This window comes from Mustela nivalis, assembly GCF_964662115.1.
Source record: "Mustela nivalis genome assembly, chromosome: 16".
NCBI classification, from domain to species: Eukaryota; Metazoa; Chordata; class Mammalia; order Carnivora; family Mustelidae; genus Mustela; species Mustela nivalis.
The window spans coordinates 40,940,901-41,080,391 of record NC_139035.1 but is presented as its reverse complement, the minus strand read 5'-3'; the positions used below and the strand labels follow the sequence as shown (position 1 = coordinate 41,080,391).

Genomic DNA, 139,491 nt, shown 5'->3' with positions numbered 1-139,491 from the left:
GGAATGGTGAGATTCAAAACAGGAATGGAACTCACTAGGCATGACACCACCAACAGAGGAGCAGGCTGTTAGAAATGTGGTAGGTCATAGCCTCAAAGTTAGATGCTGACGGCCGAGTGTCAGGATGTGGGATTAATGGAGTGACTTGTCCTGGTCCCAACCCTTACCACATCATTACCGAACTCTTGCCAAAGCCAAACTCCTGCGCAGCTCCAGATAGAGATGGAGAATTGGTTAATGTTTGAAGACACAGAAGAGCCACATTCAGTAGTCGAAACTAACTTCTCTTTATCGATTTTGGTTCAAAAAGAACAATCAGGGGTGCCTGGGTGGCTCAGTGGGTTAAGCCGCTGCCTTCGGCTCAGGTCATGATCTCAGGGTCCTGGGATCGAGTCCCGCATCGGGCTCTCTGCTCAGCGGGGAGCCTGCTTCCCTCTCTCTCTCTCTGCCTGCCTCTCCATCTACTTGTGATTTCTGTCTGTCAAATAAATAAATAAAATCTTTAAAAAAAAAAAAAAAAAGAACAATCAGGGGGACGCCTGGGTGGTTCAGTGGGTTAAAGCCTCTGCCTTTGGCTCAGGTCATGATCCCAGGGTCCTGGGATCGAGCCCCACGTCGGGCTCTCTGCTCTGCGGGGAGCCTGCTTCCTCCCCTCTCTCTCTCTCTCTGCCTGCCTCTCTGCCTACTTGTGATTTATCTCTCTCTGTCAAATAAATAAAATCTTAAAAAAAAAAAAAAAAAGAACAATCAGGGACTCAGCTACCCAACCAGAATTTGAGATGTAAATTGTGAAAATTCCATCAAATTATTAAATATTCTCAAAGAGCAGAACAGCAGATAACCATTGAGTACAGAAGGATGTCAGTCACTTTATATAAAGGCAGGACGAGAATTCTTAGCTTACAAGAATTTGTCCTTACAAGGCATTTGTCCCCACACAGGGTGGAAAAGCCAGCCTTGTGAGTGAGATCTTATTGTTTTAGATAAACATCAAATTTTTTACTTCCTCCAAATATTTTCCCCACAATTGATCCCCCCTCATTTAATTTCCCAAACATGGCTCCGATACACGTTTGATTTCTTTTCCAAAGATGAAATTCAACATTCCAGGAGCTGTGAGCTGCTGTCAGAGTCCAGTGACTGACGGAGTAATCAGATGGACGCGAAGACCTTCACCAGGCTAGTGACCAAGAGCCTTGACTTAGTGACCCTGGACTCTTCCACCAATGGGCACCTTTAATCCCACAACTGTCTTATCCCCATTTTACCTGGAGGAGACCTGAAACATTGAGAAGGGAGTGAGCTGAGGTCACAGAGCAATAGTTAAGTGACGCAGTGGCAGAGCTGGGAAGGCAGCCAGGCAGGCAAGCCTATTTGCCCCTCAAAACTTGGGCTGCACCATTTCTAAAACAAGGGAGAGATCTACTAGATCTGACTGCAACCCTGTCCAGTTTGCTCTGTGGAGCTTCCATGGTGAGCCTGAAAAGACAAAAAGGAAAGAGAGCAGGAGGGAGGAAGGGAGGGAGACAGAGAAGAGAGAAAAAGAGAAAGAGAAAAGGGAACTCCACCAGAGAAATTCTGTTATATCAGTCACAAGGGAAGGTGACAGACCCTTTTGGTTTTTTCTCAGTGTCACACTTTGGTGCTGTTCCTTCTAAAAGCTCAGGCCGCCTCGAGAGACTTCAGGACACAGAGTGTGCGCCTCCCCATCCTGTCTCCGCTTTCCTTTTCCTGAAGCTCTCATGCCTCCCACCCTCCCTGCAGTTAATTCTGGAAAATGCCCCGGGGAAGTCCCTGGTCTCTACTGTAGACCATATCTCAGGGGCCACCTGTCAGCCTAGGTTGTTAGATGCTTGCTCCTGGGAGATTGACAGGAGCCGGCTGGATCTCATTAATGCCTAAAGCGGAAGAGGGATTTATTGCCTGGTGACTGACTTGTGCCCCTGGAGGAACTCAATCAGGAACCACTTGACAGAGCACTAGCATCGTGGCTCCATGGACCCAAGAACCTGAAGACCTGAGGTCCCTTCTGGGTCCAGTCTTGTGTCCATCCTGGAGATAGCAATGCTGGTGTTCATCTCTGTGCCGGAGAAAGCTCTCTGGGACCCTCTGGTCTGTTTCCTCTCTTTGCACGGTTGCAATCTGACCCACAGGTGGGGAAGACGGTGCCCTGAGCCTCTTGGTTGTCCCCAGGGCTACCTTGTCTGATAGGATTTCCTCTGTTCTTCCACAGCAGTTTCACTGTCCGTACAGTGAAGGGGTTCACTGGTTTCTCCTGAACCTGGCCCTGAGGACCTCTCCAAAGGAAGTCTCTGGAGGGGAAGATAGGATCTCAGACTTCGTGGGTGCTGCCCTCAGCTTTATTTACAATAATTACGGGGGTGAAAAATTATCCCTATGTTGTGGGTAGCATGAGAATTTAAAGGAAGAAAACTTTTCATTTCCTGGCTGACTTTCTGAGATAAATTGAATGATTTTTAGGCTTAAAGGACCAAGAGCATAGCTCAGTAGAACTAAAAGTTGAGGGGAATTTGGTATGGTGGAAGTGACTTGAATTGGCAACAGTATTATTTCCCAGTCTACACTGACGGACACTTACGACCTCCCGTGAGAAGTGCTAGGTGGGTCTATCCTGGATTTGCCATTATGTGGATAATTACAGATTCAATTTGCAGTAATAGTCACATTTCTTAGTCACGTGACTCCAGCCTCGTCTTAAACTTATTGCATGTCTGTTTCCTCATTTGCAAAAAGGGGATGATAATGTTGTTAATGGAGGGGACATGGACTCTTGAATTCAGCAGACGCAGGTTTAAATATCCCTTCTGCTGTCTGGAGGCTGTTGGCCTGGAGTGGCTTGAGCAGAGGGAGAGTGGGAGATTTTATCAAAGAGGCAAGGGGTCATCAATCACACAGGGCCATCAGCCATGACAGTGACTTGCCTTTTACCCTCAGATGGGCGGCTGCTGCGGTGTTCTCAGCAGAGGCTTCACAAGATCTGGCTCACGTGGGAAAAGGACCGCTGTAGCTGCTGAGTTGGAAACAGACTGCAGGGAGATAAGAGTGGAAGGAGGAAGACCAGACAAGCGGCCCCCACCATGACCTAGGGAGAAGAAGATGCCTTGGAGCCTCTTGGAGCCATGGGGCTGTGGGCAGTGGTCAGATTCTGGATGACTCTGCAGGGGGCCCCGGTAGGATCTCCTGACTTGTCCTGGTTTATCATTATATATTCGAACAGTTATTTCTAAGTATTGTTGCACTAGACTGAAGTCTCTATGGGGCACGAATCATACGTGTATTTTCTTTATTGATGAATTTCCCGGGTTGAGCCCAGTTTGGCAACATCTGAGGGAGGAATGGAGGATCTGGGGCCTCTCCTTGATGGCGTTTGCCTATGGTACCCCCAAGCAGATGACCTGTTGCCCACCATTCCTACTCCTGCCAGCAGTCCTCTAAGGCCGGGGAGGGGTTGCAGGCATCAGCCAAAGGGACTGGAGATGATGGAGCCCATGGGAAGGGATGGAAGAAGGATGCCTGAAGAATCACAAGGCCGAAGAGGAGTGGGCGATGGGAGAATGAGTCAGGAGGAAGGAGGAGAGAGACGGACCTTTCCCAGAGGGTCGCTTGTCTGGGCCCACGCTCCTCTGAGATCAGCCCACCAGCAACATGGGGTTGGGGGCAAGGTGCAGATGGACTTCACAGCAGGAATCCCACAAGCCATGGGGCTGGGAGCTGTGCTCCTCCCCCAGCGCCAAGGTCAAAGGTCTGCCCCTGCTGTAGCCCGGTGGCTCTTGGGTGGATGGCTGGAGATGTGGCAGGGGCCTAGGTGAGGGAGATGGGAGGTACCAGCGGAATTGCAAGGAGGACAAGGGAGGGAGCCGTGGTGGGAATCTGAAGAAGGCAGGAAAGGGGTTTGCAGGTCAGGGACCTGGAGGTCCAGCACTGCCCCTCTCCTGGCTGACTTTCCATGCTGTCTTATTTTAAATTAGTGATCCTTCCGCGTGGTGCCAGGGTCATCACTTCTAGTCGATGCCCTCCATGGCCATTCCCACAAGCTCACAAGCTCGCTCTCCCCTCGTTCTTCCCACCCAGCTCACCTGTAGCACGCATGTGCACCTGACTTGCTTCTTCCACTGCCCCACAGAAGAATCCATACATTGGATTGTCCAACATGCATGAGCGCCCGTGCGCGTACACACACATACACACACACACACACACACACACACACACACACACACACACATCCTGGGCTCCAGGTCAGCGGGCACCAGGCAAGTTAATCTCATGATCCTAAGTCCTTCCCTGAGATGTGAAGTCTTTCTGGATCATTCTTCTAGCTCTGATCTAGAGAGGGAAAACTTTTGTGGTTCTTTAATTTTATCCTAGCCCCTATACATACTCCAAGGACTTGACTTTACAGGTCTTCCTCATCAAAGGCCCCCTCTGCTGCTTCTGAGCCTTGTGTGGAGGTCACTTGATCTGTCCTGACTCTGGATCTCTTTCTTTCTTTCAAGCATTGTTCAAAGCTGGTTGAAAGCCCTTCTCTGCCAGAAACTTTCCCTGCTTAATTCCTCTTGACTGTTTCCCTCCTGCCCTCCCCTGTCATCTGCTGCCATCCTAGCATCCCACAAACGCAAGCAAGTTTGCCAAGGACGGGGCCCGTGTGTCTTTCTTGTGCCCCCTTCTCTCCCTCTAGATTGTGTATTTATACACAACCTCTGTGAACTCCCCAAGGAGAGGACGACGTCTCCTTTTCCCTCTGATTATCCCCATACCACCCCATCCTGGGCTCTGCCCAGGAATTACTCAGCCTTGGGTGTTCTGCCAAGAGACGGGAGCCTTAAAGCGGAGACCTGAGCAGGCTCAGCATATCGCATGTTCACAAGTGACTGCCCGAGGCATGGAGAGGCCGGGGTATGGGGGCAGGAGGGTAAGAGGCTGACTCGTTCAGGACTGTGGGTGCTGGGGTTAAGCTCCCCACCCAGCAAGGCCAGTCTCTGTACTTGAAAAAGATCTTTCCTATTGAACGACCTACAGGTTGCCCTTGACAAGTTGGAGAAAATTTAGCACCTCTCAGCTCTAGCATTTAATGAGCTGCCCAGGCTGTTAATTGCTTTGTCAGCTTTCCTGCCAGAGACATGCTCCCTAGTGAGGAGAGAAGGTGAGAAGAACCTAGAACAACCTGGAACAGGGAGGGCAGGTGTCCTAAGGCAGGGGGTTGGGGAGTCAAAGGGAATCTGGGCAAATCAAGTCTCAAGAGCCCCCCCTCCCCCCAGAGGTGTGAGAGCAGAGGCGAAAAGACCAAGAGTAGAAAGAGAATAATACATTTGCTTGCAATCTATTTTTAATAACACACAAACACGACTTGCTTGTAACCAAGGCCCAGCTAAGCCAGGCAGGCTCATTCCAGTTGCCCCCCAAGAATACCTCAGAAGTTATCCCTTCGAAGGCACAAAATCCTGAAATCAAGAGAGGTAGCAAGTCCCCAGTCACAGGCCTGGCACAGCCCAAGGGCTGCGGCTCTGGCTGTTTACAGCTAGCTCTAAAGCAAAGGGGGAAAGAGCAGAACGGGTTTTCTAAAGAGTTGGGGAGAGCTGGGCATGGACATGAGAAAACCATTAGGATGGAAACAAAGCTCTCCTCCTCCCCTCCCCAGTGTTCGCGTCTGCCTCTCACCGCAGGGACCTGCGCTGGTCTGTCCAGCTGGGCAAGGGATGGGGGTGGGAGGTGGGGGCTGCTGTTTGGTTTCAGATTCTCTCTGGCTTTCTGACCTGATCTTCCTCCACCTGGGTCCTGGTTTCCCTGGCTTTACAACACCCATTTCTGTCTCTTCCCTCCATCTAGAGGGAATGGGGAAGGTTGGTATGGTGATATCTGGGAAGTTCTTCTTCTTTGGGAGCTAGTTGCTGGGCCCAAGGGGTATTATCAGAACCTTAGACTGCAAATTTGGCCTGTGTTCCCCTAGCTGGCAGGTAGGAGGGGGTTTGCCATTAATTTTCAGTTTTGTGAAAATCCCAATCCCCATTACAGTTGGAGTGTTCTGAAGAAAATGTGAGCTCAGAAACTCCCCTTTCCAAAGAAAGCCCCTCAACTGCTCTAGAGGTAAACATTCACTCTCTCAAGGGTTCCTACCCTCAATTACCCCTCCCTCCCACAAACGTGGCACCCTCCTATTTATAAAAAGTCATAGAAAAATAATAGGGTACATTATTTTAGCGCATTATTTTATATTTAGCACATTTATTTTATATTTATTTTAGTACATTATTATAGCATAGAGGAAGACAGGAAGTCCCCCTTCCAGAGACCAGGGAAATAGTCTTCCTGTCACTTCCCTCCCCAGACGAAGTCTCACTAAGACAAGATGTCTGCCTCTGTTCAAACAATCCTTGGAATTTATGATGCACAAATGTTCAGACTTAATTAATGGAAACAGAATCTCAGGGGGAAAGACCGTTTCTATGACCACAGGAAAGGACCTCAGCTCCCTCAAACTTCTCAGGAAGTTTATAGAGAATGTGATGGGCACATGTATTCCCACAATAGTTAAGGGAAAGCCTGGCCCAGTGACATGGGAGATAGTATTCCTTTGATAAATATTTAATTGACCAGCTACTGTATGAATATTAACTGGGCAGCAGGTCTCACGCCTGGTGCTGGGGGCCCTCTAACAGAGAATTCAGGCAAGCCAGTGGTCATGATGAAACACAATAAAGGCTGTCCTAGGGGACTGTTGGTGTTTAACAGGAGCACAGGTGGTGAACCAAACCCAGAACTGGGGAACAGGAGCAATCGAAGGAGGCTTCCTGGAGAAGGCGACAGGATGAGCAGGCTAAGTGAAGAAGATGGAGGAAGAGTGTTCTGGGTAGAGAGAACAGCACATGTAGAGGTGCAGAGTGGAAAAGAGAGAGGTGCCCGAGAGGCAGTGAAATAATTTTTGACATCTGAGATGATTCCTCAAGGCCCATCCCCATCAAGGACATCTCAAAGGCCATTGAGCACCAAGTCCCAGACAGAAAGCACTTTACCAGCCATACACAGCTGTATGGGTTTGGGTTTTCTCCTAAGTGCATCAGCCTTGGGCCTCTGTAGCTCCAGCTGAAGAAGACAGAGGTGATAGTCAATGAGTAGGCTTGTGGGAACTCCTCTCTTAGGAAAACACTGTCTGCACGGGGCATAAGAACTGAATACATTGGTTAGAAGGCCAAGCACGGGTGGGAGGGCTCTTCCCCCTTAAGACGGGATCCCAGCACCCCATTCCAGGCCGCTGCCGAGATAGCAGTCCTGACCCTTGGTCAGTGCTCTCCCTTGGCCTCTGTCTACACATGGCCTCTGGTGGAGTGGGTGAGGTAGGTGTCCCTGCTCATGCACGTCAACGGTGCTCCCCAGCCAGTGGGAGGTATGACATAGAAGCTGCCCACTGCTGCCTTCTCTCAGGGATCAGCAAACCCTAGCCCATAGCCCGTTTTTGTAAATAAAGTTTTATTGGTAAGAGCCACACCTATTCATTTACTTATCCCCTCGAGGTGCTTTTGTGTTAAGACAGCAAAATTGAGAAGTTGCAACAGAATTTGTAGGGTCTGCATTAAAGGTATTCACCACCTGGCCCTTTGTGCATCCCTGGGCTAGAAGAACTGAATACTTTAAATCTTTGTGTGTGCCCCCAACAAATTCCTGGAAGCTTGCCCCCAGAAATTCCATCTCACCAAATGCCTTGGCCTCACAACTTTGTCAGTGCTGGGACATGTTGACAAAGAACATGAAGCATTTCTTCCCACAGAGATTTGGTTATCTCCGTGGGAGGTTTGGGATACTGTCAGGTGGGTATGGAGAAGGACGTAGGCTGCCGAGAAGCAGGACGTGCCCTTCTGAACCTTCCAGCCTCCTCTGGGAGCTGAGACCGGAGGACAGAGGGATGGCTTTGAGGGTCTAACAAAAAATGACAAAAATAGCAGCTGTGAGAGAAGGGGGGGGATGGCAACCAGAAGGGCTGGGTCACAGGGAGGCCAGGGCGACCTGAGGAGCAGGAAGAGGGCTCCAGGCTGGGCCCTTGTGACTGCTGACAGAGAGAGGGCTGTCAAGTGATGCTGTTCTCTGGTGGCTGCCTCATCGGCACCCCTAATCCTGCAGGGGTTTGCACGCTGCTCCCCTGGTCCCACGGCGACAGCTGAACTCAATCAGGAGACCCAGACCAGCCTGCTGGACTGGCCAGAAAGAAAAGCAAGTGAAGACCAAGAGGGGGGAGTTCTCCAGGGAGAGCTGGAGGCCCGTTTGTGTGAAAGGACCTCCAGAGGTCATCTCGCTCTTCCCCTTCTCCAGGGAGGGCTGCACACACGGGGCTGGAGGGGGAGTCTTGCGAGGGCATGACTTCTGGGTCTGACAAGCACACCTGCAAGGTTCTTCCTAGGTCCCTCCTTTCTAGGTGGTTAAGAGCATAGACTCTGGAGCCTGATGGCCTGGGTGTGAAACCCAGCTCCGTCACTTCCTTGCTCTGTGACGTTGGTCAAATAATTTAACCTCTCTGCACCTCTGCTTCCACACTTGCAAAATGGGGATAAAACCCTATCTGCTTCACAGGGTTGTTGGGAGTTCTAAGTGAGGTCATATTTGAATAATGTGTAATGCGTAGGTCAGTTCCACATACATGGTAGCCATTAGACTCAATCAAGTTTTTAAATCCTTCCCCTCACTTACATTCACTTGGTCTCATTCTAGGTTCAAGCTTTAAAATAAGTAATTGACAAAAGACAACAGATACTTCCTCTGATTTAGACCTCAAGAGGCCTAACATTCTGTTAGGGTCCTGATGATTCAGTGTTTGGCACCAGGGCACAATCTGAAACTGGGATAGAACATTCTGGAACGTGACAGCTGGCTTTTCTATCTTCTTAGCACTGAGCACCAAGAACTCTGTTAGGGAGGTCTGCCTAGAATAGGGTAGTTCACTAGAATTCTGGTCTTGACCCTGAGTAAATCCAAGAGGGTCTAGAGTCTCCAGGTAGGGATGTTAGGGATGTCCGAGACTCCCAGCAGTGTGGGCCCCACCAGAGGCCACAGAAAAAGAAGCAAGCTCTGAGACCTGAAGCTCACATCTTGAATGCACTAACTGGGCTAATGCCCCATCCCACTGCTTCCTTGCAAGGAAAACTCTGTCCCCAAGCTACGGACCCAGCAGCAGCTTCTACCGCCCTGGAGACTAAGCAGCAGGCTTCTGCTAACCCAGATGGCAGTGGACACCACTTAAACTTCTCCCTCCCTCTGTCCTGCTGTTTTGGGGCAAGGCCTCCCAAACACCAGACTTTTTCAAAGTACTCACGAAGTACCTAATGTGTGCCAGACACCGGGTCAGGGATTTGACTTGTGTTGGGCATTTGGGAAACTCAGCTGGAAAGAGCGAGTCACCGAAGCTATGTGCCAGGGTCGCCAGGGTGGGAGCCCTTAGTCCACTGCCTCCTTCCTGGGACAGATTTCTGGGCCTCAGGGGTACGTGAAGGAGGCCCTGCCTGTGTCCTCCCGCCGCCTGCCCCGCCCGGGCATGGTGAGCCATCCCTATCCCCGGCGGAGCCAGCTGCACTTGGCTGTGATTAATGGCGTCTATTAACAGCAAGTTGTAAACTGAGCGAATGCCTGTGAACATCTCACCCCGGCTGAATCCCACACCAGGGAATGCTCTTTAACCCCTGGCACCTCCTGCCTCTTGCAGGTTGAGAGAGAGGATCCGAAAAACGGCTCCACGGGGGCTGCTTAAGATGCTTTGGAATCACGAAACTATGCCATGATCCCTTTGGGGAAAAGGCCCACATCCTAAAACCTGAAGATAGGGGGAGGCAAGACTGAGGTCTGGGTCACAGAAGCTAGTTTTAAGAAGCTGCAAAGAAATTCCAGAACCGACTCTGGTCAATTGCCAGCTGCCCTTGGGCAAGTCACTTCCCCTTGTCTGTACCTCAGTTTCTTTATCTGTTACGTGAGGAGTTTCCTGCTCTCATCAGCGGACTCAGAAGCATCTCTGATTACAGGAATCTTTACAGAAATCACAAGGCAGGCTTTCCTTTGGTTCCTTCATTCCTTGAGAGAATCCCTACAAATGAAGCAGCCCTTCCCACACTGTCACCCTCCAAGCCATCTCCTGGCCTCATTTGGCCAAGCTATTAGGCTAATTTCCTTCAAGTCAATTAGAGACCCTTCCCCCCAAATTCGCGTTCTGTGGTGACCAAACACACATGCCAGAGAGAGGGCTGTGAGATTCATAGACTTCTGTCATGTTTTAATTTTCAAACACTCTTTGTTTGGATCCTCTCTTTTGTTCTTAAAAGGCGGTAAGATGCATCAGGCTTAGTTTGACCCATTAAACAGGAGAGAAAACTGAGGTCCAGGGAGATGTTGTGAGTGAGCGGCAGTTTTGGGATCAGAGAGGGGGCCCCTGGTCCCTCCCTGGAAAGCTCTGGCCCACAGGGCCCCTGAGAACATGAGCTGAAACCTCTGAAACCACTAGTCCTTCCAGCTGTGAGTGCAATTTGAGGTACAGGTACTTAATCTTTCCTGTCTGAAGTGATTATGTGTAAAAACTGAGGATTAGTGTCTCCCCGTGCTGCCATGCCTCCTGGGATCCGCAGGACACAACCCCCACCCCCCCCAACCCCCCGCAAACTCTCCCGTCCTGGCGGAGAACTCAGAGCCCTGACCTCAGAGCTCAGTACATGCCGCTGGCGCCGGGCACACCACCCCCGCTGTGGTCCAGGCTCACTTTCTTTGACCTCAGCCTCGTGCTTCTACCTCGCCACCTGCTCCGGGCTGGAGCTGCTCTGCAGCCCTGGACGTCCCCCCGCGGGCACCCACACTCGAGAAAGGGTAGGGTCCGCTCCTCCTCCCACCAGATTGCTCCCCGAAAGCTTCCAGGCTCCCAACCTGTCTAGGAGAGATTGGAGCAAGCGACCAACCGGCTGGAGGGTGGCTGCACCAGAGATTTGTCACATTCTCCCCTGCCCCCGCCCCGGGGTTAATTACTTCGGGGAGGCAATCTGAGCTGTGCCTGTCTCGGCTACAACAAGCCTCGTCACCTGGTGGGCGGATCTCAATCTTTTCTCAGGTGACAGCTGCTGGCCCTGACCGAAATGTCCTCACTCTGGGGGTGTCACCTCCTCTGGAGGGCTATGGACGCCAGGGGCTGGCCAGACGGGGTGGGGTCCCTGGTGATTGGACTGACGGCCCGAGCGGGAGGTCCCTGGTGGGTGGGGCGAGCACGGGCCACCTCGTGAGGGGACCGAAGGACTCCCTCCCTGGCCAGCCCCACACCGTTGAGCCCCAGCGCATGGCCCTCCTCCCCCTGTGCGTTGACACGGGGCAAATATTTAACCTTTCCATTTTTGCACTGGCTTAATAAGTGTTGGTGTCTAGTACAGGGATTGACACATCGTAGGCATCTGATACCTGTTTGTTGATGCACAAGCCCACATCGGCGTGTCTGTCTCCCTGGGAGTCGGGTTCGTAGGCTTCTAGCTTTTCACTACACAGTTAAAGCATGTGTCACATCTGCTCCTAGTAAAAAACGTACGCATCCAGATGGGTGCATGTTTCCCTTTTAAAGATAAAGCCGAATATGTCGAAGATTGTTTTTCTCCTAACGTATCAAATACTCACTCTCTTGAGCTCTTGATGTACAATCCTGAGTAGGAGAGAAAGGGGCGATGTATACAGGGGACACCGTTGTTTGCCCCTTCTGATAATAGCTTCTGATGTCATCTTGGGAGATGACCTTGGGGTGACAACCCATGTGTCCTGAGTTTTCTTGCCAAGGGGCAGGTGTAAGACCTAATTAGAAGTCCATGGCACTCTCCCTCTCCTGGACTTGGAATACAAAGTAGTGGCTGAGAATGGGGCCAGCAGAGACCATGTGTTGTCATTTCACCCCTGTGGCAAAGCTCTGTGAGGATGCACCAGTTTTCTGCTCCTTTATGCTGCATTCGTCAGCTCCCTCTTACAGTCTATAGATTTTCCCCTTCTTTCCAACAAATTCCCTTTTTTCCTTAGGTTAGCCAATCAGTTAACGTTGTTAACAACCAAAGACCTCTAACTGCTAGAGTCCCAGCTGATGATGGGGAGTGTGTATCATTCACCTGCTAGCGCTTGTGGGAAGCAGCTCACAAGGAAACGTGTTTGGTGTTGAAGAATCCTTAACCCATCCCCTGTTTTATAAAGACCTGGGGTTCCAGGAAATCCAAAGTCACATAGCCAGACTCATGGGATCTCAGAGCCAAAAGGGAACTTAGAGTCATATGTCAAACTTTTCATCAGATGCTTAAATTCCCTCTGAGGTAGCTTCTGCAAGTCGCTGACCAAAAGATACGTGAACACTGCCGGTGCTAGAACCGTCGTCTCCCCGGACAATACATTCCTTCCTTAGCCAACCTTGGTAAACATCCTTCCTGCTGCCATACTAAGTTTTCTCTGTTAGTGCTGACCTTTTGGAGTCATGCACTGTGAATTCTATTCCTCTTCCACGTGACATTCCTTTAGATGGCCAAAGACAGCTGTCATACCTCTGCGGCTTCTCTTTCCCAGAACAATGTCCCATTTCCTACAGCTGTTCCTTGCATGGCAGGGTTTCGAGGTCTCCAGCATGCCAGCCACTGTGCTCTGAATGCCTCCTATCTGTGCTCCTCGTAAGCGTATATCTCCGAAATGGAACAGAACACCCCAGAACTGGGCTTCCGGTAGAGAGCAGAGCAAAGATAAAATGCTCTGTTCTAATCAAAAGGATTTCGTAGGTCTGCTGCATATTCAGCCTGAGTCAAATGAGTTTGCCGGTCACTTTACACTGCATTAGTGTAAAGTGCTAACATATCTTTGGCTACATTATATATCTCTCCCATCCTGTATTTGTGTAAGTGGGGAAACCTATCCAGCTTTCATTACAGTGTTACAAGACCGTTTAGACCCTGACTCACATCACCAAAATATTGCTTTTTCTTGGACCATCTTCCCCACTCCACCTCTACACAAACACACAGTTTTGTGGCTTCTACATTTTGCTAAGCATATGCTCTTTCTTCAAGTTCTTTACCCATATATGTCCTCTGTAAATTCCTCCCTCTTGGGCTGTGTTTACCAGGACACTAAAACCCCCCCCCTTGAGTCAGAAGATCCCTGCAAAAATCTTAAAAGTTTTGAGATTGTCTCTGTTTCCCCCTCCATCCACGACCACTGTGCCTCCTCAGATTCACACAAGATATTAGGTAATAATACTGAGTGTTGGCAACAATGCAAGTCACCTAAACTCTCATCTGCTGATGGAGTGGACACTGGTATGTCCAGTTCGGAAAACAAAAGTACTCTATCACTCAGCAATTTCACTCCTAGGAACATACCCAAGAGAGATGAGGACATACAGCCACCGAAAGACATATACAATAAGAGCAGCTTTGTTCACAATAGCCCCAAATTAGAAATAATTCGAATACCCAGCTGCTGTGATATAAATAATAAATATATAAATATATAATATAATATAATATAATATAATATAATATAATATAAATAAGTATATAAATATATATAATATATAAATATATATATATATATAAATAACATAAATAAATTGTGATATATTCATCCAAGGGGATACTCTTTGGCAACGCAAAGGAATGAACTACCACTACAGGCAACAATGTGGGTGGTTTTCACAGACACAGTGGTGAGCAAACAGCTAGGTAGAGATGAAGAGTAGATACTGTGTGATTTAATTACGTGATGTTCAAGGACAGTCAAAACCCGGTTAATATTGCTAGAACTCAACATGCTGGTTACCTTGGGAGCCAGGGATGCATGCTGACCGGGGCGGGGGCACAGAGAGCTTTCTGAGGAGCGGAGAGTGGTTTATATGCATTATTTGTTGTATACCTAGGTAAAAATCCACGAAGCTGTTCAATAAAAATTTTATGCATTTTCTTGTAAGTGAAGTATAACTTCATATGGAAGTTTAAAAAAGAAACTGCATACCTAGCAAAGCAAAAAAAAAAAAAAAAAACACCTATTCTTCTAGGTATACTTTGAATCATCTTGCCTATACACATCACACTTTGGGAAACACTGATCTAGTTTTTTTTCAAAGATTCTATTTATTTTTGACAGACAGAAATCACAAGTAGAGAGAGAGGGGGAAGCAGGCTCCTTGCCAAGCAGAGAGCCCTATTCGGGGCTTGATCCCAGGACCCTGGGATCATGACCTGAGCTGAAGGCAGAGGCTTAACCCACTGAACCACCCAGGCACCCCAACACTGATCTAGTTTAACACTGTTGCCTTATAGTTGGGGTGACTGGAATTCAGAGGAAGGGACATGACCCCTTCAATCATGCAGAGATTTAACAGAAGAGCTGGGGACAGGACCAGGACCCCTGACTCCCAGGCCTGAGTCTGACATAGTAAAAATTGATTGAGATGGTCCCTTTACATATTTTACTATAGATTTGTTTTACCCCCATTAAAAAAGTTAAAGAAAAAACCAAAATATTTGTCAGGATGAGGTTTTCTTTTCTCCCTTAATGAGTGCTTCTGTGAACTAATGTCTTCCTGTTGTATTAGACTGACTGATACGATTTTTCTACGTCAAATTATTCTAAGTCAAACCCAGTCCTACAAATACATATATATAACTATTAATATAATTGGTAACATTCTTCCTACTTAATTTTCAGCAACTTATCTAGAGGCCAAATTTTAGCAACCTGTGGTTCTCTAAGCCCTTGACATGACTATCATAAGTATCTGTATTAAAAGAATCAAAAAGTGTGCATGCAGAATTTTGTTTAGACAAAATGGATTCCAGATGGTAGAATCTGATCTGTTAATACTCAGAACAAGTATCCAGGAGTCGCAGGAGCAGCCTTTCCCAAATTATGTTCCCTGTTACACTAGTCTTTAAAGATGCTTCTCAAAAAAAAGAGTTTCTGGCTGAAACCATAGGGAAATCCTATACACAGTCGTATTTTTAAAAGAGATTCATAACATGTATTACCGTATCGAAGCATCTAAAAAGTCCTGCAGTAAAATCCATCCAGATAATTTACTTACCTTTTAAAGATTTTATTTATTTCTTTGATAGAAAGAGAGAGCACAAGTAGGCAGAGCGGCAGACAGAGGCAGAGGGAGAAGCAGGCTCCCCTCTGAGCAAGGAACCTCACATGAGGCTGCATCCCGGGCTCCATCCCAGGCCCGTGAATCATGACCCAAGCTGAAGGTAGACACTTTACCGACTGAGCTCCCCAGGCGCCCCCAACATAATTTACTTTAAACCAAGCCTTCTCAAACTAATTTACTCACAGAAACCACAGTTCCCTACATAGGATAACATCCCATGAAATTATTCCTGGGAGTATGATCCTCAAAATGTATTCTGAAAAACACTACCACAGAGCGTTCTCAGAAAGACCAAAGAATGTCAGATCTGGCAGACGTGTTAGGGTCTCTAGGCCAGCAGTTTTCAAAGTGCAGCCTGAGGACTGAGTGGGCCTCCAAGACTCAGGGGAATCACGAGGTCAAACGATTTTCCTCATCACCTTTTCCACTCTCATTTTCTTCCAGGGATACGGGGCGGGGCGGTGGGGGGACGGTTTCCGGAGGCAGAGGCCATGTGCCGACACATAATTCACAACTGTCTGAGTGCAGAAGCAGATGTGAGAACCCAACTGTCATCTATAAAACCAGACAATAAGGCGATCGAACAAAAAATGAAAAACAATACCGATTTCTTTCTCTTTTCTTTTTGACAATACCACTCTTCTCACTGTTCTTTTGAAAAATACAGGCTTTTTAAATCAAAAGATGTTTATGCACCCCCATGAGTTAATTATTGTTATTTGAAAACAAATTGCTTTTAAAATGTCTCTTTTAATTTTGATACTGTAAATAATGATGGAGATGATAACGTAAAGCGCTTCAGGGGTCCTCAATAACCTTAAGTGTAAAGGGGACATGAAAATAGGGGGAAACTCCTGTTTCCCCTTCTCTGCTCACACTCACACATCAACGCTTCGGATGCCAGAAGTGTGGGCCTTGCTCACGCCCAACAATTCTGCCACAATTCTATTCGATGCTGACACTAATCAGCATAAGCGCAGACCCCACAGGCTGGGAACTCAGTCCCTCAAAACTGTCCCTTTTGTCCTGCTTCAGATGCCCGTTGCAAGTCGCCTGATGTCCCTTGTGTTTCCGGCCAGCCAACTGTAAATCGGGGTTCCCATGTCCCCCTCCTCAGGTTCAATAATTTGTTCCCAGAACTCAGGAAAGCACTTGCATTATTAGAGGACCAGTTTATTATAAAAGGACACAAGTGAGGAACAGCCAGATAGAAGAGATGCAGGAGGCCAGGTGTGGAGACATGGGCAGAGTTTTCAGGTCTTTACAGGCACGCGTCCTTCACCAGTACCTCTATGGGTTCAGGAGCCCCGAAACTTTCTGAACCTTATACTTCGAGATTTTTATGGAGGTGTCATCGTGCCGGCATGACCAATTAATAACTCATTTTCCAGCCCCTCTTCCCTCTGCAGATGGTAGGGGATGAGGCCGAAAGTTCCAGGCTTCCGATCCTGGTTTGGCCTTCCTAGTGATCAGCCCCCACCCAGGAGTCCACCAAGAGTCCCTTCATTAGAACAAAAGATGCTCCTATCGGCCAGGAATCCCCAAGAGTTTAGTAATATATATGCCAGAGGTTGCTGACCTTCAGAAAACGAAAAGATTTGAAAAATTTTGTGCCAGAAACCATAGCAAAGACCAATATATATATATTTCCTGTTATTTCCCAGGGCGTGAGACCAGAAAGATTTAAAGCTGCTATTCCAAACAAATCCAAATTCCAAGCTGAGACCCTGGCGGACTAGTGCTTGGACAGGAGTGAGTTCAAATTAGAATCCGGATCTTGGGATTTCCGGTCCAAGGGACTTACCTGCATCCCACCCTGCCTCATGTCCTTTTGGGAGCCAATCAAATAGAATCCAAGATACTTGATGTGGTTAAGAACACTGAAACCCCAAGTGAACTACCATTCCATACTTCCGTGATGCTGTCAGGCCTGTGTCCACAAGAGGACGTACAGCGGCAGAAGCTGAGCCAAGAAAGGTACGACAGAGCAAGAGGGACACACCGAACCGTGCCTCATTAATGACTTCAAGTAGAACGACTGGCATAAAGTGAGTCCAAAATTTAAATTTTACATTTAAATATTTGTGTACTACATACGTGTGTGTGTATCTGTGTGTGTGAATGGACAAAGTTTGCATCATCTATTACACTTTAGATGGAATCGTATTTTCATTCAGAGTTTTATTCAATTAAATATAATTCCTCTTTGACGAGCTGTCTTAATCGGTGGGTTTCCAGACAGCAGCCTGACCGCGACTCCGGGGGCCCAGACAAAACAGAGTACACACGTTCAGGCTGCCGCCAAGCTGGGAGAGTGTGCTACACAGCATGGCACCCTCCACCCTCAGCCCTGGGCCTCCTGTCGCCTGAGGAATCCTGCCATGGTCAGAGAGAGCAGACCCCACTCAGGGTGTGTGAGGATGGTTCCCACCCAGTCTCAAGGACATCCCTGGGCCCCTGACCTGCCAACTAGTGGCGGAGGATGACTTCCCATTAGAGGGGGATCTAGGGCTTCTCTGTACTCCAAATCGCCAATCACTGCCCCTTGGAGCCTGTTACAAGTGTCCGAATTCTAGCCCTTGAGCTTTATTCTCTGCTTGGGTTGGATGACACCTTAGTGTAGCTATTCCCTGGGGGGACTAAAACATGGGTGTTGGTTCACAAATAAGGAAGTTAATCATCTCATGGAGCTGGAAGCCGTAAGGCACTGGACAGACAAGCTGGGGGGTAGAGGAAGAGCAGGGGCACATCTCCAGTGCCAAGGACAGTAGGCACAGTTTGGGGGTGATGACAGCAGTCCAGTTCCTCTCCAGGAGAACCAAGAGTGGGGCAGGGAGTGAGGAGGACACCAGACCTTCAGCTCTGGCACAGATGTCAAGACCTGGCCCTTTCAGGTCAACTAATATTAGGGTTCATGGGGTAAAGGCAGGTACCAGAGAGGGGAAACCAAGGCACTGGGCTGTGGTCTAAGTTCCGGAGCTCCAAATCTAAGAGTAGGGAGCAAAGTGCAGGATGGAGACCAAGAGTCCCAGGAAGAAGCAGCAGGAAGCTCAAAGTTACCTTCAGCTTCATTCTGCTGGAGGCAGCACATTCCTGAGGTTGCCTAAGGTTCTATAGCCCTGTCTGAGACTCCCCCTGAGCCAGGGGTCTAGGCTCATTCCCTGGCTCACATCAACCCTCTGCTGTCATGATGTTCTGGCCCCAGTTTATCTTTCTGCTCTCCCTTCCCATTCATCTGCCCTGGGTTTGAGGTGAACTGAACTATTCACTCTTCTCCTCCTGTCTCTTCCCAGGGCCAACTCTTTTCTCCTCCTACCCCTGAGCTACTCAGAATGTCCTTCCCCACCTTTACTGGGCTCCTGAATTCTGTTCCAAATCTTGTCCATCCTCCTGGCCGTATTTGTTTTCTGTTGTTGTAACAAATTACCATGAACTTAGTGGCTTCAAACTACACAAATTTATTAGCCTACAGTTCTGTAGGTCAGAAGTCCACACAGATATCCCTGAATTAAAGTGGAGTTCTTTCTGGAGGCTCTGGGAGTGGGGAGGCGGGCAGAGGGAGGAATCCGATCCTTGTCCTTACCAGCTTTAAATGTCACCCTCATTCCTTGGCTCACAGCCCCTTCCATCTTCGACTTCTTCACTGTGTCATCTCCTTCTCGGACCACAACCAGAAAAGTCTTCTGATGTGGTCCTCTGACCGGATTCGGCTCATCTGGATAATCCCAGCTACTCTCCTCAGCCCAACAAACTTCATTTAACTACATCTGCAAAATCCCTTTTGCCATGGGAGATACCCTAGTCACAGGTTCTAGGGATCGGATGTGGACACTTTGGGCAAGGCCACTCTTCTGCCTTCCACTCTGGCCCAGCCCCAGCAGATGTTCCCCACCATAGCTCAGATGACCTGGAATTGTAATTATGAGTGGACTTGTCATTTTCCTGCGATAAGCTTCAAGGTCCATGAGAGCAGGGACAGGGTGGTCTTGCCTACTGACACATCCCTGGCCACTATCACACAGGCTGGCGCATGGTGCTCAACAGTATTCAGAGGGGAATACTCTCCTGTGACACCTCACTTTCTATTTTAAGTTATATCCTGACCATATGATTTCTCCTCTGTGAGACTACTCACTTCTTGAAAGCAGGGTTCACATGTGGCTTATCTCTTGCATCTTGACATACTCGGCACATCTTTGTGAAATTCATCGAATAAATAGGTTCAGACTCATGTCAACGGTCTGGTTCTTGAGCAAAGGGCACCGGGAGGAATGGGTGGGGATGGGGTACCCTGGGTCAACTTGAAAGTTTCTGGAAGAGAAACGCTTGGGACAATGGTTGGAAAGAAATGAAGGGTAAGGATGGGCAGGGCTGAGGGGATGAGGACATCCTATGGGAGGACAGGTGTGAGCCAAGTCAGGTATGGGAAAGATGGCCGGTGGAGGGGGGAGTAACCAGAGAGGAGATGGGGGAGGAGCAGAAATGGCGGCTAGGGCTTGGATGCCAGGTGGCAAGATCTGGATTTGATACGACAGCGTGGTACTGGGGATTACTGAGCCATGAGTGTTGTGCTGAAAACAGGGTTGGAGGAAGACAGGATGGAAGCAGGAGGACAAATGAGGGGGGTGTATTTCAGGGAGTGAAGTGCTGGCTGTGGCAGGATGTAGGCAGGGGAATGTAGCTGTCCCACGGGGACACCTAGATAGACTAGATGTGGAGACAGGAGATAGTGAAGTTAAAGATAATTTGACACCACAGCCTGAGAAAAGCAGGATGATGGAGACCTGTCTTCCAGTAGGTGAGCAAGACGGTGAACTCAGCCTTGGGCACCTTCCGTGTTGGATATCAGAAGGGCAGGCCTCAGAGGTAACTGAGACTCAGCCCCATTGCTTTTGTCCCCGTGAAGACCCTCACCTCCACAGAGCAGATGAATCGGGAGAAGGAGGGTATTTTTCCAGGGCCTGAACTGTCCTTTCTGCTCCCATGTGGCAGGCACCCTGCCTTGGCCCCAGCCCATTCAGCAAAGCAGACATTCTGACCTCCACAACGAGCTCTCATTTCCATTTATAGATCCCTCTCCCACTTGGGGCTAGCCACTGTTCCTGGGGCTTTGCCAATATAGATTCATTATACTCCTATAACAACCCTGGAAGGTAGGTAATATTAGCCCCATTTTATGCATGTGGAAACCGAAGCTCCCCTAGAAAAGAAGCAAACCACCCACATCTTTACAACTAGGAAGGAGTGGGGAAACCAGGATTCATGCCCTAGTCATTGAGCTCACTGAGCTCTGACTTTGTCACATCATTGTGACTCCTGCCTGCTGTCCAGTGAGGTTTAATTTAATTCTATTCAATTCTGTTTAGCACACTTTTCCTGAGCGCCCATGAAGAGTACGGTGGTCTGCCAGGGGGAATTAAAGAGGTGTGAGACATGAGTAGGAGAAACAAATATAAACCCAACTACGTCCACACAAGGAGCCCACCATAGTCCGCAGTGGCTGAGAGGGATTTAATTCTGCCGGCACCCACCCCATATGCCGGTTCTAGCCCCCAACAGCCGGTGTGGGCCGCTCCCAGGAATCCCCACATAGAAGAGACCTTCTATCCAATCGGTTGTTTTTATAGATAAGGAAACTGAGGCCCAGAAAAGGGCGGTGGCTTTTCCAAGCTCACATAGCTGCTCAGTGGCCAAACCAGGGCCAAAGCCTGGGTGGCCTCATTCCATGTCTGGTACCCTGGACTCGGATGGCTCCTCTGTCCTCACAGCTGGCAAGAAGTTCACATCTGCCCCTCAGCACCCCAGACTTCCCTCCCTCCCTCCCCACCAGCTTCCCACTCCCCACTCCCCATGGTGGCCTTGTATACCTCGCCCCAGTCCTCCAGGTCCAGATAGCACTGGGGGGCAAAGAGACCAGGTAAGTAGCAGCTGAACCCGCTCCTAGCAGGCCCAGCCCACCACCTCACTGCCACCCCTGGTTTCCTTCTCCTCAGGGCGCTAAGTGAGGGGAGAGCAGAGGTGGGGCCTAGTTAAAGTCCTCTGCAGTAAAGATCTGCATCCCTAACTAACATTTCCAAATTGGGAGGGAGGACAAAGCCCTTTACTGGGTTTTTAAGGTTATCGTTTTTATTACTAGCTTATAAAGTGCTTTCTCTTTATAAAACAACACGATGAAACACACTTAGCCCCTCTCCGGTCCCCCGAGTTGTGTAATACGAGAAGCGGCGAAGCACTGCTGTGGGGGTTTTACACGCCACACAAAGGCAAGACCCTTCCTTGTTCCCGTCTGGAAGGTTGACGCTCCCTTTTCTTGTTTGGTCGGGTTTGAGAAATGCCTTCCTTTCCCTTGCGCGGGAGCCTCCGAGCCCAGGCGAAGGTGGGCCTTGTTACCTTGGTGATAGCGAGGTTGGGCTGAGAGGCCGCTCCGGCAGCCAATAGAGGCCGGGAGGGGGCGGGACCAGCTGGATTTTCTGCGGCGGCGGCGGGGCCCGCAGGTTAGCGGACTGGGCGTTGGGGGTGGGGTACGGGGGTCCTGGGAGCACGCGGGGGGGTCCCAGGCCGGCCAGAGACCCCTGATTAGGTGGGCACTGGCCTTGGTGGTCGGATCAGGGCTCCCAGCCTGTACCCCGAAAGTTTTCATCGGGCATTGAGTAGGGAGGAGCTGCTGGGCGAGCGGGCGGGCGGAGGCGGAGATGGCGGAGGGCGGTGGAACGCGCCGCGAGGGTCGGAGCAGGGCCTGGTCCTAGGAACTCCAGGCCCCCGGCGGCCGTGGTCCCGGGAGGAGGCCCCCTCTTCCCGGGCGCTCCAGGGAGGAGCTGAGGTGGACCATGGAGAACCGGAGACTTGGGGAGGGAAGGCAGTATTTGGCCACAGGGTTTTAGGAGGCCCTGGAACGCTGAATCCAGCCCCTCACTCCATTCCTACGTCCCCGCGGGAGGACTCAAGGGCCGAGAGTGCCGCCTGTGGTGTGGCCGCTTTCCCCTTCCCGACTTCCTGTCTCTTATGCAGGTGTCCGGTCTGGCTGGCCTCCCAAGCCTGATCAGCATGAAGCTCCTATGTTTGGTGGCCGTGGTCGGGTGCTTGCTGTTGCCCCCAGCGCAAGCCAACAAGGTGAGGGAGGTGAGCCAGCAGCACCTCGTGCTCGACCACCGTGCCTGAGGACAGGGCCTCCGCCCCCTCATCCCCGGCCCCGAGAGGGGGCTGCTGCTCCATCCCTGTCCCTCAGTCATCAGTGGACCATAGGTTCGGGAGTGTTCTCGCGGGTGCCACACCGCAGGCCTTTGTAAGGGTGGAGTGAGGGGAGAGGGGTGGAGCCCAGAGCACGGGTTCTGCATCAGACCAAACCTAGGTGGGATCCCAGCGAGGGAGTTTGTGTTTGGAGGAATTACCTAAGTTCCCCACACCTTCCTTTGCCCCGGATAAAATCGGGGGTGGTTGTAATGTCTACTGGTGTACTTAAGGAGAACCAAGTAATACAGTTTGTGGAAATGCTCCTTCAGTGTGCAGTCCTACACAGCTGGGAGTTTCGGTTACCCAACCTAAGTGCTGGGGCTCCTGAGAAATTTCCATTCTTTAGGGGTAAATGACCCGGAACTGGCCTTGGGTAGCTCTGTGGAATTTAAAATTCTGAAGGTCACCAAGGTTTTGAGTAAGGTTGAGTCTGAGGGTTTGCTTCCAGCCCCTCTGGGGAATTCCTGATTGGAATGAAAGTATTTGTGGTGGTGTCTTATACCCATTTCAGAGAGGAGGAACTTTCTAAGGGGTTGCTTGGGTATTCCCGTGGAAATGATCCACTTTTTGTGTACCCCTGACCTTTACCTCCCCCAGTCCTAAGCTCCGTAGTTGGAGATGGGATGGTGGTTGGGAAGGGGCTCACCTTTGCTGGACCAAGATGCACACAGCAGGTGTGGGGCCCAGTATAGAGGGCTATCACTTCCCTTGTCACACGCACAACCCCCTGCTCTCAAGCACCCTACTAGGGAATGGCATCCCTAGGCAGCTTTCTGTGAGTCTCATTTGCCACCTGGACAGTTTCTGTCTTGAGGGTCCTATGATATTAGCATCCTTTTTGCAGAAGTCCTTTCTTTATGAACTTGGAGATGGGAGAGGTCAAGAGCATTTACATATGGAACAGGGAACTCAAAGTTGAAAGTCTTGCTAGAACCTGAAGCCAGGGACTCTGCCTACCTGCCTACCATGCACTTTCTCTTCCAGAGCTCTGAAGACATCCGTTGCAAATGCATCTGTCCGCCATACAGAAACATCAGTGGGCACATTTACAACCAGAATGTGTCACAGAAGGACTGGTAAGGCGCCATATAGGCTGGCTCATGGTTGCTACCACTAGTTGAAGTTACAAGTGTTTAGTGGGATTCTTGGATCCCTGGAGGATAAGCTTGCTCCTTCATTCCCACTAGAGCGTACAAGGGACTGTTTTGCCCATGGTCACACAGCCAGTTGGGAACAGGACCCAGGTGTCTTGAATTCTAGCTGAGGGGTTCCTGGTCAGAGAAGTGGATTTTGTTATTTTGCTTTGATTTGGGTGTTTCTTAGAAATGCAAAATGGTAACAGAAATTGGGCAAGGTAGATAGCGTGCCCACATACATAGGACCTTTGGTGTACTTTTGCAAAGCTCTGTTACGTGTGTTATTCTGTACCAGTGTCATTAATGCCTTGTAAGGTAGATGCGATAGATTGGGATAGGTAGTGTTTCCTTTTTATAATTGTAGAGACTAAAACTCAAAGAGGATATTTCAGTTATACTTCTGGAGTCCTGAATTCATTTCTGGATGCTTCCCTTTAAAAAAGGAGAAAAAGAAGCTCAGATTCATTCGGAGAAAAGAGACCAGCTTGGGGAAGGGAAGTTTCAGCACCATATCCTAGAAGGAGTGGTGCAAGGGAGGCTTGAAGAGGAAAGGGCTTGGAGACATCTGGTGGCTGGCAAAGACGAGGAGCAGTGCTGGCATGCTCTGGGAAGTGAGGCACATGGCAGTGGGCATCAGTTATATTCAATGTGGTTTTTTAGTGTAGAATTGGAGCCAGTAGAAACAGCTTCAGGAGTAGCTTCAGGGAAACCGATGTCAGTGTGAGGTGAGGAAGTGTTTCTAATCCAGGCTATTTTAAGAGCTGGGAAGCCCCATCCTTGGAGAGATCTGAGCACAGATGGGGTGATTCTTTGCTAAGGGCACTGTGGAAAGGATTCGCATCACAGAGAGGGGGTGTCCCAGTCAGGTTCCCTGCTTGGTTGTGCGTTAATATCAGGTGGGCTTTGAGGAAATACAGATTCCCCACACCACCTGCTCTCAAGATTTGGGGTTTCGTTGTTTTCTTTCTTCTCAGGTTTATTGAGATCCATTAGACATAGCACTGTAAGTTTAAGGTGTACAACCTGATGGTCTGATGGACATACGTATGGTGACATATTACTACGGTAAGGTTAGTGATTATCTCCATCACCTCCAATAATTACCGCGTGCGTGTGCGCACACGCACATGTGGTGAGAACATTTAAGATCTGCTCTTTTCACTTTCAAGTATATGATACGGTGTTAACTATAGTTTCCCTGCTGTACATTCGATCCTCTCCCCCTACTATTTGAATTCAGGAAATATCAGGGAGCAGGAGTAACATTTTCTTAAAGTTCCTTTGGTGGTTATGGGGTTGGTTAGCACAGCTTTTGGGAAATTGGAACTTCTCCAGTTCTGAGATAGTCAGTGATTTTCTGAGAGGCAGACTGGCTAGACATGTGGACTTGGGATCTGGCCTGCCCGGCTTCAAATCCAGGTTGGCCCCTTGTTCATCGTGTGACAAGTGACTTCTTGTCACAAGAGACAGTGTCACAAGTGACACTGGACTTGCTGTCCAGTGTACCTCAGTTTCCTCATCTGTAAGATGGATGGCAGTATTTTGAGTATTGAGAGAGAGTGTGTGTGTGTGTGTGTGTGTTTGCCTTTGCGCACATGTGCACGCTTATAAATGCCTGTGTCATTAGAACGCTTAGGACAATGTCTGGCACGTAGTAAGTGCTGTATAAATGTTAGCTAATATTAATATATATTATCAGGCCTTGTTAGAGGTCACATAGATACTCATCATAAGACAGCCCAGCCCCAGAAAACTGGAGCTGCTTGCACAGCAGACTGTTTGCGTCTTGTTTCGCCTGTCCTGATGGATTCACAAAGCTCTAAGACGTGAAGTCTTGGAAGGAGCCCCTGTGACCTCCTTGTACGTTGCAGTTATAGCTCAGATGACATGAGTAAATAAATTGAGAGACTGTCTGAGCCCCACAGCAGATAGTAAGGCTGCCTCCCAGAGGCAACAGCAGATTTTAGTAGCCCTGTCTCTGGCCCCAGGGGATAGTATGACCTGCAAACCCAGGCGTGGATGCCCGAGAGAAGGAAGTGCTGTCCAGACCTCTCAGACTAGAGTTTATTTTCTTCTCCTTACAAGTCAGAATTAGGGGATCCCCCAAAGAACAAGTTCACTTAAACTGTCTCCAAGTTCTCTTAAATTGAGAACTTGGGGACAGTTCCGTTAAGGATGGTAGGTGGAAACTGAGGCTAGGCAGGATTCTAGGACCCAGTGACAACATTGGTGACATCCCTGTAGCGGTGGGGTAGGGCTTGACCTTCTGGCATGGGCCAGAAGAGACCAGTCTTCAGGTCTCTGCCACTGTTACTGCTCTGCTTCACCTGGGTCCGTGGCTGGGAGAATATTCGTGCCCTGTGTTGTGGGGAGCGAAGCCAGAACTGTCTGAGCTGCGGGCTTCACAGGTGACCTCATTTACGTTCCCACGTTGCTGGTGTTCTACCGTCTAGTGCTGGGAGTTTATAACCACCCCTGCAGGAGGGCAGAAACCCTAACAGCGATGCTCTGTTGGTGGGTCTGCCCAGGAGAGACCTGGCAGAGGCATCCCAGAGTGGGAGGGAACCAAGTAGGTTAGTTCAGTGTCTTTCTTACTTCTAGAGATCAAACCTTTCTAGAGACAATCCGCGTTGGAAACACAACATGTGAAACAAAATCAGACCTGGCGCCAGGAGAGACCGGTCCCTCAGCCCCTCCGTCCACTGCCTTCTTGCCCAGTGGCTCCTGGGGTACCTAAGGGAACACAGCCTGAAAGGCACTGATGAGTCCAGCCTCTGTTTGTAAAGGAGGAAATGGGGACCCAGAGGGTATAAGTAAATTACTTGCCATCACAGAAGACGTGGCGGAGCAGAGAATTAAACCCAGTGTATCTTTCTCTGTAGACCTCGCCCTTAATGTCCTCTGACCAATCCTTGAATTCTCTCAGTACCACCGGTCCCCCAGAAGGTAAATGAAATTCTTAGAGAGCAAGATCATGTTTAGGGTTTTACCGACTTGCAAGAGGCCAGAGACAGCAGAAAGATGTCAGCTTTCCATTTACTGTTCCCCGAATCCCTTTACAGCCTATTCCAGGATTCCAGTTTGAAGAACCTGGGTTCCCTCCTCCCAGCTGCCGCTACCACCCCACCAGGCTTGCCCTTGGTGGGGAGTGTACTGCAGCACTGGAGTGGCCTTCCAGACCAGAACCCCATGTGGCTCAGAAAGGGAGGCATCTGGTCCTCAGAAGGCTTATAGGGACTTCCTGGAGAACAGAAGGTCCCAGCAGTGATTATCAGTGCTGTACATGAACTTGGCCTTGTCTGTCAGCTCCTCCTGGAGGGGCAGCGTGCAGGTCTAGAAATGGTGCAGTTAGTTACATAGGAGACCCACTCACCAGCAGGGAGTGATGTGGTGAAGTTGTTACCCAGGGGTGGAACTGGAATCATCCGGGGTTTAGAGGAAATCATGGGTGCTACATACTGGATTTTTAAGGGGAACAGAGGCTTTTAGAGGACATCTCATTTTTATTTCCACACCTGATCTTCACATCACTTGTCTTTGATGCTTTTGCCAGCAACGCAGCCCAAGTCTGGAAGGACCCTGGGATAGCTCAGAACAGGCCTGGTTGTTTGCAGAGACTTGAAGGACCTATTATGTGGTGCTGTTAACTGTAGTCACTCGGCTATGCATTCAACCTGCTGACCACAGGTCAAGGCCCCTGTGGGCCCTGTGGGCCACCACCAACTACAGGGGTGTTGCCAGTGTTGTCGCTGGGGCCTAGAATCCTGCCCAGCCTCAGTTTCCACCTACTACCCTTAATGGTACCATCTCCTGGTTCTCCCCATTGACCCTTGCAGGGTTCCTGTCAGAGCTGGAAGGGCCTTAAAGGTCATCTGGTACAACCCCTGCAACCCGGAGAGGAGGACATAAGCGCAGAGCCCCAGACCTGGCTGTCCTTTGCAGTGTGATGCCTGGTTTGCCTCTGCGAACCTCTGAGAGTGTGGTTGACTTCCCCCAGTGGTAATGATCAAGGTTCATTCTTGAGGTCATTTGTTCACTGTGGTCTTAGAACCGTACCTATTGAAACCCACTGATCTGAAGAAGGCCGGGACTGATCGAGAGGCCCAACTAAAGAGCTGAGCACAGGCCCAGGCTCCCTGAGACAGAGTGTCACATGAAGGATGAGCCGAGGATCGGGATTTGGGTCCTGACCTCATTGTGGTGGCAATGCCACTTTGCCCTCTTGAGCTCACTTCCCTCTTTCTAAACGTGGGGCCTGTGATCTCTAGCTCACCTGGGTCGGGAGCACTGTTCGGTAAAGGCGGGCTAAGTGGCTGCGCCCTCAGAACACCCTTGGCAGTAGCTTGCTCACTGGGCCTCCTCCCCGAGCCCTGCTCTGCCAGCTCTGCGCTGGGTGCTAAGGCCTCTGTCCTTAAGGAACTTAGCTTCTCCCCAGGGAGACCGTACAAATACAGGTGGGTTGACAGCACAGTTCGGTCAGTGCTGTGACAGGATGAGCGTGGGGAGCTGGCCGCTGTGGGGAGAGGTCAGATCTCTGGGCTGGAGATCCCTATACGAAGGACGAATAGGGATTCAGAGCCTGGGAAGGGGAGGCGGCAAAGCCGCGGATTCCGGCAGGAGGCAGGAGACGTGTCAAGGAGAGGAGCATGGCTCATTCAGAGAAGAGTCCAGATCAGCAGAGCTGGAGGAGAGCGTGTGGGGCGAGCAGTGGCAGGGATGGTAGGGAGGAGGAGACGCAGCCGTGGGCGCCCCAGGGGCAGCAGCTCAGTGGGCCTCAGCCTAGAGGCCCTGTGGAGGCCTTGACCAGCTTCAGACTTTAAGTGGGGGGTGACGTGACGGGAGTTTCGTTCGCTCACACCGCTCAGCTGCCGGGTGAAGAAGGTGATACGGGCGCAGGCCCGATGAGAGGCGCGAGGGCAGTGGGGAGTCTGGGGCATTGGTCCGAGGACAGAACGATGAGACCTTGAGCTGAGACAGGACAGTGGGAGCCAATAGAGAAGGTGGGTCTTGGGAACTTTTAAGGAGGTAAAATCACGGGCATTTGGTGGCTTCATAGGTGAGGGGAGAACGGAGCGTCAGAGGTGGTTGCTGGTTTGGGTTTGGTCGGCGGAGTGGATGGTCGGGGTACTCTGTGCCGTTGGGGACATAGCCCCGGGAGCTGGGCCGGAGCGATGGAAGGTGATTGGGGAGTGTGAGGCCCCTGGGGGCTGTCTCTGTGGTGCCTGGTGGGCAGCTGGAGAAGGGTGCCAGAGGGTGGTCCTGACTAGGGATTCCAGTCTCCGACTCCACTCGAGGCCTCCCCAGCTCTGACTTGGAGATCTTGGGACTGGGTGAGCCCCCGTGGAGGGGGCAGAGCACACCATGGGACACAAAGGCAGCTGAGGGCGGCAGGTCCGCATGTAAGTGCACTTCTGAGAGCTGGTTCTGGTGGGTTGGTGGGTTGGGAAGGCGATTTTCACCTCCGTCTCCCCTCTAGCTGGTGGGCCTGCTCCCACCACCCCTGTCTGTCTCTTTCCAGCAACTGCCTACACGTGGTGGAGCCCATGCCAGTGCCCGGCCACGACGTGGAGGCCTACTGCCTGCTGTGTGAGTGCAAGTACGAGGAGCGGAGCACCACCACCATCAAGGTAGCCCGGGGCTCGGGGCATGGGCCTGTCCCACTCCCTAGCTGCCCAGCACCCTCAGTCTTTTCCTGTATCCTGGAACGTTCCAGTTGGCTGTGGGTCTGGCTTCTGGACTGGCTTGTCACAGACACAGGGGCCTGCTTCCCACACCTGCTTGGAGCCAGCTCTGTCCTCAGACATCTGTCCAGTGGCTCCTGTTACATGGGGGGCTGGGAACCTGAGAGCGGCGCTTCATGTCACTTTTTTCCTCCTGTTCTTTCCAATTTCCCCCTTCTCTCTTCCATTCATTCAGTAAGCCTCTTTCAGTGCCTTTAAGTTCCAGGCAACATCCCAGATGCCGCTAACAGAGCAGTAAGGCTGCCCTCCCAGAACACCCCATCTAACTGAGCTTCCAGAATGGCCTCAGTCTCCCGAAAAGCCCCTCTGAGAGCTGTGCACCAGGGCATGGTGTCCACGTGGTGGGACCTGGGCAGGAAGGGCTTCAGCCCCGAACCTCATTCTTGCAGGCTATTGGGTGAATTTGGGAGAGAAGCAGTAGACCTGACCACAATAGCGAGTGAGGGTGGGGAGCTTGTCCTTTCCTCTGCCCCTGGGTGGGCTCCAAGAGACCACCACAAATGCTAGTAGAAGCTCATCCACCAGAGCCTCCCCCGGGGTCTCCTAGTCTGGGCTCTAACTCCTGAGCCAGGCCCCGCATACTGATTTCTAACTTGAGCTCTTCCTGGCCAGGATTTCAATTTACTTCTGCCGGTCCTATGGAGAGTTTAAAAATAGCATCCAGAAGGGAATTGAGGAGTTTAACGGCACTGCCTAATCCCTCAGGTTTCTCCTTCTGAGGCTCAGGAAGGGAGGTGGTGCTCCCTGCTATTGTCCTGCCCAGACCAGGGAGCTGGCAGCTCCTTCCCTGTCCTGCGGTCCTCTGTGTTCTTGCCTTTCTGATGGAAAGCACCTGCCTGTCCCCCCCACCTCAGTCTTCACCTCATCTAGCTGTGCAGACTCAACTCCTTTTATCTTCCCTCCTGAGCCAGCCCCTACTGGAGCGTCTTTCTCCTGCTCTGAACATGCTCCAGGGCCCACCCTCTGGGGACCAGATGGCTGAGACTGAATGTTGAGCCAAGTGTCGCCTCTCCCTGTTTGGCAGAAAGGGACTTCCCAATACAGGGACCTCATCAGACACACCTCCTAATCCCCCAGGTTTCCCTCCAGTCCTCCTCCCTACAAGCCCCCACCATCCCCCAGCTTCGGCCTGCTAGAGACTCAGCCTCCCTTCCCCTTGCCCTTCTCGGGGTATTGGCAAGAGGTCTGACCTCGCCTTATTTAAAGAGTTGTGAACACGGAAGCCCCAGTCAGGGAGGAAGCTGGTGTAGTTGACCTTGACCTTTGAGCTGAGCTTTGACCTGAAAGTCCCAGGGTTTTTCTCTTCCTTTTATCGCTCATCACAGTCCCTTTGGGGCCAAGGCTGAAGTCACAGGCCAGTGATGGCCAGGCATTGTGGAAGTAGAGAAAGCATATGAGCCAGAGTTAGTAAATCTGAGTTCAGGTTTAAAAACCTCTACCATTTGCTGACCTTGGGACCTAGGCTCCTGGTTCTCAGGTGAGTAGTGGCCGCCCAATGGGCACTTGGACACGAGCAAAGGTGCTTCTTTGGTCTCAGTAACAGATGTATTCGTGATGCCACTGTAAGGGCTGTGGCACTGAATGTCTTGGAGAGTTCTGTCTTAAGTGCCCAGAGCACCGCTCTGGGAGGCACTGAATTCACCTCACTGAATCTGTCTTTGCTGTGAAATGGAAGTTACTCCAGCTTGTGGGACTCTGCACGTACGTAAGAGGTTTGCCACTCTGCCACTGGCTGTCACCTCCATGCAGGACCGCCAGCCTTTAGGGCACACCTTCTTGCCAGCCTGTCCCCCTCCGCCCATGGGTGTGCCCTCTCAGGACTGGAGCTCCCCACCCCATCCTGCTCTTGGCAGTGGGGAGTGAGCCCCCATGCCCTGGGGCTTGGCCTCAGGACTCTCCCCCAGCGGGTTCTTTCCTGTTCTTACTTTGTGTCCCTTTGCTTTCCCCCCTTCCTTAGAGGTAGCCAGGTAGGCCCCATTTCTGCACTCCCCACCCCAGGAGCATCATGCCTTCCTTCACGATCTATTTTTATGTCCGCTGTTCTTGTGGGGTCCCCTCGGTTTAGAGCAGAGCTGATATATATGTAAAATAGGGCGCCCTGTCCCTTTTTTCTTTGCCTCCAAGCCTGCAGCCTCCAGGCCCTTCCCCAGTGTGGCACTCAAGACAGCCTCTGTCCCTGAATGCTTGTGGCCACCCTGGCCTGGGGTGTTAGTTCACAGGGCAAGCTGGCTCTCTCCCTTAGGTCATCATTGTCATCTACCTGTCAGTGGTGGGGGCCCTCTTGCTCTACATGGCCTTCCTGATGCTGGTGGACCCTCTGATTCGGAAGCCGGATGCGTACACGGAGCAGCTGCACAATGAGGAAGAGAATGAGGTAACCGGGTTTCTGGGTGCTGGGGCCCTGCCAGTCCCTCTGCCCACACACACGGGGGTCCTGGGCTCCAAGCCTATAGGTCCCCAGGGCAGAACCACAGTAGCATCGTGGAGGCCCAGGCGGGGATCCGTGGCCCTCACCGCCCCCATGCTCCAGTTGGCTCTTCTGTTCAGTGTCCTACACGTCACCCAGACTCCAGAGTTTTCCTCAGCAGGGAACGGATGAAGCAGGACGTGGCCCTGCAGTGTTGCTGATGTCTGGCATCAGCCTCCATGTATACGTTGGCAGAGCCCTCTGTCCCTGTCATGCTGCCTTTCCAGGCTGAGGGGAGACGGACCGAGCTGGGCCAGTCACACGTAGACAACCATGTCCTGGGTGCTCAGACGCTGGTGTTGAGTCGGTAGACATGGAGAGAGCAGGTTTGTCCTGTAGGGACTTTGTGGACGTCTGTTGAGTGCCTGCTTGAGGCGGAGCGCAACCTGGGTGCCTTAAGGAAAAGCCGGTCTTTAAGGGCCAACGAGGAGTAAGGTCGACAGCGGTGCTGAGGTGCTTGAGGAATCTGGAGCATTTCGAGGCTAAGGTAGGCATGTAGGAGTAGCGTCCAACAGAGCCGGCCAGATTAGAGCAGATTATTATTGGCCTCTAATGTCAGGCTAAGGAATTTCAGTGCGATTAGATAAAGAAGGTGGGGACCCATTGACTCTAGGCCACCTGCAAATGCCTCAGGTCAAGGTTGCTGGGGGTCAGGCCAGGCCCGGCTAGCAGCCACTGTCATCCTCCTCCATCTGTTCCCATGCTGAGGGGTTACAGGTGCCCTGCACAGGAAGCCCTCGGTGGGACAGAGGAGGGTGGTGGTGAACAGCTCTTGTTGGGAGCGAGAGGCAGTGTGCGTGCACAGCTGGCCCGGCAGGGGTGCGATGAGCAGGCTGTGTACTGAGTCCTCACCCCTTGTGCCCGGAGCTGTCCCCTTGTGGGACCACACAGCCCCCACAGTGGCCTCGGAGCGGAGGTACCCAGAGGCAGGGCAGCCCTTACTGGCCCGCTGCCCTGAGGACGGTCTGTGGGCAGTTGGGGAGAGCACAGAGCAGTCTGTCAGCACCGACCTTAGTGCCTGCCTGCTGCGAGAAGATGCTGGCACAGAGCAGTCTGTCAGCACCGACCTTAGTGCCTGCCTGCTGCGAGAAGATGCTGTGTGTCTCCAGGCTGAGGGTGGAGTGCGCGAACCCGCACACGTACAGCGGGGCTGATAGGGTGATGCCTCTCAGCTACGTCCTGGGAGAATAAGTTGAATCAACTGAGGCATGTTTAGCTTGAAAAAATACCAAACCAAACTCGAGGAGGTTCACGATAGCAGCCTTCCGATGTTGGTGGAAGAGAGCTTAGTCTTACCTCAGTAAAGCCAAGGGTACAAGGACCCACAGTTGGGAGTTAAGAGGGAGATTTAACAAGAGTCTTAGTGACTCCTTCTTAGTGACACAGTTAGCTTAGTGTCACCTAGTGACACAGTTGATGGGTTGGGTGGGTGAGTGTTTGGGGTCACTAGAAATCACCAGGCATCAGCTGAACTCACAGTTTAGACCAGTCAGGCACAGGATTAGAGATGGGAAAGGTCGGGTCTCCCACTGAGAGGGTCCTAGGCTCAGATCTCTGTGTGCAGCCACTGGGTGTCGTGGGTCTGGGCCGGCACAAGCACGAGAACGAGGCTGGTGAGGAGAGAGGCCGGGCCATCACACGGGCTCTGTTGCTTATCCTGGGTGTGTGGCTGGACTGTTCCTGGCCTGCCCCCAGTCTCCTGCTGATGTGAGTCCGGCCCGAGCAGGAGCAGGGAGGATGGGCCTCGCCCCTTGGAGCTGGGGCCTGGGGGGTTGGCACTGGCAGTTGGGTGGTCTGTGTTCAAGAGGAAACCTTGCGTGCCTACCTGGTTATTAACGTGCGGTAATAGCAGCTCTGATGGGGAGGAGCTTCGCTAATAACACTCGGCGATTAGGGGTAAGGTGGTAATTGCAGTCCTGGCCGGGGGAGTAATTGAGAGATGTGGCCCGTGATTACACAGCCCATGCTGCGATTGTTCTGGAATGCATGGCTCTTGGGCATGGCCTTGTTTTGTCTCCTGCCGTCCTGGATGTGGTGCCAGAGGGGAGGGCAGCCTGCTATCTCTGGGTCTGGGCCCAGGCCCCTCTCTCCCAGGAGACTCCGAGGCTTAAGCCAGAGCTGCTTCTATTTGTGTGAGGGGGCACTCAGGGGAGAGGAAGGGTTGGATGTGGCCATCCAGTTCTGAGAGTAGATCTCCAATCCAAGGTGTCCATTCCCTGGGTGCAGACTTTGGCTGAGTAAGGAGGATTGTCCTACCAGGAAGTGCTGTCGGGCCACATATCCTCAGGGCCTGCAGGGGTGGTGGGGGCACCGTAGGCAGCTCAAGCCGAAGCTGGCAAGCCCATGTACCCACTGTGGGGGAGACTCCCGCCCTGGGAGTGGGGGGCGATGACACTCCCTCACCTGCTACCCCGATGCTCTAGAAGGAAATAAAAGGTGTTGAGTTCTGATGCCCTTGACCTGAGGCGCAGCCATCTCTGCACAGATACGTGGTGGATGGGGCAGAGCGCAGCTCCCCGGTACCTGGAGGTGATTAAGGGACCCCCTCGGGGCAGCTGTGAGTGGAGTCTGCCTACCAGCTTAGCACCCTTAGCAAGCGTTCGTCCCAGCACTTGGCCTAGCTCTCCATCCCCTCACGTCATGATTCCGTGCAGGGCCCCCACCTTGGGCATCCCTAAGTCATCCCTCCTGGGGGTTCAGCAGATCCATTTTTCTCCCATGCATGGGGCTTCTCCTCTTCCCGCTGGCCCCTCAACTCCACTATGTGGGTTTACGGAGCTCAGGTCTGCCCTGGGGTGTTGAGGCCCCAAGACAGAGCCCAAGCCAAGTGAATGAGCTGGGACGCGACGGGCAAGATCAGGAGTCCAGCCATGGCCGTCAGGGAGAAAGTGAGGGGCTTGGGAGGCTCTTTACTAGACAAGGACTGGGGACTTCTTCTCTTCCGGTTAGTCTAGGAGGGAAGGCTTCCTGGCAGGGGGGTCTTCCGAGCCAGCTTAGGGAGGGCATAGGGAGAGTGACAGCTCAGCTGCTCTGGGGACACTAGGATCAATAGATCTCATCTCTGCAGAGACCCAGTGGCCCTAGCCTTGTATGGTGGCGGGGGGAAACTCTGGTGACCCACCTGTCTCGGTGCACAAGGGGTAGTGGGGTGGCATGGGGGGCAAGGAGAGCAGGTCCCGAGGCCACCTGGCCAAACAGTGGTAGAGCCAGGGCTGAAGCTGTGTCTTTGGGGTATTAGTGGTCTGCACAGTGTTTCCCTTAAGAAGGAAGCGAGAAGGATGGGGTCTGCCCTGGGGTGTAAGGGATGTAGTGTTCGCTCCAAAAAGAAGAAAGTTGGAATGGGACCTCTCAGGTTCTTTGGAAGTTTGCCCAGGCCTGTGTAGTGTAACTCAGTGACCTTGAGGAGGAAACTGTCCAGGCTTCCTTGCCCCTGCCCCACCCCCTACCCCAAGTCTGGGATCCAATCAGACATGAGATCTGGGGATTGGACCACTTCCCAGGTTTGGGGGCCCTTGGCTCCATTCCCCCAAATCCTGTAGCCAAGAGCTCTCCTGCCCTGGGGCGAGAGGTCTGGAAGAGGAAGGGAGGCCTCCCCCACAGCCCCAGCCCCAGCGCCCAGGAGGGAGATGAAAGCCTGTCGTGTTCCCTTTGAAAGTGCTGGCAGGCCTCAGTGGGCCCTGATTGCTGAGCGCTGCCTCCCCTGGGATTCCGGCAGCATTAGGCTTAATCCCCAGGCTCAGACACCCTTTGAAAGGAGGAAGCAAGCGTGTTTGCTGGGACAAAAACGGCAAACAGAGCTTTTTAGATGTACGGGTTTGGCCCTCTTTGAAGAGCGAGAAATAAGGTTTTCCATGAGGCTCTCGATGTCTCTGCTACTTGGAGCGTGGGCCCCCTGAGCTCTCAGGGGTCCTCAGAGCCCTCAGCTCTCGGGGTTGGGTACGGTTCTCCCCACCACCCCCAGGGTGAGAGGATGTGTGGAGAACCCAAAGAATGGTGGTGGTAACCTGGGGTCGTGATGGAGCCGGGGTGACGAGAAGGCTCAGGGCTTCTGGGACGGCCTCCCTTCCTGTCCAGGGCTGGTCGGGCAGCATCGTGTACCGAGGGCCCTCACCCCGGGAGGCTGGCAGAGAACCCTGAAGGGGACACTGATGGGGACAGTTCTCTGGGGACGGACAGAAGAGTGTGTGATTCAGTAGCCATTTCTAGAGTGTCCGGTGGGAGGCTCCCAGCACCATTGTCAGGAGAGGGCTTTAGAACCACAGCTCTGGGTCCGACTCCGACTCTGCCGTTACTGGCCGTGGTGCATGATCTCTGAGTGTGCCTTTCCCCGTGTGGATTGGCTTTAGTTGCTCTCACTGCACCTCACCGTGAGGATGTGCCGGCCAGCTTGACAGGTGTTTGTTCCTCCTTAACTATGAGAGATTCGGTAGGGTCTGAACACATCAGCAGCGCGGTGGTTACTGGCGGGGAGGCCTGGCACAGCTTGAGCAAAGGCTGGGTGGTGAGGGGCTGCTGTGTGGACCGGGGGCGCTGCGGAGCTGGGGCCGCGGGGGCATCAAGGCCGGGGGTATGTGCTTCAGCCAGAGCAGGGGCCAGGGTGCTGTGCCCACACGGGTTCTATCTGTGGTCGCCGAGTCAGCAAGCAGGATGTCTGCGGGGACATGCATTGTGGGCTGTCTTAGGAGGGTGGCTGGCAGGTGTGGGAGTCAGAGCTCTGCAGCAGAGAAGCAGTGGGGTTTGGCTGCAGCAGGAAGGATTTGGATTAAACTTGGAAAACTGAGGGAGGCCATTGTAGTCCCCTTTCGGGAGGGCTTTGTGCCCGGGCCATTCCGAGCTGTGTGAGCGGGTGAGTGACGGCGCTGCCTGTCCTGCCCCCACTCCCAGGACTGGGGAGGGCTGGGGGAGTGCAGCTCTAAGTGGCCGTTCTTTCCCTCCGTCCCCTTGTCCTCATCCCGGTGCTGGGTGCTGACTTGGAGGCAGTGCTCCTGCATGGGAAGGCCAGCTTTCCTCCGGGCCGTGTTGATGGTGTTCGTCAACTCTGGCCTGTGCACACTAGGATTTGGGGCCTCCCAGGCCCAGAGAGAAAGGTCCCCGATCCCCAGTGCCTTTACCAGCGCTGTGCACTTATTCTGACCTCGTGGAAAGATACTGGCTTGCTTCTTTGTTTTTCCATGTTGGCTCTCTCCTCGGAGCCACCAGCCAAAGAAGCAGCCAGCAGAGTGCTGGGGCGAGAGAACACAGACATGGGTTCCAGCTCCCACTCAGCTGCCACAGCGCCGTGTGACCGGGGCAGCGAGGGGACTCCTCTCCCGTGGCCTCAGCTTCCTTGTCTGCAGACGGGAGTAGTGCCACCCAGTCCCCCCTCGCCTGGGCGTAACCCACGTCAAGTACTTAACAGAGCCCCTGGCACACAGTGACACTTGTCATCACCATGCTATTCTGGTCCCTTTGGGCATCCCTTGACACCCTGTCAGGATCCAGGTGCCTTCCTCCCCTCTGAACGGCCCTCCTGCTGCCCTGTGTTCCCCAGAGCCCCCGCCTCAGAGGGAAGAGGCTCAACGTGGTGCGATTTCTCTCCGGCCTCCAGCTGCCGTTCTGCAGCAGAACAGGCACAGATGAGGCCCCACTCTGGGCTTCTCTAGAACAGACGTGGAAGCTCTAATACCTTTTAATCAGACTATTAGCAATGGAAACACGGAGCCTCTCAGCGGCAGCTTTCCCCCACTTAGGAGCTGTTTGTTAAGACTTTACATGAAGGGGAAACAAATGATGCTGTGGTCATGCGGTGAGTTTCAGCGTGTTCCCTAATGCTCTGCTCTTGGCTTCCCCTGCCTTCCCCTCCTCAAGACGTTCTTTGGAGCTGCAGAGCCGACAAGGAGGAGCTGGGCTGGAGCTGGCCCATCCCTCCCGGCCTGCCTCCCGGGCTCACACCCCGCTGCTCGTGTGACCCGGAGGGACAGGGATGAGAGGTGGGGAGGGAGAGAAGCCCCTTGGGCCCCCGAGGCCAGGACAGCAGGGAAGGGGGCCAGCTGGCCAGCACAGCCAGGTCCCAGTGGGCTCACAGTTTCCCCAGGGGGACTGCAGTGCCTACCTCCCCTCCCCGGGCACCCAGAGGCTTGTCCTTGACCCCCCGTAGCTCCCAGCCGGTGCATCCGAACCAGGAAGGGACAGGATGGACAAGTGGTGCCGGGCCGTGGTCCTTCTTCCAAGGCAGCTTCCTCGAGCAGTGGTCTACTAGCATCTTCCCCTTCCTCGCACCTCGGAGACCCCAGAGCTGGCATGTGGCGGGAGGAGCTGCTGCTGGGAACTGAGCGTGTGCTGTGTGCCGGGTGCCGCGAGACACTCTCCTTGCACGGCCTGCTGGAGACGCAGCCCGGCTGTCCGCATCCCACCGACAGGGAAACAGCTCTGAGAATGAGCTAGCTCGCCCGGGGTCCTGTTCCGGCAGCTGTGAGACCAAGATTCAGAGCCGGGTTTGTTGGATTCCACAGTGTTAGCCCCTGAACTGAAGTGCAGGGAGGAAGAAAACAAAACTTTTCTTGAGCTCCTGCTCCTGCTCCGCGACCACCAGCATCCCGAGAACTTGATGTATATGATTTTATCTAACCTTGTCGTACCCGTCTTCTCATCCTAAACTGTGTTTTCAAAGTACGGGTTGTAAGCCGTTAGGTCGTGAGATCAGTTGTGAGTCATAACCAGCGTTTTTTTAAAAACGAAGAAGAGCAGAGCAGGGAATATCAGAATGCGTCATACTAATGGTCTCGTAAAACTTCTCTATCCTGTGTGCGTGTGTGTGTGTGCACACCCACGGGGTCATTGGGTGCGTGTCATGCCTGCGGACAGTGCAGTCACAAAAGTTTGGAAGGACTGGCTGTATTAAATTGAAGCTTGGAGAAACAATCACTTGTCCAGGGACCCAAAGCTGCCAGGTGGCTAAGGCTATCCTTCTGAGATGGGCCCCCAGGGGGGCTGGGGTGAGCTGGGATCTGAGGCCTGGAGAAGTTGGCCCCTGGGAGCCCAGCCCTAGAACACAGGAGTCCGACTCTGGGCTCAGTGCGCCCCCTGCCTGACGCTGTGGGCACCTGCGTGCTTGGTGTCGCTGGGCTCCTCAGCTCTGCAGGGCCCAGGAAGCCTTCCTCTGTGCCCTGGACCTGGGCCCCAGGGAGGCAGTGTCCCTCACGAGACAGTGACTCAGAGCTCTACGGCAACGGTGAACTATCTCCCAGCCTCACCCCTAGCTGGCCACCTCTGCAAGTGCCAGCTCTCTCTGCCTTCCCTACCTCTGCCTACCTCCCCCCGAATTCTCCCCAGCTTGGCAGCTGCAGGGCGACAGAAGCTGTGCCAGCGCGGGGCATCAGAAGCAGAGTTGCATTTACTGGGCGGCTCTGGGCTTAGAGAGGTGTGCTAATCCCTTAAGAGATGTGTGGCAGGAGATGAGAGGCAGGGAGAGCGAGGGAGGAAATCCCCACGGGGGTGTGGGCCTGGCCCTCAGCTCTAATTCCCCCCAAAGATCAGATTGGGGTCCTGCAGGAAATGCACAGGCTCTGGAGCTTCAGAGGCAGGCAGGTGGTAATTAGGGGAGCCGCTGCTTTTTACAATGGGAGAGGTTCCGAGAGCACAGAAGGGCTTACACAGAAGGAGCTGAGCCACCCTAACCCCTCTCAGAGGAGAGGGGCCAGGGCAGGCTCTGGAATGGGAGTGCTGGGGTTGAGTCCCAACCCTGTCCGACTCCCTGAGTGAGTGACATCCCTTCTTTCAGCTGGGTGAAAGTCAGGGGCAGTCAGCCAGGTGTCCCAGCCACTGGCGGAGCAGGTCCCCTGCAGACTCCTCCGTGGGCCCGTCTTCCCCGCTGGCACGCATGTGCTCCCTACCCAGGGCAGCTGGGCCCAAGCCCCTTGGCCTCCCAGCTGTCCCTGGGCCATGGCTGGCAGGACAGGGGAGTTCTGCACCCTGCTACCTGCTCTGGGGCACACTGGTGCATTTTCTGGAGCCACAAAGGACATCAGGCTTCTGCGCTGACCCAGTGAGGTCCCAGTCCCAACAGTCAGTGTTCCTCCTGAGGGTCAGAGCCAGTGGGGTGCAGCCGGGGACCCAGCTTGAACTACAGCCGTGTGGTAACTGGAGCCCCAGATCATACTCCTCCCAGAGTGTCCCTGTTTCCCAGGGCCTGCCCTGCACATTCTCCAGACACCGAGCCTGCCACTGGCCTGGTGTGTGGGACAAGGCCCTCCGGCAGTGCGAAGCTGGCGAGAAGGTCCAGCCTCCCAGTCTGGGGGCTCAGCCTCTGGGATTGCTCTAAAGACATTTTTTCTGCGTCAGGCTTCCGAGACCCGCCCTGGCTCACAGAGCTGACTCTTCTGTCCTTTTTCTTCCCGCTGCAGGACGCCCGCGCTGCGGTGGCTGCCACTGCCTCCCTGGGGGGCCCTCGCGCCAACACCGTCCTGGAGCGCGTGGAAGGCGCGCAGCAGCGGTGGAAGCTGCAGGTGCAGGAGCAGCGCAAGACAGTCTTCGATCGGCACAAGATGCTCAGCTAGGCGGGCCGCCGAGCTTGGGCCAAGGACCGGAGGCCACGGCCAGCTTCCCACGCTGGACGGAGCCAGAGTTCCCTTCCCCACCCTTTGGTGCTGCCCTTCCCGGGATTTCTCTTTAGAAACCCGTGGCCTTTTTCCTTCTCCTCCCTCTCTTTAGAAAAGGTACAGTCAGCTGGTTGAATCTGGGAAGAGTGCTGGGGTCCCTGATCTCGGCTTTGCCGGCTCCAGTGCTTGGGCCTGAGGGGACGGGGGTGGCAGGCCCGGACGGAGCAGCAACGTGTCAGCTGGCCTCAGGATTGGAACAGTCTGTACTTCCTTACTTTCCCCACTGCTACTTCTCCAGCTCCAAATCTTGGGAATGTCCTTACCCTTTGCCGGATAGAGCTGGGTCCTCAAGAGCTCAGTGTGCGGGAGGAAAGCAGTCAGCGTGTGCTCCGTCTCCGCCATGGGTCTTCTGGCCACCGTCCTCCCGACCCCGATACCTCAGCCCCAGCTCAGCCTGGGTCTAGCCCTCAGGACGGCTCTGATGGGACAGCTGACGCCACTGAGCTGCACTGTCTTCAGGGCACATCCAGACACTTGTCCCCACCCCCCACACACACACACGCTCTTCCACCAACGCACGGCAGTGCCGCTGCGCCTTGCTCCCTGTGGCCTCTGGCCCCTCACGCCCCACCAGGAGGCCGGGCCAGCCCGCATGTCCCCGGGTCTGTGGTTGTTGAGCCAGACAGTTGGTGGGACCATGCGACCAGGAAGTGGAGGCAGTGGCTCTGAACACCACGGCTCCTGTCCTGGGACTGCCACTCCTCTCTGAATTTCATTGTACCAGTGCATGGAGAGAAACGTTTGTCCTTCCGTTGTCTGTAAACCAAGGAAGCCATCATTAAATTGTCTTATTTCTCTCACTTTCTGGATTTTAAGAGATTGAGAGAGCTGGGAGTGTTTCGCAGGTCATCTGCTGTGTCCCAGAGAGGGGACAGAGAACCTGGTTCTTACTAGGTCTGGGCAGAGAAGCAGAGCCTAGACAGTCCTGGGACAATGGAAGGGCCCACAGTGGGCTCCTGCAGAGGCCCAGGGCTCACCAGGATTCCCACTTGCTTGTCGGATGGGGACTGCTCCTCCCAAGCTCGCTCCACTGACCTTGGGGAGCTGCCCTGAGAGCTGACCTGTGTTTCACCATTGTGGGAGATTCCCCCTTAAACTCTGAACAGTGCCTGCTGTCACTGTCTTACAAGCCCAGTAAAAAGGGCTCCCTGCAAAATCCATACATGTTCCCTAATGAGAGCCCATGGCTCTTCAGAGGAGCAGGGCAGCCAGGAAAACAGAACTGCCCTGGAGCAGCAAGCGTGCGCACCATCAGGGTCCCCCCTGCCCCTCCTGGCAGGTGCAGCGCAGGCTGCGTCCAAGACGCCAGCAGAAACCGTGCACCTTGAGGGACCAGGCAGGTGTACCCGAAGTTTCTGCCCTTAGGTTGTGCGAGCAGACGGGTATGGAGAAGCTCCGTGTGTGGGGCCCTGTGCTGGGTTCTTGGTGAGGGGGGTTCCGGGAGAACAATGTGAGGTGGGGATTTTAGTTTGTCAAGATTTGCCCAAGTTTAAAGTCCAGTACAAGTACTAAAGGGGATGGGAGGGGGTGACATGCAGATGGGGCTTCCGGGAAGAGCAGACACTTGGGAGGTGGCCTTGGAAGTAAGCAAGGGACATAGCTGAGAAGGGCCAGAATGACTGTGGGATCCTGAGCAGCGAGTCTGAGCGAGGTTTTTGGGGGGGCTGACAGGAGCTCCATGTGCCCCGGGTGGGACACCAGGCAGAGGAGCCAGCCCTGGTTCCGTTTCCACCCTCTTCGTGTGCCTGGCAGAGACCAGCGCCCGCCAGGGCCACCCTCTGCTCCAGAAGACCAATGGGGTGCGTTGTGATGCTTGCCGAGGGGGCAGCGCGGTTTCAAGAGGCAGACAAAAGTGGGTCTTTTCAAAAGTGGGCAGATGGGTGTGTTAACCTGTGGAGATTAACCAGTCCAGAAGTGGGTATCTGACACTGCTGGGTCCCCGCTAAATGGCACCGCCAAGGCAGACCCCGAGTTCTGCGTGTGTCTGAGTTTTGGTTCAGTCCTGCGGCGGACCCAGCCAGTCCTTGGTGGTTTTAAGGATTTGATAGGAAGCAAGCAGCTGTCACCATGAATAAGCTAAATATTTGAAGATAAATTAATATGAAAAATGAGAATGTTCACTTTCCATAAGAATTCCTGGTAGCCAAATACCTACATATACTTCACTTCACACGCATGAACTTGATTTTTAGACAACTCGTGCAGAGTGGGCCTCCTCTTTCTGTGAATGATGGGAGAACGGGGAGCCCAGCAAAGGAGAGTTTACTGCTTTGCTGGTAACCCAGAACAGAGGTTAGGATCCCTTCTGTTAGGACAGGAAAGATCAGAAGGGACACCCTATCCCATCTCATGCGGTGCGACATGAACGTTAGTGTTGTACTCGGAAATCCTATATCCCCGGACATAGGACCTACCTGGATTGGACCTACCCGGAAGACACTGGGCGGGTTTGGCCCTGGGGACTAGAGCCTTAGAACTGGTCGCCATGCTTTGAAGCTAGCACCTCCTCGTGTGGCTCCAAGGGAGGTGACACGCAGGGAATGGACGGGCCAGCACACTTCCTGGTGGATTTGCCTCCATCTCTCCCTCAGACCCACTCCATCTCGCCTGTACTCTTGTTTCCATGCCCCCACCATACTCATCACCAGCAAAACCCCAGCCGTGGATCCACAGCCCAGCCTGACTGTTCCTCCCTGTAGCTCTGCCCTGCTTTAAGAGAGACTAGAAGTCCGTGGTTTCCACCCCCACCTCCTCTCTACCTTTGGAGGGGTGGCATTAGTCCTTCGGCGGGAGTCCTTTCTCATGACCCACTCCTTCCGGAGGTCACTGGGCCACCTTCCTGTATTTCCCCTTCTCCATACCCCAGGAGATCTTAACCTTCCTTGCTACTTCAAGAAAATCAAGACCAGTAGGTGTGATCTCAACTTCTTCACTCCCCCTGAAAGTTTTTCTTCATACTTATCTTGGCCTCCTCTCCTGTGGTCTTGAGGGTAGTATGTCCTTCCTGCTCAAAGCCAACACACCCATCCCCTTCTTCCTGGGGCCTCTGTCAGCTCTCCAACCTCACCCGATTTCCTGGTCCTTCTCAGCCTATTAACAGGTGTGGGTCTTCTGCTCTTCAAAGAAACTTCCATGGGCTCCACACCCACCTCTGACTACCGTGGAGTCTACTGTCTGTCTCCACGCCCTCCACTTTCCCTTTCGGTCCTTCACCCTGGGCCCTCTGGAGGCCAGGTCATTGATGACTAGTTGCCAAGTCCAGAGGATGTCCTTGGTTCTTCTCTTTCTGCACCCCTCTACTATATTTGATACCATGATCCTTCTTCCTTCATGAATTTCTCACTTGGCTTCTGGGACCTTGCCTCTTTAGTCCGCCTCGCCCCTTCTGACCATCCCTTCACTTCTCCCTAAATATTTGCTATATTCTCAGGCTTCTAATCCCAGCTTACGTGACTCAATGTAATATTTAATGTCGGGGTGCTCTCTCTGAAAGTCTGTTCGCCTTTGTGATTCTCTAGTATTGACTCTAGAATCTGTCTAGCCCAGACCTGAGGCTTGAGCTCCAGGCAAATCTACCTGACTCTCTGCTGGACCCTCCAATGGGTGCGTCAAGCATGTCAAAAGGCGCCATGTCCAAGATTAAGCTTGTCTTTAATTGGCTTTTTACTAGTTATCTGAATCAGTTGTACCCCCACCCACGAACTTGTTCAGACCAGAGACCTAGAGATCATTCAGGTCTTGATTCTTCCCTTTTTCTGTGGTGCTCAAATGCCCAGTCATTCAGAGTCCCCACCAACTTGACCTTCAAGTACATTGACTCTTGAACAGTTTGAACTGCTGTTGGGTCCACCTATATGTGGGTTTTTTACAGCATGGTACCTACTGTAAATGTATTTTCCTTACGATTTTCTTAATACTTTCTCCATCTTTACAGATAAGAATATAGTATATAATACATATAATGTACCAAGTATGTGTTATCGAGTTATCTATGTTACTAGTAAGGCTTCCAGTCAAAGGTAGGCAATTAGCAGCTAAGTTTTGGGGGAGTCGAAAGTTATATGCACATTTTCAACCGTGCAGGGGGCCAGCGCCGGTAACCCCCACATTGCACAAGGGTCAACTATAGTTCAGGAATCTGTCCCCTTCCTCCACCCCCACTGCCACTCCCCAGTTCACACCGTCCTTTCTCTCAGAATCATGCTGCTTCCCTCCCTCAGAACCATAAAGGGCTCCCCCGTCTCCTAAGGCTTGAGGCCACGATCTGCCTGTCCCTTGGCCTTTAGTTCCAAAACAAACTGGTGGAGTTGCCGGGTGGGGCCGTTGGTTGGGAGGAATTGCGGGGCCCTCCACCGACGGGCTCACGTAGGGGGGTGCGGGCCGCAGGGGCCAGGGACACAGCTCATCCTGAGCCCCCTGCGAGGCTCTGCATTTTGGGCGGGAGGCACTGGCAGAAGCTCCCACCACAGGCCCGGGGGGTCTGAGGCCAAAGCAGAGCTTGAAGTGATTGAAGAGCTCGAAGGGGGATGACTAGACCTTTGCTTCCCCAACAATTAATTCCTGAGCATTGGCTTTCCAGGCGCAGGTGCCTCGACCAGGCTCCGGGGAGCCAGCAGGTGGGGTGGTCAGAGTGCAGGCCTTAGAAGCTGGAATGCCGCTGGCTGCTTTGGCCACCCCCTCTCCCCTCTGAGCCAGTCCTGTCCTCTGCAATGACTCCATGGCCCTGGGCCTCGCCCGCGCTACGCGCTCATCAGGAGGTGGCCACCATTCTGAGGGGCTGGACCCTACTTGCCCCCTAAGATCTGGCCTCCACATAAACAAGTGGGCGGTTAAGAGCACGAAATCCGCCACCCGCTGGCGAGGCGACGGAGCACGTTTTAAAGCCTTGCATGCCTTTGTTTCCTCACTGTGAGACGTGGGTCATGACCTCCTTCCTTGGGTTACCGTGAGAAATAACTTGTTAATGTAAAACACTTAAAGGAGCCTCGCACATCAATAAGCACCTGGTATTGACTCTTCTTACTTCATTGTCATTACTAGTACAACATAACCTGCCCACAGGGTCAAGTTCTGTAGATTCAACAGGGAACTCACACTTAGGGTGACAGGGGCCCCTATGGCTAAGAAGCCCTGGTCCCTCAGCTAACCCCATTCTTGAAGTTCTGCTCAGAACTCTCTGGGGTGATTATTTGGTGGCTCCCTTGGCCAGTGACCTCTCTGCTCCCTAGGCACTGAGTCAAGGCCAGAGACAGGCCGACCCTGACTGCCGCGGCTCCTCTGATGGCTGCATCCGGGCAGACACGGAGGGCAAGACTCCAGGCTGGGAGTCCAGAGCCCTGGTCCCACCCTGGCTCTGCTGCTACTTGCTGGGTCACCTCCAACAGCAGGCCTCCTGCCTGAGCATCTCCGGATGGAGTGAGGACACCCAGCCCATTGTCGCCCGAAGGGCGGTTCACGTGAGCAGGGCGATTGTAGGGGTGCCCCGAAGAATACTTTTCATTCTAGTAGTTAAGTAATTATTTTAATGAGCATTAGGGGGGAAAAAACACCATCAGCACATACACTTGTGATTTCAGGGAAACTGGTGCTAAGGACAAGTGAGAAGGGGGAAGCAAGTGCATATGAAGAAAATATTAGCAAAACAGTCCGAATGGCAGAAATTTGGAAGAAGCTAGGTGCCGACGATGCTGGTTTGGGCCCCCTGAAGTGGTCGCTCTCACAAGCACCGTCAGACCTGACATCTGTAAACCACCCAGCCTCCCTAGATTTCAATCTCCCACGGGCTGAAGGTGCAGGGTGGATGCATAGTAAGGGAGCAGCAGGGCCGGGAGAGCTCAGAGCAGGCACCAAGGGAACCCACACCCGAAGCTCTGGACCTGGCCCCCACCAAAGGACACTATAGTACAGTGGTCAGGGCCATAGACACGGGAGCCAGGCCCCCCAGGTCCCAGTCCCCGCGCTGGCTCTTCCGAGCCCTGTGAACTTGGGCAAATTCATCTGTCTTCGTTTCTTCCACCGAGCAGTGGGAATAGTGGCTTATCTCCCGGGGCGCGGAAGGGGTTGGGGTGCGTGTGTGAGCGGAACAGAGCCTGGCAAGAAGTAAGTGCTCTGTGGTGTAGTCTGTAACCATGTAAGGGAAAAGAGTGTCTTCCCCAGCTGCTGAGAGGGGTCCGTGGGGTTCCCCAGTCACTTTGTGCAAGGAAACAGTGTAGAATTCACCTCAGGGGTGAGGGGGACGAGGCAGAGGCCAGAACCCAGGTCCCCTCGCTTCTACCTCGTCTAAGTCAGTAAGCTTTGCCAGAGCTGGGCTCTTGCTTTGCAGAAGGCTAAACCAGCTGACCGTGTGTCTCAGGTAAACCCCGCTGGTCTCTGGGTGCCAGTTTCTGTGGCCTGGGTGGCCTCCAAGGGCCCCCTCCAGCTCTGGCACTAGGCAGTTGTGTGGAACAGCCCTCTGCTGGTCCCCAGCGGACACACGGCAGCCCTGAGCCCAGCAGTGCGAGTAGGCGTCCTGCCCAGCCCTGGAACCGTGTCTCTGGAGGGCCACTGCACCCCGCTTGGTCCCCCACTCATCCCCAGGAGTGCCCAATGATCACAACAGCTCCCAACACCCAAACTGGGGTCCTAAAGCCGCTGGGAAGAGAGGGTTTTCTTCCCGTAAGCATAAGGACTGCCCCCACGAGAAGAGACTCCCTGTGCCTTCCTGGGCTTTGCACCCTGCACGTTCAGGAGGCATTTCCTAAGCTCTAATCAAGTCCCTCCTGTGGCACGGATTTCCATTTTAGAGCCTCTCGGAGCCCCCTGGCCAGCCCAGGCCAGGTGTGCCGCTCCCCACCTTGGCCCTCAGCTGGGCAGCCGCCCACGAGGACAGCAGCATCCCCACTCGCCCTTGGCTCCAGCTGGAGCTGCAATTCTCTTGCTTGGACTCCGGGCAGCCAATCGTAGGAGGCCAAGAGTGGCCCTCTCTCCTCCTTGGGAGTGGATCCCAGATCAGAGGAGCCCCCCACCCCCACCGCCCTCCTCCCTCCCCTTCTGGGTGTGTCGCCGTTTGAAGCTTAATCAGGAAAGTGTACCTGGCTCCTGGTGCTGTGGCAGGGAAGCTGGGCCAGAGGCTGCTCAAGGCACCACAGGGCAGGTGGTGCAGCACCGGAGATCCCTCTGTCCCCCGAAGGCCCACAAGCCACAGATCGCTGTGAGCGGCAGCAGCGGTGCTGGCGGAGTGCTCCTGGGAGAGGTAACTGTGCAGGTCTGGGCTGAGCGATGTGTTTGAGTTTTGTCCTGAAACAGTGCTGGCCCCACCCGGCCTGGAGGAGTGAAGCTGGGAACAGTTTACTCAGGGCTTAGTCACCCCCGAGAGCTTTCCTCCCCAAAGGACAGGAACGCCTGCTGGGGGCATTATGGCAACCATCTCTAAGGGGAGCAGGCAGGATTAGCTGTGCTGCCAAGGGCTTTGCTACCAACTGGGAATTTTTTCTGTGGACTTGGTCATGGGAGAGTCCACTGCCGCTGAGTTTAGCCCAATGCCTGATGCCTGCCAGTGTCCAGAGACTAAAGTATGGGTTTTCTGGGTGGAAATCAGCTGGGGGAAAGGTCTTCTGGAAAGCAGCTAAAAATGGGAAGGGTCTGGGCAGGGGAGAGCTTGGTTCTCTTTCTGAACATGGGAACAGGCAGGAGGTGGTACAGGGCTGTGGTTGGAGGCACAGCCTCTGGAGCAGAATCAAATCCCAGCTGCATAACTTAGTAGCTGGGTGACCACAGGCCATTTGCTTCTCTGGGTCTCTGTTCCAACCCCTGTGAAGTGAATCAATAATACCTACCTCAGAGCACTGCTGTGAGAATCAAACGAGAGAAGTACTTAGAACCAGCGCTTAGCACAGAGTAAGTTCTGTTTAAGTATTTTGTTGCTTTTTTTCATCCTGCTATTTCCTAGAAACATGATCTCTGAAGCGCTCCCAGCCTCAGTTCCTGCATCTGCAACACAGGGAAGAAAAGTTAGTACGAGAGGCTTAAATACACTGCTAGCCCATGGTAGGTGTGTTGCAATAAATTGCAGCCCCCTTCCCTATGAAGTGAGCCAAGATCCTGTCCCCGTGAAAACAATGTCTTTCCTTCTATTCGTTCGTATGCTTTTTACGCTGCTGTGAGAGGAAGTTTGGAATGAAAAGTTTTGTACCCTCAGGCCAGGAAGGTCTGTATAGCTGCTCCACCACGGGCATGAGACAAACTAGATGTGGCTCGTGAGTGTCTGCGACCCCGCTGCATTCTGCGGATCACGTGGACGGGGCTCACGTAGGACCTCGCACTTGGCCACAGAATCGCCCCTCCACCTTTGGGCTCCATCCGGGCACCTCCTGGGTGTCAGGGGCAGCACTGGCCCTGCAGGATGCTCAGGGCATGAGGCACCATCCCGCCTGGCTCCTTGAGAGACCAAGATGCAAACATGTAGCAAAGTCATTGGCGAGGTCATTGGCAAGCCGAGAGAGAAAGGTCCCCAAACCAGTGATGGCCAAAGCAAAGGCTTTAGGATTCAGGGGAGACAAAGAATAGAACAGAATGGGAGGGGCAGAGAAGTCTCCACGGACAAGGACAGACTCCGGCTGGTTCCAGAGGGGGAGCTGAGTTTGGATGTGTGGAAAGGCAGGGGCTGAGGCACTGGGAGGGGAGAGACCTGGGCGTCATGGGGAGAAGGCAGAGGCTGGTGTGGAGAGACCCTGGAGGTAAGGGCTGATTTGATGACGTGCGGAGAGAGAAGGTCAGAGGAGGGGGAGGGCGGCATCCCGCTGAGGACCTTCAGGGCCGGCCAAGAAGGTGGACAGTTACAAGAAGAGTTATAAATTGTCTCAGTGGGGAGAAACATGATGGAAGTCACACTGTAGCGGACGAGCCAGTTCTGCGCAGCTGGAGGATTTGCGTGGGGCAGTTCTAGAGCCTGGAGAGCGGTGCCCACCCACCCGACAGCAGCAGATGTTGGCGGGGCCTCCCGGACCCACACCGTGACCTTCGGGAGTAAGTGCCACTGCTGTCCCCCACCTACAGAAGAGAAAATAGAACAGGATGGCTCTGGCTGCTTGAGCTGGGAGGTGGCAAAGCCAGGATCCCAAGCCACAGTTGGCCAGGAAGGGCCTCAGGGAAACTCAGACTTTTGTTCAGTGACCCGGAGGGACTTTTTACCAATGAAATACCCATCGCCTATGAGGGCGACTTTCTTCTGTGGCAAAGGGGCGAGAGTCTCTTTTTCCACTGTTCCCTGATTTGGCAATGATATGGGCCCCCAAACGCAGGTCTCTGCCTGAGATGGGTGCTGGGCTCAGGGCAGGAGCCTCAGGGAGGCAACTGCCTTACTCAGGGCTGAGGGGGTGGTTCATGAGAGCAGTACCCACAGGGTCATGTCCCGTGGTGCCCCCCAGCCCGCGTACCCCACCTGCAGCTGACTGTTCCCCATCGGGGGAAGGTCAGGCCCAGCTCGAGTTTCCCGGTCCGAGCTTGCCTGCGGAACTTCTGGTTGGACCTCCCCATGCCTTTAAGGCATCTGTAGGATGATTTTCCTTCCTCGTTTTTGTGATTGAGACGAACACAGATTCATCACTGGAGTTCAGAGGTGCTCTCGCGCGCCGGCTCTGCACAGGCACCGGTCCTAGCGGGCACCAGAGCAACTTGTGCTGGCAAGGTATTGGTACCCCTTTGGCCAGGAGAATCGGGTGAAACACTGCACTCCCATCAGAATGTTGACCAGGTCCCTTCCCTTTGTCTTTCATTCACCAGCCACCCTCCTGCAACCCTAACAGCACCCCCCGCCCCACCATGAGGTCGTCGGGCTCCTGTGAGCTGTTTCTACTCACACGGCCTCTGAGGGCTGGGGAAGGAGCAGCCTTGTCTGACGCTGAGATCTGTCCACCAATCCCATTAGTACTTACTGGTGGCTTTGGATCCAGAGGAGTCCAGATGTCCTCCTGGCTTCTAGACTATAGCATCGTTCCTCCCCCTTGGGGTGTCACTGACCACAGGGGCAAGGGTGGGAGTATGGGTAGAAAGAGCAGCGACTGGAATGGTCTTTCTTTTGAATTTCGGTTTTACTCGTTCTCTTAGTCTGTTAAAAAAGACTTACCCTTGGATGAAATGATGATGCCTAACGGGTCCCAAGGTGTATGCCAGTTTCTCTTAAATGCCAAGTTTGATACTTATCAGCTCTGTGACCTTAAGAAAGTTACTTTACCTCTCTGTGCTTCAGTTTCCTATATGCAAAATAAGGGTAATGAGAATACCAACCCTGTAGTAAGGATTAAATTACTGGCCGTGTGTGTGTGTGTGTGTGTGTGTGTGTGTAAGCACCCCTATCTGTGTCACTTACAATAGTGGCCAGCATGGAGGAAATCTTATATCCAAGTTAGCTATTGTCCTCTGGTCTCTGAATTCCAAGCTCTTAATGGCCCTGAGCCAGCGGGTCACTGTTTCTGAAGGTAGATCTAGCGAGTCCCTTGGTGGTAAATGCAAGAATGAGTTTTTTTCCCCAAAGTTCACTACAGGCCTGAAGGGATATTTGAGAAATCTTCCCGACCCCTTAGCTGTCGTCCTTCCAACATGTATGTAGAGATGGCCCCTATCTGTGGCTCCTGCTTTTAAAAGGGTGATCACAAAATTACTAACTACAATCCTTTTACATTTGTCTGGAACTTTATAGTTCACAAAATGATTTTACGAACTTACCCATTTGATCACCAAACAGATCAGGCATGTGTTCCTGTCCCCCCATCCCAGCTGTGGGGCATCAGGAGCAGAACTGAGATAGTAGCACAGTGCTTTCTCCTTCACATCCTGCTCGGTGTCTTTTCCTTCTCTCAACTCCTTTTGGTTTTACTTCTCTGGTGGGGTTTCTCCCTGTAAGTACTATAGTGAGCAGTGCTTACTCCAGAGCCCAAATACCTGGATATGAATCTTAGCTCTGGCCTGAACCGGCTGTGTTACCTTGGGCAGGTTGCTTAGCCTCTCTGAGCCTTCTCGTCCTCGTCTGTAACACAGGATATTGTCGGTGCTGCCCCCCACCCCGACCCCCCGGGCTGTAAGGAGAGCACACTGAGAACCGTGTCTGGCGCATAAGAGGGCACTAGGTATGTGATGGGCACTGCTACCCACATGCAGTCCTTTCTTCCTTCGTCAAGCTGGGGACAGTGGTTGCAGCTGTCCTATGCTGGGCCCCAGTTCACAGCAGTATCCTGGAAGGAGCTCAGGAGATGTCCGGTGGACCCCTGCCATACCCTGCCATACCAACCTGACCCTACCCTGGTAAATTGCACCCAAGCTGTGTGACACCGAGCAGCGTTCTTCACCTCTCTGAGCCCCAGGTTCCTCTTCTGGAAACAGAAGTGCGAGGGGCCGGTGAGGGTTGCACGAGATAGTGAGAGCAGAGCAGCAAGCAAAGCATCTGACATCAGAAGGCTCCTAATCCCCATTAGGTTCCTTTCTCCGCTCCTTTCCTTTTCTTGGAGATGCTCAGCAGAGTGGCGCCGTGCTCACACTCGCGCCGTGCTCACACTCGCGGCTCCGCCATCCTGCGCCCAAACTCTGCAGTGCTGTTCTCTTGCTGGAAGTGCCACAGACAGGCTGCTCGGCAGCCACCAGAGCTTTCTAGAACCTGAGGCGGGAAGGATGGCATGGCAGGCAGTGTGAGGCCAGGCGGCTCTGGGGCCGAGGCCACTGCAGCTCTGCCTGGTCCAGTGTGGGCGTGGGGGATGGGGGGAGCGCGAGGGGCTGAAATCAACCTGCATAGGCCCCGTTTCTACTGAGAGGCTAAGGCCGTTTCTAACCCTCCAAAGGCACTCTGTGGGCGTGGGGCCCCTGGGCCTGGCGCCCCTTCTCCTTGGTCAGATCCAGCGTGATATCCCTGAGATTCTAAGATGATTATGTATGTTACACATGCATTTGAGGGTGTTGCATATGCCTATGGTGGGAGTGGTGAGGTTATCCTTCTAGAAAGAGTTCCAGGCTACAAGACAGACTCCCAGGGGGGCTATGACATTTTTTACTTTAAAAAGTCAGTGTACATGTTTATTATGAACATTTAAGGTACAGCTCCCTGGAATGTATTCTATTTGATGTTAGCAGTCTTAAGGGAAAAAGAAGTGTTCTGAGGTCCATTGGGAACTTCTGAGTTAGCCCAAAACAGCTTTCTTTTCTCCAGGGCTTTCTCTGGGATGCGAATGGACCCTGTGAATCTCGTAGAAAGGGAGTAAAAGGGGCTGCACTTCTCAAAGTATTTGACCACGGAGCTTTTGGGGAACAGTTTTATTGACCACCTTGCTGGAGCCCGGGGATGTCCAAGATGACAGCACAAAGCCAATGAGTTCTGTCATTAGAAACTTTTTTTTTTTTTTAATTAACTAATCTCTACACCCAAAGTGGGGCTCGAACTCACAACCCCAAGATCAAGAGTTGCATGCTCCACCAACTGCGTCAGTTAGGCCCCCCACTCTGTCATTTTGAGTGCTTGGTTTCCTTATAAATCCTCCCAGGTTTTGGCAGCGGGGGATGGCGGGGCTGTGCAGCTGTGCAAAGCCCCACCTTGCATCTGTCCCCCGCAGGAATCTTTCAGAGAGGCAGGAGAAGCAGAAGATCATGAACTCCCTTTCCCCAAAGCCACTGCTGAAGCCATGCAGTCCATGTTCAGCCAGTTGCTGACCTCAGACACCCCCCTGCGGCTCCAGTCCCAGTGAAGACAGTGAGAGAAGCTACGAAAGTCGAAAATTATGTTACCTGCTCCTTAAGTGGTCCAGGCTGATGGAAGTTCACGTCTCCATTTGTTTGATAAATGATGGTTCAGCCCTCCCCAAGGACTCCCAGTGTCAATCAACAAACATTTATTGAGCACATACTGTTGTCTTAAAAATGAAGCCTAAGACAGGCATTCTTTCGCTTAAAGTTGACAACCTGGTTAGGAGTCCGTGTCAGGAGATGCTCTGGGGAGAGCACCTGCTGGCCACCTGGGGGCCACCAAGAGTATAGCAGGAGGCAAAGTGGAGAGACGGGGCTGAGTAGCCCCTGGACACTTGGGAGAGGGCTGGGCCAGGGATCGGCAGGCAGTGCTCACGAAACCGTCAGCAAGAAGTTACAATCCTGTGCTCTCCCGGGGGTTGTGCTGTTAGCGACTCTGGCAGCATGCGACAATGAGGAGCTGGTACTGGTGGGCAAATGCTTCACGCTGCCCATTAGGAGCAGCAAGGCTTTGGGAAGGAAGCCCAGGACACCCCCACGGACAACTTACTCTCTCTGTTGCAAGTTGTACTGGGGGTTATGGAATCCTTTGTATAATACTTTGATGACAGTCGGCCCTTCACAAAGCAGCTGTACGGGGTATCACAATCCTAAAAGGGGAAGCGTCATGACATGAGCTTCATGGAAGAACATCAGGTGCCTCTCGTTGAGCACATCTACTCTGCCATGCCAGGGTGAAATTAAACCCGCGTGGGGCAGAACAGTGAGGAGTGGAGGGATGCCACGGGCAAGGAGTGCCCTCAGTCCCGGAGAGGAGCCAGGCCCCCTTTGGAAAGTGGACAGTTTTGCCCACAGGTGCTATTTTGTGGCTACTTAAAGCAATCTGTGGGTTGGTTGAACTTGACCCAGTCCGTAGCCCCCACCACTGCTAACGTGTGTGGGAGAGGGGTGGGAGTAGAGGGGAAATCCTATACCTACTTCCGAACCACACTTCTCTCTAGTGAGTTGCCTAATACTGACACAATGTGCTATTTTCTGTTCAAAACAAATAACAAAATATGCTTGATTATACATACTTTATGTATCTGTATAATGAAAGTTTAAGGGATATGAATTGATTCACAAACTCAGGAAGAGAATTCGTGCATGTTAACAGAAAACTGAGTGACTCTTCATTGAGGAGGGTCTTCTTTTCCCCCCCCCCAGATTTCCAAAAGATCTGGAAACACGGTTCCCAGGGGGAAGTTTGTTTAAACTTCCACACTCATGAGGTCCCAACCTGGAATTTCATTCGTCAACTACTGCCATTGCCTCTCATCGCCACACGGTGGCACTGTTAGCAAATGGTTCTGCCCAGTCCCCTGACATGGGCGGGAGCTTGGGCAATTCTTGGTTGCTGATTAGATCCGGCCCAGGTTGCAGATCTTTGAGTGAGGACCATGCCACGATTCAGGGTGTCTGACCTCAAGCAAGGAGGCTCTTTCTCAGGTTCCCTGGGGTACAGATCTTGGTGCTTAACTCAGTCTGATGACATCCCAATTCTTGCGGTCCCACCAGCAGAGCTCCGTGGACACCCTCCTGAGACTATCCTCAAAAGGGCGTTCCCTTCCCAAGGTTGACCAAGGTGACCTGCAGAACCTCTCACCAGATCAGATGCTCAATCAAAGCACGATTATTCGAATCTGCAGGGGGACATCCCCTCCAATGAGAATCATAATTTAATAAGATGCTTGTGTTAGGCCAGAACAAGCCCCTCTGATCCTTGGTTCAGGTGTGAAGCTGCAGGGAGACATCCTGGGGGAAGGGGTGGGGAGAGAGGGTTCGAGGAGGATATGGCTCTTTAGGTTTGTTGCCTTTTTTTTTTTTTTTTTTTTAATGACCCTCCGGTTCCTCATCTATAAAACCGGGTAATCTTAGCACCGACCTCACGAGAACGGCATGGAAGTAAAATGGGGGTGGTCCATGGAAAGCATGGAGCGCAGTGCCTCCCACACCATAAATAATAACTAACAGCTAGGATTATCTTTACTATTATTTCACTGCAGTGTTTTGTTCACTGCTCTATCCCACTGCCCAGAGCAACCCCTCGTGTACACAAGGCCCCTAGTTAATAAGTGCTGAGTGAACGGTTCTCTTGCCTCTCGGTGATAACCTAGTGTACCGTGGCCCTAGGCTTCCGGTCTGGGGTGGGGGATTCGACGGCAGAAGAAGGAACCGTAGGCAGCTGCGGGTGTGTCTTTCCCTGGGCTCCTGGCCAGGTTATCAGCTCTTTCCTCCCAGTAAAGAGAGAAGTGACTCGAGAGTTTGAAGGCGGTTTGTCACTTGTCTGAATAGTTTGATGAAAAAAATGGAAACAGTAAGTCTGGAACATAAATAAGTATTGAATATTGAGTCAACACAAATAGATATTAAATTACTTTTGTAAAATTGTCACTAAGCTTCTGACGGTTATCAAATTAAATTTGAATAATGAAATCAAATTTGAATAGACAGGGGTCACCCGGGAGAGGACAGGCTAGATCCCATGTTTTACCAAAACAGAGCACTGCTAGCGAATAATCCTCGGCAGAGTTATGTACCCAACACTGGGCAAGGGGCAGCAGGCATTACCTGAGAATGAAGGGCCAAGCCCTGGCCTCTGGTGGCTTACAATCTGGCTGAAGATTCAGAAGACCCTGCAAGTCCATGGTGGGAGCTGCAGAGCTCAGGCAGTCAGCATGGGCAGGAACTCTCTCAAATGTTGGCAGGAGTGGGGAAAAGAAAACTATTTAAAGGGTCCCAGGGCTTGTCAGTAGAAGCCAAGGAGAGAGGTCAGCAGAGAGTGACGGGAGGAGAATGCTCCTGATGGAGCTGGGAGTCTGTTAGAAAGAGATTTTCTAGAATCTTCCCTCCAAAGCAGCAGGGAGCCCTGAAAGGCTGCTGAGCAGGGGCGGGTTCTGTGAATTTGTCCCGATGTCTGGCACATTTGCTTCCGCTCTTGAGACCAGACGCAAGTCTCCATGACACTTAGACTCACTGTTGATTGTTCCCGGTTTTCATTCAGCATGGAGGGCAGAGCTAGCTGGTGACAGAGTTGGGACCAGTTAAGGACAAAGATGAGAAAGTGCAGAAGGAGATGCCCCCCGAGAATCTGAGTCACCGACCTTCCCCTGCCAGGGAGAGAGCTCACCCCTTTCTGTCTCACAGAAAGGCCTTCCCCAGTGTCCAAGGCCTCCCGCTGCCCCATCGCGCCCCATGTGGGTGCAGCTTGCTCCGTCACTCCCTCTTCCATGAGGAGGACGATGGTAGAGTAGCGTGACAGGTGCTAAGATTGCATTTGGAGGACACTAGAGACACACACAAGTGGGGAGAATGGGGCCTGAGAGGATTTCTGGAGGAAACTAGACCCAGGCTGAATCTGTTCACCACATGTAATGAGGGTTGGTGGCACTTAAATTCAGTGTGGGCCACTTAATTTCTGAGATAACAGCTTCCTAGAGCCTGGGAGAGGCTGTGTGTAACTGAACCCGACCCCGACAAGCCCAACTTTCTGCCCAGACTTCTGGCCCGCTCAACAAACTTTTGTATAGCAGCGTCTGCTCCAGGCCAGGAGTTGGGCCGGGCTCTGCGCACATAGAGGTGAGAGAAAAGACACTTTCGTTAAGTGCCACAAAGGAGAAGCCCAGGCCAGGGTGAGAGGGCACAGCTGGGATCCACGGGCACTGGGACAAGGAAGGCTTTGGTGTTGCTGCTCCGCCAGGCAGAGGCCTGGGAAAGTCCCAGCAACACCCGAGTCTCTCAGAATCAGATTCATTTCCTTCAGGAAAGAGTTACCCACCTTGGGGGACTCATGGTGGCCACTGTGCTAGTTCAATAAGCAGTCTTTGATGGAAGACTTTGGATAGAAGGCCCTAGAAGGTATCTATCATAAGACCTAATGATCCCCACTCTCAAAGGAAACAACATCATCAGGCACTTTTTATTTGTTTGTTTTACTTTAAATTCCAGTAAGTTAACATACAGCGTAATTACTAGTTTCAGGTGTCGGATCTAGAAATCCAACACTTCCATATGATACAAGGTGTTCATCACATGTGCTCTCCTTAATCCCCATCCCCCACCCCCTCCCCTCTGGTCACCAGCAATTCATTCTCTATAGTTAAGAGTCTCTTTCTTGGTTTGCCTCTTTCTCTCTCTCTCTTTCTTCCCCCTTTGCTCATTCGTTTTGTTTCTTCAATTCTATGAGTGAAACCCTATGGTATTTGTCTTTCTTTGATTGGCTTATTTCTCTTGGCATTATACTCTCAGCTGCATCCTTGTTGTTGCAAATGGCAAGGTTTCCTCCCTTTTAATGGCTGAATAATACTCCATTGTAGATATATAACCGCCTCTTCTTTTTCCATTCACCTATCAAAGGACAGACGCTTGGGCAGGTTCCATAATTTGGCTATGGTAGAGAATGTTGCTATAAACTTTGGTACATATATACCTTTGGATTAGTATTTTTGTATTCTTAGGTAAATACCTAGTAGTATGATTGTTAAATCGTAGGGTCACTGGGCACTTTTTATAAGCCGGGCCCAGGAGGTGTTTTTTAGTATACTTTTTCTCATTTGATTCTCACATATTATTATTAATGTCCTGTGAGGGATGTTGAATTATCTCCCTTTGTGGAAACCAGGACACAGAGGGGTCCCCCAGCCATGAAAGGATGAACACAGGTTTGAACCCAGCTCTGTCCCTGTCCTTCTCAGCGGCCACAGGTGCCTCCCCTCAGGTGCCTACAATCCCCTTGGAGGGTTGGGGTGGGGTGACACAGAAGAGCCCCTAATACAATTCCTAATTGATACGTTCACTCTCCCCTTTTTTAGAAACATTTCCCTGAGCCCAGCGGGCACACTCCTCACAACAGCCGGCGGTTTGTGGCCCAGCAGCAGGGGGGATCCCCAAGGCGGTAAGGAGCAAGAACGGGGTGCCCATGGCCCCAAGTATGAAGTCCCAGGGTTAGTGCCCGTGGGAGATGCCCATGCTGGGCTCAGGAGGAGGTGGGGTGCCGAGGCCTGCTGCCCTGTCCATGGGCGCCGCGGAAGGCAGGGGTCCCGGGAGCCCTGCGGCACAACGGCTGGATCGGCTGGATCGGAGAGGGTGCCGCTGAGCCTCTGCCAGGAGCCACACCGGGCCACAGCGATGACTCCCGTCAGGGAGACCTCGGAGGCCATCCCAAAGGGCGAAGAGGAGTGCTGATCCATCCTGGTATCCCAGGGCTGCTGCTGGCGATGTGACTCGTCCCTGCGGTGGTCGGGACCGTGCAGACCCCAAGCAGGGGCGATTCGGGGAGGGTCTCACTCTGGGTCCAGCTCCACGCGGCACCATGAACAATAACTTCTGCCGGGCCCTGGTGGACCGGCGGCCCCTGGCACCCCCAAGCTGCATGCAGCTGGGCGTCGTGCCCCCTCCGCGCCGGGCGTCCTTGCCCCCCGCCGAGCCCCTGGGCAACGTGCCCTTACTGCTGTACCCGGGCCCGGCCGAGCCACAGTACTATGACGCCTACGCGGGCGTGTTCCCCTACGTGCCCTTCCCCGGGGCCTTCGGGGTGTACGACTACCCCTTCGAGCCCGCCTTCATCCAGAAGCGCAACGAGCGCGAGCGGCAGCGGGTCAAGTGCGTCAACGAGGGCTACGCGCGCCTCCGCGGCCACCTCCCGGGCGCGCTGGCCGAGAAGCGGCTCAGCAAGGTGGAGACCCTGCGCGCCGCCATCCGCTACATCAAGTACCTGCAGGGGCTGCTGAGCGCGGCCCCCGACGGCGCGCCGCCCGCCGCCTCCCCGCCCGACTGCCCCCGCGACGGCGAGGCCCGTGCGCCCGCCTCCCTGGTGCCCGAGTCGTCCGAGTCCTCCTGCTTCTCCTCCTCGCCGTTCTTTGAGTCGGAGGAATCCAGCCACTGATCCGGACCGCGGCCGGGGGTGCGGGGGCGGGGAGCGGAGTCCGCCAGGGTCGTCCCACTCCCGAGAGCAGCCCGGGACTGCCAGGTCACGCATGGTGCAGCGCAGGTCCCCGGCATTTGCGGGGCCGCCGCGCTCGCGTGTCTGCTACTCCGTCCCTCCGCCACAGTCACCACCGACCCCGTTCCTTCCAGCCTGGGGCAGAGGAGCAGGGAGGGGGATAGAGGTGCACTGTAGAGACAGGAGAGGCCCGTCGGTGCAGTGAGGGCGCAGGGCCTGGGGAAGTTTCGGGCGCGCGCCGCGCGCGCACGAGGCCGCAGCAGGGCAACCCAGGAGGGCCGTCCCTGAGCCGGCCTCCAGCTCTGCTTGAGTCCCGCGCTGCGGAAAGTCGGAGCTCAGCTCCGGGTTGTGCACCACCCGCTGTAGTGGCCCTCTCCGAATCTGTCGCCACGGGTGCCCCCCACCCCCGTGTCTGGCCGGTCTTTGATTGGGATGAGCCATGCCCTTGCTGTCCACGAGATGGCCTCACATCCTAGCGTCCACTCGGGGAGCTTGTTTGCCACCGCCTCCCCCCGACCACCACCGGCCCCCCTCCCCAAGCCTGAGGCCGGGACAGAAGGCCAGACCGAAGCTTGCACTCGCTGGGCCAGATCAGGCTTGGGAAGAAGCCACGTGAGTGCCTTGGTGGCGCCCCCTGGCTTCCTTGCTGGAGGGCGATTACCCACCCGCAACCCTACTCCGGATCCTCAGTGTAGCTTTTTCATCCCCTTTCCCCCCAGGTTGCTTGAGAACTGCGTTTTCCCCCCTCAGACCGTATCCCTCTGTGGGTAATGGGACCATATGGCACTGTCTTTGTACCACGAGGTCAAATAAAAGATTTGTCAGGTTTTGTGATTCCAGGTCGTTGTCTACCTCAGTTGTCACTGCCACCTGTGGCTCAGAGCACTTCCTGCTGGCGGTGTGGGGTGTTCTGTTAGCTCTGCGTTCAGTTAACGTTTCCACGGAGCTTAGTGTACAGCATGGACCGTTGTGGGGCAGGGGCCGGAGTCCCAGGCAGGAGACAGGAGCTTTGTGCAACTTAGGTGCTGGAGGGGTTGAGGGAGGAGAGTACATGCCTGGTGTGCACGTTCAGGGTTCTTCTGAGGGAGCCTTTCACCCCAGCGAGAAGAAGTTAGCTTTCCCTGACGGGGGTGCTCCTGGGTGGGGAGGTTTGGCCTGGGAGCTGGCCACAGGCTCTGAGATGGATGGAGGTGTGGTGTAGTTGTGCTGAACCAGGCCACCCGGCACCTTTTCTGGAGGGTGCCATAGGGCTAGGGACCAGGGGAAGCTCATCCTGGCATGAGGGAGCCCGTCCGCAGTTCAAGGCTCCATATCATAGATCACCCCCCTTCCTGAACTCTCTATGGCCCCAGCCTTTAAGCCTTCCATCCTGCCTCCCACCACCCCCACCCCAGGCCCATGTGAAATTTCCTTCCTCCGCCCCCCTACCAACCTCCTCAGGGACATATTGGGATGTCACTGGCTGGGCTGGGAAGGAATGACAGCTGCCTGGCCTCAGGAGCTCAGGCCAGGCAGCAGGGAGCCAGTGGAGGCTAATTTTACTTGCTGGGAGCAGGGAAAGTAATCCTCCCGCCCCCGCCCCTGGGCTGGCTCAGCAGGGCAACGCGTGGCCCAGCAGGCTCAGCCGGTCCAGTCCCCAAGGTGGGGGCACTGGGGACGGAGGGAGAAGAGGGCAGCGGGGTGGGGGACAGGAGACAGCGAGACTGCCAGGAAAGCCATGGAGCCGTCCTCACCCCAGGATGAGGGTCTGAGGAAGAAACAGCCCAAGAAGCCGGTTCCGGAGATTCTGCCAAGGCCGCCCCGGGCCTTGTTCTGCTTGACCCTCCAGAACCCCCTGAGGAAGGCCTGCATCAACATCGTGGAATGGAAGTATCCTTTGGGACCTCCGGGCTGTCTGGGAGAGCCTCTGTCATGTGGGAGAGGGAGGCAGGGCATAGTCACAGAACCCAGACTTTGGGGGCCCAGGGGCCTGGGGACCTGGAGATGGGGTGCACTGCCCCAGAAGAGGATAAGGAGCCTCTGGAATGGAAAGCTTCAGCTGAGAGGGAGGGGAGCAGCAGGAGGACCTGGCGGGGCCGCTGCGGCCTGAGTGCTCGGCCCCAGGCCTGGTGACAACCATCTGCGGAAGGGATCCGGATGTCCCACGGGGGCAGTTCACACGTGTGCCCAAACCCTGTTACCGTGGGGCTCCACTGAGGGGTGTGAGGCAACAGTCTCATTCTGATATAGGATAGGAGAGAAAGAAGTAGGGCCTCTGCAAGAAAGTTCCCTCCACCCTTGATGGGAGGGTGTGAAGGCACAGAGACTGCAGAGCGAGGGGGGGTTTGGCTGAGGATGGAGTCAAGGGAGAAATGGCCTTGAACAAAGGACTGCTGCGGGGGGCTCGGGGAGCAGGCCGAGATGCCCGGCGGTAATAACTCAGACATACCATGCTGGGGACTGGGACTCGCCAACCCTTTCTCTGTTTGCATTAGCTCTGAGAGGAAGACCGATGAAAATATCTGGTTATTTGGGGAAGGAGATTGGGGGGAAGGGCTGGTCAAGTGCCTTCTCAGAGAGAGAGGTCAGGAATATTTGAAATATTTCTGTAAGGTTCTGGAAGACTGGGCACCCACCAGCTGTTCCCTAGAAGATAGGAGACTAAGGGCTAAAGGGAAGGATAAGAAAAACTTGGGACCAGTTGGAAAGGCGGGGATCAGAGTTGCCCCCCCCCCACCTGGTGACATGCAGCACCCAGGGAATCGAGTTTCTCCTGGTGGGTTCTCTCTCCTACATCCTCTGTACCTCTGTGCCTTCTCCTCTGCAGCTTCCGCCCCTGCGGCCCACCTCTTTTCAAACCCTGGCAGGAAGAGAAGCCGGTGGTCGGTCCAGACCTTCTGTGCACCGTGCCTCCCATCCCCCAACCGGACCCCCCCTCCACCACCCGCTTTCCAGTGGCTCAGCCTATGGGATGGGTTGCCGGGCTCGCCCACAAAGGAATGGGCCCCAGGGGTGCCCTCTGGGAAATGACTGTGAAGGGGATGGGTGTGTCTGGGAGGGAGGCGTGAGTGGGTGTGGGATGCGCACCCCAGCGTGTGAGCGTGGCTGGGGAGGGGGCGGGGTGGGCCGCTGACCCAGTTGGGCGGGGCGGGGGGGTGGTGGTGGTGTTGATTCAGGTACCACCTCTGCAGGTTCCCCTTTCCCGTCCCGTCCTCTGGATATTCAGCCCCCAGCAGCCCTTGCCAGTTCTCTGAGTGAGCCCCCCATATTGTCTGGCCAGAATCTCAGAAAATCATGGCATCTCAGGATAGTGGACAGGTAGGGTTGGGGGATGGGCAGGAGCTTGCTGGCACCTCAAGTTGCCCTCACGGCTAAGTGGAAGTTACCTGTTCCCGAGGAGAACCTGGCCATTTCTGTAACCTGCAGCAGAGCAGGGAAGGAGCAACAGGGGCCCGTACTGTAGGGCACCGCTCCCCTTAACGCTACCGATCCCACACCCCACTCTCCTTAACCCTGACACCAGACCCTTTGAGACCATCATCTTGCTCACCATCTTTGCCAACTGTGTGGCGCTGGCTGTGTACCTGCCCATGCCAGAAGATGACAACAACACTCTGAACCTTGGCCTGGTAAGAGAGGTCCTCCTGCCCCCCCAACCCATGGGCCTGCAGCCCAGGCTGAGGGAGGCCCCCTTGGTGGACTGCCTGCTAGTGGGGTGCTGGGGCTCCTGTCTCCTGAGGCGACAAACCCCACCCTTCCAGCCACCTGCACGGCTGAGCCACTCGACAGCTTTGCAGGGCAAACCTGCTAACTCTGGATTCTGGAATATTGGCCAGCACTGAGCAAGGACTCCCTGTGCCCAAGCACTGTGCTAAGCATTTGATGAGGGGAAGCTCAGAAAATCCACACAACAACCCCTTAAAGCGGTGCCATCTGACGGATGTGGAAACTGAGGCTTAGTAAGGTCAGCTACAGAGCGAGGGAGGCCGAGGGCTACTTTCCCTTTTCGGGACCTCATCCAGAAGGAGCTTGCCTCCTGGGAGAGTGGGATCTAGGGATTCCAAGAGAGCATGTGTTCTAGAGCGCTAGACTACATCCTCCTCGCCCCTTCACCGATAACATGGACACAGAAATGCCGGATCTGGAAGGGGTTTTCCAGAATCCCATTGTCCTATCTCCTCCCCACATCACTGGTTTACAGATGAGAAGACCGTGCCCTGTGGAGGTGAAGCGCTGACTAGACGTAACAGCTAGACAGTAGTAAACATGGTTACCATTTATGCTGTGCTTACTGGATGCCTCTGTGCTGAATATTTTACGTTATTGTCTTACTTAATTCTCTTAACTACCCCCTGTGAGGCAACACTGTTAAATCCACATAAAAGACAAGGAAATCTAGGCTCTGAGAGTTTGGGTAACTTGCCCAGGGTCACCCCACATGCAAATCCTTGCCACAGGGTCTCAAACTCAGGCCTCTCTGACTTTAGGACTTGCTCTCATTATCACTGTGTTGCCCATGTGGTGACGGCGAGAGGACTTCTAGGGGAAGCCCTCATAAGAAACTGAGCTCTCAGGCATTGACAGTCTGGCCCCTCCGAGGAGACAGGACAATGGGCCCACCATCTCGACAGGCTTTGTCCTGCATTTGTACCACAGGGATGGGAGGGAGGAGGCCAATTAACATGCATCCGGGGCCTGAAAGAAAGATATTTATCTTTGCCTCTCTTTTCTGCCCGTTTCCATGGGAATCTATCTTGAGCTGGTAAGAAGCTGGGGTTTTAAGTGTGTGCTTGGCTATAAACAGAAAAAAACTCTGAGCTCCTGAGTGTGGAAGGAGAGTGAGATGAACTGAAGGCAGGACCCGTACGACCAAGCCCGGGAGGGGGCTCTGAGCCTTCCACAAGACTGGCTTTTTATTCAGTGTCCCTGAACCCAGGAGGGCTCTAGGTTCCCCCCACTCTTCAGGATTTCATATTTTGGGGCCTTTGTTCCATTTCAACTCCTTAAGAAGTTGACTACTTTCAAAAAAAAATTGCTCTCTGGAGGGGGTTAAGTTACTGGGTCTGTTATCTTCCAACTTGAAACAAAATGGCTGCCCTAAAAATTTCACCAGGTCCTGTGCACTTTCTTTTAACCTGTGGGCTGGAGTTACAAAGCCTTGGGCAAGGTCTAGAGCTCACAGACACAAGATGATGAGTTTCTGGAAGAGGAAAACCTTACCAGAAACCTTTCCAAAGCAGTGAATATCCCTTCAAATGTCAAGGTGAGACAGACTATTAACAATCAATGAGGGATCCTAATCTGATCCCTTTGGGGTGAAGCCCAGAGAGGGTAGGTGATACTCAGGGTCACAGAGCCAGCTTCCAAGACTATACTTTCAGGGATCATTTCTATAGTTTGTCACAGAGCCAGCTTCCAGCTGTGGACTCTTTTTATTTATTTATTTATTTTTATAGATTTTATTTATTTATTTGACAGACAGAGATCACAAGTAGGCAGAGAGGCAGGCAGAGAGAGAGGAGGAAACAGGCATCCTGCTGAGCAGAGAGCCCGATGCAGGGCTCAATCCCAGGACCCTGGGATCATGACCTGAATTGAAGGCAGAAGCTTTAACCCACTGAGCCAGCCCCTAGCTGTGGACTCTTAATTCCCACTTGTCAATTATATGTTCATCTCCACACAATCCAGCAGGAGGAAAATTAGAGGAATTAGACCAGAAGGAAGGGAAATCAGATATTTATCTCTCTCTTATTATATTGGATGATTTGTAGGTATCTGAGGGAGGTTAGGGACTTTCAGGTCATCCAAAACAACCGGTAGTTTTTAAGAAGGGAGGCCCAAGGACTGATCCTTCATTAACTTTCTCATTCATTTAATAAATTTTTATTTAGTGCCTATTACATCCCTGGCCCATGCTGGGGCCAGTAGACATAGTTCTAATCTTCCCAGGGCTTAATTAATTAAATCAATTAAACATAATATAATTAAACCAATTACACTTAAATTATAGATAAAATGAGATGGGAAGTGTATAAGATTTGGGACACTATGAATCCTGGAGGAGGACCTAGTCCTTCCCAGAGGATGAGATGTTTATCCTGAGATGCTAAGGATGAGGAAGGGGCCAACTTCATGGGGATGTAACCTATGTAGTCGCTCTGGGGCCCACACTCAGAAGAGTCCCATGCTTGGGGTTTAATGATCTGTGGTTACAGTACAGGAAATTAAAACGATTTTATCTCTGAATCCTTATTTTGTGAGTGAAGACCAATGGGACAATGGTATATGGAGGTACATGGACCAGTGGCTTGGAGCCATGGCCCACTCCCAGCTCCCCTCCCCAGCCCCCCCGCCCCCGCCACCTCCTACCAGCTTCCCACCTCAACGGACAGACACTGCTCCGTCTCTCCCTGCTGGTGTCCTGGGCCAGGGTCAGGGTTGGGTACACGAGGGTTTTGGGTGTCTCAAGATAGGGTATGGCAAGGGCAGTCCCCACCCTAGGTTGACAAGGTCACAGCCCATTCCGTGAATGACTGCCAGGTGGAGCCAACGGCTTGTCCCCCAAGCAGATACTCCGTGTTTCCTGGAGCAGAGGCCACCATACCCCTGTGCTGGCTGTCGCTTTGGGTGGAGGCAGCAAGGCTGTGGGAAGGGAGAGGCCTGCCTCTACTTCCCCATCTCTAGCCAAGAGACAGGCGGTCTGGCTGCTGGATGGTGAGTGGGTCATGGAGGAGGATGGGGAGTGCCTGCGAGGGTCCGCACTCGCCCCCCCACAGCAGTAAATAGGCAATTAAAAGCCCCGTGACAGGTTGAAAAGGAAACCATGGAAGGAAGCTCTCCCCTGGTGTCAAAATGCTTTATATTTTAACACCAGGGGAGAGCTTGTGGATGCCTCCGCAGGGAGCCCCATGAGCGAGGTGCTGGAAGCAAGAGGTTGAGGGATGAGTTTGGAACCTGGAAAAAATCTCTCGGACCACCGCGTAGAGGGGGGACTGGGGGAGGGGGGCGATGAGAAGGGGAAGCTGGGAGAGGAGGGGGGAGGCTATGAAGTTGTCCAGGCAGGAAGTGGGGGAGACTGGAACTGAGGCATGATGGGAGAGAGGATGACGTGGAGAGATAGCGAGGCGATGGCTCAGCGGGTCTGGGTGCCTGAGGGATGTGGGGAGGTGTGGGGGGGAGGGGAACAAGAGGCAAGGATGACGCTGGGGTTTCAGAGTAGGTGACAGAGCAGGTGGCGGTATCGCTTTACGAGACGGGCAGCACCCAGGGAGGAGCAGGCTGAGGTGGGAGGAGGGACAGTGATTTTTGGTTTCTGTCATGTTGACATGCAGGTGCCAGCGCTCGCCAGGCGATTGGCTTTGCAGGGCTGAGCATTGGATGGGTGAGAGGTAGGGGGCAGGGCTGGTCAGGAGGCGAGGAAGGCTTCCCACAGTGGTTTTGTGTGCGAACAGAGTCAGGAGGTGGCCGGCACCCTCCACTGTGGGAAAGACGCCCTGACACCCGACTGTGGGTCAGGCTCCCCTGCACAGTCTGGGTGCCCCCCCCACCCCCGCCATGAGCTTTCTCCTGCTGCCCATCTCCTTCCCTCCCCACCTGTAAGCTCTTGCTGCAGGTGATGGACGGTGCTGAGGCTCCCCCTTGCACCCCAATTCTCCCTGTTCTGTGTCAGTGGGGGGAAAACGGGGTCTTTCCTGAACAGAAGAGACACTGAGGTTCAGGGAGGGCAGGGGAGTTCTGGGGAGACATGGTGGGTCGGGGACGCTAATGTCCTGGCCAGCTGTGTATCCTCACGGCAGAGTGGGAGAGGAGCTCTGAAATCAGCCCGGTTGGGGAAAAGTGGGTCCCGGAGCTACCGATGTATGCTTTTGAGTCCAGGACCATTGATATCCTAGCTGTGTGATCTTGGACATGTTATTTGACTTCTCTGTGCCCTCAGTCCCCTCGCTGGTAAGATGGGGGTAACGTCAGATACTTGAGAGAAGTTACTGGATGAATCAAGACCAGGTGTGCTGTGGCTTCCCTTCTCTCAACATAAGGAATTTTATTATACAGAAATCACAGTGTCTCAGAACAGGCTCCCTAGTCACAAGGCCTTAATCACAGAGACCCTTGGGTTGTTCTAGATTCAAAGGCTATGCCCAAAGGATTATATATTTAAAAAAAAAAAAAAATTCCTCTTTACCCCACCCGCTATCTGTCCCTGATTTCTCTTAGATTTTTCATTTTCACTCCTTGAAACCTCCAACCTCTCTGAATGGCTTCCCTGGCCATCCCAACCCCCTTCTCCAGCAAATTATTCTCCGCCCCTTCCTCACCACCAACAGCACCCAGTGTTTGCTGAGCACCCACGATTGTGCAGGACCTATTCTAATGCTGTATATGCATGACCTCATTTATTGCCCACAACACTCCACAAGGCAGGTAGTATTATTTTTCTCATTTTTACAGAAGAGTAAACTGACGCATTGGGAGGTTAAATCACTGCACATGCCCAGTGGGCTGTGTAGGCAGGCCTGTACCCTGTGTTGGGCATCTTGACGTGGTTTTCTTGATATGAGGAGAGGACAACCATCCTTGCTTCCCTGGCGAGCGGCGCAGGAAGGAGTCCCACGAGAGCAGGCCCCAGTCCCTTGCTATAACCCTGTTTTCTCCTGATTGGAAAACTGCTGCCTGCCCAGGCCAGAACGGATGCTCAGAGCACCCAGCCTCTCTGGACCGGACTCCATGTGCCCAAGAGAGAAGCCTGCCTTAAGCTTGGGAAGCCGGCGTCAAACACAGCCCTGTCCTGGAATTCTCCCAAGAAAGAGAAGGCTGCGGTTGTAGGTCACAAAAGGCACCATTTGTCGGAGAAGCAGGAGGAGGGAATAGACACAGAGTCACCATGGGGGCCAGCAAAAGGGCAGTGAGACGTCCAGGGGCAGTTGGAAGCCAAGACCGGAACTCAGGGTCCTAGCCCCCAACCTAGACCAAGACGCTCCCAAGCCAGCTCTGGTCCTGGAAGGCCCATTTGCTCCCTGAAGTCTGAAGGAATGCTGCTCCTAGGGGAGACCCCTGACTGAGTTAAAGGGGACTTTGGAAGCATTACCACCCCAGCCTTGAGCAGCCCGAGGACACTCATATGGAAAAGCAACAAGGATCAGAGTTACTAATTATTGGGCACAGACTGGGAATTGATCGCTTTTGCTGCATTATCTCACTTCATCCTCAAAATAGCCCCGTGTCTGAGTATGCTTTTCAAACAGTGCAAACATGACTCTGATTAAAATAAAGAAGGAACGCAGCTCAAAGAGTAATTCAACCTAGAAGAGAACGAACAGGAGGGTAAAGCTGATTCTAAGAGAATTAGAGGAACAGAAGTGTATGATATTGGAGAAAGAAATGATGGAATAAGATTCCCAGGTTAGACACCGGGCTACCTGATGTCCCACGGGGCAAAGAAACAGTCACCCATTGGCGTTATGTTTTCTAGCAGGCAGAAATCATTTGCATCTCTACAGGACAGAACTGTGAGAGTTGGACAGGTACCTTCCCCCAGCTCAGGGGTTTGCAAGGGGAGGGGAGGGAAAGGAAATCTGGCAATGCTGGGAAACTGGTGGGGACCATTCCCACACTCCTGGGATCTAGCAGGTAGAGGCGGGGCGTGCTGCTAACATCCCGCGATGCCTAGGAGGACGTCCTTCCACCAGAAAATTCTCCGGCTTACAATGTGAATAAGGCCGGGGCTGACAGACTTTGTCCTAGATGAAATAGTCCTTGGCCAGGCCTGTTACAAAATGCTCCAACGTGACCTTATAAGGACATGATGACCTCCCTTTGTCTAACTTCTAAGTTCTGGATGATTTTTGGCATACCGGTTAGGTGGGCCTTGGTGGTCCCCGGGGCAGAGCCAGGCGAGCGGGATTCAGCCTTTCAGCTTGTCCCTGGCCCCCACCTCCCCAGCTTCCCCAGGCCCGGCCCTCGGAGAGCAGTGGGCCCACGCCTGCCAGCCCGCCCATGTCAGCAGACTCGGCCATGCCCCAGTACATTCCTGGGGTTCAGGTTCCTGTGCAGTCCTCTGCGTAAGGCTGCAGCCTAAGCCTCTGGCATCCAGCGCACTTGTCTTTTTATAGAGTCTGGAATGTGCCTGCGGACTCCTGCGGCCCACAGCCCACTCCATCTCACCATCTGGAGAGCCTCCGGCCTCGGATGGACCCCAGCTCTGGCCTTTTCTTTGGAGATCCGGGCGGGACCTTCCGGACCCAGGTGATCGAGTCTGGGTCACCGTACAGGGTCTGGCAAAGTGAAATGAAAGCTGCCTACCGGCCCCACCTTGAAGCCTGCCCTCTTTCACTGCAGGGACTCAGCTCCCCTTCTGGGGGCTTAGCGTTCCCCACCCCCACTCTGTGCCTCTCGCACAGGGCACAGCTGCAGACCGGGGGGAGGAGGGGGAGTGAACAACAGAAACCTGGAAGAACCCCTGGGCGCCCTGTCCAAGTTGTGCAGACTTTGGGGGATTCGGAGGGGAGGGGAACACAGGGCTTGCACATCAGACAACCTGCCTCCAACCTGGATTTCTGGCAGCTTCTTGAATGCTCTGAGCCTCAGTCACCTCACAGGGGACCACGATAGCGACCCTTGCAGAACTCTTACATCAATCAGGGCAATGGTGTCACATCCCACCTGGCTCATAGGGGTTGTGCGGTTTTCATTCTTTTCCTTCTCTGTCGGACCAGCACTCCCAGACCACAGCCACGGGGCCATGGCAGACATGGGCAAGACCTGACAAAGCCCTCCAGGCGTCCCAGGCTTGCTGTTTTTCTCTCCCTTCCTGGCATGGCCTGTTGACTGAGACCACCGACCCTGGAAGGAAACCGTCTAGGTTCACGTTATTGTTCTATTGCATAATAGCTGTGTGTTCCCAGAGAAATCACTTAACCCCTCTGTGCTTCAGTTTCCTCTTCTGTAAGATGAGGGTAGGAGTACCTCCCTTACACGGTTCCGTGAGGATTAAATGCATGTATGTGGCTCGAGTAAAGCCTGGTACGTAAGTGGGTGCTGAATATATCTTAGCTAGCACTATGATTACCTAAGACGTACTGGTCTCCCATGCCCTCCCAGCCTGGGCACCCCAGTCTCCCCTCATCCCACCTTTCACCACTACCACAAGTATGCAGATGCCTCTTGCTACTCTCCGCTCCACGGTCTTGCTTGGGTAGAAAGCCCTGGCATGTCTGACCTACCAAGACCTGGGAGAGTGTAGTTCTGTGTGGGAAGGGCAGGGGAAGCAGGATGGCAGGAGAGGCCCACTCAGATCACATCTATTTAGGTAAAAGTCCATCAGGCTAAATATAGCTACATTCCTCACGCCTGAACGGGTCATTTTCCAAACCTGGAGGCTGAGGTGGTCATGGAGATAGACGCCAGGACCCTGGTCACCCCGTGAATGGTGTGGTCACCGGACACCAGGCTGATTTAGTAGAAAATTCTTTGTCTCGGTCACGGCAGGTGGGACAAACCCTCTTGGCCTCAGGCACCCTGGTTCCCTCTCTAAGCCCCACTCTCCTTAGCTGGGAAGTAGGAAAAACAGTGTAGCAGGGCTGAACATTTGTCTAGAATTGAGGTGCTCAGGAAATATCATTTTTCCTAGAAATCAGCATTCTCTGGATTCTGAGCTGGATCCCTCTGGGTGGGGAGAACCTGAACATCGGTTATTCTCGCCGCTCTCCGTTAGCCTGCCTGCCCTGGGCTTGGGCCGGGCCCTGCGTCTCAGGCAGGGTTAAGGGTCACAGGTGCTCTGTCCATCCCACATGAGGCCTTATTGTACCAGCCCCCTGGCCCCCTCAGGCCGCCCTCCACATGGAGACTCAGGCCGTCTCCATGCAAAGCTGAAGGCAGGGATCCTTGGCAAGAAGGGACCCTGCTTTCTTGGGGGCGCCCCGAGGCCTCCTCCCAGACCCTGCTACATCTTTCAGGCTTGATGAGGAAGAAGACCCCCAGCCCGATCTACCCCAGAGGCTTCTCAACCCTGGGGTCATCTCTGTTTTGCTTGTGAGATAGACCCTTCTCTTCAACCCGTTCTCACATGGTGGGTTCAGACTTCAGAAAATGAAGGCCTGGGGCCCTGGCACAACCTCTCCTGGGGCAGGAGACTCAGCCTTGCTGTCTGCTTATGGGAGCAAGACAGGGGATGAATCAGGGGGAAAACAATCATTTATGTTAGCAAAGTCTCTTATAATAGCAGCACTCAGCCAGCCTGCTTCGAGCACTTGCTGTGAGACCCACGAGCATGAGGGGCTGTGGGGAGATACCCACACGGAGCCCCCCACCAGCCAGCCTGAGCCCTCTCCATGCACCTTGGGTTCCCCCTCCCTCAGCCAAACTCACTTTGGCTCCTTGAAGCGAATGTGCCTTCAAAAGTTAACAACAAATATGAAAGAATGCCCTTTCACCAGGAGGATTTGTGTACTAACAGATCACAAGGGGTTGGCCCTAAGGAAGGAGACCCAGGCCCAGGTGGTGGGGAGGGCACGGTGATGGCAAACCTTCCTTCCCAGGGAGCCCGTTGGCTGAGCCATGCCGGCTCCTTTCTTAGCCCTGCTCTTGTCTCTTATGGTTCTTCCTGAGCCCTAAAGGGGGCTGCTGGGGGCCTGGGAGACGGGAGTCCGGTCCAGTCTTCCTGCAGGCTGCAGTGTGGGGGTGGGGATGAGGAGAAAGAGGATGTGGTAACAGCTGCCTCTCTGGTCCCAGACAGGGAGCAGCCAGCTCCCGCCATCTTCCCTCAAGGCCAGTACAGGCCGGGGAGAGGGGGGAGCAGAGGGCAGGACTGACTGACCCTTATGGCTGGAAGGCAGCCGGAAAATAGAGACAGAAGGAGGGTGAGGGGAGTGCAGTCTGAGCCTTGCCTTTTTCAGCCCAGGACTTCGGGAGTGTCCAGCTTTAACGCCCCCAGGAGCTGGGGCAAGGCCTGTGGGTCAGCGCCTTACACCAGGCCTACCTCTGGCCAAGAGGTGCCCCTGGAAGCCCCGGTTAGAGGTCTGTTTGTGGAGAGACAAGAACTCCCTGAAGGGGACACGTGGCAGCGAAGGCCCTTGAAGGAACCCGGCTTCGCCCAAAGCCGGACTTCTCCCAAAGCTTCTCCCAAAGCATGATCCTCTCAGGAGGTCAGGAGGGCCAGGGAATCAATCAGAGCTGTCATTCCCTTTCAGAGCCTGCAGTGTAGTGTCCCTTCTTAGGAGTAGAGACCCCGAGGCTACACCTGTGTTGATTCTGCACCCAGTTCTAGGGCGTATGGGGGGATTCCCCCACACCACCAAGAAACACTCTCACGCCAGCTGGGTGTCCGACAATTGGAACAAATTATGACATTGCCTATCTAGACAGAGCACCAGATCTCACAGGTTCAGGGCTCAGCCCTACCAGATTGACAGCACCCCCAACTTCAGAAGCCAATAGCAAGTTCTGAAGCAAGGTTGTTATCTCTGCTTCTGACTGACAGGCTAAGGATAGGAGGTTCCTATGACCCTCCCCTTAGGTTTGATTCCTTTGCTAGAGTGGCTCACAGAACTCAGCAAATCATTTTACCGGCTGCGTCACTGGCTCACTATAAAAGGATGTAACTCAGGAAAAGCCAGATGGAAGAGATGCATACCTTGACCTCGGGGTATGGGGGAAAAGGGCACGAAGCTTCCATGCTTTCTGAGTGTTCCACACTCCCTGCAGCTCCACTGTTCACTGACTCAGAAACTCTCTGAACCCTGTACTTTTGGCTTTTCATGGAGGCTTTATTACATAGGCACGATGGGTTAAATCATTGCCCGTTGGTGATGGAGTCAACCTTCAGCCCCTTTCCTCTCCCTGGAGGATAATGGGATGGGACTACAAATTCTAACCTTCTAATTCCATGGTTGGTTCCTCTGAAAGCCATTATCTCATTAAAATAACAAAAGACACCTTTGTCACTCTCATCACTTGGGAAATTCCAGGTGTTTTAGAAGCTCTGTGCCATTAGCAGAGTGAAGCCCATAATCTGTATTTCACAGTATAAATGCAGTATCAGCACCTCCCTTTAAATTATTTTGCAGGAGAGATGATGATTTTCTACTGTATTTTAGTATTCATTCAACAAACATTTCTTGAGCACTTGCTCTGTGCCAGGCTGCACAATATGCTCTAAATAGAGATTCTCAGACGATTTGTGGAGAAAGACCAGTCTGTTGCTTCCAATTTACCGTCCACTGTGGATGGGTAGGGGGTCCTGCCCACTTCATGGGATGCGCATCCCATGAGACTCGCCAAGCCCAGACTGAGCCTGTAGTCCGCCCACGTGCTGAGAACTTGTAGCGAGTCGCTGTCACGATTTCCAAATGCTTATTTTCCGTGGCTGCCCTTGCCTCAGAGTGGTAACAATGGTTTGTGGACAGCCCCGCTCTCCAGGCTGGACCCGGAGAAGCAGCGCGCTAAGGACACTGGCTCACTTCCTCTGATCACAAAGATTGGTGTCGGTGGGGGACTATTCTAGATGTGGGTGACAGAGCGCTGGACAAAGCCAAGGCCTTGTTCTCCTGGACCTTATATTCAGGCCAAGGGAAAGAGTTGAAAGAAAGAAAGAAAGAATTGTGTGGTACACTACGTGGTGATCACTGCTAAAGATGAAAACAAAGGAGGGTAAGGAGATGGAGAGGGGCGAGGGGACAGGGAGTGACAGGTGCACCTCAGTGATAAGGTGGCATTCGAATTGGCATCCAAAAGAAAGCAGACAGTGAGCCAAGAGGTTATCTGGGAAGAACGTTCCAGACAGAGGGAACAGCAGGGGCAAAAAGCCCTGAGCTCAGCGCATTTTCAGCTAGGCCTGCGGTGGGCGGAAGACTCTTGTGGGGGCAGGGAATCAGAAACACCAGTGGGGGCGGGGGTCAGGCCACAAAATCTCCCCCAACCACCTCCACCAGAGAGTCTGAGCAGCCTTCAGTGCAGGGAGACCCTTGACCACCCCCCAAATACCACTCCTGAGGGGGAAAGCATGAAGCTTATCCATGAAGCAGAAAAACCGTGGAGAATCCACAGCTGAGAGCACACACGATCTCAAGAAGGCTGCAGTTTGGTGAAAGGCACAGTATTAGAGGAGAAGGTGAGGACACCCAGGACTTCCACTCCCTGTGCAGAGCCAGAAGGACCTTCTTAGGTGACAGGTCTTACTTGGGTGACAGGCCATAGGTACGTTCTGAGCAGAAGGGCCACTGTGAGCTAAGCTGGGGAGAGCTGGGGGCCCGAACGTCATTCCATGTGACTGGTGGGGAGCCAGCAGGCCACGGGGAAGTCAGGGGTGGCAGCAGGAGTTGGGTCATAGTGGGCCTTAGGGTGCCATGGGAAGGCATTTGGATTTTTCTGGTAAGCCGTTTGGAGCCATTGGAGAAAGCAGGCCAGCGGATGGTTGGATTCCTATACACGGGGACAACTGTGGCAGTGAGGGTAGCAGGGTTGGATTCGGGAGCATCAGGGAATTAAAAAGTCTGAACTTAATGGGCAGGGTCTAGGGGAAAGTGATGGGAAGAGCCCAGAAGGACCCTGGGCTCCTGGCTTGGGCAGCTGGGTGCCACTGACTGAGACAGGGACAAAGGAGGAAGTTCAGCTTTAAGCATGTTGGATTCAAGGCAGGACTGAGCCGAGACCCGGTGAGCCACCCACAGATGCGACCTCAGACCACAGCCCTGTGGAAACCGAGAGAACAGGGCGTGAGCAGAAAACAGAATTGCACGAGGGCACCCAGGTCTGTCTCTCTCATCAGAATGGCTTGATTTACTGACATTTGGAACGTGTGAGGCCTTTTGCTGGCACTCCCTTACGGGAGGCCGTTTACTCCTCACGATGACTCTTCTGGGTAGTGGGCGGGTCTCAGTTTTACAAGCGAGGAAGCCGAGATGCAAGAGGTTAGGAGGTTGTCCAAAAGAGCAGAGCAGATGAGACACTGCACGCCGATCCCCCGCGGCCTCCCGCCTGCTGATGGCGGCCTCTTAAGCGGGTGCTGAAGGGAACTGGGGTGGTTTAGCGAAGGCTGGTAACTTTGATCTTAGGGAGAGAGAGCCGGGTCTTGCCTGCCGCCTCCAGCCCTGCATTTAATAAACATCTGTGGCATGAATGTGCCTTATTCCTTGTGAAAGACAGAGCCCCAGTTGGCGGGGCTGCGAGGCAACCCAGTGTGACGTGGACAGCACCGTCCCCAAACTCAAGAAGGGACATATCCCGCCTCCATCTCCTCCTGGCTGAGCGCCCATATTGTGTGCACACACAGGGCTCTTACGGCAGCGCGTTAGAGCTCCAGGAGCCCCCGTTCCAGTGCTCGCAGGGGTGCTGCAGGGAGAGGTAAAAGCCTGTGGAAGCCGAGTGACCCCATGTGAGGCTGGGGGCCCTCGGCCAGCACCCTTGGCTGGTGGTGGCTAGACAGGCAGTGGCAGGTGCGGGCGGCTCTCCCGTGGACGTGGCTGGCCGCCCCGCCTGGGAGCGCTGTGACTATTTTGGGCCCTGTTTTCCCTCCCCCCATCCCCACTTCAACCATCTTGCCCCTGGGGCTGCAGCCACTTAAATACATAAATGCTGACTTGACTTCACCCTCCTCCTTACTCTTGTCCCTCACGGTGTGCCTGACTCCCAGGAAGCCCGCTCAGCACAGGAACAGAGGAGAGGAAAGAGCCAGCCCATCCCCAGGAGACCCTTCGTGGTTGCCCCCTACTCCACCTCGGCAGGGAGTGGCCCAGACGGCCCTTTACCGCTCTTCGTGGAGCAAGGCGTCCCGTGAATCCCCAGCTCATGTCGAGTTGGGCACAATTCCTATAAACAGGCCTGTTAGGGGCGCCGGGGTGGCTTCAGCCCAGGTCATGATCGTGGGTCTTGGGATCACGCCCCATGGCAGGCTCCTTCCTCAGTGGGAGTCTGCTTGAGGGTTCTCTCCCTCTCCCTCTGTCCCTCTCCCCGCTCATGCTCTCTCTCTTTCTCAAATAAATAAATCTTCAAACAAACAAATGAACATGAACAAACAAAGCCTGTTAGTAGAATGGCATTCCAGAAAAAGACTAGAAGAGAAAGGAAGCTCTGGGATTATAAACTGGTGGGGCGAATGGGGGGTGAAGTTAAGGAAAGTAGGCTCAGTCCGTATGCATCTCAGTTTTCCTCTCTGTGTAGAAGGGGTAATTGTGCTCTCAGGAAAATTCTCTGACTGACAAGTTGGAAGGTTTCTAGGACCGTATCCATATCAATGGGCCATTTGGCGACTTGTTCCCTTGCTTCTCACACTTGCCACTCGGAAGTAAAAATAAATTATCTTCCAGATTATTAATAGGGTGATCTGTCTCCTGACCTGGCTCCATCCAGAATGAAGAAACCATGAATTCAGAGTAGTATGAGTTGTGCCTCCATAGTGTGCTGATGGAGAGGCCCTGTTGGGGGTGCTTATGTGGGGTGTTAGTGACTAAGGGTAAGAGTGGGCTTGGGGTGAGGCAGAGCCCCCTTGGTGGTCAGGTCCAGAAAACCAGCCAGTCTCTCTCTACGTACCTCCTGGGGTTGTGCAGTGCTGCCGGTCCTGCCAGCAGCAGGCGGGGCGGACGACCCCTCAGAAGACTGGGCTTGTTTGGGGAGACCTGGAGGGGTAGGGCGTCGGACTCTTGGAAGTCCCCAAGCCAGGTTTTGGATGGCTGCAAGGAGAGGAGATTCAGCCCAGAGTCTTGGCAGAGGGGACCCTGCCTTGTCGTTTAGAAATAACTCTCTTGGGCTCAGAGAAGGGGGAAGGGTGACTGGGCCCAGGAGGGGGTAACTGGGAGGATCAGAGGATTGGGCTCCAGGGTCAGAACCTGGAGGGGTCTGCAAGGCCTTCTGCAGGGCAGGACTGAGCTGAAGCCATTGGCCCTTACCTGGAGGGTCTCCTCCATTCCCAATGTGGCCTGATTCCCTTCAACCTGAGTGCGAGCACCGTGCCCTTTACGTGGCCGCCTGCAGGCAGCTGGTGTGGGGCAGGAGGACACGCAGGGGAGGGCACAGAGTAATTAGTTAAAGGTCAGACCCTGGTAACATCAGCCAGAGAGGGCCATCCAGGGTTCTAACAAACACTCCCCTTCTCTGCCACCACGCCCACCGTCAGTCCTCGGGATGGTGCCAAAAGAAAGATGTCCAAACCGGAAGCGACCAGGACCCTTCCCTTTGAGGGCTGCCCACACCATTCATTGCTCCATCTGAGTCTAGGCCCAGGAAGAGGCATAATGAAGGAAATGAACAAAAATCCACACACTTTATGGAGTTTGTGTTCAAGGGGGGGTGAGATAGGAAATGAACAAGATAAAAATATATGTGGTATTTTTAGCTAGGACTAAGTGCTAAGAAGACAAATGAAAACAGACCAGAGGAACAGAAAATGTCAGAGATCCCTCAAGTTGTACTTGTCGGTCTAGGCAAGGCCTGGGTGAGGGATGAATTTTGAGTAAAGACCTGAGCTGGTGATGTGGGGGTGTGTGGTCATGATGTGGGGGATCAGGGTAGAGGAATTCCAGGCAGACACAACAGCCAGTGCAAATGTCCTGAGGCAGGCGCATCGAAAGAACATTGCCTGGAGGGGAAGTCAGGACGGCTCAAGGGTGCACTCAGGATGCACAGAAGAGTGGTGTGACTGTGTTTGCTTCCACAGGAGAAGCTGGAGTATTTCTTCCTCATTGTTTTCTCGATCGAAGCCGCCATGAAGATCATTGCCTACGGCTTCCTATTCCATCAGGATGCCTACCTGCGCAGTGGCTGGAACGTGCTAGACTTCATCATTGTCTTCCTGGGGTGAGGCCCCAGTGTGGGGGGTGGGGGGGCTGGAGGTCAGAGGGAATCTCTGAGATCACTGTGCCCACCACCAGCAGCAGCCTTCCAGAGCAAGATGGAACCCCAGCACTGTGCCAGGGGCAGCCTCTGGAAGGGCCAGCTCCCGCACGGATGCAGCCAGTGCTGGGGGAGAGTGAAACATTCCCAGCTCACACACCCCTTCCCCAGCGAGACACTCCACGTTCCTTTGTTCTCACATCACACGCAGTTGGAAATGATGGACATGGTTTCAGCGGCCAGCAATTTCTGGACGTTTATAAATTTCTCAACCTTTGTCATCTATTCATGTCTTCCATGGTCCTGTACTAAGCATCTGCTATCTGGGTTTGCAAAGATGGATATTTAGGAATCCATATTTGTCGGCTAGGGTTGCCGTAACAAAGTCCCAACAACAGGGGTCCAGGAGGCCTCTAACAAGAGCATTTGTCTCCGCCCGCCCCCACCCCGGGCCCTGGAGCCCAGAGGTCCAGCGCCCAGAGGGTCGACTGGCTTGGCATCGACCCTCACAGCCTCACTTCAGTCTTTAAAAAGCCCTTGTCTCCAAATACAGCCACATTCTGACTGAGGGTCAGGGCTTCGACATATGAATGTGAGGGGCCCACGGTTCAGTCCATAACATGAAAATCCCCATTATAACAGGAGTATTTACCAAGCACTTACTATGTATTTCACATGTAACATCTCATTGAGGATCTTCAACCATCTCAGTTTTCCCATTTAAGGAGGCTAAGGCTCAGAGAGGTCAAGCAACCAGCCCTCGGTCACAGAGCCAGCCAGCGGCAGTGCCAGGACTCAAACCAGGCAATCTTGGTTCCAGAGTTGGCTATTCAAGCACGAAGCTGCCCTTCGGCACCCTGGGGGAAAACAGAAGTCTGTGAATCAGCCTCTGCTCTTAATGAGCTGCCTTGGTGGGAGGCCAAGACCGATGTATACAGAATAATGGAGTGTCAGAAGACACTACCACACAGTGCCTCATTGTACTGACACAGGAGAGTGTCCCAGGGGTTCGGTCGTCAAAGGAAGGATTCATAAAGAAGGGTTGGAGCTGGCCTTCAAACGACAATGGGACTTGGAGTAAATTGAGAGGAGGAGCAGATGAGCAGGGAAGAAAATAAAAGGGCATTGTCGGAAAGCACAGCACGAGCAACCCTCACGGAGAGACCTAGCTTCCGGCTTTCTGCTCTGGGTCCCCACTGAGGGCACCGCTGCTGGTGACCTTCAGCCCACCATGGGGTACACTCCGCTCCCCAGCCGGGGACCGTGAGTCCCCGTGGCACGTGGACCTCAACTCCCCTCGGCACCCAGACATCTCAGCAGGATCTAGTACTCTTTTCCCTGAGTCTGAACTTGGCCTCAGAATCTTTTCTAATGGCATTTTCCAGACAGGCACCACCAAATCTGAGTTAGTGGTCGATGAGAGTTGTCACTCCCCGCTAGGCTTTTCCACAGTGTCCCCTGAGCACAGATGGGACACGGGGTCCCAGACCCCCAGAACAGGGGCTTATCTGACCCCCTTCTCTCCCTCTTCTCCACTCTAGGGTTTTCACCGTGATTCTGGAACAGGTTAACGTCATCCAAAGCAACACAGCCCCGATGAGCAGCAAAGGGGCTGGTCTGGACGTCAAGGCCCTGAGAGCCTTCCGCGTGCTCAGACCCCTCCGGCTGGTGTCCGGGGTGCCGAGTGGGTGCCAGTGCCCCCTCAGATGCCCTTCCTCCTTTCCCAGCCCATTCCCTTGCCCAGCCCTGGGACCCCCTCCCACCTTGCTGTCCCCGAGGCTTCCCAGGATATAGAGAGAGGGAGGGCCAGGAGCCCAAGAGAGGAGATGACTCTCCTTTCCTCCTCCCTGCTCCCCCTCTGCAGGCCTGCAGGTGGTCCTCAATTCCATCTTCAAGGCCATGCTGCCCCTGTTCCACATCGCCCTGCTCGTCCTCTTCATGGTCATCATCTACGCCATCATCGGGCTGGAGCTCTTCAAAGGCAAGATGCATAAGACCTGCTACTTCATCGGGACAGGTGAGCTCGCAGGGCCGTGGGGAGGAGGGAGTGGCCCTAGGGCAACTCAAGAGGCACAGCCACCTCAGCTGTGAAGGACCCCGCAACTAGGTCATTGCTTCCCACACCTGTTAGTTACCCTGAGGAATGGGTTGCTCTTGGACAAGGACAGGTCTGCCAAGGTCAATGATCAAGGGAAGTGGGCCAAGAACTGGGCCACAGTTTAATCTGCAGTACGCCCAGCCCGGACCAGCGAGGTATCTTTGGGCTTTCTGGGCCAGCTGTGGACTGAGATGCAGACTTGGGACAAGCCTGAATTTCTATTTGTATTTTTCTTTGCAGCCCTTATTTTTGCTTTGATCTGAGCAGCCCCTCCAAGCAGGGCCCCACAGATTGGTGTCTAAGGGGGATCCAAAGAAAGCACCCAAGAGCTGAAGGGTCATTTGTAGGGTCATCAGAGAGAACATACCTTGAAGGCTCAAATGAACTTGAGCCAAGCCTTCCAAAGCAGCCGTTCTCAAACTGTTTGCCCCAGGACTCCTTATACTCTTAAAAATTATTAAGGACCCCAAAGAGCCTTTGTTGATATGAACTTTAGTCTCTGATATTCATTGATATCCATAGATAGGAAAACTGAGGAAAATGTCATAATATTAATTTATGAATTCATTTTCAAAGAACAGTGATAAGCCTGTTACTTAGGAACATAGATATCTTATGAAAAAAAAAAAACTATATTTTTCCAAACCAAGAATACTTAAAGAAAGGTGCTGTCTTACATTTTGTCTAAATCTCTTTAATGAGTTGGCTTGATAGAATCTTCTGGATTCACACAGCTGCTTCTGTGTTCTGTCTGTTGTGAAATCGCACATCATGTAGGCTCTAGAAAACTCCACTCTGCATTCATTGAAAGACTGGGAGATGAAATAATGTCTTGGCATTCTTATAAAAATAATTTTGTCCAGGGGCACCTGGGTGGCTCAGTCGGTTAAGTGTTTGCCTTCAACTCAGGTCATGATTCCAGGGTCCTGGGGTCGAGCCTGATGTCTGGCTCCCTGTTCAGTGAGGCGTCTGCTTCTCCCTTTGCCTGCAGCTCCCCCTGCTTGTGCTCTCTCTCCGTCAAATAAATACATAAAATCTTTCTTTAAAAATTAAAAAAAAAAATTATTTTGACCAGGTAGGTGCCCTGAAAAGGTGTGGGTCCCCCACTCCAAGACTCAGTGCTGTCAGCCAGTGGTGTCGGTCTATCTCAGTTAGGAGCCTAACTTCTACTGGGGTCTATAGGAACTGAACATGGCACCAGAAAGAGGTGACTTCTATTAGGACAATTCCTCCCACCAAAAGCCCAGACTCGAACTCACCAGAATAACCCAGGATGGACAAGATTGCCAAGATCCACAGTGTCACAGGATACTCCTCACTTCCCCAGACCCACTGATAAGGGGACAGGCAGCCCGAGGTCCAAATCCAAGACAAGGCAGTGAACTCTGATAGAGCTTTTGGTGGTTCCATTCCTAGTTCTCTCCCAGTTCAGCCCCTTCTGTTTCTGTAACAATCTAAGTTCTATAATGAGCCTTATCCAAACAGAGAGAAGGAGACTTTTTTTTTAAAGATTTTATTTATTTGACAGACAGAGATCGCAAGTAGGCAGAGAGGCAGGCAGAGAGAGAGGAGGAAGCAGGCTCCCTGATGAGCAGAGAGCCCGATGCTGGGCTCTATCCCAGGATTCTGGGATCATGACCTGAGCCGAAGGCAGAGGTTTTAACCCACTGAGCCACCCAGGTGCCCCGAGAAGGAGACTTTTTATCACAACCTTCCATATCTGAGACCCGGAGGTCTCACCGTGCATTCTTGACCAGTGCTGGCCAGTGGTGCTCCAAAACCTTTCTGGGATGGGAGTTACCTGACTTGAGGGGTCAGGAACCCACTGAGAGCTCAGAATTCATCAATGTCTCCTCTCCCATCTCTAGAAGACTGAGCCAACCTGGTAAATATGGGTGAGGTAGGGCATTCCAGCTCTGATGAGCTCATCGATTCTCTGAACATAATAGGAGACAAAAATGTCCTAAGATAAAAGGGGACCCAGGATGTCATCGACACTGAAGGATTTTAGAGACAATATGAGCACCATCTAGGGACACAGAGGGGACTGCAGCAGGTTGGGAACACCTGCTAGGAGCAGACCCTTGCCCCTAAAACTTCATGTCACAGGGCAGCTCATCTCAGTCCCACTGGGACATCTCCATGTGGCTCCCAGAAAGAACGCAAGTCAGAACACGGGTGGCCCCACCCTCACACCTCCGCCCCAGCCACAACGCTGCCTCCTTTTTTAAAGTTCTGTGGGCAGACATGACATTCACGTTACCCTTGCTACACAAGTGGTACTTCATAGGAAACTAATCCTTGAAGACGACCCTCTCATGAGGCCATAAGGCCCAAGATACCATCGCGGCTGCCCGTAGACACCCACCGCCGGCCGGGGCCCCAGCAGTCCTCCTCCTCCAGCTTCGTGTGCTCCCGGGGAGCACTCCTTTACATTTCCGGCTGAGTGGGCTCTAGACCTAGTCCTCAGTCATCGCAGATGACTCTTCTTCCATTCTTGTCCATCCACACTTCCAATCTGATGCCTGCACTGCCTCTGCCTCCAGATATCGTGGCCACGGTGGAGAACGAGAAGCCCTCACCCTGCGCCAGGACAGGATCAGGGCGCCCGTGCACCATCAACGGCAGTGAGTGTCGGGGCGGCTGGCCGGGGCCCAACCATGGCATCACCCACTTCGACAACTTTGGCTTCTCCATGCTCACCGTGTACCAGTGCATCACCATGGAGGGCTGGACCGACGTTCTCTACTGGGTGGGTCTGGCCCCCACGGCTGCAGAGCCCCCTACCTTCATCCCCAGGTTCTAGGGACCGGGTGGGGGGAAGGGGAGAGGTGGTGCTGTTGGTCTGACTCTAATGTCCGCTGCTCCTTCTCACCCCTCCCTGAGAAACCTACATAGGGTGCATGTCCCCCTTCTTGTCCCCAAGTGTGTGTGCCCCAGTATCCTCTGGGCAGTTCCCAAGGTACAGCTTGTCTGTGCAGGACCTAAGAGGTGGGTGAGGAGTGGAGACCAGGAATCCAGGGGTTCTGGTCTCAACTTTTCTAACTTTTCCCGAAACCTGCCCATGGGTGACTCATTCCTGATGACCTCGAATCTCAGATTTCCTGAGGGATGAAGGGCCCTTTGAGTCCCGTTTTGCCCCAGAGCAAGACTGCTTTCTGATATAAATATCACTAGCTATCACTTTCCTTGCCTATAAAATAAAAATACCACTACATCATAGGGTAGTTACAGGTTACTAGGCAGATTAGCTAAATTGTAACAGTGCCAACAACATGGTCAATGCTACATTAGTTTCCTTGTTGGAGTATATTATTTGCTGGGAGCTAGTTTGCATTTCTTATTTAATCCTCCCACCACGGAAGACATTGTTCCCACTTTATAGATGAATAAACTGAGGCTCAGAGAGGTTCAGTAACTTGCCAGCAGTTATGGGGCTAGCGAGCAGTAGATCCCAGAATTGAACTCATTCATCTGGCTCTGATCCCAGAACTCTTAACCACACATGACACTGCCTGTTGAGGCAAAGTTTGTCAAACTGTCAGATGCTTTGCAAATAGAAAGGATTAGTACGAATAGGTCTTGTAAGCTCATATTATGGGAGCAAATTATCAAACATTTCAAAGGCCTGTCACATGTGTTATTTCACCTCCGCTACGAGTCTGTGAGGGGCAAGCACAGAGCATCATTCCTGTGGACAGATGGGATAATGCTCAGAGATGTTAAGTGACTTGTCTAGGGTCACAGAGCTTGTTCATGAACGAGCTGGCCACGATCAGTCCAAGAATTCTTTGTGCTTCTTCTACTTTGAAAAGTCTTCGCTGTCAAGAAACCACCTGGGGGGAGAGTGTCTCAGAGAGCTGAGCCAGGGACATGGATGGCTGCAGGGAGAAACGGGTGAATCGTGTCTGGACCAAGTGGACAATCAGCAAGGCTCCTTTTGAGAAGCCCTTCTAACTCCAGACCCCAGGGCTTTGCGGGGAGGAGTGTCCCCTCACTGGGCCCAGATGGCCTCTCTCCTTCCCCCCCAGGGTCAGGTGGAGACTGAGAATCCTGAGTCTGGAAGGGGACGTGAGTCCTCAGGTCAGGATGTGAGTGCTCAGGTGTGAATGGGACTCACACCTCTGTCTGGACCAGGTCAATGATGCCATCGGGAACGAGTGGCCCTGGATCTACTTTGTCACCCTCATTCTGCTGGGATCCTTCTTCATTCTCAACCTGGTGTTGGGTGTCCTGAGCGGGTAAGGAAGCTCACAGGCGGCTGGGAGGAGAGGGGGGGATGGGAGAGGAGAAGAGGGAGGGAAGGTGGGAGGGAGAAGGGGCAGCAGGTGCTGGGAGGAGGGGAGAGAAGGAGGAAAAGAGCCAGAGGGACAAAGAGAGTCGGGGGTAGAGAAGGAAGGGGAGTGAGAGGAAGAGGAAGACCAGGGCAGGGAGATGGGGTTAGAACCTCCACTTATCCCTGTTGCCAAGACTCTGCTCCCAGGTTAGCAAGGGGGATATTGAAGATAAAGGTAGGAGCCCCTTAATTTTTCATTTTTTCCTTCTCCTCCAGCCTTCTCCCATCCTTTCTTCCTTGGTCCCTCTGCACCCCCACTCCCTCTATGTGAAGCCCTGAGACCCCACCCTCCCGCCCCTGGAGGCAGCTGATGCTTGGCATCACGGGTCAGTGTAGCCTTCCGGTGAGGTGCCGGGCCCTGGAGCTTAAATCGTTACACTACCGCTTGAGGGCTCTGTGACCTTTAGCTAATTACCTAACCTCTCTGTGCCTCAGGGTCCACATCCTTCCAATAGGAATACTCTCATAGGGTCTCTGGGAGGAGAAAATGAGCTAATACATGCAAAGCACTTAGAATTGAGCACATAATGAGCACTAAGTACTGAGAGTCATTATTAATGAGAGAGGTTCTCTCTGGGAGGGCTCCCCGCCTCCCGCCCGCCTTCCAATCTGGAAGTGACCATGCACCTACTTCCCCACTGCCATCACCCCACCCCAGAAGCTTCCCCCCAGGCATTGTGTAGGCAGAATTCAGGGGGTTCCATGAACTTGAATAAGAAGAACTGGTCTTTGCTTTTTATTAACTCTAATTGAAGTTCAGTGTTTCCTTTTATCAGGCTTGGAGACCACACGCCACAGTAGTGTTACTAGCAGTGACTCTGACTTGTCCCAGTAGAAACCACGTGTCCCATTACAAATGTTGCAAAGAGTGCTTCCACTCCCTACTACTTTGAAACTGTAATGGTTGTTAGGTTGGCAACCAGACCTTGTTAGTTAATGAATTAATCAAGAAACATATGTGGTATTTTATCACAATTTCCTTATAGTTCAGTAACTGTATTTTAACATAATCGATTCCTTTGCAGTGAGGGTGTTTTATGTTGTGTATTTCACAACATTATTCTGAGGAGGGACCCATACGTTTTATGGAACTACCCAAGGATCCACAGCATGGAAAGGTCCAGAGCCCTTGCCTGGGCCCATCCCCTGGGGGCCGGTGCTGAGGGCTGAGGTGCTCACGTCACAAGCTCAGCACCGTGCTCCTGTCTCCCCCTCCCCCAGATCCTGCTTAGAGACCAAGGGTTGCCTCTGCTCGGAAGACTGCTCACTGACCCTCAGGTCCTTTCCTTCCACCACATGGTTTCTTCTAGACTCAGGAGAATTCCCTCCAGGGTTTGGGTCTATAAGCCCAGCTACATTTCTCAGGTAGCTTCAAGGTTGGGCAGCATGGAGAATGTGAAGATCCGTGGCTGATTCTGTGAGGGCAACGGGCTCTCATGTGGTTAACCCTTAATATCCAAGGAAACCCCAAGATGAGATACGATGAAGTATCAGATGGGAGGAGCAGAAAGCAATGAGAAAGGCAGGCTGCCTGGTGGGGGGAGGGGGATGGTGAGGGGAGGGAGAGTGGCTGCCCCTCCACCACCTGGAAGGACACCTGGACCCCAGGTGACCCCCTGGACCAGAAGGCGGGGGCACACCCAGCCACAGAATGTGTCTCTCTGTCCTTGGGACGCTCAGTCCTCCTCCAGCCCCTTTCCCTTTTCTCCTCTCTCCCCCGTCTCCCCTGTTCCACTTTAGGGAATTCACCAAGGAGCGGGAGAAGGCCAAGTCCAGGGGAACCTTCCAAAAGCTCCGGGAGAAGCAGCAGCTGGAGGAGGACCTGCGGGGCTACATGAGCTGGATCACGCAGGGCGAGGTCATGGACGTTGAGGACTTGAGAGAAGGTTTGGGCCCAAAGGCATGGTCAGCCTGCTCTCCCCACCCCTAAGCTGCCCCACGCAGTCAGTGCCCACTGGGGGCACTGAGTCAGGGAAAGTCCTGCAAGCCTGGGAGGCCCACGGAGCGGTATAACGTTGCCGTGCTGCTGGTAAGAGAACTCAGGCCCTTAAAGGGCGAGTGACTTGCCTAAAGCCTTACACCTGGAAATGATGGCATCTGGGTGTGCCCGGGGCTCTTCCTAGAGTGCAAAGCACCGTGCTACCTGTCCATAACCACCCCCTGCCCAGGTGTGGGCTCTTTCTTGGGCCCCAAACACACAGGGATCCAGGCCTGAAGTTCCAGGCCCGTTGTCACAGATGTCTCCAGTCAATGGCCCCTTTTCCAGGTGTGTCTAGCGCAGAGGGGCCCAGAAGACTGGTCCACTCTTTCTCTCTTGTTCCCAGGGAAGCTGTCTTTGGATGAAGGAGGCTCTGACACAGAGAGCTTGTATGAAATCGAGGGCTTGAACAAAATCATTCAGTTCGTGTGAGTATCCCCTTCTCCCCAGAGTCTTCCTAGCCTCAGAACTCCCAGAGATAGGGAGTTAGAACCCATTTACTGGTCCCCATTTACTGGACCTTAGAGTCATGTTCGCGATCCTTTAGGACACTCAGCAGATGACCTGATTATACACTACATCGGGAAGAAAGTGGGAGCCTGCCAGGGGGCAAGGGAGAGAATCTGGCTGCTACCCTGTGATCAGAGTGGGACATTTAGTCCTGGAAAGGGACAGTTAGTCCTGGAAAGCTCTGCTCGGGAAGAGGGAAGGTGTGTGCTGCAAAGAGGTAGCACAGAGAGGTGTGCGGGAAGGACGCTGGCCTCCCCAGGAGTCTAGAGACAAGGGGATGCTCCAACCTCAAGTGTCTTTGTCTCAAGAGGAAGGTGTGTTTGGTTGGTTGGCTGCTTCCTCTTCCAAATTCATATCCACTTGTGAGTTTGGAAGATCAAACAGAGAAATACATCAAAGAAAAGATGAAGGTCCCCACTGCCCTTCAAAGAGGTAACCATGGTAACCGATGCGTATCCCTTCAAGACCTTTGCTATGCTTTTCTCTCTACACAAACACACACACACACACACACACACACACACACACACACACACACCCCAGGTTTTTTTGTTTGGCTTGGCTTTTTACATGCAGAGTTCCTTATGCTAACTACCCTGGATACCCAGCCTAGAAGGGTGCCCAGCATACAGGAGGTCCTGGCAAACACTTGATGAAGAAGATATACATAGTATCAAGTAACATATTTTTAACTTAAAAAATATCTATTTAGGGCAACTTTATACATACGCACGTGTCTTTTTTTTTTTTTAAGACTTTAATTTTTTTAGAGCAGTTTTAGGTTCACGGCAGAATGGAACAGAAGGTACAGAGATTTCTCATATCCCCCCGCCAGCACACAGGCACTGCCCATTAATCAACATCCCCCACCAGAAAGCCGAGGTGTACTTTGGGGCTCCCTCTTTGTGCTGTCCCCTCTGTGGGTTTGGGCAAATGTGTAATGACATGGATTCATCATTCTAATATTCAGAGTATTTTCGCTGCCCTAAAAGTGCTCTATGCTCCACATCCTCATCCCTCCTCGCCCAACCTGGCAACTAACAACTGATGTTGTTATCGTTTCTGTAGTTTTGCTTTTTCCAGAATGTCATATATTTGGAATCACACAGCACGTAGCCTGTTCAGACTGGCTTCTTTCAACTAGTGATAGACCTTTAAGTTTCCTTCATGCCTGTCCATGGCTGGATGGCTCAACTTTGTCGGGTGTATCTTTGAGTGTTAGTCCACAGGATGAATATACCATAAAGTATTAATCTTTGCTGGTTTTGGCAATGCCGACAGCGCTGTAGGAACAGTCCTGCATACGTACGAACATTCCCACCAGGCAGATTCCTAGAAATGGAATTTCTGGATCAAAGCGTATATATTTTTAAACCTTGGTCAATGCTGCCAAATTGTTCTCCAAAAAATGTTGCAATGATTGTGGCAGTGCCCTTTCTACACACCCTCAACAACACCAGATATGACTAATCCATTACACAATTGTTTTTCTAATGAACAAAATGCACCCCCCCTCCCCGTGTGCTTTAATTAAAATGCAAGTGTGTGTGGCCCCTGTTGTATGGCGGGCACTGTGCTAAGCATTCTGCTTGCATTATCTCTAAATCCTGGGATCATTATTTTTCTCCTTTGAAAGAGGAAGAGCTTCACAAGTAGAAGGCAAGATTTTAAATCAGTCTGGCCCTGCAGCTCACGCCCTTAGCGTCTCCCGTGTGGCCAGAGGAGAGAGTGGGCGATCAGATGGAGACAGGCTGGAGCCTGTCGGAAAGCAATTCCAGAAAGGGTGGGGGGAGCTCAGAGGAAAACAGCTCTTTGCCTCCCCCCTCCCGTGTTTCCTCTCCCAGTCGCCACTGGAGGCAGTGGAACCGCATCTTTCGCTGGAAGTGCCATGACGTGATCAAGTCCAAAGTCTTCTACTGGCTGGTGATCCTGGTCGTTGCCCTCAATACCCTGTCTATTGCCTCCGAGCACCACAACCAACCTCTGTGGCTGACCCACTTGCAAGGTGAGACACAACAGAGTGAAGCCAGAAAGGGGACAGATGTGGCCAATGGCCAAAGCCAGCCAGTAGTAGCACCTCAGGTTTGGCAGAAGATGTCATGGAGATATTGACATTGTTTTCTAGAAATCAGAGGCTGGTAATACTGTTTTCCTCATGGCATCACCAGGGGCAATAACAGCAGCCAGTTGGGAAGCCCAGGTGTCTCGGTAAATGATTACAATTTCGGATACTGAGCATAAGGATCACCAGCAATCTAGAACTCCAAGCATCCAAGTTCAAATTCTACTGCCAAAACAGCAGTCTTTCACCAGCTATTTATTGCATGCATGGTATATGTAAGGCATAGACAGTGAATTCAGATGCAGAGAGAATTAATAGGCTCCTGCCTTCCAGGAGTGTATTTAGAGGAGAAGATAGATGCTCATGAAGAATGTCAAGTCCACATAGGGAGGGCAACCATGCAGGCAAATATGGGGCAGCAAGAGAAGGATTATAGGGGAGGAATGTTGGAGCTCCGTGGACCTTAAAGAATCAGTAGATGTGCCCCCCAGCAGTCAAAGGGAAGGGAGGGTGGATCCCCCCAGAACGAACAGCACATGCAAAGATGTGAGGATATAGAATAGTACGGTGAATTCAGGGAGCTATAAGAACTTCTTATGTGACTGAGAGCAGCGGGAGAGGTGTTTGCATGTCAAGGCCCTTAAGTACTTAAGCAAAATATTGGGATTTTAAACTTTGGGAGATGGGAAGCTAATGAAAAGTTGTCAGCAGCCATATAACATGATCAGACCAGAATTTCCGAAGGATCAGTTCTGGTGGAAGTCAAGTCAGCCTCATCCCCAAGATAGATGTTCCTCTGCCTGTGGAGCTCTGAACTGCGAAAAGGCAGAGACTAAGAGAATAAGGAGACCAGTCCCAACATGGCGGATCAAACTAAGTGCCCTCCCCACTGTAGACATGTGGCAGTGCTAAGTCATAACAACAATATTTCAAAGAAAGACAAGGAAATCTCTAGATGGCAGAAATGAAGAAACAACTGAAAGCCAGAGGCAATGAGCTCATGAATTGATTTCCAGGAATATTCTAGACCTAGAGCTAAACCCTAAAGAGTGGCAGTTGGGTTCTTAATGACCGGGCAGGGACAGGAGACAGGGGCCCAGAGCCTGGGTCAGGTGAGGAACAGAACTGACCCCCTGGATAGAGCCAGAGCCTAGGGTTACCCCTTTGTGAGGGAAGCAAAAATCTCACCGCATTGGGCCAGGGAAAGAAGGTGGAAGTTTATCCATGCTGGAGGCTCTGGGAATAAGGAAAAATGTCTCAGGTGAAAAAATTGAAATCCAATCTGTGCCCTATATGTATGCACTCCAATTTGCACTGTTCCAGATGGTGTAGGGATCCTAAGCTAAGACAGTAACATAAAAAACTAGTCAGAGGCAAGGGAAAACCCTGTGGTGCCCAGCAGAAGCAAACATAAGCCACCCTTTAGGGATGCTTCTCAAACCAAGGCATACAGAATTCCTGCAGGGAAAAAGCATTTCCCAAAGAAGAGCTTACAACAAAACAATTGCAAAACAGATAAGGAAGAGGGCCACCTGGAGGAAGAAGTATCAAGCCCAACCAACAGGAATGAGCAACCCTGGAAGTCTGAGGTAGCAGGACAATACAAAAGACACTATGTTTAAAATGATAAAAAAGATTAAAGAAGGAATATAAGTAGAAAAGAAGACTGTGTTTTTCTATGGGAAGGAGGTAGGGGAAAATGCATGCATGCATTGCCACCAGTCTTCTTGAGAGCTCCTTGAATGTGTCAAGCATTGCCGAAGCATTGTCTGAGTACCGCCCACCCAAAGGAGTCAGAGACTTGAGGTTTCTGGCCTCTGCAGATAAATGGATGGTAATGCCACTTACTGAGATGGGGAAGGCAATCAATGGCTGAGTATATTTGGGGGTGCAGGAGGATGGGTACTACTCCAGTACTCATCAGCTTAGTCTTAGGCATGTTGAGTTTCAGGTACCTTTGAGATATCCCAATGGAAATGTCAAGGAGGCAGATGGCAAAACAGGTCTGGAACTCAATGGAGAGGTCTATGTTGAAGAATTAAAATCTGGGAGTCATTGGCAGGGATGGCCACTGAAGCTACAGTCTTAGAAGACATCTCCAGATCATCAGAGGATAAATATACTAAATGCACGGCCCAAGGCCAGCATCCAGTGGTTAGGTAAAGAATTACATCTGCAGAGAAAGCTTGGGAAAAGCAGGAGAAGTAGAAGAAATCCAGAAGGATATAGGGTTACAGAAGCTAAGGAAAGAGAATATTTGAAAAAGCGAGAGTGGTCAACAGTGCCGAGGGCTTCTGTGAGATCAGGAAAAATGAGGGTTAAAGTGGATTTAGTGACCTGGAAGTCATTGGTGACCTTGAGAGAGCCTGTTGGTGGAATGATCATGTAGAACCAGTTAGACCCAGTTAGGTATGACTTAGAGAGCAAATGGAGCAGGGCAGGGTGGGAAGAAATGAAGGGATCCAAGCCAATAGCTCTCTAGGAAGTCTGGCCGTGATAGGGAGGAGAGAGCTGGGGCAGGAGCTACAGGGACAATTGGAAAGACTCTGGCATTTAAAAATGGTGATGGGAGAATCCATTTGAAAGGAGAAGTTAAACACATAGGAAAGAGAAGTGATCATTAGCAGTGGATTTCGTGAGGGAGGGGTGGGGGGGCTGGTGAGCAAAGCTCAGGTGGACAGGTTGGCTCCAATAGGAGAGAAGGACGTGTACAGTAATGAGACTATGGCAGGGCTTAATTAACTTAAGCCAAATTGAAAGTAATGAAACTCCCTTATGATAAACATGGTATGGCTCAGCCATGATGTAGCCATGGTATGGCTTATTTGAGAAACTTACATCAGCATTCCCTCAATGGGCAAACATTCGCCAGGTTTTACGGATTTTGAGAGTGGAAAAGGGATGATGCTTTGGAAACTCAGAGAGCGGGTTTGGGGCGGAGGGCTCAGCCAAGGTCATGGCCGGGAGACAGGGCAGGGAGAGAGAGAGCGAGCGATGCTGAGGCTGGCCCCCCCACCCCTACCCCGCAGATGTAGCCAACCGCGTGCTGCTGGCCCTCTTCACCATCGAGATGCTGATGAAGATGTACGGGCTGGGTCTGCGCCAGTACTTCATGTCCATCTTCAACCGCTTCGACTGCTTCGTGGTATGCAGCGGCATCCTGGAGATCCTGCTAGTGGAATCGGGTGCTATGAGCCCCCTGGGCATCTCCGTGCTGCGCTGTATCCGCCTCCTCAGGATCTTCAAGATCACCAAGTGAGCGCTGGGAGAGTGGGCGTTGCTCCAGCAGCCCCACACCCATAGTGTGCCTGGTCTGCTCCATAGGGGCTCCGTTCCCGTGGTCTGGGGTCTGGGCAAGTTCATGGGTGGCCACTGGCTCAGGATGTCCCTCTTTCCCTAAAAGAAATGGCTTTCCCGTTTTTGACCTCTTTCCTTAATTTTTTTTTTCCCTCTTACCTCTTACCATCTGGGCAGGGATACTGGGCAGGGGTGCAGCACGTGGCGTGGAGGGAAGGAAGAGGACAAGGAGAGTATGGGAGAAGGAGGAAGGGGAGGAAGATGAGAGGAAAGGAGAAGTGGGGAAACGGGATGGAAATGAGGAGGGAGAATAAAGAATAAAGAGGGGGGGAGCAGAGACGGGCTCATCGGCTTCCCAGGGTTTATTGAGCAGCCGCCTGAGCTGGGGACTGTGCTAGGCACAGAGTGTGCAGGGGTGCAAGGGAGAGAAGTGGCCCTTACTCTCCTGGGGTCCACAGTCTGGTGGGGTGGCCGGAAGTTAGCCGGCAGTCGCACAAAGGAACATGAAACGACAAACCATGAGAAGTGCTAGGATGGGCAGAAAGAGTGGGTGCCTGGCCTCCATCCTGGAGCCTCCCAGAGGCCCAAGGGTGCCCCTTCTCCCTCTGCGTCCTCTCAGGACAGAGCCTTTGCCTTGGCCTGGCCAGACCTCAGGGGCTCCGCGGAGGGGGGCGCGGGGAGGGGGCGCGTCTCCTCTGCACCTGTGACCCTCTGCCCTCAGGTACTGGACATCTCTAAGCAACCTGGTGGCGTCCCTGCTCAACTCCATCCGCTCCATCGCCTCGCTGCTGCTGCTGCTCTTCCTCTTCATCATCATCTTCGCGCTGCTGGGCATGCAGCTCTTCGGGGGCAGGTACGACTTCGAGGACACGGAGGTGCGGCGCAGCAACTTCGACAACTTCCCGCAGGCCCTCATCAGCGTCTTCCAGGTATTCAAGATTCAGGATTCCAGGATTCAATACTGTAGGTGCTGAATCCCACTTGTCCTCCAAGAGCGGGGGCGGGGGGGGGCATCACCTCCTCCAGGAAGCCTTCTCAGATCTGCTGGCACGAGTTCGGGGTCCCTTTGCAGGCCCTCCTCTTCCTCTGTGCTCCTCTCCATTGTAATAGCTGCTGTTGGTCTCCTGTACCCTCTGGAGGCTGGAGTTCTGCCTGGTTTGTCCTATTTGCTTTGTCCCTGGTACCTAGCGCAGGCCCATGGCAGGGGCACTGATACTGACTGAGTGGAGTCTAGGGGCCTGCTTTCTCTCCCGTGCCCTACTCCCGTCTCTGAGCACAGAGTCAGCCAGTGAGCTCTCCCCCAACAAGACTGACAAAGCCCCAGAGAAATGCCAACCATTTCTCACCGCAAAGACATGGCTCAGTTCATGTTCGCCAGAAGCCGCCCAGAGGAGCGCAGCTGGGATGTACCTGAGGCCTTCAGAGCCATGGGCCTCCCGGAGGAGAGTCCTCAGTGTAGAGCCGAGAAACGCTCCTCTGTGCGGGGCCGGCGCTCACTGGGGAATCTCAGTCCGTACCTGTGAGAAGAGCCATGTATGGCCATCGGCGGGTCTTCCAGATGACTCTACCCTCTCTTCCCTTCACCCCGTGGCTGGTCGGGCATCACGTGTGATGAGACACCTGACATTTTGCGCTAGCTCTGGAGGCTGGGATGCCAGGAGGCCTGGTTGGGGGCCGTACAGTTAAGCCTGGGCATTAGGGACAGAGCACAGGGAGGTGGTGACCCCACAGTCAGACCCCTTGGCTCTGGAAAGGCAACAGTAGGATTTCTGACCATTGGAAGAGATTCCAGGAGGGGAGCAGGGGCCTTTCATCCTGGCCGTGGATGAAGAGAGGAAAGGTCTAGGGGCCTTTGGGACCACGCAGTCCCGAGAGAGGACTCTGGAGACCCTCTGCGACCCCCTCCCCTCACTGTGCTCCCCCTCCCCCTAGGTCCTGACGGGTGAAGACTGGAACTCCATGATGTACAACGGGATCATGGCCTACGGGGGACCGTCCTACCCCGGGGTGCTCGTGTGTATTTATTTCATCATCCTTTTCGTCTGTGGCAATTGTATCCCTTTGGAAGCAGGGCACAGAAAAGAGCTGTGGGAGGGGGTGGGCGAGGGCCCGAAAGCGGGGGTCCTGGCCACACACATGCCAAGCAACAAGCCCTCCGGCTGAAGGGCAGCCCCCAGACTCATGGGGCAGGGTGGGCAGGCTAGGACATGGCAAATAGCAATTGCAAGGGAGAGCTGTAGGAGAGTTCCCCCCTCCCCCCAGGAATGTTCAAGAATCACAGAGGTGACTGGTTACCGGTGGGCAGATTTCTTCCTAGAGAGGCTGGTGAGCCTGGAGCAGGCAGGAGGAAGGACAAGGTTTGGCTGCAGGGCCATGAGGTTGGTAGGCAGCCTGGTCCGAAGGTTTGGGAGGCAGGCAGGGAGGAAGGAGGGAAGAGGCCGGTGGAGAATGAGACAAGCAGATGGAAGGGTGGGGTGGTTGGGGCAGAGAGAGCCAGCAGGCCCCGGGGGTTCTGAGGTCTGTACACAGCATTTGGTAGGTATTATGAGTAGGGGGCTGGGGAGGGAGGGAGCCAGTGTTCCTGGAGCTCATGGGTGCCAAGCGTGACTCTCTGGGACAGTGCCTCACAGGCTCCCCACTCAGCCCCGTGTGGAAGCTGGGATCAGTCATGGATGGGAAATGGGGGGGCACTCAAGGCCCATCGTGGATAGCCCCATGCAGCCAGGCCGCCCTGCGGATGCTTGTCCGTGTCCTCGGGCCCATGCCACCCCGTGTGTAACTCTGGCAAGAGGCCCTCTGACAAGCCCACCAAGGCAGTGGGGTTAAGCCCTGCCAACCGCTGGGCAGGATGGGACTTTGGCCCCAGAGTCTTCCTTTTCATCCACAACCCAAGACTCCTTAGCAGGATGACCACAGATATCCTGCTCAATGTCTTCCTGGCCATCGCTGTGGACAACCTGGCTGAGGCCGAGAGCCTGACTTCTGCCCAGAAGGCCAAAGCTGAGGAGAGAAAGCGCAGAAAGATGTCCAAGTGAGTGCTGCCTCCCCAGCAGGAAGGGGCCTGGCATGCTTGGTGGTGGTCTCCCTGCGCTGGAGCCCGATGAGCAAGGGCTGTGGCCACGGCGACCCCTGTCCCAGTGGGCAGGCTTCTGCACCCACACGTTTAGGGATGGATGACTGATGTCCTCTGAGCTGTCCCTAGGTGCAGAATTGGAGGTGGCCCCAGGAAATGGGACAGCAGAGCCAGGCAGGATCCCACCAGGGAATCCTGGTGGGGAGTTCTGGGAACTTGCCTTCTTGAAAGGAGTCCTCTCCCTCTGCTGAGCCGTGCACACGTCCTAGTGGCGGTTGGTTTCTCGGGGCTGTACTGTTCTCTCCACCAGTGAGTTTGGCATATAACTCTCCATAGCCTGAGACCCTCCTCTAGGAACAGAAGCAGGATTAGTCTTCCAGTCTGACCAGAAACAAGTCACTGCAAATGAGTCACCTGGGGATCTTGTTAAAATACTGCTTCTGATTCAGAAAGTCTTGGGCTGGGGTTGATGGTCGACAGGTCTAACAAGCCCCCAGGGGGCGCCGATGCTGCTGGCTGGGGAACCACACTGAATGGTTCTAGACAAAGACCTGCTTCCTTCAGTGCCCGTGTCTGCAGGAATGGTATGCCCATCCCTGGGAGGCAGGATGGGAGGAGAAAGACAGACAGACCAGCAATGAAATCCAGATACTTCCAAAGAGTTGAGTCCCATCTTGGACCAAACCATGCTCCCACACTGTGAATTCTTGATGAACCAGGTGCAAAGACCCTTTCCACCCATCTACCTGTCAATGAACACTGAGTGTGGTTGACCAGTGAGCCATGTTTAGCCACGGGCCCAAGGTGGGCATCATGCCCTTTCGTCAGAGACTCAGACCTATAGCCCTTCCCTCTTGGCAGCCTGCACTGTTCCATCGTCCACAGAGCTCCCTGAGCTCCGAGAACTGTCTAGTCGGGCTTCTACCGTGGGCTTCCTTGGTTTTTTAACTCAGGGGTCTCCCAGACAAGTCAGAGGAGGAGAAGTCAGTGATGGCCAAGAAGCTGGAACAGAAACCCAAGGGCGAGGGCATCCCTACCACTGCCAAGGTGAGCATATCACATGGGGTGTTTTCAGAGGCAGGATGGGGAGGGACTCCGCAAGTTCTCTGGGTCACCCCCGTGACTTAGGGTGCTGGGGGTGGGTAGGGAGGTGGAGAGGGGCTATCTGCCTGGTTATCAGCCAGGTGAGGGCATCTGTCTCCACTCTCCTGGGGAGAAAGTCCATGGCTACACTCCCACAAGGAATCCTTTGTACTGAGAGGCGCAGATACCCCAGTCTGGGAACCAGACTTCCTCAGAGTCCCAGCTTCCTACCCCAGTCAGGTGTCTCCCGCCCCATTTGACACTCCCGTCCCATTGCGAGGCCCAGACTGGTTCCCCCCACCCCCAATTCCTGCTTGTTCCAGCCTGGCCCTGCTCAACCCTTCTGGAAGCTGAGGAAGCGGAGGTCAAAGGGTTCGGGAGTTGGGCCCCAGACAACTAAGCCGGGGTTGCCTTGCACAGGCTCAGACAGGCTGAGGTCTTGGCAACTCGTCTGACCTTTCTGTGCCTGGCTTCTCGTTCGTAAAAAAAAAAAAAAAAAAAAAAAAAGAATGATCCTACTATTACCTACCCCCAGGCTGGAGGCAGGATTGAGCTAATGCCTACCCTACCCCTCCCCTAAGTGCTCAGTCAGTAGAAACTGCAGCTTCTGCATTCCTCATCTTCATCGTATTCCTACAGCTGAAAATCGATGAGTTTGAATCTAACGTCAATGAAATAAAGGATCCTTACCCTTCGGCTGACTTCCCAGGTGAGGGTCTTGGGACTGTTGGGGTGTATGCTGGGGAGTTGATTTCTCCCCAGGGACAATCTCTTGCGCGTCCCCTGCCTGGATCCTTCCTCGAGTGGATCACGACACAGAGACATCCCTTCTGACCTAGTCCCGCATATGAGCCACCGCAAGCCTACCTCTCTCTACAATACACACGATAGAAAAAACCACACATTCTGTTTTCATTTAATTCAGCTAGTATTTACTGAGTGCCCGTTACGTACTTCAGTGCTGAGGACTCCGTTTTCAAGTTTTCCATTCTGGCCACACGGAGCAGACCACAGACGTCTGTCTGTGTGGTGTGGGAGACGGACAGATTGCTCAACCCTCAGTGTCCATCAGGTCTGGGGGCTGGACTGAAACAGGAATAAATAGAACCTTGACTTGCACTGCGGGAAAAATCGAAATGAAAGAGACAAGGGTAGGGCGGCCAGGAGGGTGATACACAGCCACAGAGAAACCGTGAACGTCTCGCAAATGCAAATCACCAGTGGCTCCCGCAGAGAGCTGTTCATCTGTGCCAAGGAGAGAACACTGTAGAGAGAGCGGGGCCAGGCTGGGTTCCTGTGAACAATCCACCTGGAAGAGGCTGGAGCCCCAGAGCTCTGAGGTCCCCTGTTAGTTCCCTCACGGGTCCTGGGAGCACGGGGTCGCTGGTGCAACTTCATGGCTCTTTGTGGGATCCGCTGATTAGCATCTGTCTACCTCAGCTACTCAAGTTCCAGGGGGACTTTCTGTGCGCCAAATGGCATAGCGTAGGCCCTCAATAAATAGATTGAATGAACACATGAAACAATTTTGCCTAGTGATGTGTGGGGAGCACGGAGCTGATAGAGACAGGACTAATAATATTTCTTCAAACATCTGCCAGTAATGAATATTTGGGTTTTAAAATAATTCATCTCCAGCTGTTTCATCTAACGACCATGACCTAGCAGCTGAGCGTGCCTGGTATGCCAGGGAAGGTGGCTGACCCAGGAAATGGGAGGTTAAGGAAAGGGTAAGGGTTGGAAAGAAGTGGGGAGGGTAGAGGGTTGAGGGGTTGTGAGGTGGGCAGTTGGAAGGGAGTTCTTACTAAGGAGGTTGACTATGTTTATCCTGCTTCTTTCCAAAAAACAATTTGAAATGCCTTAGGCTTAGGACAAAAGATACATACAATGAAATGAACAAAATGGGCACAAACAGGGAAAAAAGAAAGCAGATATGCTAACTTTAAGAATGAACAGTTTCTTCCATTAAGCGTAAGATGTGTTTTGGGGTCCTTGGCAGCCAGGGCAAGATGGGCAGTGTCACATGAGGACGCTCGTTGTGAGGCAGGAGAAAGGGGGGTGAAGCTGAGAGCCGGTGCAGAGAGCAGAATCGAGTGGAGAGAGCAGAATATAGTGGCTCTTTCTGGGCTTCCCCAAAGGGCTAGGAGGAGTAGCGGTGAGGTGGCTATGGGGTGAGGTCAACAGGGGACTGGGCAGGACCTGGACAGGGAGGGGCACCCCGACTTTGACAGCGCCCTCCAGTCTGATCACTGGATCCTCACCTCCCCGCTCACCCCAGCTGAGGAGCTCAGGGAGTGTGCTGTCTCATGAGGCCGTGAGACTTAGCCAATAAACCGAGAGGGTCTGTCTCTTCTTCCTCTACCCCTCCCACCCCAGGATCTGCCTCAGTACTGGCGACTGGCTGAAACTTAAGGATATTGATTTTTATTTTTTTTTTTCCCCATGCTGGCAGTTCCTCTCTGAAATGATTATTTTTAGAATCCTAGCCCAGGAGAGGAACTTAGAGTCTATTTCAATAAGCCTCCTGCTCCTAATCAATTTCACAAATTGGGAAGCTGAAACCCAAGAAGGATAGGGTCTTGCCTAGTCAGCACAGCAAGTTAAGGGCAGAGCCTGGACCACAACTCACGTCTCCTCTGGAGCACAGTCCCCCCTATACTTCTCAACTGCGAGCATTTGAGATGGTGTGAGTCCAGCCCTGAGACAGAAGATGAAACAGCAAGGCTCCTTGACTTTGGTCCTGGCCCTGCTTCTGGAGGGTTCTGGGACCGACAGTTTTCCCTGATTTATTCCCCAAGGGGAAAGGGAGATGCCTGGGCTGGACTCTGCTGACACCCTTGTGGCCTGCACTGGCCTGCTTCCACCCTCACTTGTTTGTGGTTGGGGGTTCATGGTTGCATTCAGAGCACAGAACCTGGGGAACAGGAAAGTATGTAAAGATGCCTCCAACTTCTCTCTCTCCCCTCCGCACAGGCGATGATGAAGAAGATGAGCCTGAGATCCCCGTGAGCCCCCGACCACGCCCCCTGGCTGAGCTGCAGCTGAAAGAGAAAGCGGTACCCATTCCAGAAGCCAGCTCCTTCTTCATCTTCAGCCCCACCAACAAGTGGGTGGCCCCTCGGCTGCTGTGCAGGGTGCTTGTTGGGGCTCTCAGAAGGGGCTGGTTTCTGCTCTAAAAGGCCCCCCTTCTCCTGATTCTCTGGGCCTACCATAACACTGTGAGAAACTGATGCCCTTATCTTCAGATCTTGTGCCTTGCTTAAAATGCTAGTATCTCTGGGAGAAGGAATGCTGGAAACCTTAGCGGTTACTCACAGCTAAGAGGGTTTGTATATTTTGCTTCCTTGTTGAGGGCGATTTTAGACAGGACGGGGGATGAGAACTGGGTGAAGCTGTAGTTCTTACTGGCTTCACAGTTTTAAACCTTTAACATATGCACAGACTATAGTCTTCACGGAGTTTCATCTGTCTGCTTCCGGGATGGGGATCAGCCTGCCCTGTTCGCTTGGCTGGAAACCACAGGGTGGTGGGGGAGTACTGGGGTGGGTGGGGGCAGGGATTTGGCTGGGGGAGGGGACTGAGGCCGCAGAAACAGCAGGAGGGGTGTGGTGGACCAGCCCCCGCATGTCCAGCCAGAGGGCCTTTCAGATGCAGGCTCCAGGGTCTCTCTGCCCTACAGAGGCTGGTGAGGCCTGAGTGCCCAAGGGCTCACAGTTCTCCTGGTCCCCTCACTGTCCCTCTACAGGATCCGTGTCCTGTGTCACCGCATTGTCAATGCCACCTGGTTCACCAACTTCATCCTGCTCTTCATCCTGCTCAGCAGTGCCGCCCTGGCCGCCGAGGACCCCATCCGGGCCGAGTCTGTGAGGAATCAGGTGATGGTGGATCCATGCTTTCTACCAGCTCAGCACCCCTCCCCACCTGGCTTCAGCCACCTGCACACCTCCCTGCTGCTCAGAGCTCAGTGTATGCTCTATGTGGCTGCAGGCATCAGAGTCTCTTAAAGTTCAAGTCCCTGGAGGACCAAGATGCCCGAGCCACTCCTTCGGAACAGTATTGCCACAGTACACAGCACAGACAGGCTCTTGGTGCCTAGTTTTAATGATGAGGGGGATGGTGGCAATGGTGGTAGTCGTGGTGGTAGTGGTGAGGGGGATGGTGGTGATGTTGGTGATAGTGATGATGATGATGGGGTGATTGTGGTGGTCATTATGATGGTGATGGTGGTGAGGGTAGTGGTGATGGTGATATTGATGGAGGTAGTGATGGTGGTGGTGGTAGTGATGGTGGAGATGGTGGTGGTGGTGGTAATGGTAGTGATGTTAATGGCGATGATGGTGGTGGTGGTAGTGATGATGATAGTGGTGGTGGTGATAGTTGATGATGGTGTAATGGTGCTGATGGTAATAGCAGTGATGGTAGTGGTGGTGGACATGATGGTGGTAGTGGTGATGATGGTGGTGATGGTAGATGGTGATGGTAATGGTGATGATGGTGATGGTAGATGGTGATGGTAATGGTCATGATGGTGATGATGCTGGTGATGGTGGTGATAGTAATGCGGATGACAGCAGTGGTGGTAGTGATGAAGATAGTGGTAATAATGGTGATAATAATGCCGATGATGGCAGTGGTGATGATTATGGTGATGATGATGGTGGTAGTAGTGGTGATAGTAATGGTAGTGATGGTAGGGGTGATGGTGACAACCATGATGATAGTAGTGGTGGTGGTGCTGGTGGTGGTGACGATGATGATGGTGATGATGGTGGTGGTGGTGATGGTGGTGATGGCATTGAAGATAATAATGATATCATTGTTCACTTCTTTTCACTGACTTCTGTCCCCTCTGCTCTGTCACTAGATCCTTGGGTATTTTGACATTGCATTCACCTCGGTCTTCACTGTAGAGATTGTCCTCAAGGTGAGTGAAGGCTGTAGGACAGCCTGGGTCTGTCTACAGAACGGTGTCTATAGGCCAGGACATCAGGCCTGATGTGGCTCTGACTTACATGCAGCACCCACTCAGAGGCTGGGTTGCGGGGATGCGGAAAAAGCAAGAGGAGAACAGAGAACATCAAGGAAGGACTTACCAGATGCAGGAGAGCAGAGGGGGTTGCTGCTCATAAGTTGGGGCAAACAGGTGAGCAGGTGGCCAGGTGGGGATGTGAAGTAGAACCAGCCCACAGGCTGTGTGTCTTTCGGCACCTCTCAGTGAGCACAACCCTTCTCTCTGGAGCCTTGGGGGGTTTTCCTGCAGAAGGAAGGCACGGTTAGCCTAAGAATAGACCCAGGGAGCTATGATTTGTTCCTAGACCTTCGTGACACGTGACTGAAAGACCTCTCTCCGGAGGTCCTCAGAGAAGTGACCTCTGCCCTGGATGGATTTCCGGCTGCTCTGCCCTATTGTGGCACTCCCCGTCCTTACTCATAGCACATCACTGCTCTCCCCTTCTTAGGCCGACCCACGGATTTCACACCATCACCATCCCTGTGGAGGGTCTGAGAGGCAGAGGGAGGGCCCGTCTATAACTGAGACCCAGCAGCCCCAGCCTTCACTTTCATGAATAAGGAGGGGCGAGGGGAGCTTTGCAGGAGGAATAGCCCAGAGCAGGTTGCAATAAGAATTCAGGACAGTTCCTTATATCAGGGCCTTTGACTACTAAAGGAGTTGAGCAGAAGGACGGTGGCTTCTCTGACATCCCAGAGGGCTTCCTGGAGGTGGTAGCTTAGAGTTAACCCTTGAGGTTGGACAGGACTTCATTAGGGAGAGATAACAAGGCCAGTCCAGGAGGACAAAACAACAGCACATGCATTGTGAAGAGGTGTTTGGGATGTGCTCAGAGGGGAGGAAGTGGTCCCTTTGGGCTGGGACATAGCACAGAACAAACAGGAGGGCTGGCTTCAGAAGCCAGGAAGGTGAGTTGAGACGAAGTCACTGTCAATGCCAGGAAAGGCTTCAAGCCCATCAGACTTCAAGCATGTTTGTGCAAAGGGCCTCGGAGATGATCACAGAGCACAGGGAAGAGGCTGAGGGACCAGCAAGAAGGTGGGGCAACGGGGAGGGGAAGCGTCAGGGGCCTGGTGAAGTTCTTCCTGTCCTCCGTGGCTGTTCAGCCTGACTCAGCAATCCTCAGGGCAGAGCCGACTTCTGAAGAAGCCCTCCGGGGAGGAGGAAGATGAGTTTCCTCCTGTTTTGTCGAGGAGAGCAGGGCCGGGGCTTCCGCAGTCTGTGGCCTCAGGGGAAAGGAGACTGGGATGCCCCGGGGCATGTGAGCAGAGATGAGCTCAGAGAGCAAAGCGTAGCGTAGCTGCCTGTGAGAAGTCCTGTTTCCAGAACTGGGAACAGAGGATGGGGGGAACAGCACTGAGGACACAGCAAGGCCCAGAGTGAAGGATAGAGCCTCTGGCAGCTCTCTGCCTCAGCGAGTGCCTTGCGATCAGACTGAGGCGAATCTTGCCTAGAAAAGCCCTACTTCACGGGGACAGGTGTGTTCCCAAGCCCCGCCCCCACCCAGGATGCTGCCTCTTCCCCCCAGATGACGACCTACGGTGCCTTCCTGCACAAGGGCTCCTTCTGCCGCAACTACTTCAACATCCTGGACCTGCTGGTGGTGGCCGTGTCCCTCATCTCCATGGGACTTGAGTGAGCAATGACGGGGTGACCCCCAAGTGGTCCCCTCCTCAGAGCGGAGCCCCACCCACTGTGTGTTGGTAGACACCAAGCTGCAAGGGGAGGAATTCTTGGGGCCATGGATTGGGGTCCAGGGTCCCCTGGGGTGTCACTAACTGGACCAAAGGGACCATGCTAAGTGGCCAGAGCAGTGTCCTCGAAAGTAGGGGGGGATGCGGAGAGGAGAAGGCAGTCCTCCAGCTACACTGAGGGAGCACAGCCCCTAGCTTTGGGTCACCCCCCTACTGTGCCGCATGGCTCGGCACCCATTACCAGGAGGTGGTTTTATCCTGGGTTAGAGCACACACGCTGCTTACGGGAGCAGGGAAAGACTGGAGGGCTTCCAGGCAGAGAGGTGGCAGATGCGGCGGGCTAGCGGCAGGAGGCCGGAGCAGGCGGCCGGCGGTGCCCACTCTTCGACTGCCCTCCCCCAGGTCCAGCGCCATCTCCGTGGTGAAAATCCTGAGGGTGCTGAGGGTGCTCCGACCCCTCCGGGCCATCAACAGAGCCAAAGGGCTGAAGGTGAGAGGGCGTGTGCAGGACCCCAGGAGCAGGAAAGAGGGGCTGCAGGGGCCCGACGCCAGAGACCTCAGCCCAGCCATCGCGGGGACGTGTGTTCTGTCCCCTTTGCCAAACGGGGTGGGGGGCACAGGAAGGATGAGTCTGGGCAGCCTGCGTCCCCCGTGGACGTCTCCCTCCCTCCTGCTAGCGGTGAGGCAGCAAGGGATGGTGAGGATGGGTCAGGGCCGACCAGCTCTCCCTCCCCAGCACGTGGTGCAGTGCGTGTTTGTGGCCATCCGCACCATCGGGAATATCGTCCTGGTCACCACGCTCCTGCAGTTCATGTTCGCCTGCATCGGCGTCCAGCTCTTCAAGGTGAGCCCCGCCCACCTGGGCAGTCTGCCTCCTCTCCCTAGCTCCCGGGCCAGCTGTCAGGCCAAGGCTGGAGCCGGTCCGTTCCCTGCCTCTAAGCCCAGGGAGCCCCAAAGTGTGCAAACGATGTCCTTGGGTGCGCTGGGCTGTGAGGTTCAGCCGTCTGGAGTCTGGATGTGGTTTCCTGATGCCCCTCCCTGGCCCCTTTGGCTCTGCTGGCCGCCGTGGCCGTGGCACCTGCTGTCTTCCTGGCTCTCCTTGGCTTCTCCTTAAGGATGGAGGTCCCTCCCCCTCCTGCTGGCCCTGTGAGCACCGCCCCCACCTCTCCCATCCAGCCAGGCTTGTCTAAACATGCTCCCCACCCCACCCCACCCACTCCACTTGCTTCAGTGCGCTGCACCCCATGCTCCCCCCGGAATGTCTGGCATCATTCACATCTACCAGGAGCCTCTGAGGGAGGGAGGCCATCATTCTAGTCCGGGAGCTGCCTCATTCTGTTCTCACCTTCCTGGGAGGACACAGCTCTGCAGTTCCTCTCTAGAAATTACCCGGCAAGGTGTCCTCTCCCACCCAGCTGATTTCTGAATGCCTCTGCCCATCACACAGAAATCGGCATCGAAGTGTGTCCCCCAACACCCTTGACACTGCCTCTCACAACCCAATCTGTTCCTGACCCCAAGTGTGACAATCACGGTGACATCACCGCAGTCAGACTTAGGCAATGGCGTCATCTTACAGCCATTCGTTCATTCAACATTTATAGAGCATTTTCTCTGGGCCAGGGCCTCTGCTAAGGCAGAGGAGAAGGGGTCATGAAGCAAACCCAAGTCTCTCCCAGTGGGCAGGGAGCAGGCTTTGGGGAGAGCAGTCCGGGTGGGGAGCAGCAGTCCAGATGATGTGAAGGAAGTTGGGTCCTGTTGGTTACTGTCCTGGGCGGTGGCGGTGGGGGGGATCACCTAGGAGACCACATCGAGATTGTGATAGCTTAGCCTCAAAGCAGTGCTCACTGTGATCTGCATGGGACCTTCTCCTGGTACCAGCGGAGGGCTGCCCCGTTCCCTCTCCCCTTGCCCCCTCTGCTGCCAGGCCAGGGGCCCTGGGGCCTCCTGAGGGCAGAGTCTGTATCTGAGTCATCCCTGACTCTGGCACCTAGCCTGGGTCTGGAGTGTGGTTGGCCCACACAACATGCTGTTTGCAAGAATGAATGAGCAACCCCCTCCTTTGGCTCCTGTGTCCCTTCCAAGCAAGAACAGCTGTCCCACAACCCCAAACTCTCCTGTGCTTTAGTCTTTTAGCAAAAGGCTGCCCATTCTGGGTGGCTCAGTCAGTTAAGCGGCTGCCTTCAGCTCAGGTCATGATCCCAGGGTCCTGGGATCAAGCCCCACATTGGGCTTCCTGCTTGGCAGAGAGCCTGCCTCTCCCTCTCCCTCTGCCTGCTGCTCTGCCTACTTGTGCTCTCTACCTCTCTGGCAAAGTTACAAAAAAAGAAAATTAAAAAAAAAAAAAAAAGACTGCCTGTTCCGATAATGGTCAGACATCAGTGACAAGTGGCATTTTACCTCTCGTTTTACACAGTGAACAGTTGTGCATGCATTCTATATTACATCAAGAGTTTGCTTTTTGTATTAAATTGAGTGTTTGGTTTCAAGTCCCCACAAAACTGCCCAGTGGCAGCTGTGTCCTCTCCTGTTCTCCCCCGATGTCACCCGCCTCCCCGGCGCCCCTCTGCTCTGGCAACTGGAAAAGGGGGTGTGTCTGGAACAGCAAACACCTGCAGTGGGCAGGATGGCTGTGCCTTCGACTAGCCCTGTATCCTGGACTGAAGCAGTTCCCTCTGGGGGCCTTTGAGGGAACCCAACCAGATTCCGTGGATTTCAAACTTAATTTAGCCACATGAAGACCTAGCAATCAACTTCTTTTCTCCAAACAAACTCTTCCGTGGGTACCCAGTCTGTGATGTAGATAAAAAACAAAACAAAAAAACCAGATCTGCCTGAAATCTGTCTGGGGGGCACAGTGCTGGGACCTGTTCAGGCCCTCAGGATCCCATGCTAGGATCCCTGCTTCACTTTGAGACAATGTGTACCTTCACGGCCCCGCTGGGCTCCATTCCTGTGGCTTTTATTCCCACGGCAGCCCTGTGGCCAGCCCACCTGCAGGAGAAGGAAAGTAGGAGGTGGGGCAATACTTCTTTTTGATCTGTAATGGGGAGACCCAAGAGGGTGTCCTACAGCGGTAGATCGAAGGGGGCTGCCTGAGGGAGGAGCCGGGCCAAGCGTGTTTGTATTTCCTTCTGCTCAGGCCCAGCCTGGGGCTTGCAGCCAAGGCTCCTGCTAAGGACCCGGCTTCTCAGCCTTGGCAGCCTCGGGCCTGGTGGGGAAGCCCACAGGGTAGCTGAGGGAATGGATGTTGGGGAAGGAGAAAGACCCTTCTGGGGTCCTGCCCCCTCTTTAAGGAACAGACAGGCTCCTCCTTCCCCATGCCCTGCCTTTCCCTCTCACTCCCACGGTTTACCTCCATTGCCCACTGAATGCTGTTTCTGTGACAACGTGTGTCTCTCTCTCCCTCCTTCCTCCTCGGGGACACAGGGGAAGTTCTTCAGCTGCAATGACTTATCCAAGATGACAGAGAAGGAGTGCAGGTGGGCGGAGCGCTGCTGGCTGAGGACACACGGTGGGACGGCCACTGGACAGGGGACCTTGTGTGAGAGGGACCTGGGGAACCCGAGCCCCTAGGTCCAGTAGGGATGTTCTAAAGTACCTTTCCTTGGGTAGCTGCAGGGAGGGAGGACCCAGCAGTGTCTCCTTTGGTCCCCGGTCTGGGACTTTTTTCTCCGGCGTGCTCACTGCCCAGGGCCCAGAGGATTTGGGTGGGAAGGAGGAAGCCAGGCCTTGCCCAGGGGAGTAACTGAGCCTCCCCCCCCACCAGAGGCTATTACTACGTGTACAAGGACGGAGACCCCACGCAGATGGAGCTGCGCCCACGCCAGTGGGTACACAGTGATTTCCACTTTGACAACGTGCTCTCGGCCATGATGTCACTCTTCACAGTCTCCACCTTTGAGGGATGGCCTCAGTGAGTGAGGGTTGGGGCCTGGGTCCCACACGGGCACGGTGGGGGCAGGGCTGGGGAGCCATCTCGGCCTGCTGCAGCCCTCGCTGCTCTGTGCCAGGCCCGTGGTAAACGCTCAACAGACCCACCAGCTTGGAGGGTTTGAAGGACTTGTGTGTTGACTGGCCCTCCGAAGATGGGGATGCTGACAAAGTGTCCCTAGTCCCCCAGCAGGTGTGGGCTTCTCAGCCCGCATGGGGGGCCCTAGTGATTGATCTGGGTAGATGAGCCATCCCACGGAAAAACGGGCCCTTTCCAGGACCTGCTCCAGCATTTTCTGGCATGGTTGCTTTTCTGTCGCTTGATGGTTCAGAAAGCTCCCTTGGCGCCCCATGGCCAGTGGGATAAAACCCACCCTTCCTGGCATAACCCTCTGCCTCATCGCCCCAGGCCAGCCCAGGCTTTTCTCTGCCCTTCCCAAGGCTACTTTACCAGGCCATAGACTCATACAAGGAGGACACGGGCCCCATCTACAACAACAGAGTGGAGATGGCCATCTTCTTCATCATCTACATCATCCTCATTGCCTTCTTCATGATGAACATCTTTGTGGGCTTCGTCATTGTCACCTTCCAGGAGCAGGGAGAGACGGAGTACAAGAACTGTGAGCTGGACAAGAACCAGGTGCCTGGGCTGAGGTGGGGAGCAGAGCCCCAGCCGGCCTTCTGCCGGCCTGAGCCCTAGGCTCTGGCCAGTGAAAGTCCCAGGGCTAAGGATGACCTTAGAATTTCCGTTTCATGCCCAGACCCAGCCTCCACGCACTCTACCCCATCTCTGACCCATTCCCTAACATGAAGCAACACGAGTTGGTGGTGGGGGAGTCTGCTCATGGAACCCTAACTGTGCCCAGAGGAGACCCTTCAGAACCCTGGCTGGGACGAGAGCCATGTTTGAAATAGGCTGGGGAAGCGCAGGGGGAGCCCACGGGCCCACTGGACCCCTTCCCCTCAACAGGCCTGCAGAGCCCATCCGCCATGAGCTCCTGGCCTCAGCGGCTCCTGGCTGACCAGAAGGCAGGGTGCCCTTGAGCCCACGCATGAGAGCGTGAGAACAAGGGTGGGGGGGCTCCTCGCTCACCCGCCCTGTGGCATTGTGTCCCAGCGCCAGTGTGTGCAGTACGCCCTGAAGGCCCGCCCGCTGAGGTGCTATATCCCCAAGAACCCGTACCAGTATCAGGTGTGGTATGTCGTCACCTCGTCCTACTTCGAGTATCTGATGTTTGCCCTCATCATGCTCAACACCATCTGCCTGGGCATGCAGGTAAGGGCCCCCTAGGAGACACCTGTCCCCTGAGGGACAGGTGGCGGGGCAGGGCAGGTGGGGAGGGCAGGGTTCCTGGCTCCTGCCCCACCCCCGTACTTTTCCCTGCACCTGCCGGGTACTGGGCATGGTGCGGTGAGGTACCAAGGGGGACAGAGGAGTGCCCTGGGCCCAGGCCTTGTTGCCGGGCACCCACCGGTTTATTAAGAGGAATTCACACGTATAAATAGCTACAGAGTCAGTCAACAGGAGATGGCTAAGCAGAAGCACAAGGCTGCGTAGGAAGGAGAAAGCGCCTTCTCGGTTTATGTTCCGCTGTTGCAAATGTGGCTGATGGAGTTGGTTGGAATTTTGGCTCCGGTTTTGAGAAAAATGGCTTTAATATTCACAGAACAGGTGTCTCTTGGGAGTTGAGCATACTTTATAGACACTCTCCTAATCAGCAGCATCGTTAGCAAACCTTAAAGAAGCCTCAGCTCCCATCAGGCCTGTATAAATAGAATGGTGCCGCCAGGCAGCCCGAGACACCCGCAGCCGCAGGACCCCGCGTGGCCGGGTGATGAGGACATGGAAGAGGAGTCACGGGGCCGGCAGGCCCAGGTCCTACTGAGGGCCGTGAGCAGTGGCTCAAGTTTGAGTCTGAACTGGGCCCAGACTTAGGCTGTCCTGCAAGACCAGGCAGGGCAGGGGCCCGCAGATCCTTCTGAACTAACTACCTGGCAAGGTTTTGTTGGAAAAGTGGGATTTCATCAACTTTCCAAAAAGAGTAAGAGATTCCCAGCAAATGTTAGAAAGAAATAGATTGAAGGAGGATCACAGGGGTGGAGCAAGGGGGCTAAGTTTCCTGCTTCAATCATCTCGCCGTCACGGGGTGGGGGCCTGGGGGGGCAGCGTGAATACAGTCCACCTGGTGAGCTCGGTGGCCCACCAGTACACCTGTGGCTGCTGATCATAGCAGTGCTAGAGACAGCGAGCTTCTCTCCTGGTCCTGTGCTCCAGGGACTAGGTAGGACTTGTCCCCGAGCCCTGCTGGGAGGCCTCCCCTCCCGGTCATCCCGTAACTGATCTGGAAGTGACCTCTGGCCTTGGAGCCCACAGGTGGACCAGCAGGACCCTCACCTCCTCCTTTCACCATCTCTGTGGGATCCATCAGACTTGGTGGAGTTCAGGGGGTAGCAAAACAGGCACCCAGTCTTCTGAGATTTAAAAGAAAATGGGCAGGAAACCCAACGAAGAGGACTGGGGTGGTCTGGGAAGAGCACAGAGCTCTGGGATGGCCCCTGCCGGGCAGGGAAGCCGGGCCCTCCCAGCCCCCTCTCCTGTGCCTCTCCATAGCACTACAACCAGTCGGAGGAGATGAACCACATCTCAGACATCCTCAATGTGGCCTTCACCATCATCTTCACCCTGGAGATGGTCCTCAAGCTCATGGCGTTCAAGGCCAGGGTGAGTGCGGGGATACAGGGGGCCGGTGGAGCCTGGAGGGAAGGCTCATGGAGCACCACCACACCGGTCTCGTTCTACTGAAGGGCCCCCTCGTCCGGCACTTCTGCTCCCACCCTGCTCACTCTTCAGCCCATTTCCTCCTTCGGACGCAGGGCACGCGAGATAGTCAGGCTGCCGGAACTGGTGATGGCCACAAGTGTTGGCTGCCTCTTCCCAGCGCCCTTTGTTGAGGGTTTCTTATGTTCCCTGCCTCCCCTTAAGCTTCTGAAGAGGAAGCCCAGGGCTGGGGGAGCATTTTGCTGTGTCTTTGGTTCCCCAGTCCACTCCCACCGTGCCCAGCCCTGCCCGGCCACCCCGTACCGCACCTGCAGTTCTGCACTATGGAGCCCCAGACAGGACTTCGATCTGGGGCAGATGAAAAAGAGTCCCCCATCCGGACCAGGAACCCAGATTCTGAGTTCTCAAGCATTCTCTCTCTCCCCTCCAACCGTGTTGTGCTCTGGAGGAGGAGAAATACAGAGCCAGAGGGAGAAGGAGTAGTGGGTTGTGTGGTCACACAGGAGCCTTAGTGGAAAGTAGAGCCATGGGCACCCCACCTTGGCCTGGCTTGGCCGTTCTGCATTACCTTGGCTGGGGGCCACCACCGCATGCTGGCCACCCAAACTCCTTCCCACTAAAGCTCACCCTCGGATTCTCCCATGCTGTCCTTCCCAGGGCTATTTTGGTGACCCCTGGAATGTGTTTGACTTCTTGATTGTCATCGGCAGCATCATCGACGTCATCCTCAGTGAAATCGATGTGAGTATCGGGCACACAGAGCCATCACTGGGGTGGGGTGTGAGCACTTGTTCGCTCCCCGGAAATGTGTGGGGTACCCAGTGTGTGTGTGTGTAGCATGGCACCCAGGGGATTTACAAAGATGGAAATGCTGGGAGACACAAGCCCACAGGACGGACAGGTAACTCAGATTCCAGACAGACATAATCTATGTGTCAGGCTGCCCAGGGCTAGAGCTGTTGTGGATGGGAAAGGTGGAGTGGTCAGGGAAGGCTTCATGGAGGTGGCGCAAACTGAAGTGGGTCCTGAGGAAAGGGGAGCTCGTGATTGGAGGCGGAGGGACAAGCAAGCCACACAGGCAGGCTGCAGTAGGAGAGACCCGGAGAAGGAAATGATAGAAGATTCAGGGCACTGAGGTCTGGTTTAGCAGATCACGTGAGCATGTGGAGGCGGCCCAGTGGGGGTGAGGGGTACGGCAAGAAAGGGAAGGGGGGTGAGGAAGGCCTTGAATTTTACATAGCAGGGAAGTCACTGGAGGTTTCTAAAGAGAGCAGTAGAAGGATTAAAGCTGTTCTTCTAGAAAGTTGATCTGGAGGCGAGGGGTGAGAGGTAAGAATGACTAAAATGAGCCCAGTTAGGGAGGAGTTCATTTCTTTACTTAGTACAAAATGCTCGTTGAGTCCCTCCCGCCGGAGCTAGGGATACAGCAGGGAACAGGAGCACGGGGGCAAGCGGACAGTAAACCTCCAGCAGGGCAGGTAGGCCGGGTGGGTATTACAAAGACAGATAAAGCAAGATGAAAGCTTAGAAGGGAAGGGAGGGAAGGGTTGGTGTCAGGGTACCTGACACCAGGTGAGTGACAACCCGAGTAAAAGGAGAGAGCCATGCGGGTGTTGGGAGCGTTGGGACAGAAAAACGGTGAGTGCAAAGGGTCTGAGTTGGAGGGATAATAGGAGGCCCTCGTGGTTGGAATGAAGGATGGTGAAAATGAGGTCAGAGAGAGAAGGCCAAGGGCCAGATCACTTAGTCCCTTGAAGGCCATGGTTACTATCTTGCTTTTTATTCTGAGAGAGGTGAGAGCTGCTTGGAGGGCTTAAACCTGGTCTGACTTTAGTTCTAAAAGGATCCTCTTAGCGGCTGTGTTGAGAGCAAGCTGTGGGGGACACGGGGCCGGCCGAGGGAGGGCAGTCAGGAGGCTGCGGTGATTACCACTGAGAGCTGATGGTGGCGAGGGGGGTGGCTGTGGATGTAGCAAGAATTAGACACATCTAATCTGTTCGCGAGAGTGAGCTGACCGAATTTGCACATGGCCTTGATTTAGAGGAAGAGAGAAAAAACAAACTGAAGGTGACTACAAAGATTTTTGTCCAAGGAACTGAGCTTCTGTTTACGAGATATGGAAGCTGCTAGAAAAGTGGGCGGGTGTGGGGGAGAAACCAAGATTTCTGTTGTAGACGTGGTAATCTAGGGTGCTCACGAGGCACCTGGATGGAGACACCAAGTATGCTGGGATGTATGAGTCTGGATGGAGCTCCGAATTTAGGGCGGGGGGGGGGCATCTAAATTTGAAGATGGTATTTAAAGTTGTGGGGGAGGGACGACAACTGCTGAGAAGGGAGCAGGTATCTAGAGAGAAAGGGTCTGAAGGCTGAGCCCAGGAATGTTCCCACGTTTAGTGCCTGGAGAGACCAGGAGGAACCAGAGAACAGATGGAGGAAGGCTTGGCCCCTGAGCCGGGGGAACCAGAAGACAGTGGTGTCCTGAGACACCACCCGGAGAACAAAACAGTTGAAAAAGATGGGAGCTGAGTGTTGACTTGACTTTGGCAATGAGGAGATCAGCAGGGACCTTGGCAGGAACAGTTTCATTGGAACTATGGGGAAGAATCCCCGCTTACAGCGGACCAGAGAGGCAGAACAAAGAATGCAAGGAGGGGTAATTCCTTTCAGGTGTTTTACTACAGAGAGAAGCAGGGTAGAGGCTGGGAGGAGAAGGTGGAGCCAAGGAGGGTTTTCTTGAACGTGGGAGAAATGACAGCCTAGCCTCAGGCTCTGCAAACTATAGGAGCAAAGACTATGAATAAATGAAAGGGCTTAAGACCCAGTGTCCCAGGGGAGAAGCTGGATTTAAGAAAGCTCCAGTATATCCCTGTTAGCAAGAGGGGACAGAAAGCAAATGGGCATGAAGCCATGAGAGTCAGGGCTCAGAGCAGGAGAGGAACAGAAAGGCTCCGAGGCAACAGGATTTGGTGACTTGGGGCCTCAGGAAGGAAGGAGTCCAGAGAGACTCAGCACCGCCCGAAAAGAAAGACCCGGGGGGACGCACTCACCATGATTCTGTTCTGGGGCCGTGGGCTTGGGTGCCGGGTGCCCAAGTGGAAATGGGTAGCGAGTCGTTGGAAACGTGGGCGAGGAACCGAGGGTCACTCTGTATCCGGGGGAGTAGCAGCTCCATCGACACGAGCTGGACCCTGATGCGCAGAGGTGACGGTCAAAGCCTTGGGTGGGACGAGCCGGCTGCAAAGGAGTTGAGATCCCACAGAGTTGGAGCCAGCAGAGCCACTCGGTTTGCGATGAGGAAGTTGTCTGTTGAGCAGGGTAGACTGTGGGCTTGAGCCAACGATAAGCAGGGAGCAGTGACCAGAAAGTGAGAAAAAATGTCCAAGCGTACAGGAAACAGTCTGGAGCTTGCAAGGAGTTCAGTAGAGGTAGTAGCTGGAAAGTGGTGGGTGCTGAGTTTAGGGCAAGGGAGACTACAGGCGGAGCCGGTGCACAGGAAAAATTCACAGCAGGAGAAGAGACTGCTGAGGAAGGGATTATTTTCAGAGGTGACAGCCAAGGACACGAGTCAGACCACAGGAAGAGGAAGAGTGTAAGCAGAGGTCATGAGAATTGTGAAGGATGCAAGGGAGCCGGGGCATGGGGAGGAGGGAAGAGGGCGTTCATCGTGGGCAGCCACGGGAGTGTCCGAGGCAGTAGGCAGAAACTTCCACTGGGAGGGAGGACAGGACATTGGGCATGAGGGTGAGAACTGACTCTTGAGGACTAGCCGATGTGATGAGTCCACCTGCAGGAAAAATGACGGGGCTGGGGTGGGCCTTGTGAGCTCAGATGCACCCTGGAGTCAGGCTCTGCTCAGTGCCCCGGGAGATTGGGAAAAGGGACCGGACCCCAGGTGTGGTCTGGAGGGCTGGCACGTTGGGTGGAGCGTCTCAGTGCAAGCAAGGGGGTTGTCGAAATGGCAAAACAAGGGTCCAGGCTGAGCGGAGAGGCGTATGGCCCCAGGAGCTGGACCAACAGGAGTGGGGGGAGGGGATGCAGGGTGGAGTGAGAAAGAACACGGGGGGGGGGGGGGGGGGGCCGCGGAGGCTTCAGCCAGAGAGATCCATGTCTGAGATCTTCAAAGTCGAGAGCTCTCTAGGCTGGCCTCTCTGTGGATTTGAAGCTGGGGATGGCGTGGCGGTGGGGGCGGGGGGTCACTGCAGGGTGGAAGAGGGGAGCAGGGGACAGGGAAGAGAGGCTGAAATCAAGAGACAACTGTCCTCTGGGCAGAGTGTCTACCGAGCTGTATCACGGGAGGGGCGTAGAGAAGAGCCTTCTGAGCCCCCTAACCATGGCCATGCTGGGCTTCTGTTCAGGGGCTGCTGTGGACTAGCCCCAAAGCCAGAGGCCTCCCTCATGTGCAGGGCTTCCTCCTGAACTTCCCGCTGCCTGTCAATCAGCCCTTTAGACTCTGCCAGCCCAGGAGTGAATTCTATGCTGGGTAGAGAGAATTCTCTACCCAGAGAGAATTCTATGCTGGCCCTAGAGACACCTCGGAGGTAGGCAGCTGAGGAAAAGTCTGGAGCCTGTGAGGAAGGAGTTCTCAGCCTGAGATTCCTTGAGGCCCAGCCCTGGCAGGCAGCACCTTCTGGAGGCTTGGCTGCCTCGCAGACTGTCTGGGGGAGGGCTTGGCCTGGGAATCCTGTTCACCCCCATATACTGAAAGACAATGACAGAATTCTGTCTGCTCAGATCCCAAGAGGGTGGGGGCAGACGAAGGGCAGGTTGGGTCCTGGGCAAAACTGGTGTGCACGTGTACATGTGTGGGTGTGTGGGTGTTGTATATTTCCATCTATGTTCAGTTTCCACTGGGGAACAACACCCCAAAGGCCCCAGGGTTTGAAAGCCAAGTTAGAAGAGAGAACTCTAAAGAGCTAAAATAAACAGCCCCAAATAAAAGTAATTACTTCTGGAGGTTTGGGGTCTATGTAGAGGAAGCCTGGATAAGTCAAGAGAATTCTTCGGTGGCAGAGGACCCAGAGGGTGTCGGTCATTATTTGATTTTTAGGAGCAGAGTTACCAAGAATGAATGTTTTCTTGAAGCCACGTTAAGGCTTTACATTTCGTATATGTGCTGCCGAAGCGAGCACAAGGCTTTACATTTAAATATCGATTTCTATTCCTGACATACAAACCAGGGAGCGGACCAGGGCAACACTGTCTGTTAGAACTTTTGGCAATGATAGAAATCTTCTGCCCCATGTGTTACAGTTGCCGCTCTAGGCACTCGTGTCTATTGGTCACCTGAAATGTGGCTGGTGCAAATGAGGAAATAAATTTCTCACTTGATTTAATCGTCACTGTAACTCAGAGAGCTGCATGGGCCTGGAAGCTCCCATAAGGGCTGCGCAGGTCTGGAACACTGGTGGTCATCCTTAGCTGCGTATTAAAATCCCCTGGGATGCACTGAAACGTCTGAAGCCAGGCCCACACCCTAGAAGCTGACTTCCTTGGCCTGGGTGGGGAACCCAGGGAAGGAATCTATTCAGTTCTCCATGGGATCCAATATGGCGGCAGGCTTGAGAACCAGTGGTCCAGGGGAAAGGGAATGTTGCCTGGCAGGGAAACCGTTGTACTGGGAACCAGTTCACCCACAAATAATGGGAAGACTCAACAATGACTCCCCCTGTCCCGTGACTCCAGGACAAGGGTTTCTCGTGCAAGGTGGCCTAAGAGAGATGCTGAACACATAGGAAAAACTTAAGAACGTGGCCGCTGGGGTGGAAGCCTTGGTCGTGCTCATGGGCCGGGGGCAGAGAGACGTCTGCTGTGGGCGGCTCAGACCCCCCCACAGAGGGCCTTTGCCCCCAGAGGGTGGGACTTCCATAAGGGCCTCGGTGGCACAAGGGAGCTGGGGAGATACAGGGGTGGAAGTCCACTCGGAGTGAACGGCCGGCACTGCAATGTGTCCCCTCAGGGATGTCCCCAGCATGTCATAACCCAGACACACAGGAAGAACCTGGGCCCCTTGCCAGCTATAGGCACGTCCCGGAGATGGGCAGGGACCCGTCCCCGTCTGGTCTTCCCTCTTCTTCTTGCTCCCTTGTCCCCAGCCTGTTGCCTCACTGTCCCCACAGCTTCTCCTCACACCCACCCACCCCACCCCTGATTGGCAGCCACTTGGGGTCTTCGTCCCCAGCCGCTCTTTTTCTCTCTTTAACTCTTCTGTGTGTCCTTTCTGATGCCTCTCCTCACCTGCCCCCTCCCCCCTGTGTCCCTCCTCCTCTCTCTTTCCTTCCCTGCCCCTCCCCTGGTGTCTTCTCTCCACAGACTTTCCTGGCCTCCAGCGGAGGACTGTATTGCCTGGGTGGAGGCTGCGGGAACGTTGTAATTCCGGGCTGCATGAGCCTGCCCAGCACGCCCGCCAGCTCTCCGCCCCGCAGCTTGCATGCTCGGGCCTGGCTGTGGCTTTGCATGGGGTGGATCCGGCCCCAAGGGCTTCCTTCCCTAAGAGCAGGCGCCCTGGAGGGTCAGGGGTGGGCGGGGGGTGCGCGGGCTCTGCAGCAGAAGGCGCATGGCTGCAGTGGCTTTCCTCAGAGCCCTGGGAAACAGGGTAAGGGTCTCTCTGGCGCCCTCCATCCAGACGGCAGCATCCAGAGAGGACTGTGAGTGCTAGCTGGCGCAGGACCTTAGTGACAGCTCGCTGGCACAAGGTCTCTGGGGACACAGGAAGCCTGGCAGGGCTCTCCCCTTCCAGAGTTGTCCGGGTGTCTGAGGCTAGCCTGGCTTAGGACAGCCTTGTGCTCGGTGGGGTGGTGGAGTGGCCGTGGTGAATGGTTGGGGACAGAGCAGCCGTGCTCTAGGAAACCCGCACTGAGAGAGTCCTCGGCTCAGTGGCAGCTTGAGGAGAAGGTGGGGTGAGGCAGGAGGCCCCAGGAGGACGGGCAGTGGGGCCCAGGTGCAGCCTCCCAGGGCCCAGGGCTGAGTCCCCGCTGCCTCTCCTGAGAATGGGCTTAGCGCCCTGCAGGGGCCACCTCCCTCCTTTTGGCTCCCCAAGCCCAGAGCCCTAAGCCTGAGGAGGATCGGGTGCTAGGGTCTGGCAGGGGACTCGAGCTGGGGCTGGAACTCCTGTCTGCCGTGGGTGTCTCCCCAGCACACACACATTGCCCCTCCCGCCCCGCCTGCTTCTTCCTCGGCTGAGGTGCCACCTCCAGACTGACCTCTGGGGCTGCTGGCCCGCAGGACCCGGACGAGAGCGCCCGTATCTCCAGCGCCTTCTTTCGCCTGTTCCGAGTCATGAGGCTGATCAAGCTGCTGAGCCGGGCGGAGGGAGTTCGCACTCTGCTGTGGACCTTCATCAAGTCCTTCCAGGTGTGCCTGCCCAGCCCACCTGAGTGGGGCCCAGGCCAGGTGGACACGGGGGACTTGGAGAGGCTGTGACGGGCATCTGTGTGGCCCGGGGTAGAGCCCTGGCGTGACTATGGGGTGCGCAGTAGAGCTCGGGGAGGGACAGGGCTGCAGAGCAGGTGCGTGGAGCCCTGCGCCCTGACCCCCCTCCTCACCCCCAGGCCCTGCCCTACGTGGCCCTCCTCATCGTCATGCTCTTCTTCATCTACGCGGTCATCGGCATGCAGGTGAGGGCAGGAGGGCCCAGCTCAAAGCGGGGATCTGGGCCACATGGTGGGGGGCGGCTGCAAGACTGGTCGGCTGGGAGCCATCCAGGAGGAGCCTTGGCACACGGGTGGACAGCAGGGGCCACCTGAGGAGGGAATCCGGCGTCTCAGTCTACCCCCCTGCGAATGCTGGCCCCCCATTCCCCACATGGAGTCCCTAAGTTGGCTTGTGCTGGGAAAACATGGTCCTCTCTCCCGCTTCCCTTTGGCTCCGTGGCAAGAACTTCTCCCAATCTTGAAAATAATCCGATTAATCTGGCTTCAGGTCTGCTGTGGCTTGTGCTGAAGGGGATTTGGAGGAGATAGGGGTGAAGGAGGGGAGTAGTGAGGTGGGAGAGGCCAGCAGGGCCTGGGCTGAGGGGAGGCTGTGATCTAGGTCACAGGTGGGGGCCTTTTGTGATTTGCAGATGTTTGGTAAGATCGCCATGGTGGACGGGACCCAGATAAACCGCAACAACAACTTCCAGACCTTCCCACAAGCTGTGCTGCTGCTCTTCAGGTGTGAGGCTCCCGCTGCCCCGTACCCCTACCTCCCCATCCCCACCCCTGCCCTTGGCTTTTGCTTTGCTCTACTCTGCCCCTAGGCAGGCCCTGGTCTTCCTGGCCCTGGTCTTCCTGGCCCTGGGCCCTGTGCTCTGACGAGATGAGGCTCTCCTAACCTGGTCTTGAAATGTTTAATCTTTTTAGAAGTCAGCTCTGCTGCCCATTGCATGACCCATGCCATTTCTAAAATCCATTTTGAACAAATGGCCCCACATGCTCATTTTGCACTGGACCTCCAAAATGACGTAGCTGGTCCTGAGTGGGACCTCATCCCAGTGCAGCAGGAGACAGAGGCCAAATGTCCCTACACGCGAGTGGTGGGGCCTCAGTGCCCTGTGACCTTGCCCCACCTTGGTCAGCACGGGGTCAGCATGGCACTCTCCCTTGCGGTCCCCGCCAGCAACTTGAATCATGGATTGACTTTGCCCCTGCAGCCAAGAGACCCCTTTTCTTTAGTTTAGCTCCTGCTCGTAGTACCCCATAAGGAGCAGTGGAGCCCTAGCACAGAGGGGAAACTGAGGTCCGCCTCGCACTGAGCTACTTGGTGAACCTAGAGGTCTAAACTGCCTCTTTTGGTGATGCAGGGGCGAGGGGGAAGCCCCAGTCTGCCCACCTGTCCACACCCTGCACCCCCCAGGCTTCTGGCCTCCTGAGGGGCCGCCCACGAGCAGACAGGCCAACGGGACCCCATCTCTTCCAGGTGTGCAACAGGCGAGGCATGGCAGGAGATCCTGCTGGCCTGCAGCTACGGCAAGTTGTGCGACCCCGAGTCAGATTATGCCCCGGGTGAGGAGTACACGTGTGGCACCAACTTCGCCTACTACTACTTCATCAGCTTCTACATGCTCTGTGCCTTCCTGGTGAGATGCCCGGAGACGAGCCTACCCTCCCCTTCCCCGGCCGCTTCTGTCCATCGGGGGTGGGCTTCGGGGACATAAGACACAGGAGACTCTGGTTAGATGGCCCCTTGTTCCACTCAGCCTGGGGGGGGACTTGATTTTCTGAGTGCTTTATCATGTCCAGAGGGGTTGCTAAAAAGTTTTACCCTTTTTGGTTAGCAATTAGTGATCAAAAGAACTTAAAGGGGTTCTGTCCTGCATAGATAGGGGCCCCCAATAAAGCCACTTGGCCTCCCTATTCCTGTGAAGAGAAAGTTGCCCCATGGCTGAAGTTCTGGAAACAGGGTCCCAGAGGAGGCCTTATGGGGTTAGAAACTGTGCAGATTGTTCTGGAAACCCAGGTCTGCTGTCTGTTCGTGTGGAAGGTGAAGAGCCAGCGCCGTCCGTGGGCTGTCGTTCCTTCACTCTTTCTTCTTTCCTATATTCAGTCCAAAACTGTTGTATGAGCGTCCTGGGCTCAGTGCAGAGGGTAGAAACATGCTAAGACCCAGTCTGGCCCTGAAGGAGCTCCCTGGGTACCGGAGAACCCATGTGGGAGCAAGTCTTGCCGTTCAAAGGGACGGTCACGATACACAGCCAAGGCAGGAGCAGTAATAGGCCATGGTCCTGTGAGGACACTGACGGGGTCATCTCTCTGGGCTGGGGGCAAGTGGCTGAGATCGGAGGAGCTTGAGCTGGGCTTTTAAGGACGAGCACAAAGACCCCCATCTGAGGACACTACCCGTGCGGGAGCACAAGGGTATGACACGGGTTGCTCATGTCGGGGAGGTAGGTCATTCAGAAGGTCTGCAAGGAAGGACCCCCTTACCCACTGGACGCCCCCCAGCCCCCACCCCTCTCCCCATTATCACCTGCCTTTCCAGGTGGGAACCTTCTCTTCTCCCCTTACAGATCATCAACCTCTTTGTTGCTGTCATCATGGACAACTTTGACTACCTCACGCGGGACTGGTCCATTCTGGGCCCTCATCACCTGGATGAGTTCAAGGCCATTTGGGCAGAGTATGACCCAGAGGCTAAGTGAGTCCTATCTGTAGGCTCTGGGCGGGGCCATCCCTCAGCTGTCCCCCCTTCCATCCTAGACCCCGTCCTGCTGTCCCTGCAGGGAGTCACTCTCCCGTTTTATAAGAATGAGTGGCCTCCCTCTCCCTTCATTATCTGATGTTCCAGATCAGAAAATTGGAGTTTCTTAGGGTTGGAAGGGATCCCATGGCCTCCCAGGGCAGAAAACCCCTTGACTTTATCGAGAAATGGTCATCCAGCTTTTGCTTGGACACATCCAGGAGCAAGGAACTCAGTGCCTCAGCAGGCCCTGGCTAGGCAGAGTTGTAGTCCCAGGACCAACAGCATCCTAGCGTCATTAAAATGCAGAGCTCTGGCGCCCTGCCCCGCTACCAGGCCAAATTACTGAATCAGAACCCTCAATTATTAGCCTCATCCTCAGGGCGTTTGTGTGCTTGTTAACCCTTGGGAAGTACTACTGCTTTACATTCTTTCTAGAAAGATAAGAAGCTCATATTTGACCAATGTTGCCCCGGCGTCAGGCCCTGTGCTAACCACTGCAAGCCTCTTCTCATTTAATCCTTACCACAACAACCTGTGACACAGCTCTCCAGCTCTCTACAAGTCTCGGGAAGTGGGCTTCCACCTCCAGTGATCCACACCCTCTACATCTGTTAATATAACCCAAGAGCCCCCAGTCAGCTCAAACAGAGCCCAAGGAAAGCTCTGCCATGGTACAAATGAAGTCCAGGTTCCAGACCTGGAGATCCCACATCTGAGGGTATTCTGTTCTCAAAAGGACATCTGCCCCCCAACAAAGGACAGCCCATTCCTGGTGGTGGTGAACCCAAACTTGTTTCTTCTTTAAAGAGGGAGCACAGCTTCTACTTCCTTGGACAATAGGAAGCATTGCCCTGTGGCCTGGCTCTCTTGCCCTTGGTCCCTTGTCTGAGCAGGGAGGGGAGCTTCTGGGTGGGGCTGCAGGGAGACAAGTCCATGTGTCCTCCTGCAGGGGCAGAATTAAACACCTGGATGTGGTGACCCTGTTGAGACGGATCCAGCCCCCTCTGGGCTTTGGGAAGTTCTGTCCCCACCGGGTGGCCTGTAAGGTAACCAGCGCTGCTAGGGAGGGGTGGCCTCCAGGAAAGAAAGAGGCTCGGGCACCTTGGGACAGGGAAGCTGGTGAGGGCGGGCCTGATTGGATGAATCACTTCACAGCAGCCATCTCCTGCATCCCCAAGTTCCTCCCTGAGGACCTCTGGTCTCAGCAGTGTCCTCCCAACTCATCTTTCCATTCCCTTGTGAAGGGTGTCCTGAATCACCCACACCCCCAGCCTTCACGATCCCCCCTCCCCCGGTCCACAGACCAGGCTGGAATGACCTGCCACGCCTGGCCTGGTCCCAGCTCGGCAGTCAGCCACTGCCCTCCCCTCACAGCGGCTGGTGGGCATGAACATGCCCTTGAACAGCGATGGCACGGTCACCTTCAACGCCACCCTCTTTGCCCTGGTCCGCACGGCACTCAAGATCAAGACGGAAGGTGAGGGCTTTCTGGCGTGCGGCCCCCCTCCCTTCTCTCAGAGGATGAGTTTTCTGGTGCAGATTCTGCCAGATTGTCAGAGCGAAAAGTTGGAGCGAAGAGCCATGCGGAAAAGTAGGAGGAGGACCCCTGACTATGACCACAACATTCTCATGCCTTTCAGGGCTTAGATAGAGCTCGAAAATTCTCTACAGGCCAAGGTCACTAAGATCTATTCCCACGAAGCTATGTCTGATCAGGGCCGGAGAAGTGGCAGTGTTAGCACAGAGGGGAGGGCCACCTGAGGTTTGGCTCTGGGCAGGAGCAGAGGAGCTCCTCAGGTCGCAGTGGGTGGGCAGTCCACACTCAGCTCCACTAACCCCACAGGTTCCCCCCAAACTCCACCAGGAAGGCAGACATGGAGGGAGCTGGGAAAGGAGTCGGGGTGGGGAAGCTTGGTATTATTCCTGAGCCCTCTCTTAGGGCTCAGCTCTATCAGATCCATCCCCCAAGGGCATCAGAACCTCTGCCAGCATCTAGGACAGCCCCAGAGAACGTTTTCTCGGAGGGCAAGGAGAGGAGGGCCAAGAGTCAGGAATTGGAGAAAGGAAGTTAGGGCAGCAGGAAGGCTGCGGGGGTCTTTGGAAAGACCACAGGGCATGGGGATTTGGGGGCTTTCCAGGGAAAAGGGAAAAGAGTAGGAGATGTCAGACAGCTTTCAAAGGCAGCCCCTTTGACCACTGGAAGGTAAGGCTTGTGGGGAGTAAATACATGACCCAAGGTTTGGGCTGCCCCAGGGGGACGGTGATGTCTTCCCACCATGCCCAGTACTCAGCCCAGTAGCTGCCAAAACCAATCAAACAACCAAACGAACAAACAAACAAAACCTCAGCCAACATTTGTTGAGTGAGGTGTTCGGAACCCTAACCCTAACCCTAACTGCCTCTGCCTGTCCCTTGCCCCAGGTAACTTTGAGCAGGCCAATGAGGAGCTGAGGGCCATCATCAAGAAGATCTGGAAGAGAACCAGCATGAAGCTCCTGGACCAGGTCATTCCTCCAATAGGAGGTGCGTGCTGCTTTGAGAGACCAGAGTCCAGAAGCAGCTGAGGAAAGGGGATAAGGGACTTCTCCAGGAAGCCCTGTGAGAACCTGAAAATGGCCCAGACACTTTGTAAATACCTTGGATAGACCCCGTGGTGGCCATCAGGACCTGTGCTAGACTTAGGATGGGAATTGTTCACTGTCCAAGTCAGCAAGGAGAGGCATGTCCTGAATGGCCCGGTCCTGGCTACCCCTGGCTCCCACTCTGAACCTGGTTCAGATTCTTACCCACCTTCTGGACATCCCTTTTTGGCTCCTCTGCAGATGATGAGGTGACTGTGGGGAAGTTCTACGCCACGTTTCTGATCCAGGAGCACTTCCGGAAGTTCATGAAGCGCCAGGAAGAGTATTATGGGTATCGGCCTAAGAAGGACACCATACAGATCCAGGTAAGGCCAACCTGAAGTCCCAGGGACTCCAGTGAGCCAAGTCTCCAGACTCCAGCTCCCTCTTCATGTCCTTGAGGGCCAGTGATAGAGGCCCAAAGGGAAGGATGATGGGACCAAAAGAAATGGGATTTTTTTCAAAAGAGAGATTTGAGTGCTTAAAATGATCTGCTGGTAGGCAAAGAAATTTAAAACTTTGTTTCATCTCATCTGTTTTTTATTTCTATTTTTTGGTGTTAACCAGACACACAATTTACAAATTCAAAAATATGCATGCCTTTGGGCTGTGTGCTCGAAAACATTTTAATTGCAATTTTTACTTTAAAACAATTTCAAAATTTTAGAAGTTGCATGTACAACGGTACAACTTTTTTCCTGAACCATTTGAGAGTAATTCCCAACATAATGTTCCATCAACCCAGAACGTTTTCACATGCAGCAAGGGCATTCTCCATAATTCTCCTACATAATCACAATGTAACCACTAGAATCAGGAAATTAACACAGAGACTTTATGATCATCAAATCCTCAGGCCTCGTGCCAATTTCACCAGTTGTCCCAGTGATGTCCTTTATAGCGAAAGGATCCACTTCAGAACTGTACACAGCATTTAGTTTCTATATCTCTTTAGACTGTTCTACCCAGAATAGTTCCCTGGCCTTTCCTTGACTGACCTTGACACTTTGGAAGATTGCCAGGATATCCTTCAGTTTGAGTTCACTTGTTTTTTCATGATCGGGTTAAGATACACTGATCCTGGACAGGAATGTCACAGAAATGATGCTGTGTTCTCATTGCAAGCTATCAGATGATACCAATCTTGGTTCATCCCATTGCTTTGATCAACTCAAAAAATGATATGAATGATATGTTCATTCAAAAGAGATCATTTGGGCGCCTGGGTGGCTCAGTGGGTTAAGCCGCTGCCTTCAGCTCAGGTCATGATCTCAGGGTCCTGGGATCGAGTCCCGCATCGGGCTCTCTGCTCAGCAGGGAGCCTGCTTCCCTTCCTCTCTCTCTACCTGCCTCTCCGTCTACTTGTGATTTCTCTCTGTCAAATAAATAAATAAAATCTTTAAAAAAAAAAAAAAAAAAAAAAACAAAAGAGATCATTTGTCTCAGAGATTGTACTGGTAAAAAGATTTTTTCCACCTAGAGGCCTGGGAGGGTATGAAATCACCCATGAGGTTACGAGAAGACTCCTTGGGAACCATTAGGATTTGGGCCAGCGGTCAGAGCAGGGCCTCCTGGAGCCCTGGGATGTTGAATGTCCAGGAGACGGTGTGGATGGAGTTGGGGCTAGAAATGAGCGAGGCCATGGGAAGCAGTCTGGTCTCTCTCACTAGGCTGGAGGGGTCACTGAGCTTCTGTCCCCAGGCTGGACTGCGGACCATTGAGGAAGAGGCTGCTCCAGAGATCCGCCGTACTATCTCAGGAGACCTGACGGCAGAAGAGGAGCTGGAGAGAGCCATGGTGGAGGCTGCGATGGAGGAAGGGATATTCCGGGTAAGTGAAGACTGTGGCCACCCGATGTGTTCTAGGCATGGGGAGCAGCAACATCCCATAGCGACGAGGGCCAGGAGCCCCACAATACGGGAGGGGAATTTGGAAGGTGAAGACACCTACAGTCCACATCTCTTGGGACTCAGAATCCTACTGGACCCAACCTACTGAAGTTGTCAAATATGACACATACTCTTTTAGTTTCCTCTACCAAACCTCACTCCTGTCCTCACCTCCCCAAGAGCCCTAGTTGACGTTCATCTCTTCGAATCCCTTCATTATCAAATGGCGTGCCTACTTGTTTCCAGTTACACTGGTCCTCAATCCTTAGCCCTCTAGAATTTTTTATGACACTATAGAATTAAAAGGTTCTTAATGACCACCTAGTTAAAACTTTTTGGGTTATTCCTGAGGAAATCGTGACCCAAAGAGATGATGTGGGATAGCCAATATCACTTCAGCAAGTTAGTTTTAGACATAGGACTAGAACCAGTTCTCCAGACTCCCAATCCAGTGCTCTTTCCATGACAATGTATTTCCCCATCTGGATGTCTGTGTCTCCTACATAGTTCCTTAGGTGTGTCCTGTCTACCCCCATTTAATTGAAAACTCTCTGAAGAGGGAGATCGTGAGCTCTTCTCTGCCCTCACAGCCCAGCCCATCCTCCTCTGGCCTTACAGGATTTGTCTTCCAATGCCACCACTTGTTCCCAGGATGGCAGTCCCCATGCACTCTCAGCTCCCATCCCCCCATCACGGCTCTCAGCCCTTACGCTCTTCTCCTTGACCCTAGAGGACTGGAGGCCTCTTTGGACAGGTGGACAACTTCCTGGAAAGGACCAACTCCCTGCCCCCTGTCATGGCCAACCAGAGACCCCTCCAGTTTGCTGAGATAGAGATGGAAGAGCTGGAATCACCTGTCTTCTTGGAGGATTTCCCTCAAGATCCGCGCACCAACCCTCTGGCTCATGCTAATACCAACAATGCCAACGCCAACATTGCCTATGGCAACAGCAACCACAGCAACAGGCAGGTGTTTTCAAAGTAGTGGCAGCAACTGCCAGCTTTGGATGTAGGGGTCCTGGGGTAGGGCTGGGAAGACATTTTTAGTGGGTTCCAGGTCCTTTAGGAGGAGGACATCCTGAAATGTCTAGATTGTCTTTTGCTTGCCTCTGTGTCCTTTGGGATCCCACTCCACCTTAAAGCAAGAGGCCGTCCTGGGCTGCGGAGACTCCTCTGGCCAGCAGAGGGCAGCATTGGCACAAATGCCCTGTGGTTCCTTCATTCTGTCCTCTGGTCTAAGGTCTAAGGAGCTGCGACCTCTGGAACATAGCAAGATAGGAAGAGAGAGAGTTACTACAAAAAGCTGCAGAAAATTAAAGTTAAACTGTTGGATTTAGGTTCTGAGAGATGTCATTGCTAAGTGGGTCTTCTCTCTCCCACCCTGAGCTGCAGACTAAATATAATAGACAATTACATAAGTGTCACGAAAAACAGCAGGATGAGGGGGAGAGCTTCTCGGAAATCGTTACCTGTGGGCTGAGGTCCAAGCAGAGCTTCTGTTCTAGGTAGGGGGACCTGGCAAGGCTGTCACACACCGTCAGAAATGGGCAGGAGAGGGCAGATGCCCGTTGAGCAGCTACTCCCGCCGGGGCTACGGCTGCCTACACCCCCTTCCATTCAGAGCCCCACAGGCCCGGAAGTGCGCCTGGGTCACCATGATGCTGGCTGTTCCGGGGCTACAGAAGCATGAGACCTGGGCCTTGACCTGAAAGGACTGTAGTCTCCCTGAAACATGTGTCCTGTGTGCCCTGAGAATGCAGGTGTCTTGATCACCAGGGGCCGGAAAGGCCTAGAACAGAGCTAAGCAATGTTTCTCAGCCTCCATGTGCCAGCCTCCACTCCCTCATTGTCTCTCGGCTTTCCAAAATGGCGGAGCCCGGGGCTTCAGGACACGGCCACTACTAGTTGATCCAGTGTGCCACCAAGGTTGAGAACCAGTGTCCTAGAGGGTGTGAGGCTGGGGCTGGGCCTCAAAAGATGAACAGAATGTGGAAAGGGTAGAAGAACGGCATCTCTTGGGCAAAGGAGAGGAGGTGGGGACGCATTTGGCTTCTTTCTCTTAGCTGGCCAGGACTGGCCGGCCAGAGAGCGGTGTGAGCCCCAGCCCTGGAGTCAGGACACCACCAGTGATGGGGTCCAGATCCTGAGGGGCCACAGAGGGGCGGGATGGCGGGAGGACCAGCAGCCTGCTCTCACTCAGCAGCCTTGCTTCCATTTCAGCCTCCACTATGAAAGGGAGTTCCCTGAAGAGACAGATATGCCTGCTGCCAGAGGAGGAGCCTTTGGTCAACCCCGAAGGATCCTGGGTCAGTCTTATCTGGGTGCCCTAGAAGCTGAGCAATCTGTCAGAGAGGGCTGGGGAGCCTGGCTCTCTCCTTACACTAGGGGGATCTGGCTGGGAGCCTGTCGCTATGGGAGCCAGCTGGGCCTGGGGTGGACGAGCTGTCAGCTCCCCATCCGGGTGGGGGAGAAGGGTGCCAAGTAGGTAACTGAGTGAGGTGGGAAGGGGGCAGGCCAGGAAACTCGCACCCTCGGTACTCCCCTCTCTGAAGGACAGCCCCTGGCCGCATTGACCCCTTGGCCCTGGGGTCCTTCAGGAGATAGTCTGGCGATCTCCCAGCAGGTCCTAGACGACTGTGTGTGACATCAGGAGCCTTGAAGATGCCCAAGTTCAATGGAGATGAGGGCACTTGCCCTGCTCCCCAGAGCACGTACACACACACACACACACACAACACATACACACACTTTTACATGCAAACACACATGGAAATACCAAAGAAGATCTTGGCCAGATCTACTCAAACTCTGGCCCTGATCCCTCCCCCTTCTCAAACCTACAAGGACAGAGACCAGGGCAAGTAGAGGAGCAAGGGGACAACACAGGGTCCTACCCAGCCTGGACTTGGCTGGATCTTAGCATGTGTACCCCCCCCCCCCACCACCACACAGGACACCCTCCACAGCCCCAGGGCTCTCAGGGAGCTCTCAGGGTCTGGCCGCCTGGCTGAGCAGAGCTCCCCTGACTCCGGGGCCCTGGCAGGAGTCAGCAGCCCCTCTTGCTCTTGGTCTGTCTTGCCCCACAGGACCCCACAGCAAATCCTGTGTGGAAAAGCTAAAAGAACAGCTGACCCAGAGAGAAACCCCCAAATCCCAAGCATCTCCTGCCCCTTGCCAGGTAATGGGGCAGAGGCCTGGGAAGAAACTCTATACAGAGGAGGGGGGCCACCATTATTTGCCCATTAATAACAGAAAGGGTCGGCCTCCTGGGTCCTTCCCTCTCTGGGGGTCTTGGCTGAGGCTCCCTCGGAAGAGCTGAAGTTTCACCGGATCCCAGGGGCTCAAGCATCCCCATTGGGGTCTCTGCTGTTTGCACTTGGAACAGTGTGCCAGCGCCGAGCCTCCCCTGCCTGAGGAGAGGAGGAGGCCCAGCCCCGTGTCTCCGCCCGAGCAAGCATCCCACAGCAGTAGGACCAAGGACAGTAGATCCCAGTGCCAGACTCCAGCGACAGCCCAGCTGATTCAAGAGGTGAGGTGGCGGCGGGCCCAGAGCAGTGGGCAACATTCAGGGGTGGCCCTGGGCTGGCCAAAAGAGGCAGACCCCTGAGGCAGCGCCCCAGGAGAACCCACCCGGCCTTCTGTCCTCCCTGCAGGCTCTGGTTCGAGGTGGCCTGGACACCTTGGCGGCTGATGCTAACTTTGTCATGGCGACCGGCCAGGCCCTGGCAGATGCCTGCCAGATGGCCCCAGAGGACATGGAGGTGGCAGCCACAGAACTGCTAAAAAGACAAGAGTCCCCAGAGGGCCTGGCCAGGGCCCGGGGACGCTGGAGCCTCAGGTCCTCGCTGGGCAGCCTTGATCAGCATCAGGGCTCCCAGGAGACCCTGATCCCCCCCAGGCTGTGAAGACCCTCACAGCATGGGCTTAGAGCTAGCATCCCCCATGGTGAGGGCGGGGTGGTTGGGGCAGAGAAGTCTTAGCCCCCTGCAGAGACTCCCCTCTCTCTCTCTGAATCTCAGAGGATTGGCTGAGTAGGGGTAGTCAGGAACCACTGAAAAAAGATCAGAAAGAAGTTGACTGACGGGCTGTCCTTCTCACCAGCAAAAGGCACGTTTGGATGGAGCTTCCAACTTCATTCAAATAGACCCACCAGTGCCGGTGTCTGGCTGGCAGAAGGCCACTCCCCCCAGCAGGACATTAAAGTCTCAGGCCTATGACATTGGCACCTGGCGCCTGCTTGTCTCCTTTTCTGGAAACGTTTCTTTCTCTTCTCCTCACTCTTCCCTCTTCCCCGTTCCATTTCGCAGGAACCCCGCTCAAGGGCTTGGAAGCTTGGGCCTGGGAGGACAGAGTCCCCAGAGGGCCTGGCTAGGGTCTGGGGACGCTGGCGCCTCAGGTCCTCGCGGGGCAGCCTCTGGCTGCAGAGCTGTGGTCCCAGGCCATCTCAGCGCTCCTCCCCTCTCACCTCAACCCCAGTGGCCTCCCCCACACCTCCCCTCAACAGCCTGGTGTCCTCCTCCGCAGAGAAGCAGGCAACCACAGGGTCCCTCTTCCAGCTCCTCTCACCAAGCTGAGGGACTTGTCTGCCTTTGGCTCTTGCTCCCCTCCCTCCCCCCTGACCCCGTGGAAGCCTGGAATCTCCTCCAGCCGACTCCTGGGATTCTTCCCCAGCCCGTCTCCCATCTCCCCCTCACCACCCCCCCTCTGTCTGTAGGCCACATTCGAAATGTTTCCATCTTAACAACATGTCCTTGCTGCTGTTCTGGTTATCTATATGAGGTCGGCTGGGCTATCTGTCTATCTGTCTGTCTGTCTAGTGCATTCCTGAAAACCGGAGTTCTTACCTGGGTTGTCTCCTCCTCCACATTTTCATTCCTAGCTTCCATTTCTCATGCCCCATGCAGCCTGACTGCTGCCCATCAGTCACCAGTATCTCCTACAACCTTGTTGCCAATCTAGGGGGCCCAAGCCTTTACCTTCCTTGATTTCTAGGCAGTGTTAGGAACAACTTACCTCTCTCTCCTTCCTGACATGCCTATACCCCTGGATCTCCCAAATTTCCTCCTACCCTTCAAGTGCTCCAACCCCACGCCTCCCTGCGAGCTCTCACCAGGCCCACCTACCTCTCTGGTGGGGGTGGATCCCTCAGGGCTCTGTGTTCTGGGTCCTTCTTTCCACTTGGGAAGTGTCCCTGGATGCTCTCAGCGACTCGCATTTCAGCTGATTCCCAATTCCATACGGCTAGAGCGTCCCACATCCTTCTCCCCAACAACTCATGTATGTCCTACCTGTGCCCAAAGCGCATCGTGTCCAAACTCAGCCTTGCTGTCCTTTCTCCAGAGGCTGCAGCTACTCCGGTGTTGCTGATCTCAAGGAAACCCACCCTGTTCAATCCAGAAGCCTGCGTGTGGTCTGGGCTCCCAGCTTGCCCCCACAGACTGTCTGTCTTTGTGTCCACAGTGACTTCCCTGATATGTTCAATCAACAATTCATGCCTCTTCTTTCTTCTTTAAGATCTTTATTTTTTTGAGAGAGAGAGAGTGCATGGGGGTGGGGGTGCTGCGGAGGGAATGGGATGGAGGGAAAGGGAGAAGCGGGCTCCCCGCTGAGCAGGGAGCCCAACGTGGGGCTTGATCCCAAGACCCTGAGATCATGAGCTGAGCTGAAGGCAGACGTTTAACCATCTGAGCCACCCGGGCAGCCCCATTTCTTGCTGCTTCTATTGCAAGAGCCTCTAGCCTGCCATCTTGGCCTCCTCTCTTCTCTTTCCCACCCACCCCGTCTGTCTCTGATCTTTCTAAAAGAAGAAACTGTTATCTTATTTCTTTGCTTAAAAGCCTTAAAGGCACCCCCCAAATCCTCAGAATATCATGCAAACCCTTGCCTCTGCTTACAGGCCTCCCCTGGGCCCCTGCCCTGCCTCCTGCTCTCCTGCAGACCCGCCAGGGGCGCTGCCCTCACCTCTGAGATCCACCATGCCTTCATCTCTGGAAAACCATAGGAAGCCTCAGCCCCAGGGATCCCTCCCTAGTCGTCTTTCAGTTCTCAGCTTTGCGATTGCTTCCTGCAGAAAGCTTTCCCCGAACGACCTTCTGAAGCCTGGCCCAGAAACATGGCACCTGTCCCCCCTACCCCCAGTACAGCAGGGGTTCATAACTGCTGGTTTACTGTTACCCTAGCCAAAGCAGGTCCACTTTGTTTGAAGTTACGCCCCCAAAGCTGAGCACTTTTCAACCCAGACCAGTGGCTCCATAACTGTGAATAAATGCAGGACAAGGGCAAGAAGCACGGACGCTTCCCTCCACCCTCTGCCTGCCCTGCGTCCCCCACCTGGGCTCTGTAGCCTCCTCCAACTTGGCTGTCTGTCCAGGCCCCGGGGAGGCAGGGAGGAGGCGCTCTGCCTCCAGGGGCAACGAGCAAGTGGCACTTCACCTCAGCCCTACACACACACACACACACACACACACACGCATGCGCGCACACACACACGCACGAATAACTGCCAGGCTGCTCCCATAAAGCCCTAAAGGAACAGTATGGAAGGAGGAGGGCTGAGGCGGGAGCAAAGGGAACAGGCTGGTGTGGGGGGGAGACAGGACCCTCTACTCAGCAGGACTGTCAGAGACAGCATGCCCTTAGGGGCTGGTGGGGCCACCTTCTGTCACTGGGGGGGGGGGGGCACAGACCAGAGGCAGTGTCTGCTGGACCCTGTCTCCTCCTTGCTGATTGCCTGCAGACTTGGAGCCCAGCTGCTGGGTGCGGGGTCTGCCAAAAGGGGCGGAGGTGCAGCTGGCGGGAGGGGACGGGCACAAAGCCTCATGCCAGCCGTGGAGACTAGCAGAGCCCTCCCATCTGGAAGGTGTGAAGCTCAGAGGGACGGTCTCTGGAAAGCCAGTGAAGGGGGTGGGGGGCGCCTCCCCCCCACTCCAATGTATCTTCAGAGTAGGGAGGAGCTCCGGGGCCCTGCTCTCCGGGTGTGAGTGTGCTGGTGTGGAGGTCAGGCTCTCCATAGGGCTGAGTGATGCTTAAAGGAAACAGACAGGTACTCTGAGCGCCCTGTTTCAGAGCCTCGACGAGGAAGCCAGACGCATTCGAACCTGAATCCCCTTCTCCTACCTTCATGCAGTGGTGTCAGGCAGTTCACACAGCCCTCTTAAGCTTCTGCCCCTCCGTCCGTAAAATGGGACTAATTCCTACTTCCAGGGTGCTGGAAGGTACAACAGTGACCAGGTAAAGACCTGCTTGGTAAGAAGCTGTTGCTTTCTGTTCGATGCTGGCTAGTGAGAGAGCCAGACCCTTAAGCTGGGGCGGGGGGGGGCGGGGGAGACACTGAGCTCGGGGGCGTCCAGGACCTCTTAGGGAAGGCCAGGCCACGTGACTGTCAGCCCAGGGATCTCTGGAAACTGCCGCATCCCCCACGGGCCCTGCCAGCTCCCAGGACAGCCCAGGGATGGAGAGGCCAGCTCCTGCCTCCGGAAAAGCCACTATGGAAGGCATTGCCAACCCAGAGCTGACCTTGACCCCCATTTTCCTGGCATCTGGTCCCAATAACGTGTCACTCCTGCCGTGGGGCTGACAGCTTGTGGAGCCAGGTGACTCTCGTACTGTGTGACGCCTTTCATTACGGCATTTATCACCTGGCAGTGAAAGTCGGAGTATTATGGCATTTATTACCTTGCAGTGACACTCGGAGTTCACAGTTTGTTTTTTCTACTGAGAGTTCCTCAAGGACAGTGAGTTTCTTTATCAAGTTTGTATCCCCAGCAAGGAGCAAAGGAAGGAAGGGAGGAAGGAAGCAGGGGAGGGAGGGACAGATGAGCAGGGGGGGGGGAACAACAGCACAGTCACCGGCTAAATGACATGTATTAGATTGAATTGTTTGAAATTGTTGATATTCGGTCCCTTTTGTCTATGAAACAGCAATTTTATCATCCCTGACCTACTGTAATGAGGATGGTTGCCTCCCCGTCCAGGGGGACCCAAGTAACAGCACTGCCTTTTGCGGGGAGCAGAGACCCCACCTTTGGCTTTGGGGCAGTTGAGACAAATCGGTCTGGATAAGGGCTCACTGAGGTGGGTGTCCCCATGTGGGACTGTTCTCGGGCAGCGCGCAGACCGAGGTTGATGGGGCAGGGAGCGCTGGGGGCTTTCAGCACTTTGCATTGCTGAGATGTCCCCCCTGAGAGGGGAGGTGAGGGTTCACCATAACCACCACAAGGAGGCATCTGTAGGTGGGCGCCCAGCAGCCCTGTGCCAGCCACTATCGGAGGTCGACTATCTCTCCAGGTACCCCCACGTCTGGCCTTCTGCTCTTGGGAGTTTGACCTCCCCCGCCCCCGCCCCCAGGCCTGGGCCTCCCATCTCCTCCTCATTCTCCCTGGCCAGCCCTAGGGCCACTGGTCAGCCTAGGGCGGGGAAGGGTGGGGGTCAGGGGAGACAGATTACCGCCTCTCCCTCTGAGTTCATTCTAATTTGGGTTATGACTTCAAACTCTTCTTTGGATCCTCCAACTCAGTTTGGGAAGTTCAAGAGGAAGAAAAAGTTCTTTTCATGCTCTTTGCATCCACCCCAGTCCTGGCTAATTCTCCTCACAGCAAAGTGTCTTCTCTGTCAGCTGGACAAGCTTCAGGAAGCACATGGGTGGGGGAGAGGACACAGAGTAATTTTTTCAAGAGATTATGTCACCTCAGGCCAGTGCAGGCTGTCATGGTCAAAGGGCCTTTGAAATTCTCCTAAAATCATCCCATGAGATTCAATGTGTACACACACACACACACACACACACACACAGAGCCTGGGGTGCCGGCATTCATCACGGTCCCATGAAATTCGCGACCTGGTATATTTTTGTAAAGGCCCATTTCAGAGGTTAATCCTGTGTGATCTCCCCCACCACCTCCCTCCAAGTCTCCAACACCCACCCCCCATCTCCTCCTATATTTAAAGTGTTAAATGCTTGTTTGCTGGCAATTTGCTCTGCAGGGTCTGGCTAAAGGAAATATCTATTAAAACCCGAGGCAATGCTACAACCATGGGGACTGGAAATCACTAGCTCCTAGGCAGGGTGGGGCGTGTTTGGCAACTTAAGCAGAGGGAAGGAGCTTATGAGGGTGGCATCTGAAGCAAGGGGAAGTGGCTTCTCTGGGGTCCTGGCTAGGACTGCCCCGGAGGTCCCCTCCTCGCCACTAGGTTTGGGACGGGGGTTCTGCCTCCTCCTCCATCCTTCCTTGGCACCATCTCTTTTCCCCACTCTCTCTTTGGCTTTCCCTCCTTGGCCCCCTGCTTGCCCTTTTGGTATTTGCTTCCCCCACTCTGTGCTTTCTAACTCCCCACCACTGTCCCTTCTGGGGGAAGGGGGCCCTCCATGAGCCCATAGGCCACCTAGGGCAGGGCAGAGGGCTCAAATGTCCTTCAGGTGAACAGGACTGTAGTTCATTGGCCCCCAGACCCAGTTACCAGCTGCTCTGCTCCTCAATTGGAGCAAAGAAATTAGAGCAAGTTACCTTTTTTAAAAGTTTGTTGAGTTATAACTAATATATAATAAACTGCACATAGTCTATGCACCCAATTTGATTATTTCTAAAAGATGTATACACAGTCGTGGAACCAACATCACCACCAAGATAATAGATCTCTCCACCACCCCCAGATTTCTTGGTGTTCATTAGTCATCCCCTCTTTGCCACTCACTGCTCTGTTCACTGCCCCTGCCTCCCTCCTCTCTGCACCCCACTGTCCCCCCCAGGTCGGCCTTCTTTCACTCAGCATTTTTTGGGGGTTCATCCATGCTGTACCATTTTTTCCTCTAAGATTTTATTAATGTATTTGCTAGAGAGAGAGTGTGTGTACAAGCAGGGGGAGCAGCAGACGGAGAGGAAGAAGCAGACTCCCCACTGAGCAGGGAGCCCAATGTGGGACTCGGTCCCAGGACCCTGGGATCATGACCTGTGCTGAAGGTGACTGAGCCACCCAGGCGTCTCCAATATTTGTCCTTCTTATTGCTAATAGTGTTCTATTATCCGACCTACATCAGTTGATCCGTTCATCTGCTGATGGACGTTGGTGTTGTTTCCAGTCTGGGGCTATGACACAGAAAGCTTCTAGGAACATCTGTGTGCTGGTCACCGCGCGGACCTGTGAAGCAGGTGGCGTCTCAGGGTGCTCCGCTTGCTTTCCTAGCTCAGCAGCCACCAAGGCCTTCATCCATCCTTTTTCTTCACCTTAACCCAACACAGGATGAAACGGGACATCAGCTTGCTTGGGTGGGTTCGGCCCCTGCTGCATCTCTCTTGTGGTGTGACTCAGGCAACTCTTGGTGTCCTTTGTTAATACGGGGATGACAGCTCTTCCTTCCCCCTAGAGTCGTTGTGAGCACTACACGAAGCATTTAAACAACCCCCGGCACCATGTTCAGAAATGGTAGCTCTCATCACCCAGCTTGGGCCCTGACTGCATCTATCCACTCCACGATCTGCTTCCTCCAGGCATTCTGAGCTGGAGCTCACACAGGGGCGTCCTGATACCCAACTTGAGAACAGTTTCCCAGGCAAGCAATGGGCAGCAGCACTGGAAGTCCCTTGGATTTTTTTCTAATTACTTCTCAGAGTGGCTCCTGACCCCCGAGGGACAGCTCGGCACAGCTGCCAGAAGACCCCGCCTGAGCTGCCAGGCGGTTTAATACAGAAGCTCCTTTGGGACTCAGTGATCTGGAAACGGGGCAAAAGCTTAGTCAAATCATAGGGAGTCAAGAGGAGTGGAGGCAGAAAGGCTGCCCGCCCCTTTCTACTTTCCCATAGGTTGTCTGGATCAGAATCCAAAAGGGGCTGCTGAGGGTCCTGGACAGGCAGGTAGAATCCTGGAAGGTACTAGAGCTCTTTGAGATCTTCACAGACCAGGGCTCTGAATTCTGGCTCTGCCCCTTTCCTGACTTTATCAACTACAATAGGGCCAGCGAAGCTATGCCAAGGTAACACAAAGTAATTTCAGGGGTTTAACACAACAGAAGTTTATTTCTCACTTAAACTCCATATACAACACTCTGTGGTGTGAGGGCGCAGGGAGCTCCTTATGCTTCTGCTTAGAGGGGACACATGTCAGTTTGGCCCCCCTCGTCACTGGTCGAAGTCAGGGACGTGGTCCCCAGCTAACTCCGGAGGACATGCAGTCCTGCCTTATGACAGAAGGCAGAGGGCCGGAAATATTCGGAGCACGGTACTAATGATGACCACGCTAGCCAAGTGACCTCTGAGCCCATTTCCTCTTCTGCAAAATGGGGACAATAACCGTATTTACCTCGGAGATTGTTGGGAGCATTAAATGAGAAAGCTTATGCAACCTCCTTGGCACAGCGTAGCACGTGGGGCGAGTGAAATGAAGCTGAGATGCCCTCCAGATAACCCCCGGTGACGCTGAGACCAGGACTGTTTGTGTACAGAAGGCATCCAGCATGCCCGGCTCCTTCCTGCGGTCTGCAAACACTTACCCTGGCCCCTCTCCTCCGGGAGCCAGGGGAGGCTGAGGAACTCTCCCACTTCCCTAGACCACCAAGGAGCCCTGGGCCCAGCCGAACCGTATCACCCTGAGCACACCAGCCTCATCCCCACTCATCTTGGAGGTTCCCTGTCTTTCTTCATGTCCGTGTGGAGGACAGAGGCCCACTGAAGAAGGGGCTGAGAATCCATGGGCAACGAGAAGGAAATTACTATCTGTTTTGTGCTGAGCGTAGTACTGGGTGCTCAATCCAGGTTGCCCTATCTCAACCACATCACAGTCCTGCCACGAAGTGAGGGCAATTACCCTCATTTTGAGGCAAGGGAAGGGATGTTTGCAGTAGGTCCATAACTTGCCAAAGTTTACATACCTTGCGAGCGGCGGAGCCGGCATCTGAACCCAGATCTCCCAAATCGGAGCATCACCCCTGGGCTTCCAAGTTGTCTATTATTTTGTACAGTCTTATCTTTTATCCAGACAGTAAACTCCCATGCAGCCCAGTCCTGGGTGTTTAGCCTCCAGGTCCTTCCCCACTGTTGTGGGTGCTGCCTGCTCTGGGACCATGGGGACCATGCTTTTAGTCCCATGGTCCCCACTCACTGGCTTATCGCACAACTGCGGACCAGTCTCTTTACCTGTCGGGGCCTCGGTTTCTTCACTTGAAAACGAAGCTGTAAAACTAGATGATCTTAGGGTTCTTTTCAACTTGAGGGTTCTGGGACATTGAGAATTTACCCCCATCGGCGGGCTCCTCCTGCCTTTGGCCTTCATGGGCAGCGTGGCAAAGCTGAAAGTGGATGAAGAGTCACGTCTGAGGTTATATGGGGTATTAATTAAACTGTCATTAACATTTGAAACCAAAAATAGTTGGGGATTTTAGGACTGATAAGGTGTTTTTTCTTTTCTTTCTTTTTTTTTTTTTTTAAGATTTTATTTATTTGACAGACAGAGATTGCAAGCAGGCAGAGAGGCAGGCAGAGAGAGAGAAAGGGAAGCAGGCTTCCCGCTGAGCAGAAAGCCCAATACACGGCTCCATCCCAGAACCCTGGGATCATGACCAGAGCTGAAGGCAGAGGCTTTAACCCACTGAGCCACCCACGCACCCCTGATAGGGTGTTTCTAATCCACAGTAGTTCTCTCTCTCTCTCTCTCTCCCTTCTATTTATAACAAACTCTGGTTTCCTCTAAGGATAGGTCTGTCTCCATCTGTAACAGAGGAAGTCAGGCTGAGCCCGCGCCTGAACAAAGACCTCCGAATCCGCACCCCAGTAGACCCTTTCTGGGGTTCTGAGCTCCGGTTGGCAGGTGGAGCTGGGCTCTCTGTCCAGGTCGCAGTGGTCGGTGTGGCCGGACTGGCAGGATGAGCTCGTGCCGCTTCTCCTGTGGAACCAAGGACCGCTGCTGGGGTGGTGCTGGCAGTGAGGCCTGGAGGTCCAGAACTCTGTACTCTCCACCCCAGTCCTTTAGGACAATGCTCGGTTTCTACAAATGTCAATGCCTAGTGCTAATCTTAAAGAAGATAAAAGGGAACAGGACTCAAGTTCAGGCTACCTCTGGAGACATTTTTAGAGCTAAGGTTATCTCTTAGGTATAATGATTTGTTACTGTAGGGTTGCTGCTGAGAGCTAGGCCGTGCCTGAGCGATCTGGGCCAGATGGCTTCCTCGAGTTGCTGCTGGAGTATTTTAACTACAGGAGTGGGAGCTTCCTGCCTGGGAGAGGGTCCTCCTCAGCTCCCCCATGTTCCCATCTGCCCAGACGCCCACAGCTCCTGTCAAGAGAAATGATGGACGCTCCTAGACACCCTGTGAGGAAAGGCCTCAGCTTGGGGCGAGAACTGGGGCTCAAACCCCAGTCCAAATAGGGGATTCGGGGCCAAACCCGGGAGAGTGTGTATGTGTGTGTGCTTGTTTCTGTCAGGAGGAGAGGAAAGGGGCGGGGGTTGGGGGAGATATGCATATAGGAAGCTCTTTAAGAAACTTCAGGGTTAGGGAAGGGAAGGAGAGCAGCTGGGGGGAGGAAGAAGCAGTGGGAAAGGGTGGGGGTGGGAGCCAACCAGAGAGAGGAAGCACAGGCTGAGCTAAAACTGCAGAGAGACTGAGGAGGGCAGGGATTGTCCCCGGCCTCCCGTGACCCATCTAATCTAAATCTCCCCAAGTTACAGTTTAAGCTGTTTCCTGCCACTGGGATCCCCCTCTGACCTCTGTGCCCAGTTTCCCTCCTCACCTCTGGGCAGCAGCGCCCAGGAGTCTGGGTCTGGTCATCTAGATGCCCTCTGCTCCCCGGTGGTCCAGGAAGGAGCTGCTGAGGTGGCCTGAGTTGTGCCTCGCTGCTCCTTCAGGCCTGACATCCTTCAGCCTGGAGGGATGGGCGCGGGGGAGGGGTAGTAGGTGCAGCAGCAGCTCTGGCGCCATTTCCCAGCAGTGGAGCCCTGAGTCAGAAGGGTCATCTACTCTCGGAAATCAGAAGGGACACCTCCTAGAGGCAGGAAACCAGAGATGAGCCCCAGAGTCATCCAGGGTCTGGTGGGCGGGAGAGCAGCTTTGCAAAACGCAGCACTATCATCCAGGAGGGCTAAACCTGGAGTGAAAGCCTGGGTCAACCCAGCTTCCTTCCCCCTGGGCAGTTGCCTGGAGGTGATTTGGGAAGTCTGGAATAAGACACAGGGGTTCAAATCCTGGGTCTGTTGCTTTTATGTTGGGTGAAACTCATTCTCCCCTTCTGCAAAAATGAAAAGTATTAATAATGCCCAGCTCATACATTAGGAGAATGAAAGTAAAAATATGCATAGAAAGTACCTGGTTCTCATAGAGGGTCCATAAATGTTAGCTACCTCCCACCTCTTATTTTGTTGGGAAGATGAGAAGAGACTGTCCAGGATCTGACTCAACACTCTGCGGGCCTGCTGCTCTGGGAGGGGTGAACTACTGGCCCCAGAGAGTGCTTCCTCTAGGTGCAAATGCTAATAAAAGATGTCGGATCCCACCAGCGCCTCCTCCCTCTCCTCCACCCCTGGGGCACCGCTGGTGGTGCCCTGTTTTCCATCAGGTTGGGGGAGGGGTGTGATTTGCCCTTGAAATTTGCCCTTGAAGTTATCACTGTTTTGGTTTGACTTTAACAGTGATCTGGACTACTGGATGGAGCAGTTATCTGTGCGGGTGAGTAGGGGAGGGAAGGGAGGAGAATGGCACCAACAGATACATCCTCAGGCCCTAACCCACACCCTTGCCAAAATCTCTGACATAGTTTCATCATCACTGGAGGGTGATGCAAGAGGCTTGGAGTCTGACTCCCCTTCCCCCCCTCCCCCAGAGAGCATCATCCACATCTGGAGCTGCAGCTGGGTCCTCCCCTTGGGCTCTTTCCAGGGAAAGGAGCGGTTGCAGTGTGGGAAGGGAGGGCAGCTGGTGAGGGCCCTGTGAATGGCCCCAGTGTTGGGAGTTGGGGAGGGGGGAGCAGGGAGAAGGTGTCTGGGCTCAGAGGGAGGGTAGGTGGAGTGGAAAGGGAATGGTGACTTCTCAGAGCACTGCTCTTCCCCATGTCTGCCCTGTGCTTAAAGGCTCCAGGGCCTCCTTGTCCTTTATATCCCTGTAAAGGCAGCTGCACTGCTTCATCCCCTTCCCCACCCACCTCACCCCTCCAGCCTCTA

At 53.8% G+C, this 139,491-nt stretch overlaps 3 protein-coding genes and 1 long non-coding RNA gene across 9 annotated transcripts in view; 3 read left to right on the top strand and 1 right to left on the bottom strand.

The window, feature by feature from the left end:
* Positions 1-21,554: 21,554 nt before the first annotated feature.
* Positions 21,555-41,146, top strand: TMEM9 (transmembrane protein 9). 6 transcript variants are annotated; one of them, XM_082702986.1, is made up of 6 exons: positions 21,555-21,630; positions 22,145-22,246; positions 23,351-23,442; positions 29,021-29,129; positions 31,486-31,617; positions 40,092-41,146. In XM_082702986.1, exons 2-6 carry the CDS (start codon positions 22,181-22,183, stop codon positions 40,242-40,244), a joined length of 552 nt encoding a protein of 183 aa, XP_082559112.1. In that variant the 5' UTR covers positions 21,555-21,630; positions 22,145-22,180; the 3' UTR covers positions 40,245-41,146. The 6 variants fall into 6 exon arrangements, with proteins under 6 accessions (XP_082559112.1, XP_082559110.1, XP_082559113.1 ...); XM_082702984.1 differs by having other exon boundaries at positions 22,145-22,255; XM_082702987.1 differs by lacking the exon at positions 21,555-21,630 and adding an exon at positions 21,634-21,716.
* A 16,653-nt stretch (positions 41,147-57,799) lies between these two features.
* On the top strand, positions 57,800-58,971 carry ASCL5 (achaete-scute family bHLH transcription factor 5; the record flags this gene model as incomplete). The annotated part of the gene is made up of 1 exon (XM_082702564.1): positions 57,800-58,971. The coding sequence occupies exon 1, from the start codon at positions 58,399-58,401 to the stop codon at positions 58,969-58,971; it is 573 nt and encodes a 190-aa protein (XP_082558690.1). The 5' UTR covers positions 57,800-58,398.
* Positions 58,972-60,657: 1,686 nt separating this feature from the next.
* CACNA1S (calcium voltage-gated channel subunit alpha1 S) lies at positions 60,658-128,578 on the top strand. The gene is made up of 44 exons (XM_082703823.1): positions 60,658-60,897; positions 62,531-62,636; positions 77,651-77,790; positions 79,368-79,510; positions 79,691-79,843; positions 82,471-82,676; positions 84,062-84,165; positions 86,001-86,146; positions 86,585-86,666; positions 88,593-88,753; positions 91,840-92,065; positions 92,829-93,036; positions 94,040-94,160; positions 95,024-95,138; positions 96,134-96,227; positions 96,903-96,972; positions 99,237-99,369; positions 100,009-100,138; positions 101,128-101,187; positions 102,803-102,909; positions 103,371-103,458; positions 103,705-103,812; positions 106,398-106,450; positions 106,738-106,884; positions 107,343-107,544; positions 108,022-108,180; positions 109,516-109,626; positions 110,341-110,424; positions 115,995-116,051; positions 116,907-117,035; positions 117,233-117,298; positions 117,745-117,836; positions 118,581-118,740; positions 119,671-119,798; positions 120,793-120,889; positions 121,218-121,320; positions 122,265-122,366; positions 122,666-122,790; positions 124,166-124,294; positions 125,084-125,334; positions 126,574-126,659; positions 127,440-127,531; positions 127,739-127,882; positions 128,007-128,578. The coding sequence occupies exons 1-44, from the start codon at positions 60,746-60,748 to the stop codon at positions 128,256-128,258; spliced, it is 5,622 nt and encodes a 1,873-aa protein (XP_082559949.1). The 5' UTR covers positions 60,658-60,745; the 3' UTR covers positions 128,259-128,578.
* Positions 128,579-136,960: 8,382 nt separating this feature from the next.
* Positions 136,961-139,491, bottom strand: part of LOC309850189 — a 3,324-nt gene continuing 793 nt past the window's right edge. The window contains exons 2-3 of the long non-coding RNA XR_014304124.1: positions 138,069-138,320; positions 136,961-137,223 (exon numbers count right to left, since the gene is read on the bottom strand). This is a non-coding gene — a long non-coding RNA (uncharacterized lncRNA). The remainder of the gene's footprint in view (positions 137,224-138,068; positions 138,321-139,491) is intronic.

Bases quoted from the DNA above. Each gene is read 5' to 3' on its own strand.
- TMEM9 (XM_082702984.1), top strand. From the start codon at position 22,181: ATGAAGCTCCTATGTTTGGTGGCCGTGGTCGGGTGCTTGCTGTTGCCC. The intron at 22,256-23,350 runs GTGAGCCAGCAG...TTTCTCTTCCAG, and splicing joins AAGCCAACAAGGTGAGGGAG to AGCTCTGAAGACATCCGTTG. The intron at 29,130-31,485 runs GTAGCCCGGGGC...TCTCTCCCTTAG, and splicing joins GGAGCACCACCACCATCAAG to GTCATCATTGTCATCTACCT.
- CACNA1S (XM_082703823.1), top strand. From the start codon at position 60,746: ATGGAGCCGTCCTCACCCCAGGATGAGGGTCTGAGGAAGAAACAGCCC. The intron at 62,637-77,650 runs GTAAGAGAGGTC...TTGCTTCCACAG, and splicing joins ACACTCTGAACCTTGGCCTG to GAGAAGCTGGAGTATTTCTT. The intron at 96,228-96,902 runs GTGAGCATATCA...GTATTCCTACAG, and splicing joins GCATCCCTACCACTGCCAAG to CTGAAAATCGATGAGTTTGA.